Consider the following 111319-nt stretch of genomic DNA (forward strand, 5'->3'; position numbering starts at 1 on the left):
TATAGTAATACAGGAAATGGATGTGATTTAGTTCTTTTTATCGTTCAATGCTGAAAAAAAAAACTGTAAAGGCAAAAAAATCTTTCTGTCTCTTTCCTTCTTTTGCGTTACTGAAGATGTTGTACAAGACGTCCGTCTTACATACCCTGTCGTACATCCACCCTCACCCACCCATCTCCCACCCTGAAAAACGAGGCTTTTATATTTTATTTTTTCCTCTCAAGCAGATTATCCTTGTCTGTATGCTTGTTCTTGTTACGCCATACCGATCTCTCTCCCGTTTTGCCGCTTCTCTGTTTCTACTGCTAGTGTAAGTGAAATGTGGCCGTTCGGGCTCCGCGGGGTTTTTTGGGTTACTTTTCCCATGAAGCTGTGTGTGTGGAACTGCTTCTCTGTAACCGCAGGACACCCGGCGATATCAAGCAGCTCAGCATTATTATGTTTATAATTTATTTGTTTCTACTACAACTTTATACTATATTTGATCTTTTTTTTTTTAAGCTTTTCTATCAGGGTACGGTCCAGAGAATTCTCTCTAGAGAATGCATGGACCTTAATAAAAAATAAATGCACCTTTCTTTGTTAGAAGAGCCAGTGTACCTTTAAAAGATAATAATAATAATAATAATAATACTAATAATAATAATAACCTGTTGACTGATGATTGCACCTTATGAGGCAGAATGCACTTATCGTGAAATGCACTTAAATATCACACGAGTCACACTACGGAGAATGTCCTTATTTAATACACCACATTACAGTCCATCGTGATGGAAGATTTGCATGCGTTTAGGAGGTGTGTTTAATCTAACCGAAGTCAGTATTAATAACACAGGATGAGAGACTGAGTACAGAGTGGACCGTTTTTTTTATTTTTATTATTTTTTTTATAAAAGAATAGAACAGGAAGATCTACCTGAATATTCCCACTCTGGCATCATCGAAACTAATCACTTCTAACTGCATTGTGTTTTTCATTTAAGTATTTTTTATTTTATTTTGTCGTTTATGCTTCCGTACTTTGCTGAGCTGCAAGAATTGTGTTCGACACGTTTCTAGTCTTAGCGCCCCCTAGTGGAACCCTGTGTCCTGCGCTTTCAGAGAAAACAGCTGTTTCTGCCAGCCACCCCTCAGAGCCCCCTGGCAAAATGTGCATGTGTTAACTAAAGATTCTTTTTCCATTATAAAGAATAAAAAAAAAGTTTGTAAAGAGCAACTGGTTGAATAAATGATGTTCTTGACTGCATAAACATGTTTGTGTTTTTTCATTGCGAGTAAGGAATTAATGATTCCAAAAAGCTACATCTGTGACCTCTGTTAGGAAGAAGGGAAGGAAAGAAGGAGGGAAGAATAAAAGGATAAAAGAAAGAAAAGATGGAAAAATGGATGGAAGAAATAATTATGGGGGAAAAGAGGGAAATAAAGTTTAAATAAGGAAGAAAGAAAGAAAAGTAAATAATTAGGGAAAAACAAATGAAGGAGGCAGGAAAGAAGAAAGAATGGAAGTTGAAATTAAAGCATATATATATATATATATATATATATATATATATATATATATATATATAGAAGAACAAGGAAGGCTTTCAAAATAGAAGGAAGTTCACAGTAGCCTGGAGCCTATACTAGGGGACTTTGGGCATGAGGTGGGACAGGTTGCCAATCCATTAGAGGGCACACACACATACTATGGGTAATTTGGTAATATCAATCAGCTTAATCTGCATGTCTTTGGACTGTGGGAGTAAACCCACTAAGCACAGGAAGATGCTAACCACTACGCCACCGTGCCACCAAGCAAGAAAATAATTTGAAAGAATTTAATTGGAAAAAAAGAAGAAAGCGCAAATTAAAGGAGAGAAGTAATGCACAAAGGAGGAAAGTGGGAAATATGGAAAAAGGAAAAAATGAAGGAAGGGATATGTGTGTAAATAAAGAAGAAGAAAGAAAGTACTGTATAAAAAGAAAGAACAAGTGGGAAGTAATGGAAGAAGGAAAGAAGAAGTAAAGAACTAAGAAAAAAATCAATTAAGGAAGGAATAAAAAGACAAGTAATTCATTAATAAATCAGACTGCTATACTTAAAGAGTATAAAAACGGGTATTTAAGGCAAAAAAAAAAAAGAAATATGAAAGGGATGGGGAAAAGAATCTGGATATTTTATTTAAAAATATATATATTTCATTTAGTATTGATTAAAAATCAGTAGGAGCACATCGAATGTGCAGTGGGATGTTGTTCCACATACAGCACCCTCACAGCCACTGTTAGGGGTAGCCTTAACCTTCAGACGAGATCCTGGAGCAGCCAGCTGGTCTGGGAAGAGACAGTGATTTAGGTAAAAGGTTTATTGTAAAGTGTAAAGTGTGGATGTTTAAAATTAAAGGCACTGAAGGTTATTTAACAACCCTAAGACACTAACTTGTGGTTAAACTGGTGTCTATAATCTTCACTTACTAACGGAGATTTGTAGCTCCAGTTTATATCGTCAGACAGCAGACCTCTGGAATGCCTTTCTGGGGTTTTTATTTTGTTCTGTACAGACATTTTTGCTTTTGGCTGTACAATAACTACAGTCCTCAGCGATATTCAAACACGATCAATTCAGAGACGTTAAAGCACAACCCCCTGCTGTTAGCTCCACCAATTTTACGCACAAATTACAGACATGTTCCCTTGGTGTTTTGTGGCCGTTAACCAACAGTCACGGAAAGCCGCGTGGAAGCCAGGTTTCGATTCAACTCGCTTTCAAGACTCTCTATCAACGTAATGAATTCTGAAGGCTCATTACTTATAACTTGCATTTTTAGTGGATCGCTTATGCTGAAAACGCTCCACTCTGAGGTTCCAAACCCACACTTGGATCTTAGACGCGATCTGTAATTTAGTGTTCCTGTAACGACCTGACGACTTCACTGACATGCCGGGGGCACTTTAGGGCTTTAACCTGAAGTGCCATTAGCTCAGAGAATTTACATGGCGGCTGTGTCTTGAACCATCAATCACTCAGTTTTAAAAAATAAAGCAGCAAATAAGTGTCTTCTCGATAAGTTTTCTTGTTGCTTTTTCTATATTTCTGTAAATCCCGTCACTCGACGTGGCTTTTCTGTTTCTAATAAAATGGCTTGTTTTGGCTTTTCTGTTTCTAATAAAATCTATTAAACAAACATTTATGAGCACTAACTTTATTCATAAGTTGTTGTTCTTCTTTTGACTGCTCCCGTCAAGGGGTCGCCAATGGGGAACATCCAATCCACACACAACTTGGCACAGGTTTTACAGCACTGCATCAAGTGGCAGGGGATCAAACTGGAGACACGAATGCCCAATAAGACTTTGTGTAAGTTAAATAAAAAAATATACACGTGGTCATCATTTAACTAAGGAATCCATATTTAATATAAACATGATTGCTGACCAGAATTAAAAATCCACTCGTTTAGGTCTCATGTTCATCGACCTTAGAGGTTTCTGAGTGGCATTTCCAGTGGTCTGTTTTGATAGCACTAAAACACTACATGACTTCGGCTCTCCACTCTGTTTACACTTTGGTATTTCCACTCCGGGTTTCTATTCCAAGAATTAGGAAGAACTCAGCAGGTGGGTTTGGGTTTTTGTTGGAGATTCGAGAACCTCTCACTCACTCTCGACATTCAAAGTCAAACAGTAGGAACATTTTTAAAGCGTATTATAGTTTTTTTCTTTTTTTAATACGTATACTGTACGTTTTCTATTATTATTTTACATCCCTTAGTTTTGTCATCTTTTTGATTGTATTATTAGTTATATTATTAGGGACAATATCACTATAGAAAGTCCATTTTAGCTGTTATAATTTCCAAGAAAAAAAGAAGCTTTTCTATTTAACTTCACATAAACTTTATTATATAGATCTTAGGCTGTCGGTCAGCGTCAGCACTTTTTGTAAATTGACTGCATGTCCACCTTATCATCCACAAACTGAAAATAAATAAAACATTTTCAAACAGTAATTATAAAATGTAAAATGTACATATTTGTATATTTACACACAATGTATATTGTCCTTTCTCAGTAATAAATATTTTTTTTTTAATTTGACTATGAAAAGTCTGTTGAGAATAATAAAATCAATCCCCAGAGAAAAATGTGGCAAAATCTTTGCACATGTCCACCCTGTGATAAAAGGTATCATGACAGGATGGACCCTTCTTTTGCTAGATGTAATAAACACATGGTGGACTTTCAGTTACCAAAGTGATTCACTGTGATTTTTTTTTTAATAACATTAATATTTTTTGTACTGCAAGAGTTCAATTTGAGGGATAATAATAAATTATAAACAGTTGAAAAATCTGTTTAACCTTTGTTTGTATATATATATATATATATATATATATATATATATATATATATATAAATATGTTTGTAATATTTAGTTGAAGAGTCTCCAGTGTCAGCAAAAGTCATTAAGCCTTTAAAGTCTTACGAAATCGTGTAATATTTTAACAATAGTGATCGTATTGAAGGTAAGTCACATATACAATACATTCCTTCAGAGCGAAATTATTTTCTTCACATATCACAGTTTAGTTGTTGGGGTCAGTGCACAGGGTCAGCCGTGATATGGTGCCTTTGGAGCAGAGAGGGTTGAGGGCCTTGCTCAAGGGCCCAACAGTGGCAGGTTGATGGAGCTGAGGTTTGAACTTTTAATGAGTATCCCAGAGCATTACTCTGGGATACACAACTATAATGCTATAGTTGTAGCATTACTACAACTATAACTGCTATAACAAAAGTAAGAAGATAAGGAGAGTCTACTCCTCCTTTATCTGGACCACAGCATTAAATATTACTCTAAATGGGTGTTCCAGTCCCAAAGAAACCTCATCCTGCTTCCCTCAATGACTATCGCCCTGTAGCCCTCACTTCAGTAGTGATGAAGTGCTTTGAACGCCTGGTCAGAGACTTCATCATTTCTTCACTACCAGACACACTGGACCCACTACAGTTTGCATACCGTCCAAACCGTTCCACGGACGATGCAATCTCACATCTCCTCCACACATCTCTCACTCACCTGGACACTCGGAGGGGGAATTATGTGAAAATGCTCTTCATCGACTACAGCTCTGCATTTAATACCATAATTCCCTCCACACTCACCACCAAGCTGGAGCACCTGGGACTCAGCTCATCCATGTGTCAGTGGATCTCCAATTTTCTGACTGGCAGACCACAGGCAGTAAGGATGGGCGGCCATGTCTCAGCCTCCATCACTCTCAGTACTGGAGCCCCCCAGGGTTGTGTTCTGAGCCCCCTGCTGTACTCTCTTTACACCTCTGACTGCGTGGCCACTACCAACTCCACCACCGTCATCAAGTTTGCTGACGACACTGTCGTGGTGGGCCTGATCACCAACAACGATGAGACGGCCTACCTGGAGGAGGTTGGAAATCTGGAGAACTGGTGCCAGAGAAACAATCTCCTCCTGAACGTCAGCAAGACAAAGGAGCTGATAGTGGACTTCAGTACAAAGCAGGAGAGGAACTACCAGACCCCCGTCATCAACAGGAGCCCAGTGGAGAGAGTGGACAGCTTCAGATACCTCGGTGTTCACATCACGCAGGACCTGACATGGTCCTGTCACATCAACACCGTGGTAAAAAAGGCCCGGCAGCGTCTGTACCACCTCAGACGCTTGAGAGACTTTAGACTGCCCTCCAAGGTGCTCAGGAATTTCTACTCCTGCACCATAGAGAGCATCCTGACGGGAAACATCACGACCTGGTTCGGGAACAGCACCATGCAGGACAGACGAGCTCTACAGAGGGTGGTGCGATCAGCTGAGCGCATCATCCGCATCGAGCTCCCTGACCTGCACTCAATCTACACCAAGCGGTGCTGGACCAAGGCCAGGAAGGTCGTGAAGGACCTCAGCCATCCCAACAATGGACTGTTTACTCTGTTGCGGTCTGGGAAGCGATTCCGCTCCCTGAGGGCCAACACAGAGAGACTGAGGAGGAGCTTCTTCCCGCAGGCGATAAGGTCTCTCAACCACACCACTAGGCATAACTAACACAATATTTTCACAATTCTCAAAATCAACCAATCAATCTTTATACATCAATGGACAATATGGACAACTCCACGCACATCACATCTACACTACATGTTCACGTTTACATTCTGGACCATTACACAAAGTCACTTTAATAACTATTGCACAGAGTCACTTTTTCTATGCATACTTGCACAAAATTATAGTTCTATGCATACAATATATTTCTATTTTCATGTTCTATTTTTTTCTAGTTAAATTTTTATTTAAATTTAAATTTTTTATCATATTTCGTCTATTGATATTTATTACTTATAAGTTTTAATTCTCTTTTTAAGGTCACTGGCGGTCGTGTAAGCATTTCACTACATTTCGTACTGTGTATGACTGTGTATGTGACAAATAAAAATTTGAATTTGAATTTGAATTTGAATTTTGAAATAGTTCTCCACTTCATGTCATGAATTATCACATTGCCTCGGTGTGGACCATCATGTATTATTCCTCACTCAGATGATGCTGGCTTAAAAACGTTCATCAAATCTACCTGCACTGACTGGTCGATTCAATCCATCCACCTAACACTAGCGCACATTAAGTGCCAGTGTGTGACTGGAGGATTATAATTTACTGAAGGTGTCAATATTCAAAATATTTATTAAAAAACGGGAAATGTGGGTGTCATGGATTTCATTTTACTTACTGACGGTTTACCTTTAGTTTAGCATTATAATTATTAAGAAAAATATCACAAGTGTATATGGTGTTTATTGTGAAATCATCATATCACCATTCTATTATTTATTTTTTTTATATTTCTATCACCTGTTTATGTATTTATGTTTTTTTGGATCATCATATCAGTTATTTTCTTGTTTCAGTTTTACGATTTTTATTTTTTGTTAACATACACTGTGTCTTGTCCTACTCCAAATACACCACACAATTAAAAAAGACAAATTATTTTTGCAATATTTATTCATGTTGTACATGCTGATGACAGGAATGATGCAAACAATCCATGCCTTTAAATACTGGTGCTGGTGGAGACGACTTTTAAAAATACTATGCAGCAAAGGTGACAAATCAAGCAACACTTAAAGATGTCAGGACTGGGCGTACATCGTACGTAGTTCACAGTATAGTGTTTATTGATATTCATATCTGTTTGTGTGTGTTGTCTTTGTATCTCCTTCTATCAGTAGCCTTAAAGGTGATATTGATGATTTTGTTAAAATTTGCCAAATCTCCCAGAGTAGAGTTTGCAGTGGATGCAGCATTAACCGTACAGCAGGAGTAACTGAGCAGGAAGATCATTGTCCCAGCTATTATCTTAGAAAGAGAGAGAGAGAGACTTACTTAAGAGAAATAATCTATACATGACTAATAATAAAGACCTGACATGTAGAATAAGTCACAATTAAAAAAAAGATTATGTACAGAGAGAAGCGTCCTAAATTTTTTTTTTTTTCTGCACTACAATATAATAACAAACACTCCAGTACAGCCAGAGTACATGTGGTATTAATATAAAATAAAAACAAGATGTGTTAAAAATCATTATTATTTGATGAAATGTTGTGTGTATTTGAACTTCACGCTGGAGGCCTGGATGAGATATTATTGCTTTACTGTGTGGTTACACTTTACTTAGTTATTATCAAGTTAAATCTTACATACCGTGTATGTAAACACCAATCAGCCATAACTTAAAAATCTGGCGATTAGGATCTGGCGACTATGCAGGCCTTAAAATCTTTGCCTGGATCCCGTGTGCAGCAGGCTGTGGTGCACTGGGTGTTCCGGTGTCTTTCTATTATGGCTAGCTTGGCCTTTTTTTATCAGTTTGTGCTACATTGACGTTTTCTCTGGGGTCGGACCGGACATCCTGGCCTTTGGTCCATGTGGCCATGAGTAAGTTTTGGGAGCCTGTGGTGCTGTCACCAGTTTATTAGTATATATTTGATTACCAACATTATTCAGTTCAAACGGTGTTGGTGTTAGCATTATGGCTTATTGGCGTATATAAAATATTGTCTCCACACACATTCACACACACTCCAGTTCCTTACCGTGTCACTTGCTGGTATTGTCAGGCTCTTCTTTACCTCCCATGCAGCCCACCCCATCCTGCCCCCCCACATCAGTCTCCCCCTCTTCTCTGTCTTGACTCTCCTGTACTGGTTCATTCAGCTGCAAATGAAAATGAGGAAAAGTTTACATGCTTAATGCTTTTAATGCATCTTCAGAATCAGGTCAAATGCACCCAAGAATACTTTATACAAAAAGATGTAATTTAACCTCTATGAAAGAAAAGCACGTTGTCCTCATGTCACACTGCATTTACAGGACCACGGCCATAGCGTTTGTCCAAGCATGACATCCAAGTTAATTTGGAAGAGTAAAAATATTACCATCCAAATGAATAAGCAACAAAACACCAGCACACAAATAAAGAATGGAAATAAAAAAGTCTTTTGTCCCTGTAAGTGAAATTAGTGACAGATGTTTTTTTTTTTACATTTTAGAGATTTAATTAAAAGAAATCAAAAATATAAGGTAGAATGCACATCTCTACTGAATGTGAAGACACAACATTAACAATGATGTAAAGTCATGTGTGTATGTTTTTTCGACCTTTTCATCATCCTCACGCCTCTCCGGCTCCCCGTCTGAAAAACAGTATAAAAAAAGACTACCTTACAACATACAAAAATGTGAACCTTAACATTTACAGAGTATGTATTTTTTTTTTTTTAAATGAAAGAAAAGAAAGAAAAAGCTTAAAAATACTGTATGTAGCTGTCTTGCAATTAAACGTGTGGCATTAATGAGGGACCCATAGTAAACTTACCCTGACTGTCTGGGGTGTATGTGGTCGCAAAATTTGTCTCCTGCACTGGGGTTCTGGAATCTTCCTATGAAAGATGAGATTTAGAGCTTCTTTTAACTGATCAGGGAATCAATTATTAGCAATAAGATGTAAAGCTCTCTAGTGAATACTGTATGTATATTGTGTGTAACCAACTGATCCTCTGAAACACAAACCCTACAGAATTCTGAAAATCTTGATTTACTTATTAAAATAATAATAATAATAATAATAATAATAATAATAGTACAAATTTTGCTCTAGCTATGAAGATTAATTTTTATGTGCCACTGTTTGTGTGTGACTTATCCTAGTATCTATATTTAGGGGTAGGCAAAGTACACAAATCCTGCAAACACTTGCTATGTGATTGAGTGTTTCACACAGGAAGGGGCAAATGTCCAATAGACAGCAGGTATTACTATTCAAATGTATTACAACACACAACGCCATGCAGAAATGTAGTGAAGTAGAAAGTACAGATATATGTTGCAGGATGTCCACTAATAAAACTAGGTCAACAGTAAGGTTAAAAATATGGTTGCTGTAAAGATGCTGTAGTCTTTAACATCACAATGCACACTATGCGTATGTTCTATCTTGCCACACAATGTTGGAGTGTGAGAAATGAGAACATTATCAAACTGATATCTGACACCGGTATTAGTACTGATGCTTCTCTACACTACAGGGTCAGTAGTGATGATCTGGAGTTCCCTTACTTACTGGTGGATCCAAACCTGCAACAGAAACACATAACAAATGTATGAGTGAGTAATTTATTGTAGGAGAGATATAAACTCGTGGAACAAAAAAACAAAACAAAGACATGACTGTTTTGCAAAGAAATTCACGGTTACATTAAACTGACATTGAGCTCAGGTCTAATCCCTAATCTGCTTTAATTCTATTGGAGTGATATAGATTACCTGATGCGTGAGAAGGATTATCACTATTATCAGCTGAGCCAGACCTGTGTGAGAGAGAGAGAGAGAGAGAGAGAGAGCTTTCATAAGTTTTTTTTAAGAATTTTTTTTTTACAATAGACAATCGCAAGTCTATTTTAAATCCCAACGATGCGACCGATTTCTATAGCTCTATCTCTGTGTAGGAGAAGCATGCTACCTCCCCTGTCAATCAAAGTGACACTAGCCAGTGAGTGAGCTGATGTATAGGGAAGATAGTGCTTTCCTCTGAGTGTGTTACGCAGCACTGAGTTTTGAGTTAGTCCTACTTACTGCTGTTCGCTGTGGGTAAGGTCTATGAAACTGTTCCCAGGTTTGGAAGGAAGTGCTGCCGGAGAAGGACGAGGAGGCGAGGTGGAAGGAAAAGGAGATGAGGATGAGGACGAAGGCGACAATGATGGAGATGGACATGGAGGCACTTCCTTCAGAGATTTTAATGATGGAAAGAAAGCGATTTTGAGAGAAAATCCAAAGTATTTATCAAAAGGAAAAGTAAAAGACTACAAGTCCGTACCGTGCTCCCCATGACGTCTACAATCTTCTCGTCCTTGTTCAACTGCGTGTCTTTCTGTGCACTCATCTGAATCTAAAATGAACACCACACAACCAATTTCTAACAGATCCACTGGTGGACTCGTTCAAAAAGCTACGAACTTTGCACCACTGCTTTATTTCTGTCAGTTATGTTTCTCGTTTCTGTTTAAGCCTAGTTAAATATGGGATATGGAATATGAGACCACAAAAATGATGACTGACTAAAAGCTTGTATTATTATTCATTCATCTCCTATACCATTCTATCCATGGTCGTGGGGTGGGGGGCTCTGGATGCAGGAGACTTAAGGCACGAGGAAGGGTACATCTTGGACAGCGTGACAATCCATTGTATAGCACACACTAAAGCAACTTCCTTTTTTTTAAATTTCATTATACACCTGAGCAGTTGAGGGTTAAGGGCCTTGCTCAATGGCCCAACAGTGGCAACTTGGTAGAACCTGGGATCTTCCGAAACATAGTCCAATGCCTTAACCCTAGGAGACCATGAGGTGGGAATCATACCCTTGACCCTGGAGGTGCAAGACGATAGTGCTAACCACTACACCACCATGTCACCTTGTATTATTAGTATTATTATTATTAGACATAGAAACAACCATACATGAAACATGATTATATAATTGTGCTATTTCTGGGCATATTTTTGCTTAGTCAGTGGTAAAGTGGGTAAAAATTAATTAAATTAATTTTATTATGTAGCCTAGTTTGTGCTGGAATAAAAGGATATGTCACTCTACTGTATGTTGCACAATCATGATCCCTATACTATACCGTACTGTAATGTAATGCAGAAAACTGCTCTAGGCTTTAGGAGTTAACTAATTGATTGGTTGATTTTCTCCATTATTTCGTTTATTTTAAATGAATAGATCAGGCAGCATGTCACTGAGGACTTACCGCCACATATTTAGATATTACTTCAGGACTGTGGAATTTATACAGGCTTGAAAAGTCAGATGATATAATGATGCAGACTGTAATCCGACTCTCCATCCTAAGCGCTGATCAGAATTCTATCATTTCCGTGTTGGACGGACGAAAAGTGAAACCAGACAGCTGACTGTAATATTAACAGCTCAGGGGTGATGTGCACTTTGTTCTCAAAGCGAACCATATAGTCAGTGTTTCAGATTTAACAAACAAATATGTCTGTATTCTTATTAATCTAAAGCTGATACTTGTATAAACAGTATATCTCATGTAAAGGAGTTTCACTCCATTTATTTCTCATGATGTTGATTTGACGTCACTCCATAAATGGTGAAGAAATTGCAGACTAATGCCTGATGCTGGTGTCTGCTCCAGTGGCATTTTATATCATAAAAGACTTAATCCCTATTTACCCTACCAAGAAAGAAAAAATAGTAGCATCACCGCGACAAGTAACATTTAATAAATGATGTTAATAAAATAGTCTTTAAAAATCTATTATTTAAAACAACCAGTGTTTATAGATTATTGCACTGTTACTATTCTTAAACAAGGAGAAAGACAGAAAGGTGGGTGAGTTTATGTGCATTTCATATGTGCAGGAAATTACGTCATGTTTGTCTTTTTTTTTTTTTTTTTACTTAAAACGTACTGAACTGTGACTGGTAAATAACTTTACATCCCTAGTGCTAAGTCAGGCTGTGCTTAAAAATGGGCACCGAATTAGAAAGTGTGTTTTTGGCAGTAGTGTATAAATACTACTATATACAATAGTATAGTATAGTATTGTATAGTATAGTATAGTATAAGTGCTTCATTATTATTATTATTATTATTATTATTAAAGATATCCTTTATAACATTTTCTAATGTATAATTCTTTTTTATCGTGGTACCCAGTGTTGAAGCTTTGCCTAGCTCCATGTTGGTCAGGAATAAAGAATAGGGTCGACCACAAACAAACAACTTTGTCGAAATACACCATCTAATAAACATGAACTAATCACAATCCACACCAAGACATCAAGGAGACGAGAACCTTTACGCTGTTGTGCCGATCTGTTTATAAAGATTAAAGCTCAGTGAATTTAGGGAAGCAATAGAAAAATGACGGGGAGAAAAAACTGCAAGTCATTCTCTCTCTCTTTCTCTCTGTCCCGCTCTCTCTTTCTTTCTCAATTTTTCCGAGATTAGGAAGTGATATACACATGCACATATGACTCAACTATATGTATTTCTTTATTACATTATGTATCATCTTTTAACTCACCGCCTGAATGATCCGCAGCTGTGTCTGAGGGCGACTTCTCATGAAATCAAACTGAAAGTCACAGTAGCTCTGACTCCGATTTCTGTCTCAAGGCGGAACTAAACGTCCAGTTGTTACCAGTCAGCTGGGTGATGATATGCTGTAACACTGTTTTTGAAAAAGATGTGGTTTAAAAGCTTCTTGCTCAAATCTTAACTGATTTATTCTCGACAGCTTCTGGCTTGCTTGCTTGACAAAATGTGAGCTTATGGCTATCAAGAATTGTTTACCTCTATTCATGTGCAATATAACTTAAAAGTGCTGCTATAAAATTGATGACTGCTATGATAATTGGTGATATCACTCTTATACAAAAAATCTACAAACACAATTTATTATCAACAGATTGTGATTTGTTTCATTATTTAACCAGTTATTTTGTGCCGAGAGCATATATCATATTGATTATTTTCTCATTTCAGTTTTAAAGTTTTATTTTTTTGTCAGATATACATTATGTCTTGTCTTTAACCACTGCTCCAAACACACCAAACAATTAAAGATGTATTGTAATATGTTTCCTTTATTTTTTACATGCTGATGAACTATAATCAAATAATAGATGCCTTTGAATACTGGTGCTGGAGACGACTTTTAACAATACTATGATCAGTAAACACAACAAATTAAGCAATATTTAAAGATATCATGGCTGGGCGTACATCGCAAGAACAGATGCTGAAGCTGAAACACTGCGAGCACATAATGAGGAGGTGTTTACAGGATTTAGTAGGAGACAGTAAGGCTTTGCTCACAGTTGTACATGAGGTCACGGAGTTGTGCACGACTGAACAACAACAAATTATACAAATTATAGTTTACAGTAGTGTGTTAAATTACAATCAGGCCTGTTTGTGTGTATTGTCTTAGTATCTTTTTTTATCAGTAGGTAATATTGATGATTTTGTTGAAATTCGGCCAAACCGCCAAATCTCTCAGAGTAGAGTTTGCAACAATTTTCAAATTCAAATTTTTATTTGTCCCATACACAGTCATACACAGTACGATATGATACAGCATTCACCGTACAGCAGGAGAGTTAACCATCAGGAAAGGACTCATTGGCCCAGCTCTTAGAGAGAGAGAGAGAGAGAGAGAGAGAGAGTGGGAGAGAAACCAATATAATAATATATTATTATCTTACATGAGTAACAATTGATTCATGATCAGTAGAAAATTCAAAAGTAAAAAAAATATCCTTTATAAATATAATTAAGAAGTGCTCTCCAATGGGGGGGAAGCATCTTCTACTTTTTTAATTTCTGCACTATAGTATGTAAAAGCACTACAATACAGCCAGTGTAAATGTGGTATTAGTGGAAGGAACATGAGACAATTATCATGTTAGAAATCAATATTTGATGAAATGATATGTACAGGATATGTACACACTAATACCCTCGGGGTATAACTCCACAATACTGCTGTAGTGTTTGGCACCTGGACATTAAAAGTGGAAACTTTGATTACTGTGGGTCGTGGAGTGGGGCCTCCATGGATCGGGCTTGTTGTTGTATCCCATCGGGATCTGGCACGTTTGAAGGCCGGATCAACAACCTTGAACGCTTTGCCTGGGTCCCATGGTGCCTTTCTATTATGGCTAACATGTGCTACATCGACGTTTTCTCTGGGATCAACCCAAACGTGCTGGCCTTCAGTCCCTGTGGCCATGTGTGAGTTTTAGGAGTCTACGGTCCTGTCACCAGTTTACTAATATATACATTAATTGATTAATGTTATTTGGTTCAAACAGCGGTGGTCTTAGTGTTATGGCTCACTGGTGTATATAAAATATTGTCTCCACACACATTCACACACACTCCAGTTCCTTACCGTGTCACTTGCTGGTATTGTCAGGCTCTCCTTTACCTCCCGTGCAGCCCATCTCATCCTGCCCCCCCACATTGGTCTCCACCTCTTCTCTGTCTTGACTCTCCTGTACTGGTTCATTTAGCTGAAAATGAAAATGAGGAAAAGTTTACATGCTTAATGCTATTAATGTATTTTCAGAATCAGGTCAAATGCACCTGGTAATACTTTATACAATAAGATGTCATTTAAGCTCTATGAAAGCTCTTTTTTTTAAAAAAGTAGATTTGTTTTCCAATGAAGAGCATGTCCTCGTGTCACACTGCATTTACAGGACCACGGCCATAGCTTTTGTCCAAGCATGACATCCAAGTTAATTATAAGTAAAAATATTACCATCCAAATTATTAAGCAACAAAACACATATAAATCAAGAATGAAAAATAAAAAAGTCTTTTGTCCCTCTAAGTTAACTTGGTGACAGATTTTTTTTAAAGACATTTTAGAGATTTCATTAAAAGAATCAAATATCGAATGTAATATTAGGTAGAATGCAAAGCCTTAATGAATATGAAGCTTTTGACACAATATTAACAATGATGTAAAGTCATATATGTGTGTATGTGCTTTGACCTTTTCGTCATCGTTATGTCTCTCCGGCTCCCCATCTAAAAAAACAGTATAAAATAAGTTTACAATACAACATGCAAAAACGTATTAATTGAAAGAACTGTGGACTTACCATGCGTTTCCGGTGGTGTGTTTGTGGTCGTCTCCTGAACTGGGGTTCTTGAATTGTCCTATAAGAGATGAGATTTACACCCTTGTCCAATGTTGCTTTAACATTGGAATCAATTATTAGCAATCGAATGTAAAGCTCTCTAGTGTACTGTATATTGTGTGCGACCAGCTGATCTTCCAAAACTAGAAGTTGCCAAACTAGAAAAATCCTACATATTTGCACACAAAAACTCTAAATATTTATTTACTTTTTTTTAATGAATATTAAAAAACTTGCTATGAAGGTTTATTTTTCATAGCAAGTGGCAAAATACACAAATCTTTGAAACACCTGCTACATGATTGAGTATTTCAGTTAGGGAAGGCAAATCATGCAATTACGTACAATAGTCAGCAGGTGGCGATATTACTACTTTAAATGCTTCACAACACACAACGCCATGCAGAAATGTAGTGGCGTAGAAAGTACAGACATTTGTTGTAGGATGTAGTGAAGTATAAGTAAAAAGAATCCTGTAAAAAAACTGCACAAGTAAAGTACAGATATGTAAAACTGTAAATGTACTAGATGTATTTTTTAGTAGTAGCCTTAAAGGAAAACAGATTTTGCTTAAATGTAGATGTAAAATGATGTGTGCTACTCTTTTGGAATGTCACTCAAACCAGCCACATTTGTATGCGTCTTTAAAGTGTATACGATATATATTTTTTTTTTTACTATTGTGCCACAATGATACATGTGATTAGCTTCAAACCTCTGCAGTAAAATTTAAAATAATATGCTGACATATTTATTTATTTATTTATTTCCGTATTGTTACCTAATAATAATTAAAAAAAAAACTTAAGGCAATTGTTTTAAAGGTTTTAGTCAAGATGGTTCTGTATCCTTTTTTATTCAGCCCAAGGATGGGTATATACTTTATAAGCACACATTGATTGTGAATACTGATAGTAAAATGAGCTACTTACCTATCCTTAATTAGCGGTAATGAAATGCGCGTTCATGCACTTAAACTGTTACCAAGTTGCTTTGGAAGAAATGTGCATTGGCTAGCTATTTAATTGACCATGGATTTAAGTTTTTGTTCCAGTTTAGTATAGTAAGTATTAAGTATATTTTGTTATTTTTCTAGTAACATAATGCCAATATCCTACTGGACCAACCATCATCATCATCACAACCACCAGCAAACTCACTAAGAGCTGTTATTTTTGCCAACATCAATTCCTGCTAGTGTCGATGTACATACAGTACAGTATCTAAGAATTTTTTCATTTAATCAGGTCAACACTATGGTCGAAACATGCAGTAGTCATTAGGATCACAATGCACACCAAGCGGACATTCTATCCTGTCACATGATGTTGGAGTGTGAGTAAATGAGAACAGTATCAGACTCTACACTATAAGAGCAGAAAGGGTCAGAAGCGAATCACTAGAAAATGATGATCTGGAGTTGCTGCACTTACTGGTAGAGGCCAACCTGCAACACACACACACACACACACATACACACACACACACATAACAAATAATTACTTTATTGTAGGTGAGATATAAAACTTCAATAAAACAAAAGACATGCAAAAAGAATTCATAAAGCATTGCACTGAGACATGAAACTGACATCGAGCTCAGATCTTTATCTATTGGGGATATGAATGATATGAGTGATTACAGTACCTGATGCTTGAAAAAGATTATCACTATTATCACCTGAACCAGACCTGAGAGAGAGAGAGAGAGAGAGAGAGAGAGAGAGAGACTTTTGAAGAGACTCCCTGTTAAAATCATGGCAATGATGGAGCAGTTTAGACATAATAATGTACACTGCCATGTACACTGTCTGTCCCGAGAAAAGCCACACACTCCAATGTTTTACTCAACATACTCATATGATATATGATTATGGTTTGGAATGTGGTGGCCAATTCATGTATGAAAATGAAGGCTTGTGGCATCACGGAAGAAAAGGACGCATCACTGTGATAACCTGCTGATTCGGTACATTCAGGTTGTCAGCTGACTTCGTATTATTGCCCCATACCATTGCTGAGTCTAGACCTGACCAACTGAAGCAACACCAGATCATAACACTGCCTCCAGAAGCTTGTACAGTGGACACTATGCATGATGGGTGCATCGCTTCATGAGCTTCCCTTCTCAACATCAATATCAACATCAATATCAACATCAATCTTCTTAACCAATCCAAGTAATGCTATCAACTGCCAGCAATATAACAACAATTGCAAGTCTACTTTAAATCCCAAGGATGCCACAGATTTCTATAACTGGGAGTCCAAAAGTGCAAAAACTGGCCTTGATTTCTGTGTAGGAGGAGCACACTACCTCTCTCCTGTCAATCAAAGTGACACTAGCCAATGAGTGAGCTGATGTATAAGGAAAAGGCCAGATAGTGATTCCCTCTGAGTGTGTTACACAGCACTGTGACACTGGATGCACTGGCTTCACCTGTCTGGGATGAATCATGTGACAGCCTTCACACTGCATGAGAGAGCTGGCTGGTGATTGGAAACTGGCCAAGACAACCTCAACATTAAACCATTCTAAGTAAGTGCTACTTACTGCTGTTCGCTGTGGGGAGGGTCGGGGGAACAGTTCCCAGGATTGTAAGGCAAGGCTGCCGGAGAAGGACAAGGAGGAGGAGGATAGTGACGAGAGGAAGAGGATGAGGATGAGTATGAGGGCGACAATGGTGCAGATGATGGGTGTGGAGGCTCTGCCTTTTGATACTTTATTGATGAAAAGAAAGAGAAAATTTTAAGAGAAAATGTAAAGTATTTGTTAAAAAAAATAAATAAATAGAAAAAACACTACAAGCACATACCGTGCTCCCCATGACGTCTACGATCTTTCCGTCCTTGTTCGACTGCGCGTCAGATTTTGCCCTTCGGAATAAACCAACGTTTTTCTTATTGCGTTAGGATTGAATAACAAATTGACTTGTCCAACAATTGATTGACAAACTGGTAATCATAGGGATGTAATGGGACACGTATGCGGTTTGGTACAGGATGTGCAGTGAAACCAGTCTAGCTTTAACTCTTTAAGGTTAAAGGCATGTGCATTTTCGGTTATGGCAGGAAGAGCTCAAATTATCATTGCTTATACAATGCGTAAATTGTTATATAAATATAAACAATTATATATAAATTTTACCGCTACTGGAATATGCGAATAACAAAAATCACAAAAAAATATGACTCACCAAATGCTTGTATTACTATTCATTCATATGCTATACCGCTATATCCTGTATACAGGGTCACAAGGGGCCTGGAGCCCATCCCAGGAGACTTAGGGCACAAGATGGGGTACATCCTGGACAGGGGCACACACTCATTTACACACTACAAGCAATTTTGGAACGCCAATTAGCCTAATCTGCATGTCTTTGGACTGTGGGAGAAAACTAGTGGAGGAAACCCACCCAGCACAGGGAGAGCATGCAAACTCCATGCACACAGACCTGGGTCAGGAATCAAACCTTTGACCCTGGAAGTGCTCGGCCCATGCCACCTAGTCTTCTTCTTCCCCTTCTACTTCCTCTTTTTCTTATTTTTCTTATGATTTTTATTATTAGACATAGAAACAACCATTAAAATACATGACCATAGATTATAATATTTAACGGCTATAGATCTTGTAGTATCACTGGAGCACCACCCTCTCTTACTCTTAGACCAGCATGTCGGCTGTAATCATGAATGGCCACCAAGAAGTCCAGATCTCACTCCATGTGATTTTTTTTTTTTTTTTCCTGTGGCACTACGTGAATGAGGAAGTGTACAGGACAAAGCCTCGCACACTGGAGGACTTGGAGGTACGGAGTCAGGAGGTTCTCAGCAATATCCCAAACAACATCCTTCAGAAGAATGTGGATTCCATTCCCGATGTCGAAATTTAAAAATTTGCTTTCATTTTCCTAAGTCATGAAGTACATGTACAATTTGTTTTAATAAATTTGTATTAGAAACGTTGATTTTAATACCAATTTGTAATGCCTAGTTACTGTTTATCCACCCTGTACTGGGTTCTATTTACTCTGCAAAAAAAAAAAAGAAGTGTTCACTGATTTGTGCAAAAAAAATTGTTACATCACCACGACAATTAACATTTCATAAAAAAATGTTTAAAAAATAGTGTTTAAATATCCCTTATTTAAAAGAACCAGTGTTTGAACTATTTGCTATAGATTTGTGCTGTTACTATTCTTGAACAAGAAGAAAGAAAGAAAAAAAGAAAGATGTGTGGGTTAATGTGCATTTCATAAGTGCAGGAAATCACGTCATCCTTGCCATTGTTTAAACAGAAAACATACCAAAAAGTGACTGGTAGGTAACTTTACACCCCTAGTGCTAAGCCAGGTTGTGGTTAGTGTGTGTGTGTGTTTGTGTGTGTGTGCATGTGTGTGTGTGTTGCTGGGACATCTGTCGTTTGTGGTCACATATGTGAGTCTTTGGTAAAAAGAATCTAAGTGCTTCATTATTATTATTGCTATAAATCGTATACATTATGACATTTCATACCATATAATTCCTTGCTAAGCTCCATGCTAGGGTGTTGGTCAGGAATAAAGAATAGGGCAGATGTCATTCCTGACCAGCACCAAACAACTTTAGGGAAATACACCGTCTAATAAACAGGAACTGATCACAATCTGCACCAACACATCGACGAGACGAGATCTTGCAGTGTTGAATTGTTTATAAAGATTAAAGCGCGGTGTATTTTGTGAGGCAATGGAAAAATGATGGGGAGGAAAAAAAAGCTAAGTCACTCTCGCTCGCGCTCTCTCCCTCCTACACACACACACACACACACACACTCTCCCGAGTGTGACATTAGGAAGTCATTTATACATACAAATATAAATTAACTGTATATATTTATTAATTTATGTATCATGCTTTAACTCACCGATTAAATGATCCACTGTGTCTTCAGGCTGATTTCATGTTTTTGTTCCTCTGCACAGGAATGAAGGGAAGAAATGACTGGTGCGTGCTGCGCTTTGATGGCGTACTGTAACTACACTTCCTTATCTGTCGGCTAGCTGATGATAATGTTTTCGTAAGATAAGCTGCGCGTTAAAAGCCTCCTGCTTTACACTTAAATGATTTATTCTCGAAAGCCTCTGGTCTATGCTTGAATGTAAACGCATGTCAGCTAATGGCTGTTGTAAAATTCTCCAACTTCATTCATTTGCAATATTCCTGTTGAAAATTAGAAGTAGTTTTAACTAAGAATTGACTTAAGAAGAGGTCCTTTTGAATTTTCACACTTTTCCATTATAGGTAAAACTCAAAAGCCATTAAATTTTTTAAAGATTCGCTTCAGAAAGATTCCTCTCTAAAGGGGAGAATTTTTGCTCTTTAAGGCTGAAAGCCCCTTAGGTGGTGACATTTGGAGGGGGAAAAAGACTTACTATAGTGTGGGAGCAGGGTACTATTTTTATATATTTTTTTTGCAACAATTACTTTTGTTAAAAATCTTGCATAAATAAATCTGAATAAAATTGATAATCAGCACAACCTTAACTGTGATATCTTTTATATACAGTTCTACAAAAACCATTTATTTTCAGAGTGAATATTAGTGAGCACTGCAGAATGAAGCTCTCCGGCGCTTTGTAGCGCATCACCGCTGATTGCCCCATGAATGAATAAATAAATGAATGAATGAATGAACTTCATACATATTAAACATTATCTCAGAGAGTCCAAACGCATGTGTTGTAGGCTTTAGAAATCGCTTAAAGTGTATAAAGTTTGTCAGTGTTTGTAATGGCGAGGTGGCACGATCCAGAGTTCCCTTGGTTTCGGCTCCAGGTCCCCCTCAATCCTGGTGACATAGTGACATGGATGATGGATGGATAGATGGATGCTTTTAGCTTCAATGTGCTAATACGAATATATTATTGTTTTTACTGCGGGTAATAATAATTTATTATACACAATCAGCATTTAATGAAGAAGAATGTTTTCTATAATGTTTATCATCTTGTTGTTATTAGTTATATGTCTTACGTGGTCTTCATAAAATATCTCCACAAAAATGTCATGGTGCATTATTTTTTGTCATCAACAGAAAGGAAAAATCCAGATTCTATAAGAGGAGGTACGGAAGTCACATATACAGTACTGTATGTTACTGCACAGTGAAATTCTCTTCTTTGCATATCCCAGTGTAAGGAAACATGGAGGTCATGGATTTCTTTTTACATTTATTATAATTATTTTTAAAAATGTCAGTTTCTTATAAGTGTTCATTCTGTTCATTTTGAAATCATTTTGAAGCAATATTACATAAGAGAATTGTAATACAACGTATCAAACTTGTTCCATTTGTTTATTTCTATTATTCTTTTCCACCAACTTTTTTTTAAGTTCTTTATGTATTCATGTTATTTTGGATCATCATATTTATTTTTTCAGACATACGTACAGTACATTATGTCTTGTCTTCAACTACTGCTCCAAATGCACAACACAATTAAAGAAGAATCAAAGGTTTTGTTATTGCAATATTTATTCCTATTAAGCAACATTGAAAGATATCACGACTGTCTGTCCATTGCAAGAACAGATGCTGAAGCTGAAGCTGAAGCTGAGATACTTTGGGTACATAATGAGAAGGTGCGACTCTGTGGAAAACCTTGCGATGCTGGGAAGAGGAAGAGAGAAAGACAGAAGTTGAGACGGCTGGATGGCACCATGGAAGTAAAGAAGTAGGATTTAGGATTTAGCGCAGGACAGGAACACTTGGCCCACTGATGATGAATTGACGAATGGTTTACAGTATAGTGTTAAATCATAATCATGTCTATTTGTGTGTTGTCTTATTATTTATTTTTATTAGTAACCTTAAAGGTGGTATTAGTCATTTTGTTAAAATTTGCTCAAACCGCCAAATCTCTTTACTATTCAAAAAGGGGCGGAGCAACGTAACTGACATTAGGCCAGAGACACCGTCTCATCCTGAATGGTTGTGTGGAGTCTCTTTTTCTACCAAGCAAATTGCATTGTATCCCAGTGCTTAAGTGATTACAGTTGTTTGGATACACAGTTAGATAATGTTCCTTGTTAAGTAACCTAGTATTTGATGTAAATCAATAAATTCAAGTTATGCGGTTTGACTCATATTCTGTATGTGAGCTTGGATTGTAAACTCATGCATTCAGTCAACATAAGGATAAATAATAATAATAAAATAATAATAATAATAATAATAATAATAATAATAATAAAATAATAATTATTAAAAAATAATAATAATTAAAAAATAATAATAATAATAATAATAATAATTTCTTCACCAGTTTTTCCACTGTTGTGTTTTTGGCATGGCACAAACAGTGCTTGTGTATAGGGGTAGCGTTTGCAGTGGATGCAGCATTCACATCATACAGCAGGTGTATTTGTTCTGTGGTCCAGAGAGATGAAGAGAGAGAGAGAGAGAGAGAGAGAGAGAGAGAGAATCACTCAATTAATTTGATGAATTTCACACTGGAGGCCTGGTGCATTAACAGGTATGTCAAATTATACCGTATAAAACTATACCCTAAAAGCTCCTCCCCTTTTGCCATTGAGTGTGAGTACAATATTAAACTGATATCTGACACCTTCATGCTTTTTTACTATAAGTGCAGACAGATTCACTAGAAAATGATGATCTGGAGATTTTGCACTTACTGGTGGATCCCCACCTGCAACACACACATAACAGATGTACAGTATGAGTAAGTACTTTATTGTAGGAGAGATATAAATCTTCAGAACAAAAAAAAAACTAAAGACATGAGTTTAAAAAAAAAAAAAAAGAATTTATAAGCAATTGCACTGAGACATGATACCGACATCGATCCTTGATCTAGAGTAAAATGCTTTAACTCTATTGGAGATATGAGTGATATGAGTGATTACCTGTTGCTGGAAAAGGTTTATCACTATCATCACCTGAGCCAGACCTAAGAGAGAGAGAGAGAGAGAGAGAGAGAGAGAGAGAGTTCCCTCCAATTGCAGATTCTGTCAGAGTTATTAAATAAGTTATTATTTGAAGAACTTTAAAGAGACTCCTTGTCAGAAATCATGGCAATAAAGAAGATCATCCTATAAGATGAAATAATTTTGACATGATAAGATTTCAAATACACTGCCTGGCCAAAGGAAGCCACACACTTTAACATTTTATTCGATACACTGTTCTCTGATGATATATGATTACGTGTGAAAGCTCAATTGGGTTGGGATCTGGAGAATTAGGGTTACATCAACACTTTAAAATCTTTGCCTGCTAAGCGCAATACACAGCAGACTGTGATGTTACCTTTCTACCATAGCCAGCATTGACTTTTTCAGAAATCAATTGTCCTACATCAGAATGGACAAGCTGGCTTCACAGGAATATACAATGATCTGTCAATTCATTTTTAAAGATTCAGTTTTCAAAAGTTTGTGTTGTGCATCTGTTTATTTTTTCATGATTTGTGTGCTTTGTAGGGGCATTACAGTAATTTTTTTGTCTTCCGCATACTCTGTGTTTTTTACAGTAATCTATGGTGTTGATTGCCTCTGTTGAGTGATGTGTATAGCTATGCCCACTCCGAGGGCAAAAGTGCTGTATTTGTCCGAAACAAGTGATGACTGCTGTGAGATAATCTGGCACAAACGTCCCTCCCAAGAATTTATGGCGCAGATTGAACTTCAGACTGGCAAAGTTTCATTCAATTTTGTCGAGCCAGTTTTGCGTTATGCTGTGACAAAATCGGCTGGACAGACATACAGACTAATAAAATTGCCTAAGACTGGGTTCGGATAAAACCTTTCTTTTATTTATATAAATAAGTAGAAATATGATTCAGCATTTTTTAAATGCTAGACCATTGATCATGGGGACATATTTATTAGTGCTACTGTACTTTAATTATGGATAATTTATCAGTATCAAAAAAAGGATTTAAAAAAAAAAAAAAAAAAAAATCTAAGGCAGATAGGCGAAAAGATGCAAACTTAAATTCCAAGGATCCAACAGATTTCTATAGTTGGGAGTCCAAAAGTGCAAAAACTGGCCTTGCCAGGAGGAGCACACTACCTCTCTCCTGTCAATCAAAGTGACACTAGCCAGTGAGTGAGCTGATGTATAAGGAAGAGATCAGATAGTGGTTCCCTCTGAGTGTGGTACACAGCATGATACATGAAAATCGGTCAAGATGAACTCAACATTAAACTATTCTAAGTTGCTTGTGGTGGTCCTACTTACTGCACTTCTGCTGCCGGAGAAGGACGGGGTGGAGGAGGATATTGAGGTGAGGAAGAGGAGGTGGATGAGGGTGACAATGGTGGCGATGGTGGACGTGGAGGCACTGCCTTCTGAGACTTTATTGGTGGAAAGAAAGAGATTTTGAGAGAACATCTTTTGAAAGTATTTATGATTTTATTTAATTATTTATTTTTATTTTATAAAAAAAAAAACTGCAAGCTCATACCGTGCTCCCCATGACGTCTGCAACCTTCTCGTCCTTGTCTGGCTGCATGTTGGATGTTGGATTTCAGTGCACGCACCTGAATCTGGATTGAACACCACACAAACAATTTCTTACAGATCCACTGGTACTGTAGACTTGTTCAGTCTGATCTCAGGGATTAAAAACAAAAACAGCAACAAAAAGAAAACTATCCAGCATGTCATGCTGTATGTTTTTTTCTGATGTTTAGGTCTAGTTAAAGTGTTTGCTTTGGTCCTCTGGATGTTTCATGAGTGAAACCAAAGCTTTTAGCCTTTTGGATTGGTAACACCAGTTAACCTAATCTACATTTCTTTAGACTGTGGGAGGAAACCGGAGTATTGGAAAGAAAACCAAACAAAGTATGGGTAGAACATGCAAACTCTATGACACAGACATTTACAGTATATATATATATATATATATATATATATATATATATATATATATATATACATATATATATATATATATATAATAAATGTTCTAATAAATCCTGTGACCCTGAATACAGGATAAAGCTGTATAAAAGATGAGTGAATGAGTGAGTGTCATCTAATAAATACATCCAATTAACAAGAACTGATCACAATCTACACCAACACATCATTGAGACGAAATCCTCTGTTAATTAAGATTAAAGCTCGGTGAATTTAGGGAAGAAATGAAAAAATGATGGAGAGAAAAACTGCTAAGTCATTCTCTCTGTCTCTCTGTCTCTCTCTCTCTCTCTCTCTGAGATTATAAAGTAATTTACACATGCACATATAAACAGACTGTATTTATGTATTACTACATCTATCATGCTTTAACTCACCGGCTGAATGATCCACTGATGTGTCTTCAGTCTGATTTTAGTTTTTCGTTCCTCTGCACAGAAACGAAAGGAAGGAATGATTGATTTTCCAGGGCAGGGCTAGACTTAACCATTCAGCTGGCTGGTGACCATGCTGTTTACCATAATGGTCTTGTAAGACAAGCTGCGTCTCAAATGGCTCTTGCTTTAGACTGGTTTATGTTTAAATATAACCAAATGTGAGTTAATGGCTATTCAAAATTAGACAACTTCATTCATTTGCAATATTCCGGTTCAAAATCAGGTAGTATACTTAGAAGTAGTCTTACCTAAAGTTTGAAAAACAATGCAATTTCAATTTTTCTTCCATTATAAAAAAACTCAAAAGGCATTAAATTTGTGGCGTCAGAAAGCTTTATCTTTAAAGGGGAGAATTTTGCTCTCTAAGGCTGAAAGTCTCTCTTGTAGAGCCCCTTAGGTGACATTTAGGGGGAAAAAATAGATTTACTAAGGTGTAGGCAAATGGTACAATGTTTTTTTTTGCACCAATGACAATGGCCCAAGTAGTGCCCTTAATCACCTTGTTTAGCAAAAAAATGCTTCTACATCTGGTTTTAAATGTGGATTTCGGCAGGTAGTTGCTCTCTCCACAGTATGGCGAACTGTACAGACCAACTTTCACCCAATCTGCGACTGACAGTCGCTGTCCATTATCACTTTATTATCTCATCCAATCAGATAACTCGGTTGGAACTAATTGTTGTATAATATAATAATATACTGTGCAGGTGGGATCCGAGCAGCTAATTAAAAAAATGACAAATAAACATGAACCAAGTAATTTCTTGGGACTGTAAATTTCTAAATTATGAGCTATGACCATGAATCATCTCATGTGAAGTGTGATCTTGCACAACACTTATTATTGAGTACATTCAGGTTACTCATATGACCGCTAGTGCCCATGACTGACATGTGACTGTTCATCATGGTGACTGCGTTTCGAAACAAAATTCCTCCTGTAAATGATGGGAAGAGATTAAAGAGGCAGTGAGTGGGGTGTGTGGGGGCAGGTTCCTCCATCGGGGCAAGTGGACTACATCCTACTGTTTAGGTCAGCTGTTTAATTAAATATCCATATTCACAACTCAAAACATTTGAATTATATCAATATATTAAATATATATATTATATTTTGCATCACTGACAAAAAAAAAATGCTATTTAACAGATTTAAACTAATTTTCCATTGGTTTACTTATGTTCTACTGTAGTTGTTCTACACAGCGCCATTTAGATTTAGTGGCCAGAATTAGGAACTGCAACAAGCACTAATAAAGATCCATAGTGAAAGGATTTCTCCTGCTGCATGATCTGTGATTAAATGTTTACAGTGGGAAGAAATGAGGAGGTGGACCAGGAGGTGGCAAACAAGAAAGCAAATGACCAGATTGAGCAATTATGGCAAAATATGGCATAGTCACCAAGATCTGTTTTAGCAAGTAATCAGAATTAAATGTAAGAAATCTTTCTCAATCCTTATCCCCACAGAGCACTTAATAATTTTTTAAGATTTTAGCTCCTCTTAGTTTAATATGATATTTACAAACAGATTGAAGATGGGTAAGAGTTCAGGTCCAACCGCCAGAGGCTTCAACACAATCAATCCAGTGGGTTTTGAGTGCTCCAGATGTGCGCTTATAGTGACAGGTCAGGATGGCAACTCTCAACATTGATTTCATTGCTGTTGAACATATCCTAATGAGAAACAGATAGCAATGATGTTAAGAACACCTGAAAGAGCTTCATTCCAGATCTACTACAGCTGATCACAATAAAGTTAGCATGATTATGTCTGGAGTTTAATACTGTAGAATTGTGCTACAGAGGCATTAATGGATGTTGCATTACTAAAAAACTTTTATATATTTTTCAGGCATATTTTAATTTTAATTTTTTATTTTACTCGCATGTGTGTATTCTTTTTTTTAAACCATTTAAATAATTGTTTCTAAAATATATTTAGAACTTAGTTTTACCATTTTCACATTTAGTCTACTTCTGTATTTATCTGATTACATTTTTTCCTTGTTTATTTATTTGCTTTATCATTTATTATATATAATTATTGTTCTTTCTTAGTGTTAAAAATGATAAAATGTGGTATACATAAATAAATTTCATTTTTTATTTAACTATAAATAAATGAAAATATTATTAAAAGATATTTATTTGTTTATATTATATTATGTGTTAAATACATTTAATTGCTTAAATTATTGAACTATACGATTTAAATGTCATTAAAATATTTGTTGTTTTTTATTATTTATTTTAGAAATATATTATATTATACTGCATTATACAATTAAACTTATTAGATGATGTTAAATAATAGATACATAATACTATATAATATAATATAAGACAAGATAGGACTATTTAACTGTTTCATTGAAATATCATTAAAATATTTATATGTTTGTATTTTAATAATTTATTCTTTTCTACAGTATTCTATTACATAAAATATTAGTTACATTTAATTGTTGTATGTCCAAACCACCTCAGTCTGGCCTCTCTGACTTTATCTCCAAAACATCTAACATGGGTTGTCTCTCTGATGAACTCATTCTTGATCCTATCCATCAGTCACTCCCAAAAGGCACACACACATACGCACACTTATTATACAATTACTTTTATAATATAATATAATATAATATAATATAATATAATATAATATAATATAATATAATATAATATAATATAATGAATTTAATTGTATTATTTAACTATTCAATTTAAATGTTATTAAATATTTATATTATATTATATTATACAATTAAATATATGATATTATGTTACATAATATATACATAATAAATGGTAACATATAAAATAATATAAATTTTATTTTTTCAGCATTTTATATGCCATTAAAAGTTTATTATTATATTATATTATATTATATTATATTATATTATATTATATTATATTATTTAGTCAGCCTTCAGAGGAGGTCTGACGTCACAAACTCCATCTCCCATAATGCACGAGCGCTTCCACTTCCGCTGGAGCGGTTTGTAAACACAGCGAAAGGCGAGATGGAGTCGACAAGAGGTCTTACCTAAAAATATTCCCTAGATTAGATTTCCTACCACACACACACACAGAGAGAGAGAGAGAAGGAGAGAGAGAGAGAGAGAGAGTGTGTGTGTGTGTGTGTGTGTGTGTATGAGAGTGAGAGAGAGGAGCTTCAGGCTACTGGATCTCTAGTTTACACCGGAACTGGATTATTATTCTCGTAACGATAATCCCACGCGAGCTGCTCCTGCTTGATCAGACAGACAGACAGACAGACAGGTCTGTGTCCCGCTCGGCCCGATGGGGAACTGTCTCTCCTCTCAGAGTGCTGATGATCTGTCTCTGCTCAACGAGTCTGAGGGCGCGAGCCTCCCAGGAGAGCCTCCACCTCCCTATCAGGTACACACACACACACACACACACACACACACACACTGTCTCCCTACAGAGCCTCCACCTTTCATCAGCTACTCACACACACTCCTCAGGCAGCCTCCACATCTTGATTAAACACACACACACACACACACACACACTCCTTTCCATCTCCAAATCTGGTTCACACTCCTTACGCCATCCTCACACACTCCTGTCATCTTGTCACACTCGCACTCCTTACACAGTCTTGATAAACACACACACACACACACACACTGAACAGCCATGGGGTCCTCATACACTCCTGACATACACATTACGTTACACACAGTCACAAACTTTCTCCTTAGACTCAGGTAGGGGGCGTGGCCTGAAGTGTGATGCGTATAAGGAGTAACTATTGTCTCCTGCTCTCTCAGCTCCGTGCGAGACCTTTGATTCTGGCCGGTTGTTTTTATTCTGACGTGTTGGAGCGAATATATTTTTGTCTGTGCTCTGTTAATTTTCTACATTGAAGTCATTTCCTTCTAATTCCTCTGTGTGTGTGTGTGTGTCACATGCAGGAACGTGTGCAGGTGCCAGTTTACCACCCTACACCCAGTCAGACCCGCTTAGCCACCCAGCTGACGGAGGAGGAGCAGGTACGGATCGCTCAGCGCATCGGCCTCATCCAGCACCTTCCGCGCGGCATCTTCAACCCGGGCTCTGAACCCTCCGACAAAAAGATCAAAGAGTTTGTACCACAGCAAGCACTGACACAAACACCAACACAACCATTGCAGCACAACCACAACCAACACAACTATCTCAAAAACAACATCAGGACTACAATCAGTGCAAACACACAACCGCCGTAACCACTAGCACAACCATAGAAACCACCAATGCAAACAAAAACACAACCATCTAATCTACAACGACAGCAAACACCAACACAGATACCACCACAACAACCACACCTAACCAGTACCCCAACCCCACAACCAGCAAAAATCACCAACCCAACCACCAATATAACTGCTACCACAAACACAGCAACCACAACCATCGCAACCACCACCTTTACCAACTCCACAAATACAGCAACACACAACCATCGCAACCACCACCTTTACCAACTCCACAAACACAGCAACCACCAACACAAACCCCTACACAACTGCCACAATCACTGCATTAACCACAACCACAGCAACTACCAACACAAACACCAGCACACCCATTGCAGCCACTGTCTCAACCACCAGCACAATTACCAACACTAGCACAAATGCCACAACCACCGCTCTAACCACCAACACAACCACAGCAACCACTGACACAAACATCAGCACAGCTGTTGCAGCCACAGCACTAACTACTACCATAACCAAAGCAACCACCAACACAACCACACAAACATGAACAGTACCATCTCAACTACAACCAGAGCAACCGCCAACACAACCATCTCAACCACTGACCCAAACACCAACAAAACCATCTCAACTACAACCACCGCAACCAGCGACACAACTGCTGCAACCACCACCCTAATTGCTACCACAACCATCGCTAAAAAAACTACCTTAAATACCACCACAACCACCAATACAAACAGCCATTGTATACAACAGTTATCCAACATAACTACCAACTCAGCTACCAGCCACTTAAATACCGCAAACTACTACCCCAAAAAACCAACTACCACAAACTACCACCCTAAGCACCATTTCAGGCACCACAACCATCAACACAACCACTACCCTGACTACCATGATTTTTTTTTGGTGATTCATACTGACAGCACAAAGAGTAAAATAGTTATTAGGTTGAAGATAAAACGAAGATGTGTTATATTTCAGGTCAACCAAAAGCACAGATGTAGGCCTAACTGTTTTTTTGTGTGTTTTTTTTCCCCCCTCTTCCAGGTGTGTGATCTGTATGCTGGACTTTGAGTACGATGACCCGATCCGGTTCCTGCCCTGCATGCACATCTACCACGTGGACTGTATTGACGCGTGGCTCATGCGCTCCTTTACCTGCCCCTCCTGCATGGAACCGGTGGACGCCGCGCTGCTCTCCTCGTACGAGACCAACTGAGCCGCGCTTACTACCACCCAAACACGCTAGCACGGGGAACATGCCAGTCGAGTCAGCCTGGGGGGGCACCAGGGGGGTTTGAAAAGGGTGGGAGGTTTGTGTCTGTGTGTGTGAGGAAGAAGGAGAGAAAGGATGTCAGTTAGAGGATATGTCAAAGCTGACCGGACCGGCTTAAGGACAAACGCAGGTCTTACTTATGATCATTTATTGGCCGAATTATTACATAAAAAGTGATTACATATTTTCGTTCTAAATGTGCAATACCTACAAGGAGGTAGAAGCAGCGTGCGTCTGATCTAGCCTCTCCTCGTGAAGGTGTGCCCTGGCTAAGATTGATGGGCCCGAGTCACAGCTTGCGGCTGTGAATATCCTGCTGCAGCACAGCGCTCTTTAATTAGTGGCGAACTGAAAATGTGAGAAGCAAATGTGCCATGCCTGACATGCCTGTCTCATATATATTGCACTCCTCACTTAGGTCTGCTGTCTTTTATTTTCCTTTTTTTTCTTTTTATTGTGTAGACAACACGATGCACTGATTAAGGTTTTTCTTAGTCTGCCCTACAGCACCTCATTAAACTTGTCAGATTGTTAGCAAGTCATAGGAAACACTATATGCTGGTAGGGACGAACCCAAATCCAGGGTGAAATAGTAAAAATGCTGAAAACGATGCGCTGTTTAAAAGAAAATTAAAGCTGTGGTTTGTATTTTGTATAAAAGAGACTTCCTAGATTTATAATAAAGTCCATAATTTCATCGATCTCATAGAAAAACTGTGACGTTTGTAAATATTATACTGCGATCATGCAAGTGGCTAATTTTTATTCATTCCACTCTTCTGTTTACTGTTGTCCGGCCCTGAAATTAACTCCACCCCTTCCCCATAGAGAACTGCACGGGCACTTTGCATAAGGTTACTTTACGTTGTCGGAACCGGAGGGGAGGTGGAAGGATAAAGGGAAAGGGGAATGAAAAGGGAGCATCAGGGTTCGGAATTCGCAATTCACTTTATATGCAGCAGAGGGCGCTGAATATTTTTAAACTGCACCTTTAAACGTACGCAAATGCAAAAATCGTAATGTAAATAGATAGCTAGTTGGTGGCTGGCTTGTTGCCAGATTGGTCATGATCCCTCCTCTAATTTTTTGTGGCTTGTTTTTAAAACGTTTTTTGTTCCTAATCCTAAGTCGAGAGCTTTGTTTCGATGCGTCCTTGTTGTGATTTTTTTCTATAAATAAATAAATGATGTTTAGCTTAGGATAAAACTTCATTTGTTTTTGTCTCGTTTTGTGATATGGAATCTGGTTCATGTGCTGCTGTTTCTCCGTTCTCAGCTCTCTAGATGTTGTTTCGTGTTCGCGTCCCAGTTCCCAGATCAGTGTAAAATCACTTTTTGCATTTTCTACTATTTTCTGCCTCGCATATAACTTAAATGTACATGAAGCTCTTAATCCACTCGACTGTGAACCTTTACTTTCAGTTGTTTTGTTGTGCCTGTGCTTGCATATTATCCCGAGAAAGACGTTCGCAGGATACAATCATCTTTGTGCACCTTTTAAACTTGCTCAGCCAGCCAGAAGCCACAAGCTTTAAAGCCAATCAGCTTCCTTTTTTGTAATTTTAAGAGAAAAAAAATGGACTGAAAATTCCTGTGTCATGAAGTGCTTTGCAGTTTTGATACGGCTCAATGTTACGTCTTTTCTATCTGTCGCAAAACCATAAAAAGAGCTACGACTGCCTTTTCTGTTCTGCGTTACGCTGTGAGATGTTTGTGCAAAAAAAAATAATGACTTGTGATTTATTTTTTGGTTTGTTTTTTGTGTATAGCTGAAATGGATCCGTTTCATTGTATTAATCTGTGTGAGTATGTAAGCGGTAATGCCTAAAGGCTGAGTACAGAATACCTAAACGCCATGGATTCACATATTTTATTTACTATTTTCCCGTGAAACACATTTTTTCCCCCAAATGTTTACATTATAGAAATTTTTGTCGTTATCAGAGAAAAAAAAAATTGACTCTGTGAAAATAAAGATTGTTTGCAGTGGCATTGTCTAGAGCACGTCCAGATTTTGTCCCAGAGCTGTATTGAAAATAATGCACTCGTGGATGAAGATGTTTTATAAAGGGTAAACCAGCATTGACTACTCAGTGGGAGCCCCTTAATTGCGATAAAGTGGATTTGAGACTTGGGTTCAACGAGAGCACCTTGTGATGGAGAATATGTTTATGTTTAGTAGTAATTTAGCATAGAGGAAGAGCAACATGTGCAACTTGGACCACGTGTCTTAGTTAATACAAACGTTATCCCTATTTGTGCATTATTTTCGATACAATCCTCATATTGAATCATTGCTAAGGAGGAAGGTTTAACCTTTTATGATTTCAGATTGTTTTGTGGAAGCACTTTTTTTGTCAAGATCTCAGATCATTGTTCTCTCACAATTTCAGATGCTTGTGTTGTTCAAATTGAAAATTGGCGTAATTGTTTTTACAGCTTAAATTGTGGTTTGGGTATTTGGGGGAAAATTACTGTTTTTTTTTTTTTTTTGAAGATTGCAGATTAATGCAGGATCTTTCAGAACAGAAACAAACTCAAACTATTCTGCATTATTTTGAGATTTAGGGAAAATAAGTCCATTTGGAATTTTAGATGTGTGTGATTTTTTTTTTTTTTTTTTTTTCCTGAACGGACAAGTTTTGGGTCTTCATTTTGTGATCTCAGACTGTTGTGATGACATTGTGATGTTTTCTTACTAAGTAAAATCTCTGATAATTGTTATCTGGGGAAATTTGTTTCTTTTAGTTATCTTTAGTGTGATATCTTGATTAAGTTATATTTTGCTATGTCAAGATGTCAGATTGCCTGGGAAACAGTTCTTTCAAGATCCCAGCTTTTTATCATTTCTGTAAAACAGCGAGTGGCTCTTTAATGATTGTCTTAAATGCAGATCGTATTTTCCTCTGGAAAACAGGGTTTAGTTCTTTCAGGCTCTCTGCTTGTTTTTGTTATTTTGGGGAAAACAGCATTTAGTTTTTTCAGATCTCAGGAGAACAGTTCCTAGCTCTTTCAACATCTTAGATTGTTTTCAGCAGATACCAACACAACATATTTTTATTTAGAATTTAAGATTATCTAAAAAAAAAAAAGTACTTTCACTAATCTTTTTCACTTTTTCTTGAAAAAAGTGTTTGCTTCCAGATTGTTGTATTATGTTAAGAAAATTAACCCCCCCCCCCCTTTCAGGTTTTGTCTTGATCATTGAAAACTAGCATTCATTATCTCTTAGTAATTATGTAAAATATTAGCTTGTTAGCGAAGAAGAAAAGGAGTGAATGTAACTAAGATATGTGAATCGTTTGTAAGGCTTTGTATTAATTCTAGTAAGTATTGCTACAGAAAGAAATCTATTATACCTACAAAAATCCTGATCTAAGAACCGTTCGGGCAAACAACCTGAATTCATCCTAAGGTAGAGATAATAAAAAAAAGAAAGTTAGCTTTTACGTGTGTGTGTGTGTGTGTGTGTGACTGTCTCTTACACAAGAGCAGGTGATGCGTAAATTTTTTTTCTTTGTTTAGGGCATGTATACTTCATTTCATTGTTGAAGTCCTTGGTCAAATATGTTTAAAAGTTTAGCTTTGGTAATTATTTGGCCTTTAATTTTTTTATGCAAAATAGTGATTTAATGAACTTGTGAAGTACAATCATCTCTGTTTTTGGTTTAGTTTTTCTTTTCTTTTTAACAGAATATATGGCATGGTTTGAGGTGTAGTACTGAATCTGGGATGCTGGATAAAGATTTTAAAGGTGTGTGTGTTTTGTACATGTGTGGTAATGGCACAGGCTAAGGTGATGATGGTGGTGATAATAAATTAAAAAATGAATATATAGATAGACAAATAAATAACAATTCTTCCAGACACCTGTTTCACGTGACTTATTGTGTGTGACGAAAAAATAACTGTATAGTTTTTAATTAGTTTTAAATTCGACCTTTATGAAGACATTTTCTGGAATATTCTTACACACTCCATCATTAAAACCGAAGTAGTCCCGTCCTAAATCGTCGAGTCATCGATTTAATCCCAAATTGTAACCTTTAGTGCACATACGTGTACTACGTAGGCTGTAAAAATCGTCACTTAACGAGCTACGTAGTGCACTCGAGTAGGGGACTAAGAAGCCATTCCGGATTCAGCCATCTACCGGGAACTTCCTGTGGTAAACTGAGCCCGTAACCCGCCATCTTGGATCTAATATTTTGTATGGATTATCCTTTACATTTGTAAGGCAGTTTGAGCCAAAATGGCGTCATTTTCCGCGACCGGTTTCCTTTTTTAAACATGGTATATTCCGGACTGTATCGTTTACAAGATGGCCGCCTCGGTGGAAGACGAATTTGAAGATGCACCTGATGTAGAGCCTTTAGAGCCGACGTTAAAAAATATTATAGAGCAAAAATCTCTAAAGTGGATTTTTGTAGGTGGAAAAGGTGGCGTTGGAAAAACGACATGCAGGTAATTGTTGCGTAAATAGCGTAGCGTTTGGGATAAAGCTAGCCGGCTAAAGTTAGCTAGCCAACATTGATTGAAACATGAGCTTAAGAATATTATACATAATAATGTTTGTAATTTCAGATAAATATGACTAACTTAGTTGTCTGATATTTAACGCTGTTATTTTATAATTATTATTATCTAGTGAAGATTATTAGAGATTATATAACACCTTAACCCACACATGCAATGTATACAGGGGATTTAACTTCCTAGTTAAATTAATGCCAAACAGATTAAAGTCCATGTATATATATATTACAAGGCTGGAGGATTAATGTGCATTACTGTGTGCTTCAGGACACTGAGTGTGTCCCAACTGGACTCTGTGAACAGACCTAGGTTTCATTACATGTACAATATATACATTGTGTATGTGATATCAAAAAGTTTCAAATCTAGTTCTGTAACACGCCACCAGATGGCAGCACAAGACTGCACACACAGTCACAGGAAGCTCCGACCTTCATAAGTCAGCGTGCAAAAAGACATCGTCCTGTGTACATTGGGATCTGTGCAACGGGTGCTGATATGATCACATGCATATCACCGTGTCTGCGATTTCATCATGGACAGCAAATCTGTGGTAAGTCGTTTGAGGTATTTTAAGTGCCACGTGTGCTTCAACAGTGGAAGAACATCAAGAGATCAGGAAAACCTTCGACGAGCTTAACCCCTGAAAATGTCAACCGTTCGACAACTTGTGCATGATGATTGTTGCAGAGCGATCCACAACATTGCTGCCATTATCGGTGTGTTAAGCGGAACAGTCCAGGCGATTGATTTCAATGTGCCATGTGGCTGACAGGTTTGTCCCCAGGGGCAGAAGGAACATCACCGCAACGTCTGCCAAAAACTCCGCCGGCGTGCCGTGGATAACCCAATCTTCATGTCGAGGATCATTATTGATGACGAAACTCGGGTATATGGGCACGACCATGAGACGAAGCAACAGTATTCACAGAAGAAGAGCCCATCGTTTCCATGACCGAAAAAAGGCGAGGCAGCTTCACAGCACATTGTGCATCGAGGATTCGTCCCTAGGGGCCAGATCAATAATAAAGAATTCTACCGCCAGGTTTTAAGGCATCTGAGGGAGGACATACAGCGATTAAAAAAAAGATAATCTCGAAACTTTCTGATACAACCTTGTAACATCATTAGTCATATCTTTGTCTTTCTATTTCTCTCTCAGCTGCAGTTTGGCAGTACAGCTGTCCACGGTGAGGGAGAGCGTCCTCATCATCTCCACCGACCCGGCACACAACATCTCCGACGCCTTCGACCAGAAGTTCTCCAAAGTTCCTACAAAAGTCAAGGGCTATGATAACCTCTTCGCCATGGTCAGCTCTCTCCCTGCACCAAAACACTCACGAGCAGTAACTGATCAGTGACACGATTATTGTTTCTCCTGCAAACAACATAAAAACATGTAAACCTAAAACATTTCATAATTCTTTGTCTTGTTTCTCTCACCTTAAACATGAGCAAGAACCCAGATGTTATCTTACTCAAACATGTGGCAGGTTTTAACTGATTGACTTCCTTTTTGCTCCTGGGTAGCACTTCATTCCTTTATCTTGATAGATTATATCTTTTAGTGAAGTAAAAACATCATGATTAAAAGACACTAAGAGTTTAATCCTATCATCCAGAATACAAATGTTTATTAAACTATAGCACTACATGCAGATGTTTATTCCAACTATAGTACGAAATACAAATGTTTATTTTAACTACGGTATTAAATGCAGATGTATATGCTGAGATGTTTTTTAACGATAATACTAAATGCAGATGTATTTAGTATAGTACTATACTATAGTACACTTGTTTTAAGTGTAGTACTAAATGCAGATGTTTGTTCAATCTAAGCACTAAGTACCAATGTTTATTTCAACTATGGTCCTAAATTTACTATATTGTGGACTATTTAGTGTGGACTATTTAGTGTGGACTATGTGGACTATTTTACTACTAAATGCTACTAAACACAATACTTAATGCAGATTATTGTTTTAACTATAGTACATTGCTGAAGCTGCCAAAATCTATCGCTCACATCTCTGTCTCTGTGTGTGTGTGTGTCTGTATGCGCGTGCGCAGGAGATTGACCCGAGTCTGGGCGTGGCAGAGCTCCCAGATGAGTTCTTCGAAGAGGACAACATGCTGAGTATGGGCAAGAAGATGATGCAGGAAGCAATGAGCGCCTTCCCTGGCATCGATGAGGCCATGAGCTACGCCGAGGTCATGAGGTCAGACACCACGTCCATTAGTGTCTCTCTCTAATGAGCACATCTACATGTATATCGATTCTTATACACTGCGGCTTATGGAAGTATATTAGTGCCAAAATTCTTCAAAGCAAAATAGCAGGTTGAATTACATGAACTGAAAAACACGTGTTGCAATAAGAATTTTGAATTTTTCTGCATTGCAATTTAATCTGAATTGAAAAAAAAATCCATAGAGCATTTACAATGTTTAAAATTTTTGCCACTGCAATTTATTGTGGTTGTATATTTCAAGTGAAAATGTAATTCAAGCATTTAAAATTCCATGCAAAAATATTCAAGTTACTAAATTGAAGTTTAAAAATATTTAAGTGTTAAAAATACAATCTTCATTATTTTTCAATCTTACAAATTCAGGTCGCTAAAATTCAGGTAATAAAATTCAAGTCGCTAAAATTCAGGTCTTCACATCCGGGATATCACAGGAAGAGCAGTGGAGAGCCGATTGCTGCTGTCCGTGCCGTAGTGTACTTTAAAGTGTGCTTCCTGCTCCCTGTGCAGTCTACTTCTTAGAAACTACTTACCGATCGGAACGCAGCCCTTTTAACTAACAGGCTGGGTTGCCAGTTGCACAATAAACGGTTAAAATGACTCCTCTGCCGTAAACGAATATTTTTGCAATGAATTTTAAATGCTTGAATTACATTTTCACTTGAAATATACAACCACACTAAATTGCAGTGGCAAAAATTTCAAACACTGTAAATGCTCTACGGATTTTTTTCAATTCAGATTAAATTGCAATGTAGAAAAATTCAAACATTTTTATTGCAACACGTTTTTTTTTTTTCAGTTCATGTAATTCAACCTGCTATTTTGCTTTAAAGAATTTTGGCACTAATATACTTCCATAGCGGCTGCTCTGAATCCAGCCATGTTTGTTTAAAAGACTAAAGCAAGGGTTCAGTACAGTTTATAAACACACCTACTTCACCTGGTAAATAACAAAATCAGCTGTTTTTGAGCATAAAAATGATAGAATGCATTTATTTGAAAGATATTCTATCCTGTGTTTTTGACAAAGTATGGTCCTGGGCAGAATACAGGATAAAGCGGTATAGAAGATGAGTGAGAGAGTGAAGCATTTCACTGCATATCGTACTGTGTATGACTGTGTATGTGACAAATAAAATTTGAATTTGAATTTGAGTGAGCGTATAGAATTCAGTTGAAGTGACGTTTGTTCATGAGCCACCAGGTGGCGCCAAGAGACGTTGCTGATCATTTGGTTTATCTGCTATCCTGCTTATTGACGTCGCTCTCCTGCTCTCGCTGCAGGTTAGTAAAGGGGATGAACTTCTCTGTGGTGGTGTTCGACACGGCCCCTACAGGCCACACGCTGCGTCTGCTCAACTTCCCCACCATCGTGGAGCGCGGTTTGGGACGTCTCATGCGGATCAAGAACCAGATCAGCCCCTTCATCTCTCAGGTCTGCTGTCCTGCATGCTGGGGGAAAAAAAACAAAAACAAAAAAAACAGAACTGATTGAACAGGTTCTTGAGCGGAAATAAGCGCTAACACCAGATGTCATTGTTGTTTACAGAGGAGTGAAACACAGGTAGACTTAAAATAATAATACTAATAATAATAATCTAATAAAATCAACAGTGTGATTCAAAGTCACAGGGAGCAAAACTGCTGAGTTTAAAGGGAACTGAAAACGCCGTAGGGAACAAGTGAACTTTTCACTGGAAGTGAACCGTTTCCCATCAATTTTTTTTTTTAGCTTAACAAGGGGTTTTAATGGTAGTGTTAATATGACACGGTAATTTTTAATTCAATTTAATTAATACATCCTGACTATTTTATGGGCTATGAAGCTGTAAAACAACTGCACAATAATATTTTCTCCATACATTTTGTAAATCGATAAAATTATTTGTTTCCGCTTTGCACGCATTTCAATAGTTCAATGGTATCAGTTTCATAAATATCCCATGTTAAATTGACATAAGTGGCTTGTATAGAATTTTGTCATGGAAAGTTTCCTCACCCGACCTTAACAGCCTATGTTGTGTTTTCCTGCTCAACCACAAGAAAATGCTGCTAATTAGTTTATTAGTTAAATGAGGAGTAATGAGAGCTGGGAAAGCATTAAATTGTTTTTTTTTATCTTTTGTTGTTTTTTTCATGCCAAACTTCTGATCCCAATTCTAGTCTAGTAGGTGGCAGTAATGCACCACTAGATATCGCATAAGTGCAAAAGAAAAACAGCAGTTTAAATGAGGTGTAAGGCGGTTTGTATATCCTGCAAAAGCTGTGGTGTATATTTTTTAAGGAATTCATCATTTAACGTTTTGTAAGTTTACGTATGTATGTTTTTTCTTTTTTATTATAATTTTTTAAAAAGAGTGAATCAATTTTGAATCAAATGCCCACCGATCAATTCGATAAATTGAATTGATCAACAGTGATTATGTTGCATAATTGATAAGAAGCATTCAGAAAAACACAGATATATAAAGATATGATCAAGGAACTTTGGAGAAAACGTCCAGTGTGTCACCCTTGTGAATATAACTTCCTTTTTTCATTATTTCATCTATAATATCTTAAACCTCATCATTTCGTGAATGTAAACATTATTTTAACAGTATTTTGTAAAATCCAGTCACATCAGGGTTGTGTTTTGTTCTCTGGCTTTAGATGTGTAACATGCTGGGGCTGGGTGACATGAACGCAGATCAGCTGGCCTCCAAACTAGAGGAGACGCTTCCTGTTATCCGCTCCGTCAGTGAGCAGTTTAAAGACCCGGTGAGTCCCATGTTTTTTTGTTTGTTTTGTTTTTTTTTCCTTTTTGGTTCAGTCTTTCGGATGCTCTAACATTTCCTTCCTCGTTGTGAAACAGGAGCAGACAACGTTTATCTGCGTGTGCATCGCCGAGTTCCTGTCCCTGTACGAAACCGAGCGGCTGATCCAGGAACTGGCCAAGTGCCGCATCGACACGCACAACATCATCGTCAACCAGCTGGTGTTTCCCGACGTCGAGAGGCCCTGCAAGATGTGCGAGGCCAGACACAAGATCCAGTCCAAGTACCTGGACCAGGTGGGTGTGCATGTGTACATCTGCAGTGCATCCACCAACATCAAGCAGATCACTTGAGCTTTCTTACTTGATTGTTTTAGGAAGTTTTCCAGAGAATTTTTTACCAAATATACTTATTTCATTATTAGGAATCGTCCAAATGCAAAATTATTACAGGGCCGGGGTGTTCAGCCAAATCTGGTACTTGCAGGGGAATTTTAACTTTATAAAGTACAAACATGCCTGATTCGCATGGGATAAAGATCCTAGACAGCCTACTTAATCATTACAAATGACAAGAGATTCTCAGATAATATGAATCCTGTGTGAACAGGGCCTCAGTCTGATATCTGTGATTAGCGATCCTCAGCATCATCTCTGTTCTTGTCTGTGATTATTTTATAAACCTTTGATAATACGACCATGACCAAGAATCACTTTGTTTGTGTTTCAGATGGAGGACCTGTATGAGGATTTCCACATAGTCAAACTGCCTCTACTGCCTCATGAGGTACGAGGAGCCGACAAAGTCAACTTGTTTTCCAAACAACTTCTGGAGCCCTACAATCCCCCCAACAAGTGACTTACCTTCCCTTAAACACACACACACACACACACACACACATCTATGGTCAACGCTCTCTGGTCCATGAACCTACATCTTCATCACCATACTCATCATCATCATCAGATCTGGAACGCTTCTACATACGCCTGCGCCTCCGTGTGAGCGTGTTTTTCTCTCCCTATCTTTCTCTCTCTCCATTTCTCTGCCTTGTTTTTCACATAGAAGCGGTTTATTTTACTCACCGCCATTCCTTATTTCAATCCAGTTAAGATGTAATTTTATTGTGTGATGGGAAATACTGTGTAAAAAAACAGAAAAAAAAATTGCTTGAAAAAAAGGGTGTCTGATCTTTGACTGCGAATTAACCTTTTTTCTTTGTTTAGAATCTGACCATCATTGAAAAGCATCTCGGGTTATTCGTTTCTCAGAACAGACATGTTTTTTACAGTTTTGACAAGTAAGCTCGAAGAGACTGTCTGCTTAGAATGATGTGTGGTGCGTGATGTGTGATGCCTGCGCAATAACCGCTTTGTGTCCACTATGGGTGCTCCGATCTATCGGATCTTAATTTTTACAGATCGGCTGCCTCTTACATAAACCCGATACTATCGTGATGACGCAAGATACATTCTGGAAATACTACCAAGTTTCTTTAAAAGATGTCAGATTGGAAAAGGTTTATTTTTAAAGCAAAACCGTGTGTGAGGAACGTCTGCCAAAAGCTTTAATACAACAAACCTTATTCGCCTGGTCAAGACAACGCAAGGTTGAAAGGTTATCCGGAGAGGCAGCAGCTTACTCTCGTAAGCCGACCCTCACTTACCCACTTATAGCTGAAGCACGGCCTTTACTCTGCAGGGTGTAAAAAAGTGTAAAACCATTATCACAAATAGTAATGAAGACACAAATAAAGCGTGGTTCCGAGTTCCGGCCGGGGCAACCCGTGTGTTTAACCTCACCGCTCCACACACTCTGGATGATGAGTGGAATGGACGGTCCCTTAAAAATGCAGAAATTCTAATATTTATAAAGCAATGTCTACCCTCTCCACTTACTAATAAATAGCTGTGATTGGTTTGCCAAATACACACTGACTGATGTGTGTGTTTTATCTAAAAACATTTGGTACAGTGTTTCAATTTGTCATTCTTTTCAGCTCGTGTAAGAGCCTGTGATGTTAGTTAAGGAATGAAAAATTTTTGCTCTTTAGTCGAGCACAGGCTATTCTACTGGTTTGTTTCTTTGTAATTTAATTGAAATAATAAGACAATGGAATATGTGGAATTCGATACTACGCAATAAATAGAACACTTTAAATAGCAGATCTCAAATTTCATTATGTCAAGGACATTTTCACTGTGATGAGCGGAAAAGAACAATACAAAAGTCCATATTCTAACTTTTTGTTCCTCTTTGTTCAATCCCATCCTTAAATACCACAGTAAACCCATGCTGAACATGTACTCGGCTGATAGTTCTGGGTTTGAAGCATTCTCTATTCACTGTGACCGAAAGCAAGAGAGCAGTGCGAGCATCTCTGCATGAGCCGAGAGTGCTCCTGGGAACAAAATGGGGCGGGGCTTAAAGAATATTTTTTATCGACGCAAGTTCCTGGTTTACACGACTCGTCCGCTTTTTCCTCGAGGAGAAAAAAAGAGCGCACTTTTGTCAGGTTTTAAGAGCTACTGTAAATTGTGCTAGTGTTACCATTTTATGAGGACAATTACAGCTTCCACCCCCCACACCAAACTAAACAGCCCATAATGCAGTGCACCGGAAGTATAATAATTTCCTCCTTAACACTAGCATGGTGTTTGTACTAATCATGTAAGTCTCATAAGTGACAGATTAGATTAATTTATATACATAGAGGTAAGCGTCACTGGAGATTTTGCTGATGTAATATTTCATAGGGACGGTAATATCGTTACATCACACAAGCTTGGAGGTCAAAGTGTGTTAGGAATCTCTGTGTGTCCCTTTTGTTTAAGCTACCAGTCATCTTAACTTCTGCAGAGGTGTTGTCCACCCAGTTTGATCCTACAACTACGATAAAGCGATGAAGTTTATTTCAAATTTTTTTCATCTGTCTGATGTTTTCCACCATCTTTAGTCGCTAGTTTGAGTTCACTCGACCCCGCCTTCCAAGTTTCAACTGGTACTTAAGTGAAAAAGCAACCACTTAAATTTTAGAGATGAGATTACAGGGTCTGTGGGTTAAATTATAGTTGAGGTTGGCTGTTCAGCTACAGTATGTAGGTCCAGTGCAAAAAAAAATAAATGAATACAAAAATTATGGACAACTTAATTGGTGAAAAAGATCAAAACATGTCAGCTTTATGTTGTACTTATTTAATTAGGCTGAGGAAAGCTTTTCACTTAGCGATCATGTTAACAGTAATGTGTAAGTGTTTTAGGTCTCAGATGAAGCAGGTGGAGGTCACTTTGGGAGAATCTTTACAAAGCTTGTGTTACTTCATTTACATTTTACGGTGTTACCTTTTTCCTCTGAGTGAAAAATTTCTATTTGTAACGTGTACAAACTGTAATTTTGGCAGTTAATTGTTCAGGATAATGCTGACAGCATTTCTCTTGAGTTGCATTTAATTGCATCAGGATGTTTCTTTGAATTCTACTGAATCGCATAGTAAAGAAGAATGTTTTACCTGCTCAACTTTTCTCTTTTTTCTTTTCACTTAATCTAATCTGCATGTGTTTGGACTGTGGAAGAAAACCACAGAGCCTGGAGGAAAGCCGCCAAACATAGGGAGAACATGCACTCCACACACACACAGGCCCTGAAGAGAAATCGAACCCTCGACCCTGGAAGTGCTAACCACTACTTAATTGTTATATGACAAGAATTTGTTATTGTGTCATGGAACAGAGATAATCAGGTTACAGCATGCAAATATAGGTCTTGCATCACTAACTGACCAGGAGAAAGAATGCTGGATGTAAAGATTTGGATCTACTGAAGATCCTTTTGTGTGTTTTTTTTTTTTTTTTTGTAAATCAGAAAAATATTCATATATAAAAATCTATTGTCTATACAATATGATGTAACTGGTAAATCATCCTAGAGCCTTAAACATTCACAATTTAGTTAAATCCTTTATTTCACCTGTTGGAAGGTGCACCAACATTTTCAGAGCACATGCTTTGCTGGCTAAACTAAATAGTTTGGAAGAAGAAGCTTTAATGAGAAATGTGAAGTGACTGGGGCAGCAAAGGCCACCTTTCATCCTGTGATCGTAATCTGTTCAAACAAGAGACCCTGCAGTGTCAGAACAGTACAGTAAGTTACTTCAGAAACATCAGTGAGGGCCAAGATTTCCAGGAAAAAAAAAATAAAAGCTTCAAATAATGTTAAAAATGATTTTTTTATGGAGATAATGAACAGACAATATTGTTAATTTGGGAGTTTGTGTGTTTTTCTTTCTCACTGCACGGCATCATAGCTTGAGGTAAGAGCTTTTGTGTGGTTTTGGATAAATTGCAATTGAGTTTACCTTAAATCACATTCAATAAGCTTGAACTGTGTCGTATCAGGGATTAATTTGCATCTCCTTTATAAACAATATATTTATAAGCCCTAACAAAAAAAAAAATTAGCCAGTTATAAAGGAATACAAAGTAATCAGTTCATTTTAAATGACTCTTTAAACTGACTTATTTGATTATTGTGGATAAACAATAATAAGGGAACTAATCCTAAGTGAAATGTAATTTGAATATTTGTATTTATTTAAAATTCCCTTTTTTATTTCTGTGAATCACTTTGAACTTCATTTACCATAAATATGTATTGGTTTGATTCACAGAATCGATTCATAACTAACATCTCAATGATGAAGAGAATGAATCAGTGCTCTGAGCAGCAGGGACTCCTCATTAATGAGCTCTTCATAATGAAGATTTAATCCCACAGCTCCTGGATAAGAGTGAGCTCCAAAAGCCGAAAAAAAAAAAGAAGTGTTGTCAGGGCTATAAAAGAAAATTAGGAACAGAGTCTGGACACATCTATTTTATGCATGTGGTTCGTTCTTCTCAGACTTGGCTCAGTTTTGGTATCTATCTGTCTGAGTAAACAATATAAAACCTGCACAACAGTGTGAGCATTCAGACAGGGTTTCCTCGCTGCAGAAGCCCAGGTGGAAGCCGTGACGCCCGAGATGACGGTGACCTACACGGCCCGGGTGGCCAAAGCGCGCTTCTGCGGCTTCTCCAAGCTGCTGCTGGCCTGGAAGGGGAGCATCTATAAAGTCCTCTACAAGGAGTTTCTGGCGTTTTTCGCCATGTACACCGCCATCAGCATCACCTACAGGTGTGTGTGTGTGTGTGTGTGTGTGTGTGTGACTTATAATAACATCATGATGGACTGGATGCGATAATCCATTCATAAAAGCCTACTTGTTACTTAATGGATGAATCAGGGCGGCTTTGAAGTTCTTATTAACATTGTTTTAACAACTCACGTGAAGGATTTCATGCAGGCGTAGTGACGTAGTTCTTGTTTTAGAACCGCCTGTCGCGTGCTTATTGTTTGTACGGGCGTTTAAATCAACGATTCTGCGCTTCCGTTTGATCTTCATCCTTTCATCTTTCACCTTCAAAAGTTTTTATCAAAGAACGCGTTAGTTTTTTTTTTTTTATTCACGCCAGTCTTTCGTAAAAGTCGTAAAAAAGCATCGTATCATCAATTCGCGCTACTTTCTTAATATTATTATTATTTTTTTTAATTATTAAATTTTTTTTTTCAATTATTTTTTTTTTTTGACTGGGCATGCGAGTTAAGTCTGTACAACGAATGTATACATTTATACATTACTACCTGGAATACTAATTACTAATACTACTTAATACTAATTATAATTAACAAGTTATTTTATAACATTTTATAGTTTGTGTGTTTATAATGAGTGCATTTATTTTAAATATTTTCTTCAACGATATTCAATTAAATTTTATTCATACAGCGCTTTTAACAGTGGCCATTGTCACACAGCAGCCTTACAGAATATGAAATGTGTAAAAATCTTTGATTAGATTGTCCCTGATGAGCAAGCCGAGGGCAACAGTGGCTAGGGGAAAAAAAACTCCCCAAGAAATCTTGACTGTATGTTAGGAGGCTGGAAGTTCAGCATATCAGGAGATGTTTAAGTTCATTTAAAGTCCACGTTTATTATTGAAGACTGAGGTACAAAACTGTTTGTAGGAATTTAAGTACTGGACGAGCAAGCCTCCTTCTGATTCCTTACATTATTCTAATTTATATTTATCATTCTCTATTTCTGTAATCCTGTTTGCGATAATGCTCTTTGTTAAAAGTGCTGTACAAACAAAATTCAATTGATTTGAAACCTATTAAAACTGACTAAAATTATTATGGGAAATTCCAGGCACCATGGTTAGGAATAGGAGTGTTGGGGAATTTGAGAGAGAGTGGTTGGGAATGGAGAATAGAGTTGAAACTTTGGTTAGAGTGGGAGTTTATGACTGGTTGGGAATTTGGAATTGGATAGTTAGGAATTTGGAAAGGAGTAAGAATATGGGCTGGAGTGGGAGTTCGGGATTGGTTGGGAATTTGGAATAGAGTGGGAGTTTATGAATGTTTGGAATTTGGGATAGAGTGGTTAGGAGTTTGGGATAGAGTAGCAATTTGGGACTGCGAGAGGCTGTTGGCACAATACGCCAGTACTCTCAATACGACAGTTGAATCATATGTCAATATCTTTTCCAGATTCTTTCTTGCAGATGAGCAGAAGAGATACTTCGAAAAGCTCTCGATTTACTGCAACCATTACGCCAGCCTCATTCCCATGTCTTTCGTCTTGGGTATCAGTATTGATTTATTTGTATTTTTATACACTATATAAATTTACCCATTTCATATGGTATGATGCAGTTTGTATTTCTATTCATCATGTTGTAAATCCATGCAGGTTTCTATGTGACACTGATAGTGAACCGCTGGTGGAGTCAGTACACGTCGATCCCACTACCAGACCGCGTGATGTGCGTGCTCTCGGGTTGCGTACAGGGCGAGGACGAGCATGGAAGGCTGCTGCGACGCACACTTATGCGCTACACCAGTCTGTCTGCTTTGCTCATCCTGCGCTCCGTCAGTACTGCCGTCTTTAAACGCTTTCCCACTGTGGACCACGTAGTAGAAGCAGGTAAACCTTAAATATGTAGATGGATAGGCCTGTAATCACATGCAGGAGTAAACTAGGGTCTTACAAAGAATGAATTAAGCTTAAAATCAGCTTGTCATATATTTTTTTTTCCCCCCATATTGTACCTAATAACCCTGCGATGGGGTAAACAGAATGATTGAATTAAAGCTGTTAATTAAGAGTTTTGGTTTTCCAGTTTAAAGCAATTTTAAGTTTTCTTTCTCTCTCTCTCAATATAGGATTCATGACACGGGAGGAGAGGAAGAAGTTTGAAAGTCTGCACTCTCCCTATAATAAATACTGGATTCCGTGTGTGTGGTTTGCTAACCTGGCTGCCGTGGCACGATGTGAAGGTCGAATTAAAGACAATGGCACTTATAAACTACTGATGGAGGTAAGTGTTTCAGTCGTTTACTCTTACATAATAATAACTCGTGGTTTAACATCAGTATACACTTACTGTGTCTGGACTCAAGAGATATAAAATTAAAAAGTGTTCATTTGATTCAAATCTAAAAAGCCTATGGGATTGGATCGTGTTTTTAACCACCACTAAAATTATCTTTTAATGAAGAAGAGGCCTATTTTTCATGAAAGAGCTCTGAACACAGTCAAATTTTGGATTTTTTTTTTGTAAATAAAATTCAAGATCACTTTTGAATGGAAATTGACTTTCAGAGGATATTTTTAATTTAGAATTCTTAAGATTTCTTTGGTTAATTAATAAATATTTAAACGTTTTGTGTTGAACTTCCACTCTATTGGTTGTTTCATATTAGAGTGGGATGCAAACTAAAACCCTTTCAGGAAGCAAACAACCCCAAGAAATTGTCCTTCAAGGATCACTACATTCATCTGTTGCACCAGACGTAAAATCATGATTTAGGTTGATACATGATACATGATGATACAGTAGTGTAATTTAAATGATCTGATTTTAAATAACAAATCAAATACTGCCTTTACCTGTACTCAGGGTCGCGGGGGGCCCGGAGCCCATGCCTGGACAGGGTGCCAATCCGTCGCAGCTATTGTTATCCTATTTATTACTTTTAAACGTTGAATAATGATTCAATCTTGTTTAACAATAATTTTAATCAAGCAAGATCATGAACGCTTTTAAAACGGCAGAATGTAATGGGTGAGCTGCAGAAAACAAATATTTAAGTTCTATTTCTTTGATTTTTTTTGGTATTAGAAGGATAACCCCTTGAGATGAAACATCTCGTTTTCGAGGGGGTCCTCAAGACATATAAGACGTGTGTATTTATATACAGTGTGTTTTTTATATATATATATATATATATATATATATATATATATATATATATATATATATATATATATATATATATGTATATGTGTTTATGTGTGTATTTATGTATAGTGTATCGTGCAGCTGCCCTGTTTACCTCCCAGTCTCCCAGATTGTACCAAATTATACTATATGGTGACAGAGTCAACTGCGTGTGAACAACTTGCCCACGGTTGTTACCCAGAACCCAATTACCTTCACAAACTTGATCACAAGCCACAAGCTCTAACCACAAGCCCACCAAAGCACATGTGTATAAAATGAGCAAAGTGTACAATAAAGTACAACCAGATAATCAGGTTTTACTTCATAGGGTTGTACAAGATCTCGTTGCTCATTTTAGATTTATTATGAAGATCCAGAAATAATAATAATGATGATGATGATGATGAAGTATGACAGGTGTTTGTGTGGTCTGGGTGTTCTTTATGTTTTGTAGGAGCTGAATCAGTTCAGAGACAAATGCAGTATGCTCTTTCACTATGACATGATCAGCGTGCCGCTTGTTTACACGCAGGTGAGATGTGTGTGTGTGTGTGCGCGCTTATGTCAAAATAATACTAGAGTGTAGTTTAATATTACAATATGAAGCATTGATATTACTTGGATTTTTTTTGATGTAATAGCTGCTAATTTGTTTAATTAATATAAATGTCCTGTTGGAATGTGAGTGCTGGCTAATGTCTAAATAAAACCTGCTTTATTATTACATGTAATATATATAAAAGTCTAAAATATTAATATTAAAGTCTTAATCATGTTACATATTATGTACACAAACTACTTATTCAGAGCGACTTACTTTTTTTTATCTCATTATACATCTGAGCAGTTTTTAGGGTTAAGGATGAGGCACGTTGAAATTTCTTATTATTCATGTTTGTAGTTTTAACGCAGCATTAAACAAAGAAAAAGACGTTTATGTTAACATGCAATGCTTGATATGCTATGATTGAACTGTAGTCTCAGCTATATTCATGACATTTCCAAATAAAGTCCCCCATCCCTCCATCTCCCTCAGGTGGTGACACTGGCAGTGTACAGCTTCTTTCTGGTCTGTCTGATCGGCCGCCAGTTTCTGGACCCCACTCGGGGTTACCAAGGTCACGACCTCGACCTCTACGTCCCTGTTTTCACTCTGCTCCAGTTCTTCTTCTACGCTGGCTGGCTCAAGGTTAGGCCTTCCATGCACAAAAACAGCTCTCTCAACTGTCTTTTCATGTAAGCCAGCTGGGTAATAAATACAATATGGCAACACTCGACTCTGATTGGTCAGAATGTTGAGTCACAGGAGGATCACAGGTTTTCTATAGTATCAGGGATTTTGAACAGCTTTGTATCAACATAATTTAAAACACATAATTACGAGGGTGTTCAAGTCAAACCAGGATTTTTGATTGTGCAGAATAACAGTACACATTTATGAGAGTCCCTTTATTTCTCGATATAATCCCGTGCTACACTTATGCGTTACAGTATCTCAGTGTCTTACTAGTGATTGAACACCATCAAGGTAGAAAGTTCTCTCAGTACACCTAAGCCGTGATCAGACGGCCTGCTTCACGTCTGAGACGCTGATCTCCCAGGAACTCCTTTAGTGACCCGAACATGTGGAAATGGTTGGAGTGAGGTCAGGTCAGGTTATCACAGTACTGTGGTTGAAATCTTCTGTAAATGTCAATCACTTTTCCACATTCACTCACAAGAAATTTCGTCACAAATCCCAGTGTGACTTGAACGCTCCTCATATATATTTTTATAATAAAGATTGATGCTAAATCTGTTAAATCTTTTCTAAGTTTCAGCACTGTGAGGTAAAACTATTGCTTTGGATTTCTTAATTGTTTAGTGTAGGAGGTTCCGTACTGTATGTAACAATAAGCCAGACAATAAACTAATATAATAATTAATTATATAGCGTTTGCTAATTATAACATTAGCAAACTGTCATTGTGTAAATGGAGTAAAGCATGGAGTGACATGCTGGCATAAGATCATCATCTTTTGGGTGGTCACTTGATGTTTGATCACATCACACTATCTCATATTTGTTATTTTTCTATAACAGCACTTTGTCTTATTCCGTAATTGCTTCTGAGTCGCATCAAAATACCTGCAAATGTCATTGCTCACAAATGTCTTAGTTTCTTCAATGAGTTGTATTTGTTTGTAAATGTAGGTGGCAGAACAGCTGATTAACCCGTTCGGTGAGGATGATGATGATTTTGAAACCAACTGGCTCATAGACAGGAACTTCCAGGTGTGTCTATAGTCATCCATTCATTCATCTATCATTAACTAATCATTCTGTTCCCTTTAATTATTTATTTTTCACTCTATTTATTCATTCATATGTTTGAGTTTTTCATGAGACCCTTTTTAAAAAAATCATTTCAAGCAGATCGAAATAATCAGTGCACAATTAAGAGACTCTGTATAAAATGTTTACTGACTTGTGCTCCACTTTCCAGGTATCGATGATGGCAGTAGACGAAATGTACGGCGATCTGCCCAAAATGGAGAGGGATCGCTACTGGAATGACTCGAACCCTCGGCCGCCCTACACCGCCGCCACGCTGTTCGTCCTCCGCAAACCCTCTTTCCAGGGCTCTACCTTCGACATGGCGTAGGTGCCTCACTACGCACACTTCCAGCACTATAATAGATCACACTGTTTTACAAACTAATGTCAAAAGTGACCAATTGTTGAGGTGTTTATATTTTTCATGCAACATTAATTGCCATTCTGTCACTAAAAGGAGTGAGAAGCAGAGATAAAAACGACAGGGTTAAACATAAACTATAAACCCCATGATTTAAATTTGATTAACTTGCAGAACATGCCCTGAGCATCTGTTAGCTGGAGACGATAGCTCTCACTCTCTACTGACAAATAAGTAGTGTTTTTTACACTCGCAATTTTCCCGAAATTCAGAATTCCTAAGGACGAGATGCCCTTCCAGCCTCTGGAAGACATCTCCGAGAAGTTGGAAGAATCCGAGACTCACCACCACAACCTCACTTTGTTCAACCGACTCCTTAGCTCCGCTCCTTCTCCCTCCAGCATTGTGGGTGGGGCCTTTCGCAGAACCACTGCTCAGCTGCAGCGATTGACGCCTTTGATCGTCCCTGACTCCTACTCGGATGAAGAGGAGCTGGATGGAGAAAGATACGCCGGGAGGTACGAGGGACTGGAAGAATCGCTGCTGTCGGGGTTCGGAAACGACACCCAGAGCACCATCTGCAGCTGTGGAGGAACCTCCAACACACATGTGCCTCTAACCAGGAAGGAGTTTAACCCGAGCCAAGGACATGAAGAAGATGGGCTGAAGAAAGATAAGAATGAGAACGAGTCGACGATGCTGAACGTATCTCCACCTGTAACGCATGCCCTGGAGCAGGAAATAAAGCCAAGGCTTCCATTCCAACATTCCATTCCAACCAACGTCAACTGCTCCACACCCGACTTTATCGCTTTCCAGACAATTGGAGACCAGGCCACCCTCTATTCATCTAACGGAAATGCGTTGTCGGGTGTAACAAGCTTGACAGTTTTGTCATTTCCTGAAACACGGCGCAGCATCAGCATGGGCTCAGACGTCCACTGTTTGTCCAACGAGGCAGAGGAGTGACGTTCCATGAGTGAGGAAAGTCACTAATCTGAGATATCGATTTAATGTCACATCACATAACCAAACTCATCATCAACTAAGTTACAGCACTTTTATAGCAAATTAATATTCAAATCATACGTTTTAAGTATAATGGAAAAAAAATGTCTTGTTTTTTTAATTTTGTGTGTATAAAGTCACCAAATGCACAATTTATTATTATTTTTTGTATATTTATAATGAAGTAATAAATTTCAAAATTCGCGAAAAAAAAAAAATCTCAATTTGCATTCTTTTGTGTTCTCTCAGTGTAAAGTAAAAACAATCCATAAATCTGCCACTTCACCTCCTTCTGCAACTGCTTGAGGCCAGTAGAGGGCCCCCAAGGGCCGACAATTATTTCAAGAGTCAAGAGATTTTGTTATTTGTACACATACAAAAAGTATAAGTGCAATGTAATCTTTTGTGCAGAACCCCTCTGAGTCAGTGATTAAAAGAAAGAAAATAATTTTCAAACTGCACTTAGTCTTAAAGGTTCCACTGCACATTCGATATTATATTTTTTATATTGCACTTTGTTCTTTGATAATAAATAGGTGAAGGATGGTGAGCTCAATCTTATGCCGCATACTGTATATGTACAATGATTATAGCAGCAGGTCTCTATATGATGGAAATAAAAACTATATGACGGAGACAGACATTCTCTCTTCTTCCCCTTGTTTCTTGCCATTAGTCTGACTGTGGCTGGACGAAAAAGCTGTTCTAGAAACATGTTTGTGTGAGTAGAGATTAAGCTGTGTGTGTGTGTGTGTGTGTGTGATTTTATTCCTGTTGCGTTATTGTATAAAGGTGCCCATGGAGTGGAGGACAGGTCCAATGATCCTCTCTGCGAACTTTGTGACATTAGGTGATGGATCAGGGTCCAGCCTTCTTTAGCAGTCTACTGAAGTGCAGCTATTGTTGGTCTCTTTTCAACAGTGTTTGTGGTCAAGCTCAGAATCATGTGACCGTCAGCCCCCTCCACCTCAGTCTTTTATGATGAGAGTCAGCAGAGGGTGTGGTTTCCTTCTGAAGTCATGAATATTTCTTTGGTCTTGTCTATGTTGAGAAGGTCGCTTTCTCTTCATGGAGAAGAATGTTTTTGACCAGTTTCCCGTAACCGGACTTGTCCCCATCCTTGATAAAGCCTCGATTACAGTGTTTTTGTAGATGGCGACACAGTTGGGTGTACAGGATATCGATTATGGCACTGAGACGACAGCCCTGTGGTGTTCTTGTGCTAATTTTAAGCTCCGCAGAGACCTTTTCTCTCATTATCCCCACCTGTGGTCTGTCCACGAAAAAGTCCATAATCCAGTTACAATCCAATTAGGTATTATTTATAAGATAATAGTAATGAGTGCTGGTGTGGGAGCCCCCCTGCAAATATTTGTTTTGGGCTCAAGCAGACTCCAGAATCACCTCTGCTTCTCTTGGTTAACTGTAGTTGCATTACAACCTCAATTTGCATGCGGAATCATGGCTTTTATATTTTATGATGCAATAACACTGGTCTGTAGACTCTATGAAGCTTTTCAACTGTTTCTTTAATAAATATGACGAAACACCTCCACAGTGATAATTTATAATTAGAGCATGTTAAAATTGTATAAAACATTTAAACATACATTATTTTATCAATACATACAGTATTTTAAGTGGTAAAACGGGACATATAATTGGACAACTGGTGTTAAACTGTTTCAGCCAAAAATATGTTCAAATTTGAGGTTATAAGTAGCTACTTAAAGATTGAACACAAACCTGTTTCATTATTTTATACTAATGTAATGCCAACTTGTCACTGCTTAGTGTTCAATATCTTAGGTAGCATAATTATAGTTGAATAAAAGTTAACTTTATAGTAGCACAGAGTAAAATGTCTAATAGCTAAAGTCATCACCTTACACCTTATATAGAAACAAATAAATATGGCTGCATGCAACAATCAGTGGGGTTCAAGCTTTCTTTGCAAAAAAGCTGCATGTCCACTACACCCAAATTGTGTTTAAATTCATGTCCAGGAGTAAGGAAAAATAGTAAGAAAATTAGAAGTGCCATAAAAATGGCCCAGAACCCACTTACTGTACCTCTCAGCTCTAATCACACCCCACACCACATTCCCACCGATGCTCCAGCACTGCCCGACTGCTCCCACCATCTTTCAGGGATCAAGGAAGACATTTATCGAGACTCTTTTCTGTTCTCCTACGAAGGTGGTGGAATGAAGTTCCTCTAGATGTCCATACAGCCGAGTCTTCAATCTTTACAGCTGACAATCTTTAAACAACGACTTAAGACATATCTAATCTTCAGTACTTGGACTAATTTTCCCAGCCATTTAAAAAAAGTATTAAAATAAATCTTCTTCCCAACAGTGTTTGAAGGCACTGAGTTGTTAGTGTCTATCCAATGACGAAAACTTCAAAGCACTTCTTGTAAGTTGTTCTGGATAAGAGCATCGGCCAAATGCCTAAATGTAAATGTGACTATTTGTAAAAAGTCATCTACCTATTGTCCATATTCTAATGCATGCATTTGCGTTGTACTGCCTACATATGGCAACATCTGGACTTTTTTTCTGAATTGCAGGAATGTGCAGGATATTTTAAGCATTTCATCTGCTTGGCCCAAAAAAACTACAGTCACTTTCGTCAGGTGGCCTTCAGCTTTAATTACGCTCCTCCGTTGGATGGCCAGTTCAAGTGTGAAAATGATTCCTTCTGCTCCCAGACCTATCAGTCCATTATGGGAAGGGGGAAAAAAAAACCTCCATAGATGTGATAATCTGGTCATTCAGTACATTCAGGTCGTCAGCTGACTTCATTTTATTTCCACATAACGTTGTTGAGTCTAGACCTGAGGAACTGAAGCAACTCCAGATCATAACACTGACTCCAGAGGCTTGTACAGTTGCCGCTATGCATGATGGATGGTGTTGCTTGTTTTTATCATTGCATCTGTGCACATTTAAAGTAGAGTCAAAATGTCTGTCACATTTCACAATATAATATTTTAATCAGACTGTCTTCTAAGAACAAGATTTATAAGAGGAAACAACTTTAAAAAGCAGATGACTGCATTAAAATCAATCATTTCATAATGGCTATTTTCAGTTCCTGTATTTTAAATAGACCGCCTCCATCTTCTAGAGCAGGTGACACGCCCACTCCAGTGCATTGTGCATTACTAGCTACAGTATATAGTCATTTAAAATGATGATTCATGTGAAGTATCTAAAATTGCTCAATTTCTTTAAAAACTGCATGAAAAAATAAATTGATTAATATAATCTTACTTAAATCCTAAGAATTATTTCCAACTTTGTATTTTTTTGCGTGTTTTTTTTTTTTCTTTTTTACATTTTTTATTATAATTATAGAGCACTCTCTAGGTGTATAAATGCATATGCAAAAGTTTATTAGCAAACAAGACAGAGTCAGGGTTAAACACAGAACATTCTCATATATCAACAAAGGTCAAGGTAGGGTAGAAATACCAAATGTCTTATTCAAATGCATTAATAAATTTGCAGTCAATGTTGTAATCCATTGACGCATTGCGATGTTTATGTCATGCAAACAGGAAATGAGTGTGGCTAAAGAGAAACCATTCTAAATCCGTCTGAGGCCTAGGTGTACCAACAGCAACTTATTTTATGAACAAATACTGTTAGTGCCGTTCTGTAGGCATGATTTTAGTTGGAAGGGTCATATTTTACTTCCAAACAGCCAGACTTTGTATTTATTTATTTTTTTTAATGTAGTCTTGGAGGGAATAGTTCTCCGGGCTTCCTGAAGGACTTTTAGTCTCTCATTTTTAGTCCAGTCCCTGTATCTAAGCAGTTTCATTGGAATTTTTTTTTGTCAAGACAGACAGTGACCTATGAATCATTCAAGCATAAAAAAAACACCACCAGTTTGAAATGGGTGCAGATGATGACGGATGATCAGGCCGGTGATTAGTGGTGCTGAGTGGTTGATGTAGACAAGCGGGGAAATGAGGTTGCTGCTGAGGTTGTGTATGCAGAAGAGGGCAGATGTCACTTTCCTCCATGTATGAACATCAGCACTTTGAATAATTGGCGGTTGGTTGTCTTCATGTGTGTCTCCCCAAACTCATTAGGTTGGTCTGTGTTAATTGTGTCAAGCAATTAAACTATGCAAAGGAAATCCATCAGGGGTTTCTGAAGAAACTGTAGAATCTATAAAGAAAGCTGCCAGCTATGCTTTTAAATAATCCAGTCATCATTGAATATTTACTTACAAACTAACATATACCAAATTTTAGCTTGATCAGAACACTTCCTGTGAAACGGCTCTGTAAAAATAACAACCCTCTCGTAAATGAACAAACACTATATGCTTAGAAAAATAAATATGGAAATGCCAACAAAAACAAAGCTGTTCTGTACTTGAATAAACAAACTTATAAGTATACAAAATATATCTTCTTTACTCATTGGCTCATATTTGCATTTTGATGTGGAGGTTTTTTGTTTAGAAAGTTATTAATAAAACATACAAGATTATAAAATATGTAAAAAAAAAAAAAAAAAAGTTCTGTACACATTGTATTGTCGTATCCCGTAAGATGTCAAATGTTTCAGCGTGCAGCGCTTTTACTTCTGCAAGTTTCCAGGTTTAGTTCTTGTACAGTACAAGGGACACGATCATTGCAGCGACCTGTTAAAAGAAAGACAAAAGTACGGTCATATATATATATATATATACACAGTATACAGTGGAACCTTGGATTACGAGCATAATCTGCTCCGGAGGCGGGCTTGTATTCCAAAACACTTGTAAACCAAATTTTATTTTCCCAAAACAAATAATGGAAACTCAAATTATTCGTTCTACAGCCCCCAAAAAATAAATACATAAAAATAATTAATACAAAATATAAAGTAAAAATAAAAAAATTTACCTGCACTTAAAATAAATCCCGACAGATAAGTGTTTCCGTTTATGTGCACAGGCTGTGTGTGTGTGTGTAATGCGCATGCACACACATTAACAAAGAGACTGTTTTATCGGAAAAATTAGCTAGTCACATTCACGTGAGCGCATACTAATGAAATCACTACTGTAAATAAATAAATAAAAAAAAAGAACTATACCTTTACAGCCTTTACAGACCTTCTCCCACCCCCTCTTTTCACACACATGAAAAGAAACATGACAGGTTCATACAGAAAAGGAAGAAAAAAAATGGATTTTTAACCTCTAATGAGACTTTCTTTTGATTTACACGCGAGCAAACACGTGTTATAAGAAAACGTACACGCTCGCTGTACATGTGTATGTTTTACACACACACACGCACGCATGCACGGATGTTGATTATACCAGTAAGAGACGAGCACTAAGACCCAGCTGGGGAGACGATTACCCACAATTCCGCAGGGCAAGAGAGAGAAAAACCATTGGCTCAGTTGTGATCACGTAACGCTCTGCGTGATACATGATACTCGGTACTCAATGCTCAAGACAATGCTCGTTTTTTAAGTCAAAATTTATAAAAAATCCGCTTTACTCATAATCCGAGGTTCCACCATATATATATATATATATATATATATATATATATATATATATATTTATTTATTTATTTATATATATATTTTTTTTAAATAGAAAGTACATATAAGTAAAGGGACAGAATGCTATTTTCTAATCCAGTGTTTGTGTATATTTATTTTTTGTGAATTAATTCATTTTAAAATGTGTCCAATGTTGTCTGAAGGTTTCATTACCTCTATAGCAACGACACAAATAGCCACGCCCCCAATCAAAGCAGACTTCTTCTTTATCCACTCCACCACAGCGTCGAAACACCCGATCACAGGCTGCCAAAAAAATGTTTTGAAATTTGATGGATTAGTTTTGCTTTTAGAAGTGGGAAAATCCTTGAAACTGCTTGTGGTAAATCTAAAGGCATATTAATAGGTTTGTGATCAGACTGCTGGTGTGGACAAAGCGTCAAAGCCTTTACCTTCGATTTTGCTTGGTCAGATTTACACTGGTCATTTGTTCCAGAGCAGCAGAACTTGGGGTACCGTTGGGTGTCGTTTACATACTGGGAGTCAGTGAAGTCGGTGTAGTTATTGTATCCACAGCATTTTATCTACAAGCGCACAAACACACACTGGCAGTTTAGTTCAGGAATCACCAATATTACAATTGTATGTATAGTATAATACAGTAATATTATTGTCACATTAACGATTAAGCATTATGTGAAATGCATGAGTAATCCTGTTGATTATAATACTGTAAACTGGTCTGTACAGTGCAAACACTCCAGCCCAAAACCAAGCAGTGTAATGTGATGTACCAGACTCATCGTTTCGTTCCACGCATTAGTGAAGATGTCGTTTTTCCCGTAGTTCTTCTTGATGCTCTGAGCGACTTTTTCACGTAGGTTATCCAGCACTTTCTGCGCCTGAGGAAACAGTAAACACTGTGTGAGTCCGAGTTAACCGTTACAAACACAACTTCGTCCCACTGTTTCAGAATGTTTTTGTCCGTTATTCTTGTCACTGTATGTAGCAATTAACTGGTCAGATTTGTTGAAATAAAGGAAGGTAATTTCTGCCTGTCTTGGCTAAGAGGTTCTTAACTGCCCAAGGTCTAAGAACAAATTAATTGCACCTCCACCAAAAGAAAAAAACAACCCATGAATTTTAACACTTAGGTCAGCACTGATGATGCACTTTGCTGAAAAAATATGTGAAACATGCATTATTACTGTAAATTTTTAGAAAAGGAAGTAGAAGTCACAGAACATTTCCCAGTTGTTACCCGATAATCAAACTTAATATATATTACAGATATAAAATAAGATGTTAACATTATATTATATATATATAAATATTAAAATATATTGAAGATACGTTTTTGAAATAAATTTCCCACTAAATGTTATACTGTTGCACATGTTTCTTAATTTTCATGTTTTTTTCCATGAAATGTTCCAAATCATAAGTTATTAATTTTTTTTTAAGAAAGTAAAAAAAAAAAAAAAGAAGTATATGATACAGCATGTGATCAAGAGTAGAGGTTTTCTCGTTCTGGGATCCTCTCAGATCCTACTGGCCCCAGTATAAAAGCTGTCAATCAATAAGTTTTTTTTAATTTTTTAATTTTTTTACAAGCAGGTAAAGACTCCCTTAATATCTCTCTAGGACAACTGATCAGGATATGAGTTTTAACTGGCTGACATAATATAATAGATAAAATTCTACTGCACTTGTATGTTCAGGATCACTGCTCTTACCTTAGGCTCGTAAAGCAGAAGGAGTATCGCTGCCACCACCTCCATGACAAACATGATTAAGATGATGATGAAGAACTGTAACACCATCACAGGGTTAGTAAAATATATATTTAGTAAAGGAATGCTTTGGTGAAGGAAAAATACTTCCAAACCACAAATGTAGCTGTTTGCCCAAGGTGCTATATGTTTGGTGTTACTTAAATATAATATATATAAACTTTCCTATATAGCTAAATGCTTGAATATTATCAGGCCATCTTGGACAACTGGCTAAGTCAAAAGTGTATTTTTGCGCAGTTTGAGATTACATTTTTAAATTAAGAATATCTCTGTTACAAATGGTTAATTTAAGATGATGTCATTCAAATTACAACATAAGTAAAATACAGTTTTAATTAGCATAATTTGCTTGGTAGCTCCAGTCCCACAAACTATATCCCTGTTTTTCACACTACATTTGGGATAAGAAGCAATGTTTTTCTAAAACTTGAAATCAGGGGTCACTCACAGTCATAAGCATGCACTTTAGTTCACAGCAGGCTCCGCAGCAGCCCAGGAAGCCCATGATGGTAAGTATGGCCCCAATAGCGATTAGCAAGTAGCCAGTATTAGCCAGATGCACTAACTCTGGGGGAATTTCTTTAATGTTACCCAGCGCTCCAAGTACAGGCTTCCTGTTAATTTCGACCAAAACTCCAATGACCACAGTCCCAACTCCGGATAACTGGAGGCCAAGCGAGGGGGACAAAGAACAACGTTAGAATGCAGAACTGAAAGAGAGTGGAACTGATGAGTTACAGGAAACAGTCAGGGAGTAAAATTCAACAAAAAAATGCAGACTGTTTACTTTTTCAACACTAAGAAAACAGATTACAGTAAAGGTCTTATTCATGAATATACATGAACAGTCATAACAGTAAAACGTAACACATTATGCTTAATATTGTGGAAGTTCCCTGTGTGCCACTGGATAGGCCCTGGCCCCTGGGGGCGTGATTCCACAAGACTTCAGGAGGTGTGCTGTGTTGTCTGGCACAGGGATGTTAGCAGGGGATCCTTTGGAGTATTATGGCTCTGTGGGGTCCAGGGTGTGGCCTCCATGGGGCAGACTTGTTTGTATATTGTTCTCAGTGGGATTGACATCTGAGGAATTTGAAGGCCAGATAAACAACCTTAAACTCCTAAGCCCCATAAGGTTCAAAGTTTCAAAGTGTTTATTGTTATAATCAGAGGGTATAAAAAAAATCACCCCCTTCATGTTGCTTTGCAGCATGAAGACACACAGTTTCTGTTTTATCCAACTGTATTTATTCAGTGCAACTTTTACCATACAAGTGAAAGATATAACACAAACATGTGGGTTGGACTGAGTTGCAAAAGGAAAACCCCTTAGTGTCAGTATTTTGTTGAACCGCCTTTGCTTTAATTACAGCCTTTAGCAGAGGCAGCTTTTTGCAGAACCGCTCAAGTGGGGTTCAATTTAATGATGACTGTTTGTGCCCTGCAGTCTTTAAGTCATTCCATAGATTTTCAATAGAGTTTAAGTCTGGACTCTTGCTGTGTACTTTGGGTCGTTGTCATGTTGGAAGGTAAATCTTCTTCTCCTTGACAACTTTCTGGCAGAAGGCAGCAGATTGTTCTCAAGAATTTTATGGGATTTTGCCGTATTAATTTTTCCTTCTATCCTGACAGTTCTTGCTGCAGAAAAGCACCTCTATAACAGGTTATTACCACCACAATGCTTTACTGTAGGAATGGTGTTATTTGGATGGTGAGCTTTATTTGATTTGCTCCAGACATAATAATTTATGGGCTAATAATTTCATTTTGGTTTCTTTTGCCTCAGTATCTTCAAGGTGTGTTTTTGCCATGCTCAGTCGTAACTGCATGTGGGCTTTCATGAAGAGTGGCTTTTTTTTTTTTGTGCAACCCTCCCATACAAGCCACATTTGTGGAGAATTTGTGATTATGATAATGATTTATTTATTTATTTTCCCTGACCTGTGCACAACTTTACCCCGTATATCTTTTGACAGTGCCTTGACACCCATAGTTTGTTAGTCTGTTGCACTTCCAGGGACATAAATGCTCCAGCTTTTCATGCTGAGCGAATCAAAATGACCACAGCTGATCACAGTTGAAAGTCAAATGGCTGTGTGTGCCATTGAGAAAGTAATTAATAGTCATTTTAGAAGGGGAACGATCCTTTTCCAACTCTTTGGAAAAACTCACTTTTTCCCTATTTTCTTCTGACATTAGTGTTATGTCTTTCACTTGGATGTTAAAAGTTGCATTGAGTAAATATAGTTGAATAAAACAAAAAGTGTGTTTGTCTCCATTTCAGGCTGCAAAGCTACAAAATGTGATTCATTTAAGGAGGTTATTCTAAAGGGTGTGTGTATAGTGTGGAATATAGTGTGTTTACAGTATACTGTATATATGTATTACATATAATTCCCATTGAATTTATTTCTATTTTACGTCTGAGGTTGGACCTCCGGTCAACGTTCACAGAGGCATTCATGCACTATGTGCAATTTTTGAACGACAATTAGCCTAAACTAAATGTCTTTGGACTGTGGGAGGAAACCAGAGTACCTGGAGGAAACTCCATGCACACAGACCCGAGCCGGGAATCAAACCCTACCCTGAAGGTGCAAGGCGACAGTGCTAATCACTAAGACACTGTGCTGCCGTACAGATAAAATGTTAGTACAAAATGTGCATTAATGGTATCAGTGTTAAGTATATACAGTTTACAGTAACATATAATAGTAGTGTTAGTAATATTAAAAGTCTGTGCTAAAACATCATGTGTGTAGTTTGATTACAGATATGTGTTGAGATCTCGATGGTGGTCGGGCCAGTAAGCATTTAACCTATTTAAGAATCAGATGCCTGCACGTTAAAAATTTTCTTAGTCTAGACGTCATACATTTCACACTTCTGTACAAAAGTGTTAACAGCTTGTTTTAAAAAGGGTGAGTGGAGGTCCTTAATGATGCAACAGGTTCTAATATAGAATTAAGGATTTGAAATTCCTTAACTCAATCTTGTGCAAGCAGTTGCCATTCCAAGTGATGACATTATTTTAATATGTTACACAAGCAATTTAAAGTGTCACATGATGTCACATAATATAAATACAACTGTTTCTAGAGTTCATTAGAAAGCATAACTTAAACAAACAGCACTATAAAGACCAAGAAGGTAAACTGGTTATTAAAAGAATCCAAACTTTGATTATCCCACAGCCCAAAAAATTAAACACATTATAGAGAATCTGTGTAATAAATGTCACTGAGCATTTACAAAAAGGAGCAGGAGTATCAGTATATGTTTGCAGCCTGGATATGCAAAACTGGACCATAGGCACATTTAAGCAACTTTGTTGAGAAAGGCTTTCAAATCTGATGTAAAAACTTTAATTTGAGTGCTACATTTATGCTAAACCTATACCTTCTAATCACCCAAAAAAAAACATTCCCATTGCGAAGCATGGTGGTGGCCGTATCATGCTCTGTCAGTGCTTTATTCTGACTTATAAATATGTAATAATTAATATATACTCAATAAATATCAATACATTTTTATTGGCTTTGATAAATATAAGATGTTGTTAAACCTAGAAAAAAAGTTAATCTGTTTTACTGAGTAAAACACGCATGTGCAAAACATCACAAAACCTCCGTGGGTTATGTACAGTAAATAGAATTGGGCGGTTCATCTCATGTGTCTTATAGTCCAAGTCATTCATTCTTTTGTCACGTGACTCCCATAGATGCTAGGCAGTGCATTACACTGGAAACAGAATTAAGTGTCACATGATGTCACATAATATAAATACAACTGTTTCTAGAGTTTATTAGAAAGCATAACTTAAACAAGCAGCACTATAAAGACCAAGAAGGTAGAGGGTCTACCTTTTTTCTCATGAGTCATGAGCAATATTGCACTGCAAAGCATCTATGGGGGTCACGTGAACAAAAGAACAAACGCCTCAGACCAGAAGATATGAGAGGTGAGCTGCTTACTATCTTTATTATAATAAGTCCTTAGCCAAACCATAGCCAAAATTTGTGTATGTAAACATGTTAGGAGGGGGGTTGTCTGTTTATTGACAATGCAACAATTTTATATCTGATCAAAAGAACGAATTGAACTAAATGACTCAAAAAATTATTTGTTCATTTTGATGAACGAGAGTCACTAAACCACATCATTAAAATGATCCAAACTTCTCACCACTAGAAGACATTTGGGTCCAATAAAGAGAATCAGCTGTGTGTGTGTAAGAACACAATGTTAGGGGATTTTTTTATTACAACAGTAATCCTAAGCACTCTGCCTTGGCTACACTCCATGACAATAGGGGTGGATAGGGATCAGGGGCACCTCAGTGGTTAAGTGTTTGGACTACGGTTCGAAAGATCTCAGGTTTAAACCCCATGACCACCAAGTTACCACTGTTGGACCCTTGAGCAAAGCCCTTAAGCCTCAACTGCTCACATGTATAATAAGTTAAAATGTAAATAGGTCTAGATAAGGGTGTCTGCCAAATGATGTAAATTCTGTCGTGACAGGCGTATTCGCCCAAATGTTTTCTTCTCAGTCACTCCAGAGAGCTCACTTTCAGTTTTGTTTAGAGCCAGTCTTTGGCTGTGTCGTGTTTTACTTCTGCCTGTGGCTGCACCAAAGGTGGACTGGAGGTGGGGGGACAACAAGTCGACTTCACATGCATGTCAGCTGGACACTGCTTCCGAAACGTATGTGCACAACCTCCCTTTTTTCCTTTCTTTCTTCCCTTCCTCCCTCCTTAAATTCACTTCTTTTTCTCATTTTCCAAATAAAACTACCCTTTTCCCATAAGACCTTGTCTCGTGTCTGTGGTGCCCCGAGAGACAAAGATCTTATCGTTCTACAGGAAGGAACTGTTTAATCTGTTTATATCTTTTAATAAATTTCACATTTAAAATAATAAAAAAAGAAATAAAATCAACAATTTGATGCTTTCTTAAAAAGAAGGAACTCGGTTACATCCAAAGACTTTAAAACCTACAAGAGACAACTAAAGTGGATGATTGTAGAAGTGGTTCCTTCCAATCAAATGACACCTTAATGACTATGAAAACAGACGATGTACCTCAAGATATAATATATACCACTGGAAAGACCCAAGTCAGATTAAACTTGGTTGGTCAGTTCTCGTTTGCTGCAGATGGTGTTTGCTGATGATGTGACTGCTGATAGAAGTAGCAGGAAGTAGAAGTAGCACAACGTGGCCATTATCAATTCCAGAACCATTATCAAGTCTGTTGACGACACTGTTGTGGTGACAACAACGAGATGGCCTACCTGGAGGAGATTAAAAACCTGGAGACCTGGTGTCGGAGGAACAACCTCCTTATGAGTTGTTAGTGGACTTCAGCAAAAGGCATGCGAGGAACTACCAGAACAAGACCCCAGTGGGGAGAGAGCTTCCAGTATCTCAGTGTTTACATCACGCAGGACCTGTCATGCCCTGGCAGCATTTCTACCACCTTAGATGCCAAAAAGATTGTCTTCCAAGGTGCTAAGAAACTTTTACTCCTACATCATAAAGAGCATCTCTACAGAGACCAGCTCTACAGAGGGTTTACGATCAGCTGAGCACATCGTTGGCACTGAGCTTCCTGACCTGCACTCAATCTACAGCAAGCCATGCTGGACCAAGGCCAGGAATTGACTCTTTTCTCTGGTGCGGTCAGAAAACCGCTTCCGCTCCCTGAAGACCAACACAGAGAGACTGAGGGGGAGCTTCTTACAGCAACCTCAGGCTCTCAACCTCAACCTTTTTCTTATTTTTTTCACACGAGAAACAAACAGTCTGCTTACTGCTTACTACATTACTCACTTTGTTGCTCATTTTCTTACTGCTCATACTGTATGTTGCACAATTCTTGCTCTTTAACACACAAATAACTGCACTTTGGAACATATACTGTATATCAGAAACATTCCATTTCATACTTCCTGTTTCAATCATACTACTGCTGTCATACCCACACAACATGTTTTTACACTTCTATATTGTTACACTTTTATACCTGAGTTTCCAATTTCTTTTTCTACAGTCTGTAAATCCTGTCTAATTCATACATTTAGTTTTTATTTTGTTACTTTTGTAAATATTGTCAATTTCCAGCCTATTTTTTAAAAAATGTATTTGATTTTGTATTTTATATTTTTATTGAAAAATTACTCTCTAGTGCAATCTTCTTCAGTGTAGCAAAATCTTTCTCCTTTTAGGTCATGGGCAGTCATTTTAAGCATTTCAATGCATAGCATAATGTATATCTTTACGTGACGAATCAAATTTGAACTTAAATTTGGTTAAAGTGTATAGAATGAATTGGCACCCTGTCTTGGGTGTCACCCGCCTTGTGCCTAGAGAACGGCTCCAGGCCCCCCGTGATCCTGAATACTGGATTAAGCAGCAATGGCGATGAGTGAGTGAGTGAGTGAGACTAAACTTTCATACAAAAGCAACTTCAGAGCTTCTTAAAGCAACTAAACAGAATGTTAGACACTGACTGAAAGAGTCTTATTATAAATATTAGGATATTATTATTATTATTATTATTATTATTAATTAGTCCAAATACATTTGAGGGTGTGATTAATGGGGGAAGTTTGGACAGATGGCTAAAAACACTTTGAGTTGTATCTGAAAGTGTAAATTTCAATGCCATGCTAATTGTTTAATTTTAAAACGATTGTGGTGACGCACAAAGGCAAAAATAAAGAAATTGCATCACTTATCAAATACTTATATACTTCAGGGTATACATATTTTCCACAAAGATAAAATCAGAAACCCCATCAGCACCGCACCACAAAAGCATCTGTTTACATACAGTAGCCCGAGGTTTCAGAAACTCATTGTGGTTATGACTAGAAAGACGTTTTAATATTTGACACAATTGTACAATATTTTCTGGTTTTGAAAAAAAAAAATGTAGCATAAAAATCAAATCACTACAACCATGCTGAGTTGCTGACCTACTTTTTTCAGTTTCACTGTTGTGGTTTATTTTTGACAGTATATTGATCAAACATACAAACTCACGTATTAATACGCTGTTGTAACATAAATCTGATCTAATATTGATACACCTTAGATACTAAAACGGCTAGTGCTATATTTGTATTAATGATCATCATTTAAACAACTTAACATGTTTTCTGCATTAAATTCAAGAAAACTTGACTTACGAAGATGGCACTGTTGAAGATGACCATTAGGAATTTTAGAATCATTTTGCAAGCCATTTTGACAGTTTTTTGTTCTTTTCAGTTCCCCTGAAAACCCTGTGTGTAAATTAGATAAACTGGCTGTTGTTTAAAACACAGACTTAAGACCCGCCTCTGCAGGGAAGTGGACTACTGCAGTTCTTCCTCCAGTGTGTGCTGTGTCACAGCTTCCGCATTTACACAGAAGATCAGACACGTGGCTCAATGCCTTCCTGTGTGATTTTAAGAATAGTTATATATATACTGTATATATATATATATATATATATATATATATATATATATATAGTCAAGCATACTACACCCAGTGCAAATAGACTTGGATGCTACATCAATAAATCTTTTAAGGCTGTAAATGTATCTATATATATAAAAAAATCTGAGAATGTTTAATAAACTGTAAGGATTTAATTTAAAACATGATCCATGATTATCATGGTAAAATGATTGGTAAAATGATTATTCATCACCCATCATCAGTTCACTGAATTCAAAGCCAAATCTAAGTTTCCCATTTTTGACATCTCTGATAAGGAAAGACAATCAACTGAACATGATGTTTTTGATGTTGAGGATGAAGTTTGCATGTTCTCCCTGTGCTTACTGGGTTTCCTCCGAGGTACTCCGGGTTTCCTCCGACAGTCCAAAGACATGCAGATAAGGCTAATTGGCACTTCCATCCTGCCCACAATGTGTGCTTGTGCCCTGCAGTGGATTTTCACCCTATCCAGGGTGTACCCCTTCTAGTGCCCTGAGTCTATTGAGATAATCTCCAGTTGTCCTGTGACTCTGAAAGACAGGTTTGGCAGGATATGAATAAGTGAGTTAGACCGAGCGTTAGAGCCATTAGATGGCTGTTTATTCTTTTCGCGATACAAATTTGAGTTACAGTCATAACTGTATAATTAATTAGGACTAACAACTTTAATAAAGTTATTAAATAAATCTTTTATTTTATTTCTTTTGTGTGCACCATTTCCTGTCAAGGTCTTTGCAGTTGCATTGCCGTTTGTAGTTTTCACAAGAGTTGGAGTTATGTCTCCAAAAATAAAGGTGATAAACCACGGATGGGTTGCACTTTGAATATTTAAATCTAGCTACAACAGTTGTTTTTTTTCCAATAACACAAACTGAAGATGTGATTCTTATCAGTGGTAAAAATGTTTTGGAGTTGTGTAAGTTTTACAAGACTTTTTAATTTCACGTAATCAAATTAAAAAGTCACTTGCTTCAAAGACTGAATAGTGATTTTTTTTTTTCTGAATATTCATTTATTGTATGCATTGCATACCATTGATAAACACTTTACACACTCTTGAGTAATAAACAGCTGGGCTGTTTTGAATGTTTTATTTCTTTTCCTGCCAATCACCATCCACCTGTAAACTCACTCAATAAATCAATATATTCATGTTATCCAGTCAGCCAGTCATGTTGCAGCAGAGCAGTGGTGTCAAAAGTATTCACATTCATTACTTGAGTAGAAGTATAGATACTAGGGTTTAAAAAGACTTCTTTAGAAGTTGAAGTATCAACTTAAGCTTTTTACTCAAGTAAAAGTACTGGTTTCAAAACTACTTAAAGTATAAAAGTAAAAGTAACGTAAGAAGGAAAAAAACCATTAAGGATAAAAGCTTAGGCTGTGCAACGGGCCTATATACTGCACTAACACCTCATAAAAAAAGTTTTTTTAATGGCCATAGTGATTTGGGATACTGTATATGGCAATTGAAATAGAATGCATTTTAGCACAATGCAAATACATTAAAGAACCATATTTGTGTACTACTGAGCATTAACATGTTTCATGGAGAAGAAGATATGATAACTAGTTGCCTATAAATATTTTAATGGTGCAAAAAGTCAAACTTCAGAGGCGTGTCATCAGTGACCTTTATTGGAATGTAAATGTACATCTAAGCTTAGCTGCAGGAATATGTGAGGGCAACATACAAGAAAATTAGTGTACCCAGGGCAGGCTTAGTAACAATTACCCTTGTATGGTATCATTCCTGTTACTTTCCTCGCTGGTGCTTGGTTGTGACATTTCGCTCGAATCTTGAGTCTCTATCACGAACATCTTCATCTACTTATCACAACCTTATCAACCGAAAATGCTATTTTGTTTAAATGTTCTTGCTGGAGTGTGTGGCCTGACGTCATGTCCAGGTGCGATGAATCGCGTACCAACCAATAGGGTGTCGGAATGGTATGTTTATACTTCTCATCCAACCACAATCAAATTCGCTCCATCCGGATGGCGCGATTTATCAGGATGTTTTTTTTTGTTTGTGTTTTGAATGACGAGCTGAAATAAAATAGGAGTAACGAGGCTAGTTTTTAAAATGTAAGCTGTAGAAAGTACAGATAATTGCGTGAAAATGTAAGGAGTAGAAGTAAGATGTCATCTGAAAAATAATTACTCCAGTAAAGTATAGATACCCCAAATTCATTCCGCAAGTATTTGTACCTCGTTACTTGGCACCTCTGCAGCAGAGCAATGCACAGTGAACACACATTCACCAAAACTGAACATTTTAAAATCATGCAACACTTTTCAAATCTACGGAGCCCTGGAAGTCCCCTAGAGGAGAAAAAAAAAAATCTGTGGCAACAGTTTTGTAATTTGTGCCCTCAGTTTGATAAAATCCGTTTCCACAACTTCTTAAACTGTTCCCTCAGTTTAACTATCCGTGCACTCAGATTTTGTAATCCGTACCCACAAATTCATAATTCCGTGCGCACGCTTTTGCAATCTGTTCCCACAGGCTTGTATACAGCCTTCTTTTAGAAGAACAGGAAGCTTCCCACTACGTGTTAATGAATCTTATTATCCTATTTATTATGGATTGTTAAGTGTAATACACCGAACTGTCTTACAGCATGCTTACAGTTCTTCTTTAGCTATCAATTGTAGCAGCTTTGAGGTAGAATACTGTGATTTAATAAGAATGATTTGCATTAAAATCTTGTGATAATCAGTACATTATTATAATTATTATTGTTATTATTATTATTATTGAGATTATTATTAAATGAGAAAGAAAGCAGTTAGTCAAGAGTCTGTCATAAAACACGAATCCGGGTTTATTAAATATTAATAATAATTATTTTTATTTTATAATGATAAAAGATTACATTTAAGTACACTTATTATGAATTAATTCAGAAATGCTTTATATATAAATAACCTGAAAATTAGTCCAAATCTGTCTATCCTATAAGGTGAGGAAAAAGTAAGCTCAAGGTGGATGGAAGCCTAGGGGTAGACAGAGACTGTCATTGCAATTCGTATAATGTATATAAACCGTAAGATGCTGAATTGACTTATTTACTTTTACCTTTTATAGTCGGAAAAACACATTTCCAAAACTATAATAGGTTATTTATAAATTAAGCATTTATTAATTATTTTGTATACTATAGTTATAATAATAATAATAATATTATTATTAATAATAATAATAATAATAATAATTTTAATGTGCTGATTATCACAAATTATCACAATATTTTAATGCAAATCATTCTTATTACCTTATAGCGGCTACAATTGATATCTAGAGAATTACTGTAAGCATGCTGTAAGAGAGTTTGATGTATTACACTTAATAATCCACAATAAAACAATATGTAATAAGATTTATTAACACGTAGCGAGGAGCTTCCTGTTCTTCTAAAAAGAAGTCTGTGTACAAGCCTGTGGGAACAGATTGCAAAAGTGTGCGCACAGAATTATGAATTTGTGGGTACGGATTACAAAATCTGAGTGCACGAATAGTTAAACTGAGGGAACAGTTTAAGAAGTTGTGGTAACGGATTATTAAACTGAGGGCACAACTTACAAAACTTATGCCACAGATTTTTTATTTTTTTTTCTCCTCTAGGTGACTACCGGGGCTCCGTACAAATCTTCAACTGTCCAGTTTTGGGGATTCTGTGTTCATGTTGGCCTCAGGGTTCTTGAGTTGGGTGATAGTTTTGCATCTTGGTGTCATCTGTGATGCTTTTCTGCTCACAGTGGTTTTCAGGTGTGGATATTTGAGTTAACATAGCCTTACTGTCATCTCAAAACCAGCCTGGCCATTCTTCTCTGATGGCATTTTTTTGTCCACAGAGAACTTCTGAGAGCATCTTGCTGTTTTTTCTCCCCAACACAATTCTGTGTAAACTCCAGGGACTGCTGTGAGATTACATTTTACACCCTATTCTGATCTAAAGTTGATATGAAAACTGTATAAAAACTATCTTGATATGAAAGCATGAAGCCTGTATATTGTATGATTATATGCATTGCTTTGCTGCCCCATGATGGGCTGATTGTGTTAATGCATGATGATACAGTTTCCTAATAAAGTTACTTTGGTTTGATAAGTGTAGAATGTATTTCTCTTCGTAAATATGAAATCATTTAATGCCGATACTAAAAGTCACTGTAGGTTTCCTCACACCTCCAACATCAGGCCAGGGTGCGGCATCCCAACATTCCCCCACTGTTTCCAGAATACGATAAGGGTCCACTGACCAAGATGAAGAGGTACTAGAGGTTGTTCTTCATGAGTAATCCACAGGATGGTGCTGTTGGGTTCAGACTCATGTCATGTTACTGTCACGTTAACTCACAACACACAGAACAGATGTTGACAATTGTTCATTGTTGAAGAAGCAGTGTAGGGGGGGAAGTGAGATCATGAAAAAGAGATGCAAACAGATGAGACAAGAAGAAACATTGTGCAGGTAAAGTGCACTTTCACACCTCTAATGTGTGATTTAGTGCTGTGAATGCCAGCAGTACCAGAGAAGGGTAGAACAATGTGATTTGCTGGTGATGCTACAAGGAGAAGTGGACACAATCATGAACCAGGCACATTTGAACCTCTGCTCAGTAGACTTCTCGGCATGAAAACCACAGGGCGGAGAAGATTAGAGATGAGATTAGATTTTAGCGCTACTGAAGTGAGGAACTTCCAGTGGTGCCCCAAGTGCCAGGAAACTTCACCCAGAAAGCTGCCGCCTCGCAAATTCCCTAAATAATTCCCTAATTCCCTTAAAGTGTCTCCTTTGAGTGCATCAGGAAGGATCTTATCTGACCACTCCCAAAATCAATGAAATGTCACAGGTACAGATGTGGCCATTAAGAATTTGCGTCTCGAGGAAAGGGATCTCACAAGCTGCTGCAGCAGTGCGCGGCCAGCTGTTAAGTTTTCAGGCACTTGATGTACATTACCTGTAGGGAGCAGTCGTGTTTCAATCTCAGGTATTGCGCGTCAACTGAGGCCGATAATGTGTTATTCTCTCTTAGGCGCCTATTAACAGCAAGCGACAGAGCTCATGAAGGTGTGTCAAACTCAAACTGTAAATACTAATATATATATATACACTACCATTCAAAAGTTTTAAAACACTTGCAATTTTTTTTGTTTTTGTTTAGTGATTTATTTGCTACATTCTACGACAATACTGCGGATTTCAAAACTATAAAATAACACATATGGAATTAGGTAATTACGTAACAACAACAAAAACAACAGTTAGTTGTTATTTTAAGACACAGAGGTCAGCCTTTCTGTAATAGTTCTTGCAAGAACAGTATTGTCAAGTGCATTTGCAAAATCCGTCAAGCACCATAATGAAACTGGCTCTCATGAAGGCCGTCCCAGGAGGGCGAGACCAAAACCTACCTCTGCTGCAGACCAGAAGTTCATTTAGAGTTATCAGCCTGAAAAATGACCAATTAAAAGCACCTCAGATTAGAGGTATTATGAAGTCATGGTTTAAAATCTTGCATAGCACGAAAGGTTCCCCTGCTTACTGTAAGTCAGCCCATGTCAAGGCCCGTCTGAAGTTTGCTAGGGACCATCTGGATGATCCAGAGGAGTCATGGGAGAAAGTCCTGTGGTCAGATGAGACCAAAGTAGAACTTTTTGGTCTTAACTACATTCTCTGTGTTTGGAGGAAGAAGAATGATGAGTATTATCCCAATAATACCCTACCTACAGTGAAGCATGGGGCTGGAAGCATCATGCTCTGGGGGTGTTTTTCTGCACAGGGGACAGGACGACTGCACTGTATTAAGGAAAGGATGAACGGGGCCATGTATTGTGACATATTGGGCAAAAACCTCCTTCCTTCAGTCAGAGCATTAAAGATGGGTCGTGGCTGGGTCTTCCAACATGACAATGACCCAAAGCACACAGTCAGGAAAACTAAGGAGTGGCTCCGTAAGAAGCATATGGACTATTTAAAAGCAACATAACTGGCCTTTAAGAAATCTGGCTGATAAGCAAGTGATCAAATGCTTATTTGACACAGTAATTCACAAATAAATTGTTAAAAAATGATACAATGTGATTTCTGAATTTTTCTTTTTAGACTCTGTCTCACACAGTGGAAATGCAGCTATGCTGAAAATTGTGGACCCCTCCATGATTTCTAAGTAAGAGAACGTGCATAATCACAGGGTGATCAAATACTTATTGACCTCACTGGACATATATTAAATGTTGATTGCTTGATTGCTCAAGTCTGATTACACCCTATTCAGCACAAACTGTGCTACACTAATATGTGAGCAGCTTGTATGACAGTTATGTATGGTTATTAAAAACAATTAAAAAAAAAGACGTCACTGAAATAAGGCCAAAAACCACATTCATACCATTTGATTGCAAGACTTTTTTGAAGTGAATCTAGTAGCCTGGAGTTTTTGCATCAAAATGGTGTGATAATCATCCAGCTCACTCAGTTACAGAAAACCTTTTTCTAAGACTATATTTGTTTAGACAGATTATGGCATAAATATGCCATGCAAAACACACATTACGGGTAAAACAGTGCAAACAGAAACAGTGCATGTAGAAAAAAGGGTGTAATGTTTGTAAAAGCCCACTTTTACACCCTATACACAGCCATACATCTCTGTGCTTCTCTCGAAAAGCAGTCCCTGTTCAACTGAAGACACAAGTGAACATCGCATACCATGTTGTTGTTAATGTCGCAGTTCCATGTTGTTGTTTTTTTTTTCTGCTTTCCATAAACTGCTTTGCAATGCACACAGACCCTGTGACCAGCAGTGGAAACATTCCTGTCACTCGAGATAAGTCCGTGTGCTGGTTGTATGGAATCACAGGTGCAGACAGATACTTATTGTGTGTCCAGCTCTTTGTGATGAGCCGTCTGTATCTCGCCTGCTTGTTTGCATTTGCTTTTATTGAACAGGTGGCTGATCTTTTACACTGTCAGAACTAAATTGTATATTTCAATAAAATACACTACTGTATATTATCATTATTATTAGACACTAATGACCATGCATAAAGACAACACAAGCGTTTGTAATCGTATACAATGAATTATACCTTTTTATACTAACATAATTTTCTTTTTTTAAATCTGAATATTAACAAAATCTTTAAGATACATTATGCACTATTTTAGCCACCTGGAGCTAAAGTGTTTGTGCTAAATAACATTATAAATAGATAGCAGTGGTATGAGCTAACCAAAAACTAAACTAAAAAGCTACTGTAAGCTAAAGTTATCCAAAATTGGGGTGAAATACATTAGAACATTTACACCACAGCTGATATTCATTAACATCTGAAATCTACATAAGGCATTATCTTAGCCGACATAAAATAACATGTTTGGGCTAAGCTACATAAGGCAGTATTTTCCCTGTTAATAGAGCATGGGCATGTCCTGTCTCAGGTCATTATCAGATAATGAAGTACGATGGAAAGACTGTGCCTCTCCTTGGATTCATATGGACTACATAAACGGAGAATATTTACTTTTGCGTCCCACTGATGAAAATTCCTGCAGCTGCTTCGGGCATTTGGTGCTTTGTTGCTATGTTTAACAGTTAACGCAGCAACAAATCATTTATGAAACAGTGATTGTGGTCGGCTTTATGCAGTAGTGAAGAGTAAATTCCATATTGCATTGATACCTACAAATGTTGATCTAATGTATCTATCATCATTAATTTATTTAAAAAAGCTTGCAGAAATATTTTGTCTTTATAAATATCATGTTTTATGATTCACAATATATGTTTTAGTTTTACATTATATTTTTTCAGTGTTTTTTATGGATGTTATGATAATGAATATGTAAGCTAATAAACTAATTATAAAAAAAATGGATAATAGATAGATGATGTTGCTTCATATTTTGATGTGGAAATCTCTATTTTGTTCATAGAGTGTATGTTATCTGCACATGTAATACAAAGGGGGTAATCTATCAGTTATCAGATTACCCTTGATGTTAGAATAATTATGTACCTTCAATTCAGTTGTACCTTAAAAGGTAAAAAATCATATCATCAGAGGTCTGTGACATTGAGGGTACATTTATCAAAAAGGTACAAAACTGTTCTTTGAAGAATATTATTTGTACAACTGTATGCCTTTTTTTCTGAGAGTTTATATTACAACAGTATTACTCACAGGCTCATATTTGCATTTTGGGGTATACAGTAGGTTGTGTTTACAAAGTTAATAATAAAGCAGACAGGATTATAAAATGTGCCAAAACAAAAGTTTATTTTTTTTCCTTACACAAATTGCATTATTGTAGATGTGAGGCATTACATTGTGGAGCGCCTGCAAGTTTACTCCTTGTACAGTATCAGGGACACGATCATTGCAGCAACCTTTAAAAAGAGAGACATATTATATAATATATAAATAAATGTCCATATAAGACCCATGACGGTGGGTATGTTTGGGTTAAATGAGAGTATTTTCTAATCCAGTGGTGTCTATAGTCAATGTACTTATTCCAAATTGTGTGGTGTGAAGTTCTCAATACCTCTATAGCAATGACATAAAATGCCACACCCCCAACCAGAAAAGAGTTATTCTTCACCCACTCCATCAAAGTGTCGAAACAGCCCGTCAGAAGCTGCCAATAGAAATAGGCAAAGACATGAGATTATCTTAAAGATGGATAAGTTTTTGTTACAGGAGTCAGAAAATTCTTGAAATTGCTTGTGGTAAGTCTAAAGGTTAGGGCATATTAATAGGTTTGTGATCTATGTATGAATTGTATGAAACTCAGGACGTGTACCTCTGATTCTGCTTTTCCAAGATCACATTCGTCATTTGTTTCAGAGCAGCAGGATGGGGGGTACAGTAGGGTGTTCTTTACTTGTGGAGAGTCAATAAAGTCGGTGTAGTTGTTATATCCACAGCATTTCATCTACAAGCGCACACACACTCTAGCACTTTAGTTTAGGAATTAACAATATTACAATATGTACAATGCATACAGTATGTAATTCTGTTGTTTATGATCATGTAAACCACTGTATACTACTACAGTATAAACACTTCAGCCCAAAACCAAGCAGTGTAATGTGATGCACCAGACTCATCGTCTCATTCCACGCTTTAGTCATGATATTGTTTTCCCCATAGTTCTCCATGATATCCTGAGAGACTTTTGTACGTAGGTTATCCAGCAGTATCTCCGCCTAAGGAAACAAAGTAAACACTGTGTCTGCGTTATCCATTACAACAAGCACAACCACTTGTAATTGATTAGATCTTGTTGTTGTCGAACTTTTGGCTGCTCCCATCAAGGGGTTGCCACAGCAGGGAAATTAATGAGAATTTTTAGCAAAGGAAGTAGAATTGACATATGCATATGGTAGTTCATGTTTATATACCTGCTTTTCCATAAAAGGCCCCAAATCATAACTTAATTATTAATTTTAGGACAAAGTATATGGTACACCATGCAATCCAGAGTAGAGGTTTGTTTCTTCTCAGATCCTGTTGGACCCAGTATAAAAGCTGTGCAAGCAGACATGAGACAAAGAAATGACAATGTAGGTACTGTAACTTTGCAAAATATTAACACATGCAACTGAACATACCAACAGGGAATGGGTCAATTTTTTTTTTTAATATCCATCTAGAACAACTGATTTAGATACTGGTTTCAACTGGCTGCTTAAGAATATAATATAACACATACACACCTGCTATATATTTAGGATCACTGCTCTTACCTTAGACTGGTGAAGCAGAAAGAGGACTCCTACAACCACCTCCGCGACAAACGCACTGAAGATGACGATGAAGTACTGTAACACCAAGTACATGTGTCACTTAAGTACATGTGTTAGTAAAGGAATGCTTTGTTGATGAAAAGAAATACTTCCAAACCCCAAATTTTGTTTGGCTACATTAGCTGTAAGAAGCAATTTTTTATGAAAAATCAAGATCACTTACAATCATGAGCATGCACTTATTCTCACAGCAGGCTCCGCAGCAGCCCAGGAAGCCCATGATGGCGAGGACGGCCCCTATAGCAATCAGCGAGTAGGTAGCGCTAAACCAAGGTACAAAATCTGGGGAGATGTCTTTACTGTTGTTCAGCGCTTCAAGAACAGTCTTTCCATTTATTTCGATCAGAATTCCAACGATCACAGTTACACCTCCGGCTATCTGTTGACCGAGTGAGGGGGGACAAAGAAAGACAGTTAGAATACAGAAATGAAAGAGAGGGGAATTGTGAAGTTATAGGAAGAGACCTGCCAACAAAAATAGCCTACTGTTTTAATTTCTCATCACTGAAAGAATGACCTGGGAATAAATGATCCATGAAAACGCAAAACATTATGCCCAATATTCTGTAGGGTTCCTAAAGTACCCGAGAAATTTCTCTGTATGCTGAAATGCTTTCCACTTTAAATCCATCAAAAAGTTGTGTGTACAGTAGTTTGATTATGGTTACATGAAGGATGAGATCATTTGATCTATTTAACAATCTGACTTTTAAAAAACTATTTTTCAGTCTGGATGTCTTACATTTTACCCTCCTGTACCTCCTGATAAAGTTCTCCTCTCCTTTCCCATGTCCATGATCTTTTCATGTACTGTACATGTCAAGATTATTCTCCTGACTCCATGAGGCCAGACTTGACATACAAGACATGTATGCTGTTTCGTCACCACCAGTAATAAGTCTAATGACTGCGGTGTCATCAGCAAGTTTTAGGATGTGAACACATGTGAACAGTATCTACCTCAGGGGATCCAGAAAGGGCTCATGTGGGTGCAGGTTTTCATTGCAGCCAAGTAGTAGCAACACCTAATTCCACAGTAATAATTAGTCATTCTTGGCTTACAATAGATTACTTAATGTGGCTTCTTCTTGGTAGAAATGAAAGCCTGTGCCCACACTGGTCCTTTTTAGATTCTGTTTGAGTGAGTGATGTGAATGTTGTGGCTGATCGGCGTATATAATGGTCCTGAAAATTAATATAAAAAAACAAAACTTGAAAAAAAAAAACGTAAACTTCTTTAATTCCATCTGGTACAAGCAGTTGCCTTCCCAGTCACATCATTAATTATCTATTAGCAATTTAAAGTATGCCTGTTCCTGGAAAAATTAAGAGATCATTAGAAAGCATACACAGACAGCATTATGAAGACCAAGAAGCTGGAGGTTCTACAAAATGATCAGTCAGTGACTGGTTATAAAAAAGACTTCAAACTTTAAATAATAAACTAAACTCATTATGAGGAGGCTGTGTATGAAATGTCAGTCAGCATGTACAGTACAGTAATCCGTAGGATTATGAGTATCAGTATCACAGACGCAATAAGACTCTAAAATTAGAAACCCTATCAGTACAGCACCATTTAAGGCCAAGATTTTGGGAAACTCATTCTGGTTATGATTAGGGAAGATGTTATTTTGTTTAATATTTGACACAGTTGTACAAGAATTTCCTGTTTTTGAGAAGATGAAACTTGATCTACTTTTTCCAGTTTCATTGTTGTGGTTCACCTTGTGCATCATATTAATCAAAATCTAATCTCGCTTCTTCATACATGGCAAGTATAAACACATTGGTCTGATCTAATATAAATATACCTTAGATACTGAAACTGTTTATGCTATATTTGCATTAATGATCATCACTTAAAAAAATAACGTTCTCTGCATTGAATTCAAGAAAACTTGACTTACAAAGATGGAACTGTTGACGATGACCATTAGTACCTTCAGAATACATTTGCAAGTCATCTTGCCAGGATTTTTTTTTTTTTTTAGTTCTTCTGAAAATCCTGCGTGTAAATTGGACAAACCAGCTGTTGATTAAAACATGCACTGGAAACCCGTCTCTGCAGGCGAGTGGACTACTGGAGATCTTCCTAAAGTGTAAGCTGTGTCAATTGTTCTGCATCTGCATTACCAGGAAGATCAGACATGTGGCTCAAGGTCTTACAGTGTGTATAGTTAGCACTACAGTTAAGGTTACTGCACCCAATGTCATTTCATTTGCCGGGAGGTGTTGTTAATGTTGTGACTGATCGATGTATGTATGTTCTTATCTTCACAAAATATAATGAATCTAAATATTAAATTTTTACCTTTTTTAATACCATCTGGTACAAACAGTTGCCATTCCCTGTCACATCATTAATAATCAGTGAAACATATGAGCAATTTAAAGAATGCCTGTTCCTGGAACAATTAAGAGATCGTTAGAAAACATAGACCGAGCATTATGAAGACCAAGAAGCTGGAGGTTCTACAAAATGATCAGTCAGTGACTGGTTATAAAAAAGACTCCAAACTTTAAATATCAGTGAAGAAATTAAACCCATTATGAGGAGGCTGTGTATGAAATGTCAGTCACTATGTACAGTAATCCGTATTATCAGGAGTATCAGTATCACAGGCGCATCAAGTCTTTAAAATTAGAAACCCTATCAGTACAGCACTATTTAAGGCCAATGTTTTGGGAAACTCATTCTGGTTATGAAAAAAGGAGATGTTACTTTGTATGTTTAATATTTGACACAGTTATACAATACTTTCCTGTTTCCTGTTATGGAGAAAATGAAGCATACAAATCAAAACCATTGCAACCACACTGTTTTTCTTGATCTACTTTTTTCAGTTTGACTGATGTGGTTTATTTTGGGTAGTATATTAGTTAAACATACAAACTTACTTCTTAATACATGGCAATTATAAACTTATTGGTCTGATCCAATATTAGTAAACCTTAGATACTGAAACTGCTAATGCTATATTTGTATTTATGATCATCATTTAAAAAAAAAATAAGTTTTTTTGCATTAAATTCGTAATTTTTTTTTTAGTTCTTCTGAAAACCCTGCATGTAAATTGGACAAACTGTGTTAAAAAAACATGCGTTGTAAACCAGTCTCCGCAGGGAAGTGGACTACTGGAGTTCTTCCTAAAGTGTGAACTGTGGTAATTATTCTGCATCTGCACTATTATCATTTAGGCAGTTAATATTCTATATGGATTGATAAATTAGAATTTTGAAAAAAAAGGAAAAATATTATTGCAGAGAATATATTTCATAAACTTAAAAGATGAACCGCGATCATTATCATTATAACATACAGTATGGACAGTACAGTCTTAAAAGGACAGAATGCACTAAAACCATAACCCTATTTATAATTATATTAATTTGTCCAATTACTTTTTAGTATGTGATAATGGAAAGACTTGATGAATAAATTAAATAATAAGTAAATAAGTAAGCCTACTGTTTGGTAAAAATATTGAATAATAATAAATCGAGGCTCCAATAAGGGTGATAAACGGTTTGAACCTCAAACAGTTATGCCCAACTGTGTGTTTAAGTAAAAAAAAAAAAATGCAGTTTGTAATGGGAGGCTGAAGTAGACTGTAGGAAACTCCAATCCTGAACTATCGAGCGACTGCAGTCACGAGTCCTCAGAGAACAGCTGTCAGCATCAGCCGAAGACAGGACTAGCTTTGTGGAAAAGTGAAACCGTCCCCGGTCACCATGCCGCCCAGACAGAGATCAAAGATCTCCAACCACCAGGTCGAGTCACTGGGAGCTCAGGGAGCAACATGTACACCTCGACAGGCAGACAGGGAGAGATTTCATTTCATTACATGTGTCACGAATGAATTAGTGACAGGCATGTGCCTAAATCTAAATCTTAGAAAGGGTTTACTTGGCATGTGGCCGCTCCTTCAGCAGGTTTGTGAATGGACAGGGTACATCTAGCATAGCAGGCGAGACATAACTATTAATAGACCACGGGCTTGCTGAGCTCTTTGAAAGCAAGGCTTAGCAAAGCTTAGCTCGGGGTCCAGAACTTTAAGAGCAAGGAGAATGTGTGGTGGATGTTAAATGTGAGAGTGCCATGCCAGCTGGGCAATGTCATGTGCCTCAGGGAGTTCAAAGATAGGTGGAAAGAACACAACTGCACAAAGGACAGCGGCTAAAGGACTAAATGAGCTGTCTTTCACTTTCATTTTTCTTTTCTCCCCTTCTCTCCTTGCTCCCTCCTTAAAATTCCCTTCTTTCCTTTTTTTCCCAGAAGACCTTGCTTCATGTCTGTTGTTCACCACGAGTCTTAGACATGCTACTCACCATACACCTGTAAACTCATTCATGCATGTTTTTTAAGCCACGCAGTGACATATGAATCATTTAAGCATTAAAAACATCTAACGTAAGGCATGAACCAGTGAGAAACAGCTGCAGATGATGAGGACAGACAATTAGGCTGGTGATTAGTATACTCTGATGTAGTGGTTGGAATAGCAGGGAGGGGAAATAAGGCTGCTGATAAGGTTGTTACATAAGCAACCACTCAATCACTCATCATCTATACTGCTTTATCCTGAGTACGAGGAGGGGTACACCCCGGACAAGGTACCAATTCATCCCAGGGTACAGCCTGAATTGTTAGAGTGTGCAATCATTCACACACTCTGGGCAATTTTGGAAACACCAATTAGTCTAATCAAGGAAAGGCAAGTTTATTTGTATAGCACATTTCATACATAATGGTAATTCAAAGTGCTTTACGTAAAAGAGAAGAAGATAGTTATAAAAAGAAATAGAAAATAATATCACTCAAACTTTTAAAATTATTTAAATTTGATTTAAAATAAAAGTAAAAACAGTAATGACACTTTTAAAACCACAAAATTTGATTTAAAAACAGTTAAAAGAAATTTATATGATAAAAAAAAAGTAAATATAAAATACACTGCAGTCAGTTCGGACGTAGCACAGTGCTCATTTGCTAAATGCACAGCTAAACAGATTAGTTTTAAGTCTTGATTTAAATGTGAGTAATGTTTTAGCACATTTAGTAATCAGCATGTCTTTGGGCTGTGGAAGGAAACCGGAGCCCCCGGACGAAACCTGCCAAGCACGTGAAGAACAAGGCCACACTACTAATCACTATGTCACATGCCGCCCATAAACAACCAATTTTTAAATATTATTTTTAGGCACTTTGCAGCCTGTCACAGTAAAACATTTATTCCCAATAATTTAATCCAAATGAAGAAATGAGGGGAGCTCAAGACTTTTGAATTTCTGTATGATCAAAATTTGCTTAATTACAATATTGTACTAGTATCTCAGCTGTTTAATATAACATTTGTAGTCTTTTTAAATCATTTAAACAGTACTAAAATATAATAAGCTGTAAAAAACAGTGCCACTAGTAGTGTTGAGGGACATTATTTTTTAAAGTAACTAATTATATTACAAAATTACTGTCTTTAAAAAGTAATCAGTTACATTACAGCGTTACTTTCTGATAAAAGTAACTAGTTTAAGTACTTTTCCATTGCAGAAAATGAAAACTCCTTTGTGTTTCCTCATGCATGTTGATTAAGTCAAGACCTTTATAATTATTCTACTATCATCACTCAGCGAAGTTTGGCCCATAATCTGTTAACTACTAATACCCCTATCTCACCTACGCGGTTTCGCGCGGTGGCCGTAAGTACGGTTCATCATGATTCACCGCATCAGTCCTCTCATAGTCAAACCGCAAAGGTGAGATAGGGGTATAACAGCAGGGATAACAGAGGGGGATGGGTTATCGGGGGCGGGGCTTGTGGGACGACTTTCACACACGCACACACTAACGGATTGGGAATGACTGCTGTCTGGCTCACGGATTACATAAATTGTCTGAATAACAGATTACATTTTTGAAAAAATAACTAAATAACTAAGTACTTAAATGGCGGACCTAACACATTAGATTACTTGTTACTCTAGAGTACTCTAATGCGTTACACCCAACACTGGCCACTAGTGACGCTGTGAGCTTGTGTATGCAGAAGTGGGCAAATGGCGCTTTTCTCCATGGGTGTTCAGCAGCCCTTTGAAATGTTGTGGTTGTTTGGCTTTATGTGCCTAAGAAAGCAGGTTTGGTTTGTGCAAATTGTGTTAAATGTGCTCTAATACCATAAATTGATGCGCAGTAAAAGGATAATTAACCATTGCACATGAGATCCACCAGGGGTTGCTAGAGGTTAACACTGTTAAATCTCTGCTGAAAGCTGATTGGCTGATGGCAGCCATGTTTTCAAGTAACCCAGTCACAATTGAATATTCAGTTACAGATGAAAGCATGAAGACCAAATTTCACGGTGATCAGACCACCTTCTGAGGAGCAACTCTAAATGTCACAACATTCCTGTAAATGACAACGCATAATTATTTCTTGTACTGTAAAATAAAAAGTCAAAAGAAAAAGATAGACAGAAACATATAGTAACTATGAAAATGACAACAATAAAAAGCTGTACTTGAATAAACATCTTCAAGTACAGCAACCTGTAAAAACACAGATATGTTTTAATAATATGTTTTAGTATATAATATTGCATATAGATAAATATGGATAAATGTATAAATAAATATAAAATATTTGATATACTAAATATTATATTTAGTACACTGTGTTCCAAATTATTATGCAAATTGGATGTAAGTGTCACAAACATTAAATGTTTAGTTTTTAAATTAAACCATGGATAGTATTGCATCTCAGGGCTCTTTGGATTGCTGAAATTAATCTCAGACACCTGCGATAATTAGTTTGCCAGATGAGCCCAATTAAAGGAAAAGTACTGAAGACGGTTGTTCCACATTATTAAGCAGGCCACAGGTTTTTAAGCAATATGGGAAAGAAAAAGGATCTCTCTGCTGCTGAAAAGCCTCAAATAGTGCAAGGCCTTGGACAAGGTATGAAAACATTAGATATTTCACAAAAACTTATCGTACTGTGAAGACATTTGTGGCTAATTCAGAGAACAGACAGGTTTGTGCAGATAAAGGCAGAATGAAGAAGGTTTCTGCCAGACAAATTCATCGGATTAAGAGAGCAGCTGCTAAAATGCCATTACAAAGCAGCAAACAGGTATTTGAAGCTGCTGGTGCCTCTGGAGTCCCGTGAACCTCAAGGTGTAGGATTCTTTATAGGCTTGCAGTTGTGCATAAACCTACTATTTGGCCACTTCTAACCAATGCTTACAAGCAGAAATGGTTGCAGTGGACCCAGGCATACATGAAGACTAATTCTCAAACAGTATTGTTTACTGATGAGTGTCGTGGATGGTCCAGATGGATGGAGTAATGGATAGTTGTGGATGGCCACCATGTCCCAACAAGGCTGCGATGTTAACAAGGAGGTGCTGGAGTAATTTGGGCCAGAATCATGGGGAAAGTATGTTGACTGACTACTTTCTTCCATGGTACAAAAAGAAGAACCGTGCCTTCTGTGGCAAAATTATCTTCATGCACGACAATGCACCATCTCATGCTGCAAAGAATACCTCTGTGTCATTGGCTGCTATGGGCGTAAAAGATGAGAACTCATAGTGTGGACACCATCCTCCCCTGACCTCAAACCCATTGAGAACCTTTGGAGAATCCTCAAAAGATCTATGAGGGTGGAAGGCAGTTTGATTCAAAACAGCAGCTCTGGGAGGCTATTCTGACATCCCGCAAAAAAATTCAAGCAGAAACTGTCCAAAAACTCATAAGTTTAATGGATGCAAGAATTGTGAAGGTGATATCAAAGAAGGGGTCATATGATACGATGTAACATGCCCTGTTAGGATGTTTTTGATTTTTACAAATATGACTCCTAGGGCAGTGGTAGCTCGAAGGGTTACGGCACTGAGTTACTGATTAGAAGATCGGCAGTTCAATCCCCAGCTCCACCAGGTTGCCACTGTTGGGCCCTTGAGCAAGGCCCTTAACCCTTATTGCTCCAGGGGCGCTGTATCATGGCTGACCCTGCGCTCTGACCCCAGTTACGCTGGGATATGCGAAGAAGCAATTTCCCCTGGGATTAATAAAGTTCTAATAATAATAATAATAATAATGCTGCAAATTCAACAAAAGCCCATTTTCAGTTCTTAACAACCTATAAAATGTTTTAACTCTGTTGTGCATAATAATTTGGAAAAAGTGCGTTTTCAGTTTTTTATTTTTTAAATAAATATTGTTATCATTAGGAGGTTTGTTGAATAAAATTCTAATTATACCCTAATAGTTGATGACTAGAAAACTAAGCTAGAATGCAGAAATTAAAGAGAGGGGAACTAAAGAGTTCCAGGAGGCAATGAGGGAGTAAAACCAAGCAAAAAAAAAAAAAAGCATGGGTATTTATTCTTTGTTACAATGGTGACTGGATACATAGTCTTCTGCAACTGGTTTCCTTACACATATCTCACCTTCTGACAGAATAATCCTCAAGGTTTCAAGAGTTTGACTGAAAGAGATCGGCCATGGAGAGCAAAAGGCCCTCTTGGAGCACATCAGCAGAAACTTCTCAGAAACAAGCCCTCGTCAATGTCACAACCCGGCTTTAGCAGCTCCAGCTTTCACCAGCACATGGCGTGGGCACTGCATGCATCGAGAGCCACACCCACCCTTATGAGAGGGATCTGGGAGGTGACTCTGGGAGGTGACATGAACCCTGTTGCTCAAATTTGAGGACATTTTCATAGAAATGGGAAAGGTCCTTGATCACTCTTGTCGTGGCGAAAAGGCATTGAGCAAACTCGTGGATGGAAGAAACAAACCTTGTGTGATGTGTTCTTTGTAGGACTGTCAGAAGCCCTAAGGCTGACAAACTTATTTCAAGAGTCAAGAGCTGGCCAGATGTAGACGTGCTTCTGATCCCATTGTGCCTTTTGCATGTGCTGTTATACCGCAGGGAGAATCTTATTAGTGTTTGATTGCTAATGTATGTATTCAAAGACAGATCTGAATAGTGAAGGCTGCTCCTCCCAGGCTTCTTTAACTTCATCAAGCAGACTTCACGGTCGGCGGCCAAAGAGTAGCTCGAGCAGCGTGAAACCCATGTTGGCATGTGGTCGTTTTATGCACTGCAAACAGGACATGAAGCAGCATTTGGTCCTAGTTGCGGTTGGTTTCGTCCACCACCCTCTGGAGCATCCTTTCAAGCGTTTGGTTGAAGCGTTCAACGAAACTGTCGGTCTGCGGGTGGTACACTGACATGCGGATATCCTTAACCTGTAACGGCCTGCACACATCACACGTGTGCGGCGGGGCAACTCTGGCTTCACCCTGTATTGACACAACCTGTTTGCAGCAGTGTCACGGATCCTTCCGTTGTTTTCGCCCAGGATGTACATTGCGGATACCTCCTGCTGATGGAGGTGCATTAGGCGGCACGACAGATGGGTGTGCAAGCATTACCGCACTTTCGGTGTCGAGTAGCATGAGGAGTGGTGCCCCGTTAATTTTCACTAACCTCATCGGTGCCATGGGAGGTCAGTACTTTGCATAGTGAGGAGTATATTCTTGCCACTAAGTAGTCACTCACTCATTTCTTTTCTTCTCATTGAGAAAGAGTGTTTAGTGTGCATTCTAGTGCTCTCACCATCTCTCACATGTTACGGTAAATGTATCTTGCACATTTACAGTTGTCTACAGGGTAAAGCTCATTTGTTGTTGGAAAAGGGTCTCTCAGCGGAGGAAAAAAGTATTCATCTTAAGTATTATTTCACCTCATACAGAAGTGGTCTTAAACAGGGACTGAGTTTAAAAAAGGTAGCAGAACTCATTCCTTCCCATACCCGTTCCCTTACGCCGATTTTACACCACCTGATGCCTACTTGTGAGGAATGTTAAAGGAGAGTGTGTACAAATGTGGAGAAATAAATTAACAGATGACAACAAGGTGATATTGTTCGTCTATTCAATTCAGTAGTGTATAGAATTTCAGTGCATACTGTATTTCACAAAAATAATTTAGTCAGATTGTCTTCTAAGAACTAGATTTATTTGAGGAAACCATTTTAAAAAGCAAATGCTGATTTTATAATGGGTGTTTTCGCTTCCCGTAATTGAAATAGACCTCCTCCCTCTTTTAGAGCAGGGACACGCCCACACCAGTGAATTGTGCATTACGGCTGTCTTCATAGCTTTATAGAGGCCAAATTTATTAATTGAAAATAATCTTACAAAATCTGAAGAATTATTTCAAATGTTGTATTCACATATTTGTGTAGTTTATTATTTTTTTTTTATTAATTATTTTTTTATTAAACTGTAACAAACAACAGCACTCTCAAGGTTTTATATGAATGCACATGCAAAGGTTTACAGTACTACCAAACACACAGACTAATGACTAGTATACTTGAAGTTTGCTATTTTGGAACAACTAATTTTGTACTAAGTGTATTAAAGTTGTAATTAAATTTTACAAAAGCACAATTTCATATGTATTAAGTATACTTTTGAGTATGTGCATTTTTTTTTCACTGGGAAAGGCAGGGTCACAATACCAAATGTCTGTTATTCAAATTCATCCGAAATAGCCAGACAATGTTCCTTTACATGTAATCTATTATTTAATATATAGCTTAGAATTCACAAAAAGTCTGTGTTAATTTCATAAAACATCATGAACTGACATGCAGCAGAGTATATTTAAACTGTGCACAAGAAATCCATTAAGGTTTCCAGAAGGTCAATTCTGTAAAATATACAGTATGCTGAAAGCTATCATAAAAATAAATATGGAATTGCTAACAATAACAAAGCTACGCTGGAACAAATAAGCTGAAGTGGACTCTGGACATTTACCTTGGATCGTACTTTTCCGAGAATACACAGCATTTTATTAGAGCAGCAGGACTGAGGGGCTTTTTCCTAAATACTTGGAGCCAGTGACACATAATTGTTGTTTGTGTTAATCGTTACAAAAACAACCTCATTTACCCATTTTTTTCATAATTATTCCTAGCCCACCTGGTGTACTGTACTCTTTCAGAACATTTTTAAACATAATTTCTGTCACTGTACAGTATGAAGCAAGTAACCACTCATATTCGCTGAAATAAAGAATGTTAATTTCCACCTGTCTTGGCTAAGAGGTTCATTGAATTTTCTTAACTGCCCAAGGTCTAAGAACAAACCAATTGCACCTCCACCAAAAGAAAAAAAAAACAACCCATGAATTTTAACTCTTAGGTAAGCTCTGATAATGCACTTTGCTAAGAAAATATGTGAAACATGCTTTATTAATGTGAATTTTTAGATAAGGAAGTAGAAGTCATAAAACATGGCCAGTTCTTACTAGGATCTTGGACAACTGGCCAACACATTCTACTTTTGTGCAGTTGGCTACCTGGTTTTCTGCAATTTAAGATGACATTTGTAAACTGAGACTGACTTTGTTACAAATGATTAATTTAAGATGATGTCATTTAAATTTCAAAATAAGTAAACCAGATTGATCATCACTAGCCTTGACGTAAACTATATGCTTACATTCAACTACATTTAGGGTACAAAGCAATTTTTTCTAAAAAACTAAAATCAGAGCTCAGTCACAGTCATGAGCATGCACTTATTTTTTACACAAGGCTCTGCAGCAGCCCAGGAAGCCTATGATGGCGAGTATGGCCCAAGTAGCGATCAGCAAGTAGCCAGCATTAGCCAAATGTACTAACTCTGGGGAAATGCCTCTCTTTTTCAGTGCTCCAACTGCTGTCTTTCTGTTAATTTTAACCAAAATTCCAATAACCATGCCTCACATGGTTCACCCTTTTGTGCATACATGCTCCGTTCATGCTACCAATTTTCTGTGTTCACCAACATTCTTTGACTAAGATTTAGATTGATATTAAACATTACATATCTTACCCACTCACTTATTCCTTTCTTTATCTAATAAAAGGGGTTTGTAAATGCTGATTACACATTTTACATTCTGCAAAATAATCAAACATACACACAGGAATAAAACATACTGAGTAAAAATATATGTATATAGGTCTTGTCCATTCGTGGAGTAATCCTATGATCCTCTCTGCAACCTTCATGACACTTCGGAAAGCCTTCCATTTTACCTGCATGGTGTTTCTGGACCAAGCGTAATGCCACATGTGAGGATGCTATCTGCAGGTCTTCGCTAGGCCTAAGACTTGTAACTGTCAACCCTCTCCATGTTACGTGCGCAGGTCGAGATGGATCCAAGTGCAGTGGATTATGTTGGATGTGGGATTTGGAACTGGCTTGGCTGTGGTTTTCTTTGAAAACAGGTCTGTAGCTGGAGCGCTTGCTGCGCTGTATTGGGGAGCTGCGTGTGCAGAGAGAAGGAGAAAGAGGCGCGAGAATGCAGAAGCGCCGTGAGCCGGTGAGAGCGCGTGCAGCGTGACTTGTGCAGGGATGCGGAGACGTGGAGAGCCGGCGAGTGAATGGAGACGTTGCGCAGGTTGGTGGCTGGTTTCGTTAAACTTTCTCGTGGTCGGGGCGAGCAGAGTTCAGTGGCAGAGAGACGAGGAAAAGTGCATGATCCGAGTTCGTAGTTGTTGAAACAAATCCAATGGTCAACGTGGAACAGGAGTGTTTATAAAATCATGGTGGAGCTGTGGCTTGGCGGGTCGTGACACTCCACTTAAGTCCCTTTTGATAATTAGAAGCAGCAGAACATCTGGTTTCTTTCTGAAACCCATCATTATGTTTTTGGTCTATGGGAAAATTAGAAGTACTAATTCATTCATTTGCATATAGTTGTGCTGTCTACATATAGCTCCATCTGGATTTTTTTCTGCAGTGCATGTTGCAGGATATTTTGAATGTTTCATCTCTGTATTTACAGTGGCATGCGAAAGTTTGAGCATCCCTGCTCAAAACTTGGTCCTGACAGGTTAGCTAGAAACTAACAGGTTCTGTGGAACTACTGGTTAGTTGAGGGAGAGAAATGCTGCTTTTTTCCGAGCCCTGCCAGACTGACAAATTTTTCAACTCTTTCATCCTCTTACGAGGAGTAAACATATAACAGATTTTATCAGAACATGTTATTAAACACCATGTCGGTTGTGTCCCTGCCTCTAAGTACAGGTGAGGAAACATTGGAGCTGCACTCGGTACATTTGGAGCTGGAGGCCGTGGAGTAGCAGATCTGAGGCAGATGAAGATCCTAAAGAAGGACTTCAGGAGCCAGGTTGAGGAGGTCCGCAGCACATCACCCACAACAAGATTCATCGTATTTGGACCGCTTCCCACATTTCAGCGAGGAATCGAGAGGTTCAGTAGATTATTTGCTTTTAATGAATGGTTACAATCTTGGTGTCAACAACAGAGATTACCCTGAGATTTGTTGATAACTGGAATGTTTTCTGGGAGAGTCCTAGGCTCTACCACACTGATGGCCTGCACCCTAGCAGAGCTGGAGCTGCAGTCCTTTCGGACAACATCTCCAGGACACTACGAACCATCTGACTGGTGGTAAGTCATACCTTAGATTCCAATCATAAAGCCACATTACAACTTGCCATACGCTCACACATAGCTTGTCCTATAGAAATTGTGTCTAGAATACATCCGTTAAATTCACCCAAAACAATCTGATAACCATAAAAACAGAAAAAGGCCAAATTAATCAAAATCTACTTCTAAAGTTTGGACTTCTTAACATCAGATCCCTTGCGCCTAAAGCACTTACGCCTAAAGCGACCTTTGTTCTGGGAATCCAGGTTGAGAATCTCTGTGATATGAACACTGTCTACAGCGAGGCGGTGCACGCACACTTCGAACTTGCCTTACGCATTTATCATGGTAAATTAACACGCTAATAGTATGTTAGTTTCTCTTAAGAGAAATACACTCAGATAATAGCAAGATAATATTTCACTAATGTATGTTTTGGCTCATACTGTACTTCAAAAAATAATTTAGTCAGATTGTCTTCTAAGAACTAGGTTTATACGAGGAAACAGTTTTAGAAAGCAAATGACTGATTTGAAATCGATGATTTCATAAAATGTGTTTTCGTTTCCTGTAATTGAAATAAGCCTCCACCCTTTTCTAAAGCAGGTGACACGCCCACTCCAGTGCATTGTGCATTACTGCTATATGGTCATTTTGAATGGTGATTTATGAAAGTTGTCTAAAATTGCTTCGCTTCCTTGAAAACTGCTTTAAAAAATCTTTAATTTAAAATAATTTCACTTAATCTGAATTATTATTTAAAACTCTATTCTTTTATTTTTTATTTTTTGTTATTTAATTATAACTGTAACAAAACAGCAGCACTCTCAAGGTGTTATATAAATGCATATGCAAAAGTTTATTACCAAACAAGAACAGGGTTAAATGTAGAAAATATTCATATATCAACAAAACGTTAAGACAGGGTCACAATACCAAATGTCTGTTATTCAAATTTATCCAAAATAGCTAGACATTGTCCCTTTACATGTAATTTATCATTTAATATATGGGTCAGAACCCACAAGAAGTGTGTGTTTATCGCATAAAACGTGTTCTAATGCCATGAACTGACGTGCAGCAAAGCATAATTAAACTGTGCAAGAAATCCATAAGAAATTGTGAAAGGTTAATACTGCAAAATCTATGCTGAAAGCTGGCAGCTATGCTTTCAAATAACTCAGTCATCATTATATTCACTTACAAATTAACAAAATTCAGTTTGATCAGAACACTTCCTGATAATAACTCTGTAAATTTCACACCACTCTCGTAAATGAACAAGCACAATAGTTTCTTATTAAAAAAAAAAAAAAAACTCAAGAAAAAAAGACAAACCATAAAAATAAATATGGAAACAAAGCTGACAATAACAAAGCTATACTTGAATGAGCATAGACCTATATGTATACAAGATAGATATTTCTTACTCTCTGGCTCATATTTGTATTTTTAATTTTGGGATATTGTGTTTAGAAAGTATTAATAAAACATATAAAATAAAAAAAAAAATTCTGCACACAAATTGTATTGTTGTATCCCATAAGATGTGAAACGTTTCAGCATGCAGCGCTTACACCTGCTAGTCTCCGTTCTTGTAGAGTATCAAGGACACGATCATTGCAGCGATCTGTTAAAAGAAACACAAAAGTACGGGAATATACGGTATAGCTAAAAGTCCATATAAGAAAAAGGACACAATGCTATTTTATATTGCTATTTTAATTCAATGTGTTGTACATTTATTTTTTGTGAATGTTCTTATCTTAAATGTGTCCAGTTTTGTGTGAAGGTTCCAATACCTCTATAGCAACGATAGAAAAAGCTACGCCGGCGATCGAAGCAGAGTTCTTCTTCACCCACTGCACCACAGCATCGAAACACCCGATCACTTTCTGCCAAAATAAAAAAAAAATATTTAAATTTGGTGGTTTTTCTTTTAGGAACGAAAGTATTTGAAATTTCTTGTGGTAAATCTAAAGGTCAGAGCATATTAATAGGTTTGTGATCAGACTGTTGGTGATGACTCAGGATGTTTACCTTTGATTCTGCTTTATCTTCATCACACGTGGCATTTTTATCAGAGCAGCAGGCCTGGGGGTACTGTGACTTTTTCTCTACAAACTTGGATTCAGTGAAGTCAGTGTAGTTGTTGTATCCACAGCATTCCATCTACCAGTGACACAAACACACACTCCAGCACTTTAGTTCAGGAATTTACAATATTACACTTATATGTATAATACAGTAATATTGTTGCCACATTAAGGATTAAGCATTATGTTGCTGTGTAAAATGCATGTGTAATTTTGTTGATGACTATAATGTAAACTAGTCTATACAGTGCCAACACTCCAGCCCAAAACCAAGCAGTGCAATGTGATGTACCAGTTTCATCATCTGGTCCCACGCTTTAGTGATGGTTTCATCTTCCCCATAGCTATCCTCAATGCTCTTAGCGACTGCTTTACGTAGTTTCTCCACCTGTTCACCTGTCTGAGGAAACAAAGTAAACACTGTGTCTGTGTTAACCATTACAAACACAACCTCATTTTCCCTAATTTTTTATTATTATTATTATTATTATTATTATTATTATTATTTTCATTATTATTATTGATCGCCACCCTGGTTGACGGTACTCTTTCAGAACATTTTAACAGTTATTCTTGTCACTGTATGCACCAATTAACCGCTCATATTTGTTGAAATAAAGGAAGGTAAATTCCGCCTGTCTTGGCTAAGAGGTTCTTCGAATTTTCTTAACTGTCCAAGCTTCAAGAACAAACCAATTGCACCTCCACCAAAAGAAAAAAACAACCCATGAATTTAACACTTAGGTCAGCACTGATAATGCACTTTGCTGAGAAATATGTGAAACATGAATTATTACTGTGAATTTTCAGAAAAAGAAGTAAAAGTCTATAAAAGAACAATGCCTACTTCTTACTAAGATAGTCAAATCTTTCCTGAAATATATTGTGTGTGTGTATATATGACGATTCGGACTGCTGAAAGAATTATTGGCACTCCCCTGCCCACGCTGCAAGAACTGTATATATCCAGAGTGACGAAAAAGGCTCAGAATATCACTTTGGACCCCTCACACCCAAGCTACCTTCTTTTTGAACTTTTGCCGTCAAGTCGACGCTACAGGGCACCAAACACCAGGACAGTCAGGCACAAGAACTGTTTTTTTGCCCCAGACAATTTACCTCATGAACAGCTAAACATTCTTCTCACTGTCAATAAATATATGTGCAATAAACTGTGCAATACCACAGATATTTATGTAACCTATTTGAAAGTATCTCACACCCTACTCCACTTTTTTTTTTTCACTTTGCTTTTTTGTGTGTCGTGCTTTTTTTGTGGTTTGTTTTGTTTTGGAAGCTCTGTCACTCAAATAAATTCCTTGGCAATAAAACTCTTTCTGATTCTGATACTAAATGAACCTCTTGTAAAAAAAAATATGCTGTTGCATATGATAGTTAGTTTTCATGTGTTTTTCCAAAAAAATGCCCCAAATCAGTTAATTATTAACTTTTTTAAGACAAAGTATATGGTGCAATCCGGAGTAGAGATTTGCTTTTTCTGGGATCTTCTCAGATCTCACTGGACCCAGTAAAAAAAACAAAAAACTGCACAAGCAAACGATTAGTACTAGCAGGAAATGAGTTAAACATTAACATGTAAGGACTCTAGAAATATTTATCTAGGACAACAGATCAAAATATGGGTTTCGAATAGCTGCTTGAGAACATAATATCATACATAAAAATATACTTGTACTGTATGTTCAGGACCACTGCTCTTACCTGAGGGCTGGAAAGCAGGATTGCTACTGCTGCCACCTCCACGATAAACATGACTAAGATGATGATGAAGAACTGTAACACCATCACAGTGTCAGTAAAGTATATATTTAGTAAAGGAATGCTATGGTTAAGAAAAAATACTTTCAAACTACAAATCAGCCAAGGTGCTATAAAAAAACAAAAAACGTTTCTATGGAGCTGAATGCCGAATATTATTGGGCCATCTTGGACAACTGACTAACACATTCTTTGGGCAGTTTGAAAATACATTTTTATGTTCAGACTAACTCTTTTACAAATGATTAATAGGCCTAATTTATTAATAATTCATTTACGATAAGTAAAACAGATTTATTAGCATCATTAGCCTTGACACAAACTATATTTATGTTTTGTGACGAGATTTAAGGTAAGAAGCTTTTTTTTCCCCAAAAAAACTAAATCAGAGGTCACTCACAGTCATGAGCATGCACTTATTTTCAAGCATGGCTCCGCAGCAGCCCAGGAAGCCTATGATGGTGAGTATGCTCCCAACAGCGATAAGCGAGTAGGCAGCTTTAGCCAGATGCACTAACTGTGGGGGAATATCTTTGTCATCCAGTTTTCCAACTGCTTGTTTTCTCTTAACTTCGACCAAAACTCCAATGATCACAGTCCCAGCTCCGGCAAACTGAAGGCCAAGAGAGGGAGACAAAAAGCAAAGTTAGAATTCAGAACTAAAAGGGGGAAGAACTGAGAAGTTACAGGAAACAGCGAGGGGGAAAAATAAAAAAAAGAATTAAAAAAATGTAAAACTTTGAATATCCCATAGCCCAAAAAAGATTATAAGGAGTGTACTAAATGTCTTGAATCTACACAGATGCAAATTTGTTAACACCTCTGGAGAGCTTGGTAAAGGACAATGACTGCTACTTACAGCCTCCTTTGGGCTCGGTATCAATTCTGATGTGTTCGTCAGTGTCCCTAATATAAAACCTTAAGGTTGGAGCATGTTCGAAAATTTCGGCTGCCCCCTCCTGACATCAACACCTCTTTAACACCTTGGAAATAATTATAATAGCTCGCCATTATTGAGTCGTTATTGATTTTAAGCCAAAAATCCTTCTATTTAAATTAGATAAAAGTAATGACGAAATTAATAAAGTGATATTTTAAATAGTAATGATTAAACAGAATTGAAAGCTTTATTACATGTCTGGATGTACAATAAAAATGTTTTAATCTAAAATGTCTGTAATTTGATCTTTTCTCTTGATTTTTTTCTTAATCATGTTTATTAGCCTTTGAGTGTTTTATGAATATTAAAAGTGCTATATGATTAAAGTCATTTTAATGTCACTGTAAATACTGACATGTTAAATTCATTAACAGCTTACTACTAAAACAAAATTACTGTACAGTATGTCAACAGTGAAATCTTTTTTTTTTAGGTCACTGGCAGTCATATAAGCATTTTACTGCATATTATACTGTGTACTTGAAAAAGTAAATTTAAATTTTCATTTGGAGAAAGAGTATAGAGCACTAATTTCTGCTCAGATTCATCAAATGCTATAAAACTGATATGAAACAGCGCTTGACAGTACAGATGGATAACAGTGGCGGCCAGTCAATAAGGGGCGAGAAGAATGCTACTTTAACATGTAATTATTTAACATAATAATTATTTATTTTAATAATGAAATAAAGTCATTTTGTCATGATATTCCACTGTATTTCTTAATAAAATTTATTTACAATAAAAAAAATCAAAACTGATTACGCTCATTTGTGTTCGTGTATGCGGGGCGCCGGACAAACGAGTGTCTATAATGGGCACGTTAATGTTTGGAAAGCATGTGATTTGAGGCTGAATTTTTTCAAATCATCCTTGGGGTGCAGCACTGTGCACCCCGAACCCTCCCACTGTTGTTCTTAGCGAATCAATATGGTTTTTAAATGTTTGGGCTCATGTGATTGGACCATTCACAACGAGTCTCATTAACGGTCAGCAGATTGTTAGTTAATATATTGAATAGTGATTGAGGTGGAAGCAGCTAAATACAGTATGAAAGAAAATTCTGTAATTGGACCAGATCGACCCGATCTTCTAAGCAGCAGTCAAAAAATTGCGGCCGAGCTTACACTGGGTGCTTTTCCAGCACTTCTTATGGCTATTTACAGGTGATTATTAAAAGTTTCATTTTAATTTTGTTTGCACCCCCTCAAATTTTTTTTTGCCACCAGCTGCCACTGATGGATAATGATCTAAAACACTACAAAAGAGGTGTAGTTGTTAGCACTGTTGCCTTGCACCTTCAGGGTTCAGGTTCAATTCCTGGCCTGGTTCGATTCCCGCCTCTGCGTGCATGGAGTTTGCATGTTCTCCCTGTGCTTGGTGGATTTCCTCCCACAGTCCAAAGATATGCAGGTTAGGCTAATTGTCATTCCCAAATTGCCCGTAGTGTGTGAGTGACTGTGCGTACTGGTATGTGCCTTGTGATGCTCTGGCACCCTGTCCAGGGTGTACCCTGACTCATGCCCTAAGTCTCCTGGGATATGATCCAGGCCCCTGTGACTCTGTATACAGGATAAAGCAGTATGTACGATGAGTGGATAATTTGTCCAATTACTTTTGAGGATGTGATTAATGGAGGAACTTTGGAAAGATAGCTAAAATTCCTAATCCATTAATGCAGTATTTTTGTCAAACACCTTAGTTAATTTAGAAAATGTACACCTAAATGCCATACTAATTGCTTTATTTTAAAACTATTGTGATGATGCACACAGGCAAAAATAAAGAAATTGTATCACTGTCCAAATACATATAGACTTAAGAGTAACCATATTTTCTGCAAAGATAAAATTATCAGCACCGCACCACAAAAGCAGCTGTTCACATATCAGTTTCAGAAAAACAAAAGTTCTGATTGTGATTAAAAAGTAGAAAGTTTTAATATTTGACACTTTTGTACAATATTTTCTTGTTTTGGAGAAGATGTAGCATCAAAATCAAATCACTACAACCACACCGTGTTACTGACCCACTATTTCAGTTTCACTAATATGGTTTATTTTTGGCAGTATATTAATCAAACATGCAAACTCACTTCTTAAGGCATGGCAAATTTTAACATGTGGGTCAAATGTAATATTAAAACATCTTAGATACTAAAAAGATTTTATATAATGATCATCATTTAAACAACTTGACAGCTTTTTCTGCATTAAATTTAAGAAATCTTGAACTTACAAAGATGGCACTGTTGACGATGACCATTAGTATCTTCAGAATCACTTTGCAAGACATCTTGCCAAGTTTTTTTTTTTTTTAGTTCTTCTGAAAATCCCGCGTGTAAATTGGTTAAACTGGCTGTTGTTTAAAACACAGATTGAAAGCCCGCCTCTGGACTACTGCAGTTCTTTATATAGTGTGTGTTGTGTCACAGGTTCCGCATTTGCACCACCAAGAAGATCACACCTGTGACTCAATGCCTTCCTGTGTGTTTTCAAGAATGGTTTTATATAGTCAAGAATACTACACCCAGTGTACTGTAAATATGACTTAGGTGAGATAGATAGATAGATAGATAGATAGATAGATAGATAGATAGATAGATAGATAGATAGGAAGAAAAAGAGGATCTATAATGAAATTTAGTTTAGCATTTAGACAAGTGATTGGTAAAATCAGTAATAATTAATTTTTGTCAATTCACTGAATTTAAAGCTGTATTTATGTTTGACATCTTGTGATACCTGAACATAATGTTTTCAATGTTGAGGAATTTGCATGTTCTCCCTGTGCTTGGAGGGTTTCCTCTGGGTACTCCCAACTCCCAAAGTAAAGAAGCATGCAGCTTAGGCTAATCGATACTTCCAATTTTCCCACAATGTGTTTGTGTGTGTGGTGTTTGTGCCTGCCAGTGGATTTCCACAAAAACTAGGGTGTATCCCTTCTTGTGCATTGAGTGCCCTCAGTGTTGGAGTTAAGTTTCCATAAATAAAGGTAATAAGCACAGATGGGTTGCGCTTTGAATATTTAAGCCTGGCTACAATCGTTTTTTTCTTTCTCTTACCTTAAACTAGAGATCTTATACTTAACAGTGGTAAAAATGTTCGGGAGTTGTTGTAAGATTCCTAAAAAGTCATGTAATAAAAATGGAACAGCACTTCACATAATCAAAAAATGCTCACTTCAAAGACTGAATAAGGACTTTTTTAGAATATTGACTTGTTGTATTGTTGTAAAAATCAGCCTGAACACATCCGCATTCTGAAAAGTTCTTTACACGCTCTTGAGTAATGAACATCTGGGCTGTTGTGAATGTTTTATTTCATTATCTGCCAATCACCATCCACCTGTAAAACTCACTCAATAAATCAATAAATTCATGCAGTTATCCAGTGGATATCATGTGGCAGCAGAGCAATGCACAGTGAACACACATTCACCAAAACTGAACATTTTAAGATCATGTGACACTTTCCAAATCTTCAACTGTCCAGTTTTGTGGATTCAATGTTCATGTTGGCCTCAGGGTTCTTGAGTTAGGAGATGGTTCATCTGTGATGCTTTTCTGCTTACAGTGGTTATCAGGTGTGGATATTTAAGTTAACATAGCCTTGCAGTTATCTCAAAACCAGTCTGGCCATTCTTCTCTAACTTTTTTTATTAGCAAGGCATTTTCTTGCCCACAGAGAACTACTTGAGAGCTTCTTGCTGGTGCAGCATCCCAACATTTCCCCACTGTTTCCAGAATACACTGACCAGGATGAACAGGTACTAGAGTGTGTTTTTCATGAGTAATTCACAGGATGGTGCTGTTGAGTTCAGAATCAAGTCACGTTAACTCACAACACAGCAGTACCAGGCGCACTTGGCTGTACATCATAAGAAGCAGTTCCTCATGAACTAGATCTTTATTGTCATCATTCACTGGTGGCTCTCACCCCTAATCAGCAGTAATGCAGAAGATAAGTTAGGATCTTAATCGTCATTGTGTACTGCTCCTCAGTCCATTATTAGATTCATCATATTCAATAACTATTGCATAACACCCTTATATTATTGGAATTAATGAAGTATGAAAATCCACAATGATATGATTTTTGATTAACATAGGTTATTACTTTTGTGTTTTTTAGAAGCACTGTATGTAGGCAGCCTTCCCTTCTGCAGGTGTGCATAGGGGGGTTTAGGCCCCTGTTCGCAGGCGGAAAGGCTGGAGAGCCGGTTGGCAGAGACAGTGAGAGGAGCCGCTTTAAGGAGTATGCAGGAGCCGCTGCCAACACGAGCCCTATCATGCCAAGGCTAGGAACAATTTATCAGTCATTATTCTGCCATTATCTGCAGCCTATAAAAGGGATTTGAAAGCCCAGTGAATTGTATTATCTGTTCATTGCATCTAGTCCCTGGCTGTGACACAGCCTAATATTCTATACCAAGAAGTGACTATTGTTATGGTCGTTAAAATAAAATACATTTTGTTTTTTTGGGCACTGCACTAGCTGACTCATGATGTTTATGTTCCGTCCATTGAATAATTACAATTAAAGACAATCCAATTAAGTGGACCAGACCCTGGGGCTCTTAGTAAACTCAAACAGTACCCAGGACATTTACTAGAAACAAGTGTACAGTAGTAGATGCTGCTAGTAGAAATGCAAAAAAAAAAAAAAAAAAAAAAAAGCGAGCTCCCAGCTTCCTGCACAAACTGGTTGATGCTATAGAGTGCATGGTGTCCATGCTCTCCCTCGGTCCGGAGAAAATAGGAAACTCTGAAAAGTGCCTTCCTTGCTACATTCCGCCTCCAAGGAAAAAAGCATTTTAGCATCTATCCAGACTGAAGTCTCCTAAGGACAAGCCAATGCAACCTAAACCCACAAAGTCAGCGTCTGCCGACATATTTTGGGCTAACTGCCTTATCGCTGTAGAAACCGTCAGGGACTCTGCCAAAGGACTCTGCCAGTGCTCATTGACACAGAAAGCACATTCATTCAAGCTTAAATATCACTTATCCTGGCCAGATCGTCACCTTGTGACCCACTCCCAGTCAAATGTATACACAGTGATCGCAAGTGGATTTCAGTAGCCCGTACCACCATCGCAGACCAGCGCAGGAGGCACTCCATGACTGCTGGTGTGAAGCCTAATCTCACTGTTCCTCTCATTTTAGGGAGAGACTGCCAGGGCTGTTGACAGTAAGGAGAAGAGGAAAAAAATGAAGCAAGCATTCTCCAAGCAGTGCTGGCGAAGCATGGCTTCTCCCAACCCCACGTGGCTGGCCCAGACCCAGAATGACAATGGCGATGCCAAGGTGGGAGGTGAGGTTAATTTTCCTTCTAATCCATTTCGTTAACTGCCTCAGCACATAAGTGAGAATTTTATGCAGCTCTAGTAAGAAGATGCCCACTTAAAGCACTGCTGAAGCCAGGTGTATGAGAAACACACAAACCGGCTTACTTTCTCATATAAAACGCGCCCTTGTACTATTACACCAAGAGAATGGAAGAACAATGTGGTGGTGCCACAAGAAGCAATGGATACAGTCATGCACCTGGCACATTTGCACATACTCAGCAGACACGTTTACAAAGTTTACAAAAGAAAATTAGCCACATGCTCCTCACGGAACAGAGAAGAGCTTACGACCAGCCAGCACAGCCCGGGAGTTCTGCAGATTACTCACTACTCTTACTTCTAACTATCGCCATCTGTAAGTTCCTGGCCAGGTGGCAATGACCCTACACCATACTAGGATGAATAGGCCAATGAACTACAGATAACAGCTGAATCAGAGGAAAAGCACTGGGCCTTTATGTTAATTTGCTACAAAAGTGGATTGAACTCTTGCCACATGTTTAAGCTCTTGCTACGCTCTGCTGAATCTCAGGATCGCAAACAGATACAACGAGGGTGAGAAGCTAACATCAGCACAACACCAACAGATAAACAAACTAGTCTATCAATTCAAGGAGGATAAAAAAAAAACTTTATAAGGAATAAAACAAGGTTACAGCACCCAGGCGGTCTCCCATCCAAGTACTAACTAGGCCCGAGTCTGCTTAGCTTCCGAGATCAGGCGCTCTCAGACTGGTATGGCCAGAAGCAAAAGCTGGTCTGAAGGGAGGCCTATTTGAACAATAATAATGCAGTTAAAAAAAAAAAAAAAAAAAAATAGAAACTATGAGGAAAGAAATGTGAAAAGCTTACAGCACCTGGTGTCCCCATGCAGGCGGTCTCCCATCCAAGTACTAACCAGTCACAAGCCTGATTAGCTTTCGGGATCAGACGAGATCGGGTGCTCTTTTTTAAATTTTATTTATTATAACATGCAAAATACGAAAAATATTTCAACAAAAACAGCAGACAAAAATCTTTCAATGAATTCAATGCATTTCCAAAAGTAAAATTAGTCTTTTGTTTTTAAAACATTACATTAATTTTGTGTAACTTCCATTATACCTCTAAGAATATGTTCTATGATCATAAAAATTATTTGACAGTGTTTTAAAAATAAAAACCCCCACAAAACTAAAAACTGCACTTTTAAAACAATAAAAGCTAAAGTCTCCACAAATTTCAAATTAATAAATCATTTAAATTAAACAAGTTTTTTTGCATACTTTAAAACAGCAGTCATCATATTACAAATCTCATTTTCTAGCACGTACTTTTAGTTCTCTTTATCTGTTTCATTTTATTTCTAAAAATGTGCCAGACCTCCACATATCTTTTCTCCACCATTTTTTTTTTATTTATAAAAGATCAACTTTTTACATGATGTTCATGTTATAAAATATTGGTTTTGATTCAGCATTTGTTCTTCTATTTACTATTAATGTTAAATTCTCAAACATTTCAGTCAATGCTTCATTATTTGTCACATACACAGTACGACATGCAGTGAAATGCTTATTTTAAAGTCTCCACATTTTTAAATATAATACTTTATTACCCTTTTCCATGTTTGTTTTATTTATACCTAAGATTTTTTTCATAGTTTTTGCTCTTGCACTCTTCATTCTTAATAAAATATCTGCTAATCCTAATCCTCCTTCTTTCACTCCCCCAATTAGAGTATCATAAGCTATTTTTTTTTTATCTCCCCTTCTTCCTTATGAAATGCAACAAACAACTTTTGATTTTTTTTTTTTTTTTAAAACCCTTTGAGGCAATGAGGTTACGCTCAAAACATACCACATCTTGGATACTAGCAAAGCATTCACTATTAAAACTTTTTCCTTTAAGGTTAGAAACCTCCCCTATCCAAAAGCTTAATACTCTTTCCCATAATAAATCATTATTTTTTTTCTTTATTTAATCCTATTTCTAATATGTTAACACTATCTTTATTCTCCTTAAATGGTATGTTTTGAGGTACAGTAAGCATTCCACCCCTGACAACCTCATACATTAAATTTTGCTCCTGACCCTTTACAGAATTTTTCTAGAATCATCATTGCCTGCTCGACACTCTGCATGTTCTCTACCAACAGCGTTGTATCATCCATATACAGTATTGATATATGGGTTAGCTTCTAAAATCTTCAATTGTTATTCCCTTAGTTTCACTCTCCCCTTTATGGCCAGTCCAAGCGGCTCTGCCGTAAGTGTGTACAGCAGTGCAGAAAGGGGGCATCCCTGCCTGATTAATCTTGTTAGCTTAAAACATCCCGATATAAAACCATTACACTTGTCACATGCCACAATATCAATATACAAAATTCTAATCCATTTTCTAAAATGATCTCAAAAACCATATTTTTCGATTATTCCAAATAAGTACTCATGGCTTACTCGGTCAAAAGCTTTTTCTAAATCTAAACTGTATCCCCCTTTCCTTTTTTTCTTTAAGGTACCGCAATGTGTATATTACATTGCGTCTGCTATATCTCTTCCTTTGAAAACATAGGCTGGATTGTTTTTTTTTTTATTATTATTTCTGGTAAAACTTTTTAAATGATTCACTAAAATTTTAAAATCCACTATAACAATGTTATTGGCCTAAAATTCTTTAAATCACCCCCCCCCCCCTTTCTTATACTGTACATTAACTAAACTGTCCATATCTTCATTGATTTGCTTAACTCTTTCTTCTTAAATATCTGATATCTGAATCTGTAGTGATTTTAAAAGACATGAAAAAAAAAATAGAAAAAAAAAGAAAAAACCTCCCCTAGCAGGTAATCTGAAGGGGAGTTAACATAAGAATAATTTCAAGTAAACAATAAATGCCAAGATATAACTTTGACAAACAAGATGGCCTCTTCCACCTTCTGCAGCCGTTCACAATCGAGACAGACAGCGACATCTGGTGCTCCCAGACTGGTATGGCTGTAAGTGAAAGCTAGTTTAAAAGGAGGCCTACTTGAACAATTAAAATGCAGTTAAAAATATATATATTTATCTTAAAAAAAAAAAAAACCCTGTGCGAAATACATCAAAAGCTTACAGCACCTGGTATTCCCAGCCAATCTTCCGTCCAAGTACTAACCAGGCCCGAGTCTGCTTAGCTTCCGAGATCAGACGCTCTCAGACTGGTATGGCCGTAGGCAAAAGCTGGTCTGAATGGAGGCCTATTTGAACAATAATGCAGTTAAAAAAATAATAATTATTTTATATATATATATACACACACACAAACACACACACACACATCATAGCTATAATGTCACAGCTGATGTTGGTCTCAATGTTAAGCCTATGGGACTTCGCAAGCACCACTAATAGTAACAATCACAAAATCAATCAATAAATAAAAAAGTAAATGTTATACATTATTTAGGTTTTCCACATAACTCAATAAAGTTTCAACCATATTATCATGCACTTCATTTGTTGACACATTCATCTAACATAAGTGGTTTTTAAAAATATCCCACACCTGTACATACCTTTTTTTTTATTTATATCTTTGCACATTCCTCCTAATCCAAATTGCATTCCTTGCGACTGCCATTATAAAATTAAAACCACATGCCTTGTGTTTTTCACTGTTTATACAGAATAGAACCTTTTTTTTTTTTTATTGTTACGTCCAAGTCTAGGTTTGGGCCGTACAGCAAATGATTGGCTCGGGGTTCTATTTTAAACTTTGTGAGAAAGGTGGAATATAATTGTGTAACATACCAGAAAGAAATAGATACTTCAGCTGGCAAAAGGACAAGGTTTGTATTGCTTTACACAGAGCAAACAAAAATACTGACAACACCAGGATCAGCTTCAGGGTGGACCCAGGCCAAAATAATAAACAGAATGGGTTTCTGTATTTTATAAACTAGTTTACCTGAACAAAACACAAACAAAGATACGGATAACTTACCTCTCAGTGAATAAATTCCCTTTTCCCCAAAGCAAATGGCAGCCACACCCCTACTACTGGTGAGTGCACAAACATACAGTGAAATTATTTACAAAATATATATACAAAAAAACAAGCAACCAAACCAAAAGGGACAAAGCAATAATCAAAGTCAAAGGGATGCAATAAAGTCAAAACCAGTATACACAAGCCAACACCAAAATCACAAAATCTCTTTCCAAACAATCAACACCTCGCATACACGCCTCCCCGTTACCGCGTCTCTCTCCGGTTTATAACTGGTCCGCTCGTTGATGACGTCACTCAGGGCGGAAGTGCAGGTGTGGAAGGTCAGTCAGCCTCTAGTGTAGTGGCAGTCAAAAAACCTGGAGTGGAATGTGAGCGGAGCCGAACCTGTACACGCTCTAGTGGATGGCTCCAGGAAATCATGTGCTATTCTTTTTGCTTTTATCATAAAATCCTTTAGTTTTTCACAATAAATTAACATATGTAATAGCCCTTCATCCTCTCTTTCGCAAGCTTATCACCTTTCTTTCATCTCTTTACCTATTTTGCAGAGTCTCATTAGTGTCAGTATAGTGTTATGTCTCAACAAATAAGTAAAATCTTCTAAAATTGGCTCCATGAATTTAATTCTTATTTTTTTCCATATATCTTCTACTTTTAACTTCTCATATCTTGTTATCCAATAATACACATAGACACATTCTAAGAACACATAGAAATCTTTCACTTTACATACGATAAATAAAACATTTTCTCCTGTTTTTTAAAAATACACTTCAGGTAACTCTCTGTTTTTCTCTGGCTCGTTTTCCTTAATCCTTTTTATCCATTCTCTTGGTATAGCTTTTTATATTTTTTTCATACTGTTTATATATTTAACTTGTACTTCTGTCTTCTTTTTCATTTATTGTGTCCACTATGGCTTGAGCTGGTAAAAAAAAAAAAAAAAAAAAACTTCTATAACTTTATATAAAACATCTTTTGTTTGTTTCAGATTAGTTTCCCGCCATTCTTTATAAAAAAGTAACTTTCCATAAACTAAAGCTGGCAAAAGGACAAGGTTTGTTCTCTGCATCATTTTAATTCTTGCACTCTTCATTCTTAGTAATAAATCTTGTAATCCTAGCCCCCCTTTTTTTACTTTACCGATTAGTGTATCATATGCGATCTTGGCTCTGCCTTTTCCCCATAATAACTCTAATACACAACCTCTGACTCTTTTATAAACCCATTGAGGCATTGGAGTTATAAAACAGTGCATTGATTATTAATAGTGTATTATTAATTAGTAGTGTAGTCTTTTCTCCATTCCCTTTAAAGTTCCATCCCATATTACATCTTTTTTTTTTTCATATTTGTTACAATATTTATGTCCAAAACCCTTACATTTTCTTTTTCCTCTTTAAATGGTATGTTTTGAGTTATACATTCCACTTCTCTTATCCTTAAGCAACGGCTTTTCTCTATATTAATTTTGGCTCCTGATCCTTTACAATATTTTTCCAATATTCTTAGTGCTTCAGTTACACTCTGTTTGTCTTTGACTACCACTGTTGTGTTATCAGCGTACTGATAAACTGGTTCAGATATATAGTCTTCTATTTCTATCTTTTTTATTTTCTCCTCTTATCTTAACGCTAGTCCTAATGGTTAGGCCTGCCAGTGTGTATAAAAGTGCAAAGACAGAACATCCTTGTCTTATTGATCTCGTTATTTTAAAACAATCTGTTAAAAAGCCATTGCATTTTACACATGTTACTATGTCTGTGTATAAAATTTTTAGCCAGCTTGTGTATTTTTCCCCAAAACCAAACTTCCGGATTATTTCAAATAATTATTCATGTTCCACTCTATCAAATGCTTTTTCTAGATCCAAGCTTATTAAATACCCTTCTTTTCTTTTCTCATTCATGTAGTACTGTATACTAGATCTCGTATGTTGCTTATTGTATCCACTATGTTTCTACCCTCCACTGCATACGCTTGAGATGTTTTTATTATGTGCGATAATACGTTCTATAATCTATTGGCCAAAAACCTTTGATAGGATTTTAAAATCTACATTTAAAAGAGTTAGTGGTCTATAATTTTTCAATTCATTCCGATTCCCCTTTTTCCTATATCCTCAGTAATTTTATTACTCCCATTTTCATTGAATCACTCATTTTTTTTCTTTTTAAATATATCAACAAACATTTGTTTTAAGATTGGGATTAGGCTATTTTTTTTATTTTTATAAAATTCACTGGTTAGGCCATCTATTCCTGGACTCTTTTCACACTTTAGTCCTCCCACCGCTCTTTCTATTTCATCCTCTGTTATTTCAGCATCACACATTTCTCTATATTCTTCAGTTATCTCTTCTGTAATCTCTTTTCCATTTTTTCCACTTTTTTTACTCTTAAAAAGATCCTCATAAACTTATTTTATTCTTACCAAAATTTCTCTAGCATTTTTTTCCACATTTCCATCTGGTTTCCTTGGTTCTTTAATTTCATCAGCTCTTTGTTTATTCTTTTCTAATTGCAGGGCTTTAGAGGGGATCAATGAAATAGGAGTTGTTGTGAGAGTGCTTATGATACACACTGGAAGACCTTATCGTTTGGAGATAGTGGGGGATTATTAATTAGGAACTTAAAAGGAAACAAAATTAAAACAGAAAACACAAAATGGACAGAGTTCCGCTGTCTACGCGAGAACGGACGGTGATCGGGAAAATAAAAATAAACGTTCGCACTTACCGAGGATTTATAAGAGAGAGAAGGGTTAGTGTCTTTTTTTTGTCCTTTCATACTGTACTTAACCTGAGTGCGCGCGCTAGACTGATGCGTGCCGCTCCCTCTTTCTCTCTCTCTCTCTCTCTCTGGCGTCTCAGACAGGCAGAGGCTGGGGCTTTGAATCTGACTCTAAACAGCACACTTTGTCTGTCTGTCCGTCTCTCTTTTCTGTGGACCTGCCCGTTCAGTATTTATGCGTGGTTCTGCCCCTCGTAAGACCCGCATCGTTACAGGTTTAGCTGATCCTGAAGGAAGAGAGACACTTCGAGAAGGACAGAATGTGCTTTCCTCCTGAACAGTCCTAAGCACTTTAGATACCTGTGCAGTGTTGACATACTAATCAGGGACGTGCGCAGACATTTTGAGGGGCAGGGACTCAAGTGAAATAAAAGTCACCTCTCATAATTACGTATATTTTTTCTTTTTTTAAACAAAAAAGTATATATATTAACGCAGCACTGAAAAAGCCGACAGCTTAAGCAATACTATCCTTGTCAGGTGAATAGTCCAACTATGGCCTATTTTCATACCATGTCTTCTAAAATGATCGGCCTTTAGTATTTTGAGAGAATCTGAGAACAGGTTGGCATGGTCCTCTATCAACACACATTTTCACGTAACTGGCAATACACTGGAGATCAAAAGCTTTGTTTTGTGCACAATCTGTTGGATACTTTAAGCATGCAATTTTTGATATGGCCCCTTCTACAATACCAACAGTTTCCTCAACCTCATCATCTTCTATTGCTTCCTCAAACTCAACATTATCCACCGTTTCCCCCTCTATAGTCTCTTCCTCTTCACCACGGACATTGATTTCCTGATCATCTTGTGAGTGACTTTTTTTGTATTAAAAACACTTTTCTTTTATTGGTCGGATGAAATATGCTAATTTTTTGAGATATTTGAGCCAAAATCATCAATATTAAAACAATTAAAAGGCTTGAACTACTTCAGTTGTGTGTAATGAATCTAAAATATATGAAAGTCTAATGGTTATCAGTACATTACAGAAAATAATGAAATTTATCACAATATGCAAATTTTTTGAAAAGGACCTGAATATTATTTAAAAAAAAAAAAAAAAAAGCACCCCGGAAAAAAGGGCACTTTCTCTCCAGGAATAAAAAGGGCAGGTGCTTATGCCCCCTTTGATCTCTATGTGTGCACGTGCCTGAGTACAACTGGAAGTGGAAACTGGGTTGAACGAAGGCCTATTTGACCAATTAAAACGATTAGTTTTTAATTTATTAAAAAAAAAAACTATATGAGTAATAAAACTGAAAACCTTACAGGACCTGGTGGTCTCCCATCCAAGCAGTAACCATGGCGAAACATGCTTAGCTTTCTAAATCAGACTTGAGCTGGCACTCTCATACCAGTACAACTAGAAGTGGAAACCGGGTTGAAGGAGGGCCTATTTGACCAATTAAAATGAGTTGTTTTTAATTTTTAAAGAAAGAAAAAAAAACTATATGAGGAATAAAACTGAAAAGCTTACAGGACCAGGTGGTCTCCCATCCAAGCACTAACCATGGCCAAGCCTGCTTAGCTTTCTAAATCAAACTTGAGCTGGCACTCTCATACCAGTACAGCTGGAAGCAGAAACTGGGTTGAAGGAAGGCCTATTTGACCAATTAAAATAAATTGTTTCTAATTTATATATAAAAAAAAACTATATGAGGAATAAAACTGAAAAGCTTACAGCATCAGGTGGTCTCCCATCCAAGCACTAACCATGGCCAAGCCTGCTTAGCTTTCTAAATCAAACTTGAGCTGGCACTCTCATACCAGTACAGCTGGAAGCAGAAATTGGGTTGAAGGAAGGCCTATTTGACCAATTAAAATAAATTGTTTCTAATTTATATATAAAAAAAAAACTATATGAGGAATAAAACTGAAAAGCTTACAGCATCAGGTGGTCTCCCATCCAAGCGCTACCCAGGGTCAAGCCTGCTTAGCTTTCTACATCAGGCTTGGTCCGGCACTCTCATGCCATTACAACTAGAAGTGGAAACTGGGTTGAAGGAAGTCCTATTTGACCAATTAAAAGGATTTATTTATAATTTATTTAAATAAAAAATAAAATAAAAAAAATAAAAAAAAAAACTATATGAGGAATAAAACTGAAAAGCTTACAGGATCAGGTGGTCTCCCATCCAAGCGCTACCCAGGGTCAAGCCTGCTTAGCTTTCTAAATCAGGCTTGATCCGGCACTCTCATGCCATTACAACTAGAAGTGGAAACTGGGTTGAAGGAAGTCCTATTTGACCAATTAAAATGATTTATTTATAATTTATTTAAAAAAAAAATAAAATTAAAAAAATAAAAAAAAAAACTATATGAGGAATAAAACTGAAAAGCTTACAGGATCAGGTGGTCTCCCATCCAAGCGCTACCCAGAGTCAAGCCTGCTTAGCTTTCTAAATCAGCTTTGATCCAGCACTCTCATGCCATTACAACTAGAAGGGAAAACTGGGTTGAAGGAAGTCCTATTTGACCAATTAAAATGATTTATTTTTAATTTATTTAAAAAAAAAAAAAAAAACTATATGAGGAATAAAACTGAAAAGCTTACAGGATCAGGTGGTCTCCCATCCAAGCGCTAACCAGGGTCAAGCCTGCTTAGCTTTCTAAATCAGGCTTGATCCAGCACTCTCATGCCAATACAACTAGAAGTGGAAACTGGGTTGAAGGAAGTCCTATTTGACCAATTAAAATGATTTATTTATAATTTATTTAAAAAAAATGTAAAATAAAAAAAATTAAAAATAAACTATATGAGGAATAAAACTGAAAAGTTTACAGGATCAGGTGGTCTCCCATCCAAGCGCTACCCAGGGTCAAGCCTGCTTAGCTTTCTAAATCAGGCTTGATCCGGCACTCTCATGCCATTACAACTAGAAGTGGAAGCTGGGTTGAAGGAAGTCCTATTTGACCAATTAAAATGATTTATTTATAATTTATTTAAAAAAAAAAAAAAATAAAAAAAATAAAAAAAAAAACTATATGAGGAATAAAACTGAAAAGCTTACAGGATCAGGTGGTCTCCCATCCAAGCGCTACCCAGGGTCAAGCCTGCTTAGCTTTCTAAATCAGCTTTGATCCAGCACTCTCATGCCATTACAACTAGAAGGGAAAACTGGGTTGAAGGAAGTCCTATTTGACCAATTAAAATGATTTATTTTTAATTTATTTAAAAAAAAAAAAAAAAAACTATATGAGGAATAAAACTGAAAAGCTTACAGGATCAGGTGGTCTCCCATCCAAGCGCTAACCAGGGTCAAGCCTGCTTAGCTTTCTAAATCAGGCTTGATCCAGCACTCTCATGCCAATACAACTAGAAGTGGAAATTGGGTTGAAGGAAGTCCTATTTGACCAATTAAAATGATTTATTTATAATTTATTTAAAAAAAATGTAAAATAAAAAAAATTAAAAATAAACTATATGAGGAATAAAACTGAAAAGCTTACAGGATCAGGTGGTCTCCCATCCAAGCGCTACCCAGGGTCAAGCCTGCTTAGCTTTCTAAATCAGGCTTGATCCGGCACTCTCATGCCATTACAACTAGAAGTGGAAGC

The 111319-nt window shown here is 37.2% G+C and overlaps 9 protein-coding genes and 1 pseudogene across 9 annotated transcripts; 3 read left to right on the plus strand and 7 right to left on the minus strand.

The window, feature by feature from the left end:
• Window positions 1-7005: 7005 nt before the first annotated feature.
• LOC128506114 (putative uncharacterized protein DDB_G0290521) lies at window positions 7006-12716 on the minus strand. Its single transcript, XM_053476412.1, has 9 exons — window positions 12638-12716; window positions 10395-10466; window positions 10154-10302; window positions 9845-9888; window positions 9642-9655; window positions 8898-8961; window positions 8681-8715; window positions 8116-8236; window positions 7006-7375 (listed from the first exon to the last, which is right to left on the minus strand). The coding sequence occupies exons 1-8, from the start codon at window positions 12677-12679 to the stop codon at window positions 8120-8122; spliced, it is 537 nt and encodes a 178-aa protein (XP_053332387.1). The 5' UTR covers window positions 12680-12716; the 3' UTR covers window positions 7006-7375; window positions 8116-8119.
• rad23aa (RAD23 homolog A, nucleotide excision repair protein a) lies at window positions 7006-20297 on the minus strand. The gene is made up of 9 exons (XM_053476413.1): window positions 20175-20297; window positions 18082-18142; window positions 17820-17986; window positions 16914-16957; window positions 16700-16713; window positions 15228-15285; window positions 15119-15153; window positions 14510-14630; window positions 7006-7368 (listed from the first exon to the last, which is right to left on the minus strand). Exons 2-8 carry the CDS (start codon window positions 18091-18093, stop codon window positions 14514-14516), a joined length of 447 nt encoding a protein of 148 aa, XP_053332388.1. The 5' UTR covers window positions 18094-18142; window positions 20175-20297; the 3' UTR covers window positions 7006-7368; window positions 14510-14513.
• Window positions 20298-21780: 1483 nt separating this feature from the next.
• LOC128506914 (zinc finger protein ZIC 5-like) lies at window positions 21781-25661 on the minus strand. Its single transcript, XM_053477535.1, has 7 exons — window positions 25577-25661; window positions 24742-24823; window positions 24516-24631; window positions 23180-23223; window positions 22949-22962; window positions 22573-22679; window positions 21781-21920 (listed from the first exon to the last, which is right to left on the minus strand). The coding sequence occupies exons 2-6, from the start codon at window positions 24787-24789 to the stop codon at window positions 22653-22655; spliced, it is 249 nt and encodes an 82-aa protein (XP_053333510.1). The 5' UTR covers window positions 24790-24823; window positions 25577-25661; the 3' UTR covers window positions 21781-21920; window positions 22573-22652.
• A 3123-nt stretch (window positions 25662-28784) lies between these two features.
• On the plus strand, window positions 28785-33149 carry rnf11a (ring finger protein 11a). The gene is made up of 3 exons (XM_053477521.1): window positions 28785-29041; window positions 29584-29753; window positions 30934-33149. The coding sequence occupies exons 1-3, from the start codon at window positions 28943-28945 to the stop codon at window positions 31103-31105; spliced, it is 441 nt and encodes a 146-aa protein (XP_053333496.1). The 5' UTR covers window positions 28785-28942; the 3' UTR covers window positions 31106-33149.
• A 2284-nt stretch (window positions 33150-35433) lies between these two features.
• get3 (guided entry of tail-anchored proteins factor 3, ATPase) lies at window positions 35434-44221 on the plus strand. The gene is made up of 7 exons (XM_053477411.1): window positions 35434-35625; window positions 36860-37007; window positions 37771-37919; window positions 39237-39387; window positions 40605-40712; window positions 40807-41004; window positions 41438-44221. Exons 1-7 carry the CDS (start codon window positions 35483-35485, stop codon window positions 41564-41566), a joined length of 1026 nt encoding a protein of 341 aa, XP_053333386.1. The 5' UTR covers window positions 35434-35482; the 3' UTR covers window positions 41567-44221.
• A 1186-nt stretch (window positions 44222-45407) lies between these two features.
• best2 (bestrophin 2) lies at window positions 45408-52878 on the plus strand. Its single transcript, XM_053477173.1, has 9 exons — window positions 45408-45878; window positions 47295-47389; window positions 47497-47730; window positions 47970-48124; window positions 49485-49562; window positions 50067-50219; window positions 51225-51305; window positions 51517-51671; window positions 51981-52878. Exons 1-9 carry the CDS (start codon window positions 45727-45729, stop codon window positions 52675-52677), a joined length of 1800 nt encoding a protein of 599 aa, XP_053333148.1. The 5' UTR covers window positions 45408-45726; the 3' UTR covers window positions 52678-52878.
• Window positions 52879-56092: 3214 nt separating this feature from the next.
• LOC128506132 (tetraspanin-1-like) lies at window positions 56093-67396 on the minus strand. The gene is made up of 7 exons (XM_053476437.1): window positions 67234-67396; window positions 60488-60703; window positions 59980-60054; window positions 59038-59145; window positions 58696-58827; window positions 58457-58549; window positions 56093-57383 (listed from the first exon to the last, which is right to left on the minus strand). The coding sequence occupies exons 1-7, from the start codon at window positions 67288-67290 to the stop codon at window positions 57342-57344; spliced, it is 723 nt and encodes a 240-aa protein (XP_053332412.1). The 5' UTR covers window positions 67291-67396; the 3' UTR covers window positions 56093-57341.
• An 8454-nt stretch (window positions 67397-75850) lies between these two features.
• Window positions 75851-79443, minus strand: LOC128507028 (tetraspanin-1-like). Its single transcript, XM_053477650.1, has 7 exons — window positions 79264-79443; window positions 77517-77732; window positions 77294-77368; window positions 76646-76753; window positions 76348-76479; window positions 76090-76182; window positions 75851-75931 (listed from the first exon to the last, which is right to left on the minus strand). The coding sequence occupies exons 1-7, from the start codon at window positions 79318-79320 to the stop codon at window positions 75890-75892; spliced, it is 723 nt and encodes a 240-aa protein (XP_053333625.1). The 5' UTR covers window positions 79321-79443; the 3' UTR covers window positions 75851-75889.
• A 12965-nt stretch (window positions 79444-92408) lies between these two features.
• LOC128507029 (tetraspanin-1-like) lies at window positions 92409-97936 on the minus strand. Its single transcript, XM_053477652.1, has 7 exons — window positions 97880-97936; window positions 95102-95314; window positions 94633-94716; window positions 93215-93310; window positions 92867-92998; window positions 92629-92721; window positions 92409-92456 (listed from the first exon to the last, which is right to left on the minus strand). The coding sequence occupies exons 1-7, from the start codon at window positions 97934-97936 to the stop codon at window positions 92409-92411; spliced, it is 723 nt and encodes a 240-aa protein (XP_053333627.1).
• A 6141-nt stretch (window positions 97937-104077) lies between these two features.
• On the minus strand, window positions 104078-104186 carry LOC128507096 (uncharacterized; annotated as a pseudogene).
• Window positions 104187-111319: the final 7133 nt, after the last annotated feature.

The sequence above is a fragment of the Clarias gariepinus genome, chromosome 18, assembly GCF_024256425.1.
Source record: "Clarias gariepinus isolate MV-2021 ecotype Netherlands chromosome 18, CGAR_prim_01v2, whole genome shotgun sequence".
NCBI lineage: Eukaryota > Metazoa > Chordata > Actinopteri > Siluriformes > Clariidae > Clarias > Clarias gariepinus.

Coding starts and splice junctions, on each gene's coding strand:
- LOC128507028 (XM_053477650.1), bottom strand. CDS start 79,320: ATGACTTGCAAATGTATTCTGAAGGTACTAATGGTCATCGTCAACAGT. Junction 76,754..77,293: donor TTCTGCTTCACCAGTCTAAG/GTAAGAGCAGTG, acceptor TTGTTTCCTTAG/GCGGAGATACTGCTGGATAA. Junction 76,480..76,645: donor GGAATGAGACGATGAGTCTG/GTGCATCACATT, acceptor GTGCGCTTGTAG/ATGAAATGCTGTGGATATAA.
- get3 (XM_053477411.1), top strand. CDS start 35,483: ATGGCCGCCTCGGTGGAAGACGAATTTGAAGATGCACCTGATGTAGAG. Junction 37,920..39,236: donor AGCTACGCCGAGGTCATGAG/GTCAGACACCAC, acceptor CTCTCGCTGCAG/GTTAGTAAAGGGGATGAACT. Junction 41,005..41,437: donor AGTCCAAGTACCTGGACCAG/GTGGGTGTGCAT, acceptor TTTGTGTTTCAG/ATGGAGGACCTGTATGAGGA.
- best2 (XM_053477173.1), top strand. CDS start 45,727: ATGACGGTGACCTACACGGCCCGGGTGGCCAAAGCGCGCTTCTGCGGC. Junction 47,731..47,969: donor GGACCACGTAGTAGAAGCAG/GTAAACCTTAAA, acceptor CTCTCAATATAG/GATTCATGACACGGGAGGAG. Junction 48,125..49,484: donor CTTATAAACTACTGATGGAG/GTAAGTGTTTCA, acceptor TATGTTTTGTAG/GAGCTGAATCAGTTCAGAGA.
- LOC128507029 (XM_053477652.1), bottom strand. CDS start 97,936: ATGTCTTGCAAAGTGATTCTGAAGATACTAATGGTCATCGTCAACAGT. Junction 93,311..94,632: donor GCCCTCAGGTAAGAGCAGTG/GTCCTGAACATA, acceptor ACAGGTGAACAG/GTGGAGAAACTACGTAAAGC. Junction 92,457..92,628: donor TTTCTATCGTTGCTATAGAG/GTATTGGAACCT, acceptor TTCTTTTAACAG/ATCGCTGCAATGATCGTGTC.
- LOC128506914 (XM_053477535.1), bottom strand. CDS start 24,789: ATGCAGCCAGACAAGGACGAGAAGGTTGCAGACGTCATGGGGAGCACG. Junction 24,632..24,741: donor CAGACGTCATGGGGAGCACG/GTATGAGCTTGC, acceptor CCACCAATAAAG/TCTCAGAAGGCAGTGCCTCC. Junction 23,224..24,515: donor TCTCCGGCAGCAGAAGTGCA/GTAAGTAGGACC, acceptor TCTCTCTCTTAG/GTCTGGCTCAGGTGATGATA.
- LOC128506114 (XM_053476412.1), bottom strand. CDS start 12,679: ATGAGAAGTCGCCCTCAGACACAGCTGCGGATCATTCAGGCG. Junction 9,889..10,153: donor CTTACCCACAGCGAACAGCA/GTAAGTAGGACT, acceptor TCTCTCACACAG/GTCTGGCTCAGCTGATAATA. Junction 8,716..8,897: donor ATACACCCCAGACAGTCAGG/GTAAGTTTACTA, acceptor ACTGTTTTTCAG/ACGGGGAGCCGGAGAGGCGT.
- rad23aa (XM_053476413.1), bottom strand. Junction 15,154..15,227: donor CACACCACCGGAAACGCATG/GTAAGTCCACAG, acceptor CTGTTTTTTTAG/ATGGGGAGCCGGAGAGACAT. Junction 14,631..15,118: donor GACATAACGATGACGAAAAG/GTCAAAGCACAT, acceptor TTTCATTTTCAG/CTAAATGAACCAGTACAGGA.
- LOC128506132 (XM_053476437.1), bottom strand. CDS start 67,290: ATGGCTTGCAAAATGATTCTAAAATTCCTAATGGTCATCTTCAACAGT. Junction 58,828..59,037: donor GGAACGAAACGATGAGTCTG/GTACATCACATT, acceptor GTGCGCTTGTAG/ATAAAATGCTGTGGATACAA. Junction 58,550..58,695: donor CTGACCAAGCAAAATCGAAG/GTAAAGGCTTTG, acceptor TTTTTTTGGCAG/CCTGTGATCGGGTGTTTCGA.
- rnf11a (XM_053477521.1), top strand. CDS start 28,943: ATGGGGAACTGTCTCTCCTCTCAGAGTGCTGATGATCTGTCTCTGCTC. Junction 29,042..29,583: donor AGCCTCCACCTCCCTATCAG/GTACACACACAC, acceptor TGTCACATGCAG/GAACGTGTGCAGGTGCCAGT. Junction 29,754..30,933: donor TCCGACAAAAAGATCAAAGA/GTTTGTACCACA, acceptor CCCCTCTTCCAG/GTGTGTGATCTGTATGCTGG.